Source organism: Carassius carassius, chromosome 21 (genome assembly GCF_963082965.1).
Source record: "Carassius carassius chromosome 21, fCarCar2.1, whole genome shotgun sequence".
NCBI classification, from domain to species: Eukaryota; Metazoa; Chordata; class Actinopteri; order Cypriniformes; family Cyprinidae; genus Carassius; species Carassius carassius.
Genome location: NC_081775.1, coordinates 29373450 through 29517628, shown reverse-complemented (window position 1 = coordinate 29517628; position 144179 = coordinate 29373450). Strand labels below are relative to the sequence as shown.

At 35.8% G+C, this 144179-nt stretch overlaps 5 protein-coding genes and 1 long non-coding RNA gene across 6 annotated transcripts; 2 read left to right on the top strand and 4 right to left on the bottom strand.

Moving 5' to 3' along the window:
- Positions 1-1413: 1413 nt before the first annotated feature.
- Positions 1414-5097, bottom strand: LOC132097255 (transmembrane protein 230-like). The gene is made up of 4 exons (XM_059502882.1): positions 4904-5097; positions 4589-4688; positions 3759-3884; positions 1414-2149 (listed from the first exon to the last, which is right to left on the bottom strand). The coding sequence occupies exons 2-4, from the start codon at positions 4667-4669 to the stop codon at positions 2009-2011; spliced, it is 348 nt and encodes a 115-aa protein (XP_059358865.1). The 5' UTR covers positions 4670-4688; positions 4904-5097; the 3' UTR covers positions 1414-2008.
- Positions 5098-24796: 19699 nt separating this feature from the next.
- Positions 24797-45180, top strand: LOC132098093 (alpha-1A adrenergic receptor-like). The gene is made up of 3 exons (XM_059504216.1): positions 24797-25207; positions 33141-34928; positions 43943-45180. The coding sequence occupies exons 2-3, from the start codon at positions 34025-34027 to the stop codon at positions 44476-44478; spliced, it is 1440 nt and encodes a 479-aa protein (XP_059360199.1). The 5' UTR covers positions 24797-25207; positions 33141-34024; the 3' UTR covers positions 44479-45180.
- A 17605-nt stretch (positions 45181-62785) lies between these two features.
- LOC132098092 (dihydropyrimidinase-related protein 2-like) lies at positions 62786-93316 on the bottom strand. Its single transcript, XM_059504215.1, has 14 exons — positions 92959-93316; positions 75618-75706; positions 75297-75481; positions 72839-73003; positions 71937-71998; positions 71567-71647; positions 71420-71488; positions 70937-71057; positions 67433-67589; positions 66400-66541; positions 65253-65423; positions 64140-64319; positions 63889-64054; positions 62786-63688 (listed from the first exon to the last, which is right to left on the bottom strand). The coding sequence occupies exons 1-14, from the start codon at positions 92998-93000 to the stop codon at positions 63597-63599; spliced, it is 1722 nt and encodes a 573-aa protein (XP_059360198.1). The 5' UTR covers positions 93001-93316; the 3' UTR covers positions 62786-63596.
- A 4997-nt stretch (positions 93317-98313) lies between these two features.
- LOC132098091 (BCL2/adenovirus E1B 19 kDa protein-interacting protein 3-like) lies at positions 98314-105981 on the bottom strand. Its single transcript, XM_059504214.1, has 7 exons — positions 105836-105981; positions 102773-103025; positions 101540-101621; positions 101297-101403; positions 100635-100790; positions 100466-100530; positions 98314-100428 (listed from the first exon to the last, which is right to left on the bottom strand). The coding sequence occupies exons 1-6, from the start codon at positions 105888-105890 to the stop codon at positions 100482-100484; spliced, it is 702 nt and encodes a 233-aa protein (XP_059360197.1). The 5' UTR covers positions 105891-105981; the 3' UTR covers positions 98314-100428; positions 100466-100481.
- A 1282-nt stretch (positions 105982-107263) lies between these two features.
- Positions 107264-121643, bottom strand: LOC132098089 (serine/threonine-protein phosphatase 2A 55 kDa regulatory subunit B alpha isoform-like). Its single transcript, XM_059504213.1, has 10 exons — positions 121362-121643; positions 120802-120873; positions 116967-117064; positions 113040-113205; positions 112637-112749; positions 112374-112551; positions 111354-111518; positions 111095-111264; positions 109730-109821; positions 107264-108465 (listed from the first exon to the last, which is right to left on the bottom strand). The coding sequence occupies exons 1-10, from the start codon at positions 121366-121368 to the stop codon at positions 108186-108188; spliced, it is 1341 nt and encodes a 446-aa protein (XP_059360196.1). The 5' UTR covers positions 121369-121643; the 3' UTR covers positions 107264-108185.
- Positions 121644-131530: 9887 nt separating this feature from the next.
- LOC132097254 (uncharacterized) lies at positions 131531-137428 on the top strand. The gene is made up of 3 exons (XR_009422708.1): positions 131531-131755; positions 137062-137144; positions 137253-137428. It is a non-coding gene; the product is annotated as an uncharacterized LOC132097254 (long non-coding RNA).
- Positions 137429-144179: the final 6751 nt, after the last annotated feature.

Here is a 144179-nt window from a genome sequence, read left to right as displayed (position 1 = left end):
AATGTAGTTCTTTTTAACCTTTTATTGATCAAATATATGAGACAGCAGAACTGTTTCCAACACTCATAATAAATCAGAATATTAGAATGATTTCTAGATGATCATGTGATAGACTGGATGTTACATGTGACACTGAATATATATATATACAGTGTTGGGAAGGTTACTTTGGAAATGTAATAGGTTACAGATTACAAGTTACCCTATTTAAAATGTAATAGTAGTGTTACTTTTTCAATTACTTTATTAAAGTAATGTAACTAATTACTTTTGATTACTTTTTGATTACTTTTCAAAATCTCCAATAAATGTTTATTTGCAACTGTTAATCATCTTCAAACATTTACACCATTCAGGTTTAACCTTACAGCTGTGCTCAATACTGTCAGACTTTTACAATCCTTCATCACTTGAATTAAGATGATCAAATTTGAACACATGTCTGCATGTCTGCTTCATTAATTTCCACATGGGGCGGACTGGGATAAAATTTCAGACCGGGAAATCTCAAACTCATACAAACAAATTCATGGACAACACTATTTTTTGTATGGACCTGATATAAAAAAAGATTTAAATCTTTAGTTTGGGGACATGCAAAATAATTAAAAGTTCTCTCCTGAACTTCACCTTCACTTCATTTCTTTTTTCTTTTCAGTCTCTTTATTTTGCCCCGTTATCCATCTACCTCATGACTTTAACACTCAAGATTTAACAAACTTAACAATACTTTCTAAATTGCCTACATGTCAAATTGAGTGCATCACTACAATATAAAATCCTAATACTGAACATGAGTCATGTTTTTCCCTCACAAATATTAACTGCTTTTATTACGTAAAAGTACAGTAACCATGTTTTTTTTAATTATTATTATTGCAAATGGATTACCATTTGTATTTATTTTTAAATAAATAAATATGTAAATTTGTGGCATGGTTTAACAACAGTAACCTTTGTCTCTGAATTTATAGCAAATATTAAAACTTTGCATATGCTTTGATTCAAGTGTACTTTTGATATATTTGTCCAAAATGTGGCATATTCCGTCCGTGTTAGGCAATAGCAATCCCGTTTTTATGACTGGATTCTAACCAGACTATGTTTCTGCATCGCGGAAATTATAGGGCCGTACGTCTCAGAATAGTCAGTTCAATTTGGGAAAGAAATAAATTACATCTGTATGTGGATGTGTGTAAATATTCAAATGTAATCCCCACTGTAATCTTTAAAATTTTCAGAAGTAACTGTAATTTAATTACTCATTTTTTCTTAGTAACTGTAACTGATTACAGTTACATTTATTTTGTAATTAAATTACATAATTAAGTTACATGTAACTAGTTACTCCCCAACACTGTCTATATATATATAGCCACACGGGGCTCAAGTTGACCATCAAAAACAACTATTGTAAATGTAGTTTTATTATCAGGGTTTACATTTTTTTTTTAAACTGAATAAACTGAGAGGCTTTCTTAGTGCAATCATGATAATCTTCAGTCAGTCATTTTGAAACAAGTTATTTATTCATAAAGTATCCTCTGTAATGCCAATAAAATCAAATAAATTTAAATAAGTTAAATCCAGTGACATGGCATTAGACATTAAAGATGAAAACTCTGTAATGGTGCTTTATTCACATCATACACAAATGTATTGAAAATTTAAACTTTTTTTTCAAGAATGGATTGAAACAGTAATGTTAATGTAAAAAAAATTAAATAAAAAATAAACCTATCATTAATGACAGATTTGAACGCTCGTGCAATCCATCACAAGAGCCGTCAAATATAAAACAGCATGTGGCATGTTTTGAGTAGTTTTTCTTGCCTCAGACTTTGCTTGTTGCATCAACCTGTAACTCCATACAGCATACTAATATAACCACTGAACTGAGACCTGTCTGCATTACAAATAATGGCATTACATCCATGATAAACTGATATAGCGGCGCTGCAGGAAAACCAGGTTCAAAGCTCTGTTCAGATCAGCCTGTCGCCGCTGCTCAGTCATCAAAGTCAGGGATGTCATCGTAGGAATAACCGCGGTAACCCTTGGAGGCGTAATAGGCGATGCGCAGGTGGTAAAACCCCGGAAGAAAGACCAGGATCCCAATCACCAGGACTGGGATGGTGCGATCACGGTGCTGTGAGGGACAGAGAGATGGGTCACATCTGTGCTTTCTTTTCTGAGGACCTTAAAGTCTGTCACACACTGATCAATATATAGGCAAGGCAAGTTTATTTATATAGCACATTTCGTACACAATGGTATTCAAAGTGCTTTACATAAAAGAAAGTAAAATAATCATGAAGAAAAATAATCACAAAAAGAAAACAAGCAATTTAAAAACTTTGAAAAAGATTTTTTTTATTACTTATTTAAAATGAACTTAAAACAGTTAAAAGTATAAAATAATTTTAGATAAAATACAGTGAATAAGTAAAATACAGTGCAATCAGTTCAGACATTGCACAGTGCTCATTCAATAAATGCACAGCTAAACAGATGGGTTTTGAGTCTAGATTTAAATGTGACTAGTGTTTTAGCACATCTGATCTCTTCTGGAAGCTGATTCCAACTGCGGGCGGCATAGTAACTAAAGGAGGACTCCCCTTGTTTTGTGTGAACCCTTGGTATTTCTAACTGACTCGATCCTAGTTATCTGAGTGGTCTGTTAGGTTCATATTCAGTGAAAAAATCTGCAATATATTTTGGTCCTAGGTCATTGAGTGATTTATAAGCTAGTAAAAGTACTTTAAAATCAATCCTAAACGTAACTGGAAGCCAGTGTAAGGACCTGAGGACTGGTGTGATATGCTCAGATTTTCTGGTTCTAGTCAGAATCCTGGCAGCAGCGTTCTGGATGAGCTGCAGATGTCTAATGGTCTTTTTTGGGAAGGCCGGTGAAGAGACCATTACAAGTTTCTCCAAGTCTTGACTGGAAACAAAACATCTAATTCTTGCAAAGTTTTTTTTATATGCACTGATTCTAATACACCTTTTTTTAAGGTGCCACATGCTGTGACCTTTAAATGTAGCCTATTTCAGACCATTTCTAAATGCATCAATTTATTAATTTTAATAGATTTTTTTTTATAGTGCACAATTATGACTAATGTTGAGTCAAAAATCACAGAAATTCCAATCTGACTATGCAGACTGATCAAAAACACGAGTAAATAAATGAATACAATAGTATTCAAGTGGCCCTTTAAATATAATCAATTTCAGAGTATTTTTGCATTATAATTATTAATAATATTATTATTATTATTATTATTAGTAGTAGATTCTTTATAGAGCACAAATATGACAAATATCAAGTGTGTATATATAGACACACCCACACACACACCCACACACACACACACACACACACACACTATAACAATAATATATAAATAATACTAATAATACTGAGTTGCCTGGAAAACACAATTAAGCTGTTGGAAACCTTTTTAGATTTTTTGTGCCTTTAACTTTCTATAAAGCATACAACTGCAGTTGATAGTTTGACAGAATGCAGAAAACATTGCTTTACATTCAAGAAATGCATTCATGCTGCAAATAGCCCTGCAAAATACGAGGCTGTTAGGATTATGTAAATCAGAAACATAAAACAACAGACCACTGAAATCAAACTAATGCACACTAACAAATGCACGAGTGAAAATGTCTAGAAATCTGAATGTGAAGACTGGCAGAACATGAAAGCAATGCATGGAGCTGTAATAATGTGCAATGGCACTCACATCATTAACTTCAAAGTATCCTGCTAAGAGGAGGGATCCGATGATGATCAGAATGGAGCCGATGAGGAAGAGAACGGTTGCCAGGGCGATCGCTTTATAAGGGACTTTAGGTGGACTTTTCTTAAACTGAGAAGAGAAGGAACATTGCTCAATATTACAATGCATTGAGTTTCAGGTAAGAGTAGTAAACTCAATGTTTTAACTACTGTAAAACACAGGGAAATGCAAAGAAAGATCCATTTCCACACTGAATATTTATAAATATTAAATTAGATTTTAATTCCTAACACCATTAGAATTTTAAATAGAACTTTTAGATGAATTGCATAGGTTTTTCAAGAGTTGTGCGGGTTGCATCAGTTATAATTTTATTTTTGTCATGTGGTTTTTGTATTGACAATTTTCTACCCCTTCGGGATAGACAATAAAGCTTTTTCTGAATCTGAATCTAGATCTATAATATTTATATGTCATAATATCACATTCAAAATATTACGGTTTATATTACTATATTTATAAACAAATTGTATATTAACATTAGGTATGTTACACGGGAATTGCATATGTTGTTATTGTTAACTAAAACTATCAAAAATTTCATTACTTGAAATAAAGCTGAAAATAGGCTGTTGTTGTTTTTATTAACATGTGATAAATATTTAAATTCACAAACATAATACATCATGTTTGTAATGCATACAAACATATACATACATATAACGTAGACATATAAAGAAAGAGATATGTATTAATATGAATTAATTCCAATATGAAAGTGAGCAAGAATTATTTGCATATTTAAGTGCATTAAAAGCCTTTTCTCCTCTCACCTGGAGATCAATGTATCCATCATCATCACTGGCTAGTTTGGAGTATCTGACTCCACTGTTTATAGTGTTCCGAGCTGGCATCTTCTTGAGTTTATTCACTCTAATTCAGAAGCATATGATTCATTTACTACTTCATCATTAACACAGACGAATGAAAACAATAAGGTAATGTTACATACATTGGATCATTATTACTGATCAGCTGATTCAGGTAGAACGTTCACTAATAGCAATGCATTACTGCATGCAGAATACATATTTAGATATCTAAATGTCAATATAAACATGTTTAACTAGTTTTGCTTGCTAAATTACCTTGAACGTGATATTTCAGCCTCGGGATAGTCTGATGACGATTACCTTAATTACAAGTCACAATAAAAATGATTTTTGTTTCTGTTTTTAAAGCACTTAAGTCATTTAAGATCATTACAGGCAAGATTGTGACAGTAGCGCACGAGATTATGTTTATAAACGTAAAGCTCCCGGATATGACAAGCACGCACGCGCCCTCTTCCGGGTTCACATCAAACTGCGCACGCTCTTAGAACAGTTCACAACACAACCACGCGAGGGCGCGCTATCATAGAAAAACATGCATTTCTCTATTAACTCCTGTCTTTGGTGAGTTCTGTGAAATATAAATAGTGGATTTAAACAAAGAATTGGAAAGCTTATTTGATGGAACTAAAAACAGAAATCAGAAAATTTGACTTAAAAAGAAATATAGCGTCTCTAGATGCAAGTAATAAAATGTAGCCTCCATCACCAAATAAAAAATAAGAAACCATCACGACCAAAAACACATCAAACAGTATCTATAAATACCATAAATATATATATATATATATTGTACTCTTGTTTTATAGATAAATCTTGAAACTAACATGCAAGGTCACATATTGCAAAATACAGGTGCTGGTCATATAATTAGAATATCATCAAAAATTTCACTAATTCCATTCAAAAAGTGAAACTTGTATGTTATATTCATCCATTACACACAGACTGATATATTTCAAATGTTTATTTCTTTTATCATTTTGATGATTATAACTGACAACTGAGGAAAATCCCAAATTCAGTATCTCAGAAAATTAAAAAAATTACTTAAGACCAATACAAAGAAAGGATTTTTAGAAATCTTGGCCAACTGAAAAGTATGAACATGAAAAGTATGAGCATGTACAGCACTCAATACTTAGTTGGGGCTCCTTTTGCCTGAATTACTGCAGCAATGCAGTGTGGCATGGAGTCGATCAGTCTGTGGCACTGCTCAGGTGTTATGAGAGCCCAGGTTGCTCTGAGTGGCCTTCAGCTCTTCTGCATTCTTGGGTCTGGCATATCGCATCTTCCTCTTCACAATACCTCACAGATTTTCTATGGGGTTAAGGTCAGGCGAGTTTGCTGGCCAGTTAAGAACAGGGATACCATGGTCCAGGTACTGGTAGCTTTGGCACTGTGTGCAGGTGCCAAGTCCTGTTGGAAAATGAAATCTGCATCTCTATAAAGTTGGTCAGCAGCAGGAAGCATGAAGTGCTCTAATACTTCCTGGTGTATGGCTGCGTTGACCTAGGACCTCAGAAAACACAGTGGACCAACACCAGTAGATGACACGGCACCCAAACCATCACTGACTGTGGAAACTTTACACTGGACCTCAAGCAACGTGGATTGTGTGTCTCTGCTCTCTGGGACCCTGATATCCAAAGGAAATGCAAAATTTACTTTCATCAGAGAACATAACTTTGGACCACTCAGCAGCAGTCCAGTCCTTTTTGAAGCGAGACACTTCTGATGCTGTCTGTTGTTCAAGAGTGGCTTGACACAAGGGATGCGGCAGCTGAAACCCATGTCTTGCATACGTCTGTGTGTAGTGGTTCTTGAAGCACTGACTCCAGCTGCAGTCCACTCTTTGTGAATATCCCCCACATTTTTGAATGGGTTTTGTTTCGCAATCCTCTCCAGGGTGCGGTTATCCCTATTGATTGTACACTTTTTTTCTACCACATCTTTTCCTTCCCTTCACCTCTCTATTAATGTGCTTGGACACAGAGCTCTGTGAACAGCCCGCCTCTTTTGCAATGACCTTTTGTGTCTTGCCCTCCTTGTGCAAGGTGTCAGTTGCCGTCTTTTGGACAACTGTCAAGTCAGCAGTCTTCCCCATGATTGTGTAGCCTACAGAACTAGACTGAGAGAACATTTAAAGGCTTTGCAGGTGTTTTGAGTTAATTAGCTGATTAGAGTGTGGCACCAGGTGTCTTCAATATTGAACCTTTTCACAATATTCAAATTTTCTGAGATACTGAATTTGGGATTTTCCTCAGTTATAATCATCAAAATTAAAAGAAATAAACATTTGAAATATATCAGTCTATGTGTAATGAATAAATATAATACACAAGTTTCACTTTTTGAATGGAATTAGTGAAATAACTCAACTTTTTGATGATATTCTAATTATATGACCAGCACCTGTAAATACAGTATTTCATATTTATTTTAATACTATATTTTTCATAAATATTGCAAGTAAAATCATTTACAACTAATTTGATTTTGTAGAAAATATTGATGGAAAAAACGGTTGATGTTTTTCTACAAAGAGCTACAGGATGTGGGGCTAGGTAACGTTAGGTGGGATAATTCTCTAAGAAAGAAACTTCTAAGAAAGTTAATTTAACTCTTGAAACTTCGTAGGCTGCAAGGTCACACTTTTCATAAAGACAGAGATGAATACGCCTTTGAATATCTGTCTCTGATTCTGAATGCTGTGAAATCACTATAGAAACACTCATCACTGAAGGATGATCAGGCTGGTTTGCTTGAAAGAGATTATACAACAACAGATGGGTCTATTGCTTTCCCTCTGGATGTTTCCTGGATGTTTGCTGATCTGCGTTGAAGGTTAAAAAGTGACATTGATTGGAAAGCAGAGAAATGACTCATGTTGAGGTCAGTTTGAACACCCAACATAGTCTCATGACGTACAGCCCGCAGTAAACAACTAAAAAACAGTGTCCACCCTCCATCTAACCAGCTCAGCTAATTAGCAATTTTGAAATAATTGGATCCCTTATGAACACAAAGATCCAGCGGCAATGCATGTTTATTGCTGGGAGACTATTTTGAGAAAGAAACTGTTACCGTTCCATCTGGTTTGTTTCTTTGCCTATTTATGTCCTTTTGTCTTCTAGAACAGAGGTTCTTCAAGACAGTTAAGAGACAATTAGTGTAAAAAAATGAACAAATAAATAATAAAAAATTATATTTAACTACACAAACAAAAATCGGTGATTAACATATATTTAAATAAATAAATAAGATAGTAATACACAATGCAGTACAATTGTGAGTAGAAAAAAATAATATTCAGTTAAAAAAATTATAAATGCATATAATATATGTAACAAACTCTGCAACCATGCATGCAAAAAAATTAATGTTTAGAGAAAAAATGTGTAAAAATGTAAAAGTAAATTATATTTAAATTAAGATTAAATTTATAAATAATAAAATAAAATAAAAAATATGTTTACAGAAAAATTTGTAAAAATGTAAAAGTGAATAATATTTAAAATAAGATTAAATAAATAATAAAATAAAAAAAACAGCGATACACTATTGATTTAAATTGAATCAAAAACCTCTATAATCATTACAAAGAAAGGTTTAGAGAAAAACTGCATAAAAATTTAAAAATAAATAATAATAATAATAATAATAATAGTAAATAAAAAAAAATTGATAAAAAATGTATTTAAAAAAATTAAAGGCCTATATGATTATTATAAGATGATTATTAAAGATTGATAACTCCTATTCAAGAACAGAAATTCTTAACAGGTGGGATGTAAGTCTGTTAATTATTTTATTAAAACTAATTATAAATGCACATAATAGAGTGCAACAAACTCTATAATCGTGCATAGTTCTAATGCCAAAATGCATTTAAGAGGTACAGAGAAAATGAATCTTATGTTTTGTTATTAATGTAAAAAGGTGTTCATCCAATAAAGCCTGGCAGTAATTGCTAGAATCTAGTCAAATTATGAAAAGGTCCTCGTAAACAGCACTGAATTAAATTCAGCTTCTCTTGCACCGAGCATAAACTTGGTTTGTTTCGACCGCAGTGTGTTCTGTGCTGTGAATTATTGGCTGCCAAGAGCACGAAACCAATTGAATCTTAACATTGTAGTACCCAGTTGATATACTGTATAAAAAACGGATCCTGAACCAAAACCAGTTGAGAGCCCCCAGTCTAGACAGTGAGGGATAAAGGTTGATCCGACACATTCACAGCCTCCCTTCTCTTGTTTTGCTCTCTTTTAGATGGATTAAGCAGATTGATTCCAGGACAGAGATATACAGCTGCTCTTAGACAGACCATTTCATAACACACAACATCAGCAATGAGTTTAGTAATGGCTCCACTCAGCATTAATTACGCCATCTAGCCACTGGCTTCACCCCACCATCACCCTGAAACAGCAGAAGGGTAAAAAAGGTTCACTTTCACAACAGGAGTCAATATATGGATCGTGGAGTGGACGGTGGTCTTATTTAAAGTCTGGGAGATGGGGATCGATTCAGACGCTGGACCACTGATCCATCACATTTTTCACTGTGGGCGCTGTCTGTGGTCTGGGCTTTGCTGTCAAGTCTATTGTCTTGACCACGTTTTACGGACCAGTGAGTATTTGTTTAACGCTTGGAGTTGGGGTTGTGTTGAATTAACATTGATCAGACTAAGCCTGCAAGCTAGGAATGGAATCTAAAGCACTAGAGTAATTAAACCTTATTATGAAGCAGCTATTTTTGGGCCTGGGTTCCAGTCGTGCTAAAATACACTATATAGTGAAAAGAACTACCTTCTAGCAGAAAGGTATGCTGTTTTTGTTCAAAAATTTGTGTAGAAACAATTTTCACTAGTGAAATTCATAATTAATTACAAATAAATGGCAAGTAACACATTGAATTATATGTACAATTTTGAAGTAGAAGACTGAAATAGTATTTTCTTGTGTCAAGAAAACTCTCCGAATTCTAAGAAAAAACGCTAAGAATATATACAAGTCAGAAGTGCAAGATACAAACATAAATTCTGAAAAAAAGATTTGCGAGAAATAAACTTGCAATTGCCTTAGAAAAAAGTCAGAATTGTGAGATAAAAACTTATTTTTAATTCAGTGTTGAAGCAAACAAAAAATAAAAAATATATATATATATATTCTTAATATATATACTTTATATATAATTTATATATATATATATATATTTATGATTGTTTTTCTACTACGGTGTAATAATCGCTTTTTAAAACCAATAAGCCAATCATAATTCTAATATAGTTATGCATGCCTATAAGACCATTTAGTGATGACAATATTATCAGTATAACAGCCTCTCAGGCCTTATTGCTTAAATATGCAGTTTTCATGCATGAAATCATGGCGGTTAACAGAGGTCAGAGAAAAGCCGTGGTTTAACTGCGGTCTCCTGCTTTAAGCCCTCATGATTACAGCTCCTGTGATAAGCATTGCTTAATTATCTAAGGGTTCGATTGAAAGAACAGGGCTGACAGAATGATTCCTCTCTGCTGCTCATGTCAGCTATGATGGGCATCACTGCTGCCACATTCACATGGTCCAAAACATGAGTCTTGTGTGCGTTTGTGTAAATGTTTGTGAATTCTCGTATTTGCTGTCAAAGTTGAAGTGATATGTCACTAGTTTTCGCCTCTTAGCGGTGTTATTTCAGTAGTTTTTTATTAGTATTAGTTTTTATAATATTTTTTATAATTTTTATACTGTTTAAAATTTTTAATCACATTTGAGTCATTTAGTTGTGTGCTTTTGTCATTTGTATTATTATTATGATTATTTGAAGGTTAGGTTTAGGCATTATTATTATTTTTATGGCAGTTAAACACATTCACCAACCAATTTTTCATTACTCTAATATGACATTTTTCTAATTTTCTAATTCTAATTAGTTTCATTAAATTTTTAATTTAAATCAGTATGAATTAAAGGCAGTATAACAAATATGACAATGGCATAAATACCATTTACGTAATATCTAATTAATTTTCTTTTTATTAACATAATGCGTTTTTGTGTGTGTGCAATAAAAATAATTAAAAGATCAGAAAATGTTTTTTTATTTTATATCTAATTTATTATATTTTTATTTTATTTCTATTTTATATTGTTATTAAAACAAGATCTCAGTGCATTGTCTTGCATTGTAGAATGAGTAGGAAATATATCAAATTTTGTGACATTTATGTTGCGTGTGTTTCATGCAGCCAAAATAATGGTATTCATTATTGTTTTTTATTGCTTATATATATATATATATTCAGATTATATTATCTTACTCCACACAGTCTGATCCATTCAATTTGCATACTGAAGGGGAATGAGAATATAATTCAGAGTAAGTAATGAGTATTTGGCTGCATTCTGTAATGTGTAGATCATATTTTCCCAGGTTCAGTTGAGGGCATGACTTAATATATGAAAAGGTGATTTCATTTTATAGATGTTGTGTCATAATTCAGAAAATATCTGTATAGATACGTGCTTAGAAAGATGGTTAGTGCTCTGTAAATATTGGTTAAAAAAAACAAAGCATTATACAGGGTCCCCAAAAGTATGTGTACCTCACAGAAATGTCAGAATGTCATTGCATTAGGTCACAAAATATTAAACCAAGTGTCATTTATTGTAAAGAAAGATAGTAAAGACAAGTGTTTTGTGACTTTATGCTTGTTTTGGGTAATGTAACTTGAGAAAAACTGACTACATCCACTAAAATGAGTTGAGAAGATATTTCTGTGGTGTATTGCTTTCATAGTTTATTATCAATGCAATGGCATTCAAACATGAAGTGTGACTAAAGTGTCCAAATACATTTTTGGCACACTGTATATTTCCAGTGAGTGTTAAAAATATGAATACACTTAGCATTCATTCATACAACATACTTTATTGCTTCAGAAAGGTTAACATCATTCCAATCTCATAAGTCTGTCTCTGCATGTCCAGCCGGGTTATGGCTTGTATTTGTGTGTGTGTGTGTGTGTGTGTGTGTGTGTGTATTTGTGGGATTCAATGAATGTGTGTATATATCTGTGTGCTCTGTAATAACCTGAAATTGTCCCGAGATCTTGGTATGTGGGTAAAAAGCAATAAAAACAACAGTAAAGTTAACCTCAAGGTCCACAACTTCCTGTTGTTGAATAATTGATGCAGTCTGAGCTGATAAATGGAAACTCCCTGAGACCCTCTGCATCACTGAGATCACCTGAGAATGTGTCCTGGTCACCTGGACAGATCTAACTCCCTGAACTCACTTAGAAATCATTGACTGCAACATTATAAAAATACTTAAAGAAATATAGAAAACGTACTCTAAAAAAGTGTTAAAACAATGTTTTTGAAAGACCTCTATGCTCACCAAGGCTGCATTTATTTGATCAAAAATACAGGATTAATGTAACATATTAATACAATTTAAAATAACTGTTTTCCTTTTGAATATATTTTAAAATGTATTTTATTCCTGTGACGTAAAGCTGTATTTTCAGCATCATTCCTCCAGTCTTCAGTGTCACCTGATCTTCAGAAATCATTCTAATATGATGATTTGCTGCTTAAGAAACATTTATTATTATTATCAATGTTAAAAAAATTTGTGCCACTTTAATATTTTTGTGGAAACCATGATACATTTGTCCAGGAAGTTAAAAAAAGAAAAAAAATTCTTCCAAGTTTTTTTTTTTTTTTTTTTTGTATTATTAAGAAATTGTTTTTTCATTTTTACTGTTAGTGTGTGTATATTAAATAATTAACATACATTATATGTGTGAACACACACACACACACACACACACACACATAATTTTAATAATTCAATCTGTAAAGTCTAACCTAATCTAATTGGCTATTTAATTTCTTTTTTTTTTACAGGACTACTTTTGATAATGCTAAGCGATCAGTGACAGTATCTGCTCCACACTGAAGGAGGGACTGGAGCCACATCCACGGACCAGAAGATCACCAAGACTTGCATCTTGGACTAGTTAGCAAATAAAGTGTTCTGCAGTTACTGATGTTAAGGTTTTGAGTGGTGGTGGTATTTTTAGTCTGTAATCTGTAAATTGCATATAGGGCCCACATCAGCAGGGGTCCCACACCAATTTCATGAATTTAATTGGTTGGTAGAGCAAATGCAAATAGCTTGAATGTGATCTAGAATTTGTAAAAGATGCTGTTTAAGATGGGTTTAAAACCTGATTTGTTTCTTCAGTGGTGGGGCGGATGACAGACTCTCCTCCCATGAGCAGCCTTGTTATCATACTGTGTTCTAATGAGGCAGCGTCGTTGTTTGCTGTCTCTGTTTCCAAGATGACGTCCTTCTGACATTCAGAAACAAACACAGGTACGAGAGGGCAGATTGTTGTTTTTGTAAAGTATTTCATAATTGATGGGCTGCTTTGATTTGATTTGTAGCCTGATGGATTTATCTGAAGTAATTGTGTTCATTAGGGAGAGCGCACTTTAAAAGCAGCAGACAGTCGACTGGCGGAGTACTTTGATATTTGACTTAAGAGAAATAAATGAATATAAACACACACACACATTCCCGCAGAGGACTTAACTGTGAGTTGTGGGGCTGTAAGCGCCGTCCAGAGCTCAGTAATTAAGTTTGAGTTCATTAAAAGACAGCAAAGAGACGGCTGCAGTGAGAAATGAAAATGAAGGGGATGGACTGGAAAGGGCTTTAAGGGAGCTCCTAGATCTAAACCCTCTTCTGACACTCAATGATACGTCATTAAAGACTCATACGGGATAATGAATAAACACAAATTATTTCTCATTTGTTTCTTCTGCTAAAGTCTCCTGCTTCCAGCTAACAGGGAACGTTCTCAAAATGTTTTTTAAACGTTGTATGAATGTTAAAACATTCTAAAAGACATGTTTGTGGAATGTTGATGTATGATGTTATTTGTGCTTGAACGTTCTTAGAAATGTTTAGAAATTTTAATTACAAAAAGAAACTGGACGTATTAAAGTTTTTAGAATTTTGTATTTATTTAAAAAATACATTGTATTTTGGGTGAAAATAAATTTAGCAGAAAGCTGTAAAAGCGTTTTTGTATCTTTTAAATAAGATTATGATCTACACAAAAAAGAAAAAAATGAACAATTTAACATTTTTAGAATATTAAAAATAGTGTTCTATTTTGCATGAAAATAAAGTTAGTGAACACAGTAAGAAATGTTTTTTGTATCCTTTAAATAACGTTATAAATCACACACACACAAAAAAATGTTTTTAGAATATTAAAAGTCACATTCATGTAACGCCATATTTTGGGTTAAAAAAAGTTAGTAGAATACTGTTAAAAAAGTTTAACCTTAAACGTGTAATTAAATATTTTAGAAAGATTTCTAAGCAGTGTTTTTATAACCTTTATTTGGTAGATGTTTCTTTCAAGACAAAGGTCTGTTAATTTAACATCTTTTCTTTCAAAACTTCTCAATATCAAAAAACATTTCTTGTCAAATTCAAATATGATTTGTTCTGTTCTATCCACATTTCTTTAACTATTTGCAAATCAATTTCTTTTTAGAGGAGTTTTCAGAGAAACATATGAAAGAAAGTTGACGCTCAAATAAAACCACATTACAGCTCTGTATTCTTAACTACTGCCTCTTATGGAAACTGACTGTGATTCATTTCCGACACTTTCCTTAAAATCCATGTGGTTATTTCTAGGTGCATTAATGACATCAAACCAACTGTAAGTATGTTGCTATGGGATTTAATGTGTGCATGTGTGTGTTTGCTTAGCTATAGTTAGAGCAAGTATACTGACTTTATCTTATTTTAAATTATAATATTTAATTATTTTAAATGAATAGAATGAAATATATTTATTGTTTTTGTTTTAATTTATGGTTTAAAAAATAAAAGCCTGTTCTATGTCCTCATATTGAGAGTGTGTGTGTGTTATATAAGTTTACACAGCTGTGACTTTGAACTTCAGATCTCTTTCTCTCTCTTCAAACCGCTGCCCTGCAGGTCACATGTATTTTTTCAGAGCTCATCACACTGGCTCATGTTCCTGCTGCTCTCATTTACTGGGTTCACTGGTATCATTTTGAATTATGTTCAAATCTTCTGTGAGTATTTTTTACATTAAAATAATTCCTTTTATCCTAGTTTAATAAGTATGGAGTTACTGGTACTTTGACCTTGTGAAGAGTGACTCTTAGATGCTTTCGAAACATTGATCTGTTTGTTTGAGCGGCCCGGCATGCTGACTTCTGGCACAAATAAAGGTAACGTTTGGGGTGGGACTGTGTGTTTGCTTGTCCATTGGTGAACAGGGACAGAGTTGAAGGGGAAACATTGGAAATGTGAAATTACAGTGTGTGCAAGGCATCAGATGGTATTATGCAACATCTCATGCATTGTGCACTCATATAACTACTGTATAACTGTTACTAGACCGAAAAGAGCAGTTTGCAGTTCAAAATGTATGCAACCTTTTCAAACAACTCAAGGTTCAAAGTTTCTGTTTTCATCTGAAAGAGTGCTTTATTGAAAATTTGAGGAATACAGCTCTATTTTGAGGATGTACACAGTGACATGGGTCAAAGGTGTGTGTTGTTCTGCTGATGAGAGCTGTAATTGGCTCTCTGAGCTACAGACATCATTTCTGGACGCTGAAATTCACTCAACCAGGTCTCTCTCAGACATCGTGATGTTTAATCTGATGTGTGGTTCTCTGAGGAAGCATCATAAACTAACGACTGAGAATCACTTCATCAGTAAGGGTTAGGAAATTATTATAGCTGGGGCTAATTGTCACATGGAGAAATTGCCATAAGATAATGTTTTTGTAATACTATAAATATAGATTAGTATATATAAAAAACTATATTTTATGTGTGTGTGTAGTAAAAACCTTGACAACTAGCCCCTTCCTCCACTATTATCATTTATTCTGCAAACCAGTGCTAAATGTATGTTTATCCAGGCAATTGACTGTTGAAAAGGGTTAATTTGTGAGTGTAAGTCTGAGTCAGAATGTTTTGTCTGCATGTTAAGGGGCACTATGGGAAACGTCTCCGCGAGAGAGGAGAATTCATTAATTTGCTCAGCAGAATCTGCAGGACACCATTGACTTTGCATGCTTTTCCATTCATTAACTTTTAACAGTCAAACGACCCTGAAATTGATTTTCATTTCTCTCGGAAACCTTTTGAAGTTTCTGCCTTCGCCGGTCCTTGTGAGAAGACACCTCAACCTTGTATAATTGCTCATCTGACAAGCATCTCAGGAGTGGATATTCCTTGAGACGAGGAGAGCTTGAATTCGTGCACATGCACCCTCAACATCTCCTGCCTGTTGCTGTTCTGCCTGCATTCTCCACCAAGTAAAAGAACTCTATCTTGGAGGCACTTGCTGCTGGGGATTGTAAACTAAACAATGCCGAGCCAGAGAAGCCCCCAAAAGAACAGCCCTCAGTCTGCAGAGGTCACAGTCAGGACACCGTTTCATTACAACATTGTAGGAAAAGTAAAGGTCCCTTTACGGCTCCTCCCAGTGGTCCATGCTATTTCACCATGTTTTGGAGAAAATGCCACCAGTTTTTATAGTACAGTATATCAGCGCAGTGGAGGAATACACCCCCCCTCCTAAAAAAAAGATAATTCAGTCATGCTGTTCCAAACTAATATGACTTTCTTTCTGGCGTAAACCACAAAAGGATAAATTCTTTATCCTCATAGTGATCTTTTGACAAAAATGAACATGCATGTGTACAATAAAAGCAGCCAAAACACTGTAAAAATATTTTAAGATTACTGAAGTATGTTTTACAAAAAATACTATTTTGGTCTTTCTACTTACAGTAATTTCATGTATAATTTAATGTGTTACTGTTTATGTGGATAACAGTGAAATTTCCTGGAGTAAAAATTGTCTACACACCTTGTTTTTTATTTAGTTTTATAATTTGCAAATGTTCCTTAAATAATTCCCAAGGTGAACCAATTTACTTATTAGAGTGATGTTTTGAAATGTTTATATTACTGTTTATTTACTCTTTGATGTTTCATAAAATAAAAATGTATTTCATAATAGTTTTACATAATTTTTCAATGGCTGATAAGCCATTTTATAGCCTACAATACATTTTAAAGGAACAATTCTGCCAAAATAAAACATTATATAATCATTTATTAATGTCGTTCCAATCCTCCGTGAGTTTCTACAACATAATTTTCTATACGGTGAACCAGTCCTTAATAGAAATCTCTATATTTAAAAAACTTATATATCAAACAGCAGGTGCATATTGTGACAATGTACCCCATATGGTGTGACAGATTTCTTCACAGTAATTTATTATGAACTGCATTTTAAGTTAAGCAAGGCAAGGCAAGTTTATTTATATAGCACATTTCATACACAATGGTATTCAAAGTGCTTTACATAAAAAAAGTAAAATAATCATGAAGAACAAAAATATAACAAGCTATTTTAAAACTTTTAAAATTATAAAAAATTGACTTATTTAAAATGATTTTAAAACAGGAATTATTTTACATGAAATACAGTGAATAAGTAAAATACAGTGCAATCAGTTCAGACATTGCACAGTGCTCATTCAGTAAATGCACAGCTAAACAGATGGGTTTTGAGTCTAGATTTAAATGTGACTAGTGTTTTAGCACATCTGATCTCTTCTGGAAGCTGATTCCAACTGCGGGCGGCATAGTAACTAAAGGAGGACTCCCCTTGTTTTGTGTGAACCCTTGGTATTTCTGACTCGATCCTAGTGATCTGAGTGGTCTGTTAGGTTTATATTCAGTGAACATATCTGTGATGTATTACGGTCCTAGGTGATTGAATGACTTACAGATGAGTAAAAGTACTTTAAAATCATCAATCATAAAACCTGGAAGCCTGTAAGGACCTGAGGACTGGTGTGATATGCTCAGATTTTTCTGGCTCTATCAAATTTAAGTTACTTAAAGGTCCCGTTATTCGCGCTTTTTTGAAGCTTTGATTGTGTTTACGGTGTGCAATATAACATGTGTTCATGTTTCGCGTGTAAAAAAAACAGTATTTTTCACACAATTCACCTATCTGTATACCGCTGTTTTCACTGTCATGAAAACGGGCTGATGACTTCCTCTTGCTCCTTGAGGGGAAGTCGTGGCCTAATGGTTAGAGAGTCGGACTCCCAATCGAAAGGTTGTGAGTTTGAGTCCCGGGCCGGCAGGAATTGTGGGTGGGGGGAGTGCATGTACAGTTCTCTCTCCACCTTCAATACCACGACTTAGGTGCCCTTGAGCAAGGCATCGAACCCCCAACTGCTCCCCGGGCGCTGCAGCATAAATGGCTGCCCACTGCTCCGGGTGTGTGCTCACAGTGTGTGTGTGTGTGTGTGTTCACTGCTCTGTGTGTGTGCATTTCGGATGGGTTAAATGCAGAGCACAAATTCTGAGTATGGGTTACCATACTTGGCTGAATGTCACTTCACTTTCTATAAAGTCCCTTCATCAGAAATACGTGACGAGTTCTGATTGGGCCATTGGTTCCTGTGTTGTTGCGCTGAGCGCGCGCTGCCCTCCTGGTAACATGATTGGACTAGTTTTGAGAAGCAAGTGGGCAGGAGCATGTACTGGAGATGTACTTATAATCACAGGAGCGTTTTTACTGACGAGATGCGCATGAAAATCGCATTTGTTTTTTGCTCAGCCCTAACATCTAGTTAACAAAGCTAAACAGCGTTGCCCTTTGTGTAATAAGTTACAGAAACTGTTAAACGCACCAACTTAAATAATAAAATACACTTACCGGTTGTTGTCCATAAACAACGCCTTCTCCAGACAAAGAGGAATGCACAGCTAAACAGATGGGTTTTGAGTCTAGATTTAAATGTGACTAGTGTTTTAGCACATCTGATCTCTTCTGGAAGCTGATTCCAACTGCGGGCGGCATAGTAACTAAAGGAGGACTCCCCTTGTTTTGTGTGAACCCTTGGTATTTCTGACTCGATCCTAGTGATCTGAGTGGTCTGTTAGGTTTATATTCAGTGAACATATCTGTGATGTATTACGGTCCTAGGTGATTGAATGACTTACAGATGAGTAAAAGTACTTTAAAATCATCAATCATAAAACCTGGAAGCCTGTAAGGACCTGAGGACTGGTGTGATATGCTCAGATTTTTCTGGCTCTATCAAATTTAAGTTACTTAAAGGTCCCGTTATTCGCGCTTTTTTGAAGCTTTGATTGTGTTTACGGTGTGCAATATAACATGTGTTCATGTTTCGCGTGTAAAAAAAACAGTATTTTTCACACAATTCACCTATCTGTATACCGCTGTTTTCACTGTCATGAAAACGGGCTGATGACTTCCTCTTGCTCCTTGAGGGGAAGTCGTGGCCTAATGGTTAGAGAGTCGGACTCCCAATCGAAAGGTTGTGAGTTTGAGTCCCGGGCCGGCAGGAATTGTGGGTGGGGGGAGTGCATGTACAGTTCTCTCTCCACCTTCAATACCACGACTTAGGTGCCCTTGAGCAAGGCATCGAACCCCCAACTGCTCCCCGGGCGCTGCAGCATAAATGGCTGCCCACTGCTCCGGGTGTGTGCTCACAGTGTGTGTGTGTGTGTGTGTTCACTGCTCTGTGTGTGTGCATTTCGGATGGGTTAAATGCAGAGCACAAATTCTGAGTATGGGTTACCATACTTGGCTGAATGTCACTTCACTTTCTATAAAGTCCCTTCATCAGAAATACGTGACGAGTTCTGATTGGGCCATTGGTTCCTGTGTTGTTGCGCTGAGCGCGCGCTGCCCTCCTGGTAACATGATTGGACTAGTTTTGAGAAGCAAGTGGGCAGGAGCATGTACTGGAGATGTACTTATAATCACAGGAGCGTTTTTACTGACGAGATGCGCATGAAAATCGCATTTGTTTTTTGCTCAGCCCTAACATCTAGTTAACAAAGCTAAACAGCGTTGCCCTTTGTGTAATAAGTTACAGAAACTGTTAAACGCACCAACTTAAATAATAAAATACACTTACCGGTTGTTGTCCATAAACAACGCCTTCTCCAGACAAAGAGGGAACTGCTCCATCTTTCAGGAATAATCTTTGTGCGAATCCGGCATTAAACTGATTGAGACTGAGGCAGCTGTCCTCAGCAAAATGTGCTGCACATAGTTTTACATGTGGATTATAATTTTCGGGAACCGAGTTAAAAATAAATTGTAACCATTAAGTACAGCGTCCCTGGGAAGGCCAAACAAAGGTGATTGGACTCCGAGATGAAAAAACAGCGTTTCTACGACATGGCGACAAACACAAACGCAGCTCTTCCTCTTCTCCGTCGGAGCACAACAAGACCACGCCCCCTTTTTGTGTGTTCATGTGGGCGGAGGTTAGTCAAAAAACTGTTTTAGTGATGTCATTACTGCAGGAACTAGAGGGATGTAGTCCAATGGGTCTTTTTTTTGTAGGCGAATTCTGTTAAATAAAGTATCTCGCTTGGCATTGAACTTTGAGCTTTAGAAATTTTACAGATATTATTTATACTCTAACAACAACATTACACACTAACTAAAGTTTAAAACATGGGATCACAAAGAATGGGACTTTTAAATTTGATCTGTAGTAATTTACAGATGTGACCTTTTTCAGTAGTTTTTGGGAACAATCTGGTTTGTGTCTTTTTTGGAATATTAAAAACTTTTTTTTTCTTATTAAGCAGAATAAATAAGGCTTTATTAATTAAAAACAACCAACCAAACAAACAAATGAATATATTTGCACACAAAGCAGTCATGGAATATAATGTTACATAAGCTGATTTTTATTTGTTTGGATAACCTGAGGGTGAGCAAATTATAAAACTATTATTTTTTTGTCTAAAATATTCCTATAATATTCTCTCTAAACCCCATTTGAAAGCTTATTCCCATGCCTGCTGATGATACCTGTCTGCATGTTTCAAAATCCAGACCCATGACATTTGTTTATTCAAATCACTCCCCACCGAAGCTATACATTTGGTTTCTTGCTATCTTTTGCCCGACTGCGGAATGAATCAAGCACCATCTTGATGGATATCCACGCGGATTGGGATGTGTGGGTGGGGGCATCGATTGTACGGCCCCAGACTGCAATCATTTTCTTAAGATGCATGCCACCCTCCCTCTGCTCTCATATCTAAAGCTATTCCTGAACAGTGATTTAGGAGATAAATACAACCCAAGAGTTGTCATGGGGATTTAGACTCAGGAGGAGGGGATAAGACATGCTTTCCTGAGGCAGAGGAGGGTGAGACAAAGACAAAGAGGAGAGATGAGAGATGCTGAGCGCGAGAAAGAGAGAAAGAGAACACAGAATACCTCTACCGGAGGGCATGATAATGTGTAGAAACCCACTTGATTAGTTTGTGCTTCCCTCTAAAATGAAACTGCAAGACAAACAGTGATAGCACATTAGGGCTGTGGACCATGGAGTGAAAATGGTTTTGTGTGTGCGACTTGATAGGTAGTGAAAAGGACGGCAGGAACGACTTGACAGGAAGACAAGAGAGAGCCTTTGGCTTGGATAAATAGATGCCATCTAATAAAGTGCTTTTGAATAAGTCCTGTCACGTTTGTTTGAAAGACGCTTCAAGTGGCTTGATCTGAATGCGTATGGAGTGTGCCGTTCAACTATAACAAATACATACAGTGTGTGAGTCTCTGATAATGGGACAATCTGACCCCGGCAAACATCAAACTGGCACCTGAGATCCAGAGAGTCTGGGCTTGTGACCTCTTCTGCTCTTTTGATTTATACGTCAACAAACATCTTCAAAGATTCACTATCATCTAATGTAAATCATCTCAAGGGCAGTCGATAGATAACAAGGAGAAAGATGGATAATATAGTCCTGATCCAAACCCTGCAAAAGACAAACCCAATAGAGCCTGTCAATCCAATCTTAGCCTGACCTGAGCTTTAGGAAGACAGACTCGGCTCTTCTGGGATTGACTGTGATAAAGGAGAAAGGTGAAATGATATGAAGGAAAAGAAAACACATTGAAGGTCTGTTCCAAAACCTACCGAGCTGCCCTGAAGTCAAAGGGAATGTTACTTATTGCTTTATATTACAATAAAAAAAATTTTTATTATGCAGATTTTATGGAGCTTTTGCATTATTTAAAAAAATTTTTTTTTACATGTTCTCTCTCTCTCTCTTCATTATGCATGCATTTTCCCCAATTATATGTCATCATTTTGCATACAAAAAAAAAATCTATAAAAGTGTTCTTAAAATAACACTGATGCAAACAAAGCTACACTGCATACATTGACTCGGCATGCTGCTGCTATTTTTTTTTTTTTTACAAAAATTGCCTTAATATTTTTTGGAATAATATGGAACTCATAGAGCCAGTAAAAAAAAAAACGATGCACCATTTGTTATGGCAATCTAATCACAAATGACTGTGATTAAACTGTGATTAAACTAAAACAGTTTCCAAGGACTTTATGCAGCAGAAATCTATTTACACAAGATTCACAACTGTGGGAAATATTGTATCATGTATTCAAACATTCCTTTTTTTCCGAAAGTGACAATATTTCCTTGGAACTCTCATATAGCCAATAGAAAACAAGATGAAGCGTTTGTCACGGGAATGGCAACACCTGTGGTAACACAAGTTTCATCATTTTGTAAAAATATGTAATACATATATATCAGTCATTTTCACATGGATTTAATGCATTGTAATGCATTGGGATCCCTTTTCTGTGAGCAATATATGCATTGTTATCTTAGAGTATGTCCAAAATGAGACAGTACGAACCGTCTTCGTGTCAAGAGCGCACCTGTGATGTCTAGATAGACAGCTCACTTGTTTTTGGAACAGAGCTTTAGTGACTGATGGAGTGGGTGGACAGCTAATCACTGACGCTATCAGCATCTGTGTGGCTCAGGTACACAACCGCGATGAGACATTTCAGAATGACTGCCTGGTCACGCATAGAGTGATTCTTACACCTGTACACGATTTGGTCTGGTGAAATCCGCTATTATTAGGGGTGTTTACTAAGGAAAGCATCACTGACATTAAATAGGGAAAAAAATCACATACACCAGGGTTGAATAAACTAAAAACCACAAATAATAAATAAGTATGTATATATTACATATATATTATATATTTAAGTATATATATATTACATTTTAATTGTTGCATTTTGCCTGTTTATCCACTTATATCATTGCATTCAAACTAAATCAGTTTGTATGCAATGGCTTACTAGCTCCTGGACTTTTGGCAGAAGAAATGTATTTACACAAGGGTCACAACTGTGGGGAAACTTAGTATCATCATGCATTCATAGATTCCATTTTTTCAACATTTCTCAATTTCATAAGGTTTATGTTTTAAAGTAAATAAAAGTAAATAAACTAAAACTAATACATAAACAATTAGTATTATATAGACCTATTTTAAACATCTAATATGAAAAAAAACACCAAACCTACTAAAACTGTAACTAAAATTAAAGTAAAAACTAAATATCCCACCATAACTGCAAGCTTTGTTCCAGGAGTTAAAAGTTTACTTAGATGACATGTAAAATATTTAACAGACATAAATTTGTAGACATCAATTATTTATGACTTTAGAATGCCTTCCTTGAAATATTGATCTGAAAAGTGACGTTCAATACAATAAAACTTTGTAAGAAGATTCAGGAATGCTACGTTAAATACAATGTGACACCTCACAGCTGCTAGTGAACAGTACACATACATTGATATTTAAATGTTAAATGTTTGTCTCTGTCTTTGTAAGAATTCATTTAACTATGCCAGTCACGCAGACACTTTGTGCTGGTTTCTAAACATCTACACACAAAAGCCCTTAGTTTCCTCACTGGGCTTGTGTAGGACTTTGCCAAGCTGATGTGGAGCGATTTGTGTTAGGAAAAGCTCAACAGAACTGAGAATTGAAAACTCACAGGTGAGTTTTGTTGGATGTTTGTAGGTTTCTTGCACCCTAGTTAGCCATTTAACTGCATTTCATGATTGCATCACCTACAATACAGATACATAATTCTTATAGCAAGCATCAGACTGAACTAAATGTTAATTGTATGTTTTTTCCTGGTTTTATTATCTGTTTTTATGTTTTCTTGATAGAGGTAGAATCAGTTAATGTATAACCTGATGTTATGGTGTAATAACAGCCATGTAGGTATGTTTTCACCTCACATTCTCATACTGTATATATATATATATATGCTGATGTACACGATGTCAAAAATGTCTCAAATGATCATCATGATGTCCAACCCATTTGAATGTTTTGAACAGGTGCCAATCAGATTTGAGTTTGAGTTACTGGAAAGGGAAATCCATTTTTCAGTCATGGACCAGTTTTGAAATTTGTTTGGCATTTTGTGAGTTTGGCAGCATGACTCAGCATTTGTTTTATGGACAGGAGCAGGGCAGTCTACAAAATGTGTCCTTTTATGCTCCCAGAAGAAACAAAGTGATTCGGTTTGGAATGACACAGTGGTGAATAAATGAAGCGTTTTCATTTTTGCTTGAGCATATGGGTCAATCTTACAAAATGTGTCTGGGTTATAATTCACTCTATTCTGCGCAGAGAAAAGTCTATTTTAATGACCATTTAAAGAAATAGTTCACCCCAGAATGAAAATCCTTAATCCATAATATTGCTTTCTCCAATGAAAATGTCGTCTGGTCAGAATCCGGAGAGAAATAATTATGCACAGATCAAGCACCATTTACAAACCAAAACAGTCCAAAATGTGGATAATTGTGATGTTTTTATCAGCTGTTTGGACACTCATTCTGACGGCACCCATTCACTGCAGAGGATCCATTGATGAGCAAGTGATGCAATGTTAATTTCTTTAAATCTGTTCTGATAAAGAAACAAACTCATCTACATCTCGCATGTTCTGAGGATGATTATGTTTTCATTTTTGTGTGAACTAAGCACATTTCCAAATCTTCATTAACTGTAATGAAATATAATTTATTTTTGATTTTGGGGTTAAATATGACTCGAGCATTAGCAAGTTTCTCGTTTAGGATCACAGTTCAGTTCACATCGCGGAGTTTGGGTAACCACCCATCTCATGTCTATTTTCACCAGACGTTAGAGGCTATTTTAACCAGAAAACGCGTCAGCAGCTGATTCACTCTTCTTTGAGGTGATGTACCATCGCTGGCCAATGGCCACGTCCACATCTGTGAGCCCAGAGCGCAGCGGCACCAAAGTTAGTGCGTAAATAAGGCGGCGCAGCGCGGGGCGCCATGACTCACTCACTGTCACCTCCTCTGAGAAATACTGATTTCCCGAGGACCCTTCCGCTCAAAAGTGCGTGTGGAAACACAGAACTGCATTTGACTCGCTGAACTTGAGTTCTGTCGCTTCCACAGCGATGACAGGAGAAACTGAAGCGATGAACCGGAGACGCGCTGCGCGTCCATCTACCCAAACTCCCCCGGATCGCGTTCTCGCGTTCACTGACACGCTGCTGAGGTGAGTGTGCAGTCAGTCGCACAACTGCTAGACTACGTTGAGCATGCAATCATTATGCATAATATGCTACATTAGAAATAGCCTATTTTTTTCCGTTTGCAAACTTCGTGTGATGCGCGCTGGAGTCTACAGGTCGCTTCTGATAACTTCACATACGTGCTGCTGCGTTCAGTCCACGGTCTTTAAAATGTGTTCGTGTGTTTAGTGGTTGTGTTGGTGCATACTGATGTAATGCATAGATCAGTTGTGTGTTCCAGAGATTTCTGCATCCTCTCCCAGTTGTCACAATGATTTATGCATGATGGGCAACATGAAAAGGTTACCCTTGTCGTCTTGTATTGACTGGAGCAAAAATAGTTTGATTATAATGGTGATTTTTTTCTTTCGATTGCCTCTGCTCAAAAACAAACTGTTGAATCAGAAAATTGGAACTATGGTGGTGTGCATATTTTGAAAAGGAGGACACACATACTCATATAATAAGATATAATATATATGTAATATAATATATGACATACTTATATGCATAAGAATAATGCTGTGACTTTTCATTTATGATAGTAAGCTGTTCAGAATAATGGGGAAATGGTTAGGCAAATTATAATTACATTTTTACATTACATTAAAGTGTCATATTTTAGTATAGCAAATCTTGTTTTACTATAGTATATAATGTTTTTTTTGTAGCAGAATGAAGATTTTAGATTAAGATTCACATGAATATTTAAGGTGCTGCATATTGCTGTTTATCTATAAACACACACACACGCACACGCGCACGCACACACACACACACACACACACACACACACACACACGTGTATATATATATATTTGACATTAAGACGCATGAAATAACTGAACTTAAAAAAAATATTGTGTAATATTTTATATAAACTGCCCATATTCTTTCTTTCTATCTATCTATCTATCTATCTATCTATCTATCTATCTATCTATCTATCTATCTATCTATCTATCTATCCATCCATCCATCCATCCATCCATCCATCCACCCACCCACCCACCCACCCACCCATCTATCTATCTATCTATCTATCTATCTATCTATCTATCTATCTATCTATCTATCTATCTATCTATCTATCTATCTATCTATCTATCTATCTATCTATCCATCCATCCATCCATCCATCCATCCATCCATCCATCCATCCATCCATCCATCCATCCATCTATCTATCGATAATTCTATAACTTATATGTTGTAATTAAATTTCTTACATGCACATTTTTTAATGATTTCAGATATAGTAGCCAAATTTCCATAGACTACGACCACATTCAAATTCCATTACTCCACTTTCTTTCGCTCATGACAGAGAGGATATAATATATGAGTCTCTCAGCATGTCTCATCTGTTTCTCCTGAAGAGCTGTGGACCTGAGCTTTCAGTCAGGGGAGACAGAGCACTGTCTGCGTGCCCCTTCACCCTCTGCAGAGGTCTCACGCTTTGATGCTACATAAACACTGAGTCACAACGAGCAGTCAGTGACGGAACTCATTTCTGTCTTTGTGAAGCCTGTACATTAGGAAGCTTCAACCTGAATTACCTTTCAGCGGTGAAGCCTAAATATTTACCTCTCTTTATGTAAAAGCATGCAACCGTATCCATTAATTTCAGCAGAGGCTCTGGCGATTACAGGGAGAACGCTGTGGCTCCGGTTATTGTGTGGCCCTGCAGGGCTGTGATAAGTACTAGGCAAAGAAGACCAATAATTGTGATTTAATCTCAGTCAGAGAGAGTGTGGCCTACAGGTTGTGGAGAGACCACCGAGCTGAAACCCAGCGGATCAACTGTTTCTGTGATGAGCGAGACTGTCGGACCGCCCGCAGGCCGCCCCGATTTCTCCACAATCTCTAAATGAATAATAGAGACTCCTCTGAAGTCCTTAAGGAATTGATCAGTCTAAAAGAAATACTGACTAATCCTCAAAAAATTCCTTTAAAAATTATAATAAAAGTAACCAAACGATAGCAAAAGAACTCTGCTATAATTCATATCTTTTTAATAAGTCATATGACTGCTTTGTGTGAGGAATAGCCTAAAATATCTTTTTGTCTTGTGTCTGAACAAGAACCAATGAGGTTTGAGGTTTGCAATGTGATATTTGATGCACCTTGAAAAAACTGGTGTAAGATTTACTTTGAAACATCCGTCACACATTGTTAGTAAGTTTCACAAATAATACAATGTATTAAACATTATATTTCGAAGTAGAAAGACTGAAATATTTACTTGTAATACTACGTACTACATGGTTCCATAAACTGCTAAAACTTTCAAAATAAAATACAAACATTTAAATAAAACAAAATAAGAATGATACAATGATACATAAAATATTTCAAAAATTAATAAAAATGTTTTGTAGAAAAAATATTCATACACTTGTTGTTTTAAAAAAAAATAAAATTAAAAATGATTTAGCATCAATGAATCAAAATTAAATTCATCAATTTATACCAAACAATTATGGACTGAAGCTGGTAAAAATAGTTGCAGGTTACCACTTTTTACAGTATAATTTTAAATGATAATATAGTAGTAAATTACAGAGTTTTTGTGTGCACTTTTGCTATGAGAGTATTATATAGGCCTATGATTAATAATAATACAGTATTTTATTTGTAATGCATTTTTTTATAACCCAAAGCGCTACAGTAAAACAGAAACAAAAAAATACATTTAAAACAACCTTAAATAAATGCGTCATAATCAGCTTTATAAAGTGATCCAGGATTGGTGCATTTCTGATGTTAAAAGGAAGTGCATTCCATAAGTTGGGGACTTTGAATGAAAAAGCTCTTTCTCCCATGATTAAATATAAATATCTAATATTAAGTAGAAGATATATCTCTCACAAGACTGCTTGCTTCTGTTCGCTGAGTTGATGAGCTGTTTTGGTGAATCGTTTCATGTGCACGACCATACGGGTGCCAGTCTGGCAAAGCTCAAGGTCTCTTAATGATGTTAGTGAAAATCATCTGGCTGTCAGTTTAATTTACTGTGTGCGCAAGGACTAAAACAACAAATGCTTCAGTTGTGTCCCTCACCACGGGCGAGTGTTGTCAATCTGATTGAGCACCGCTCCTTAAAGGAATAGTTCACACCAAAATAAAAATTTCCTGAAATTTTACACTCACCCTCATGTCATCTGAGATGTATATGTGTTTGTTTCTTCATCAGAACAGATTTGGAGAAATGTAGCATTGGATCATGCTTCAGCAATGGATCCTCTGCAGTGAATGGGTGCCGTCAGAATGAGAGTCAAAACAGCTGATAAAAACATTGCAATAATCCACAAGTAATCCACACCACTCCAGTCAAGCAGCTAACATCTTGTGAAACAAAACACTGCATGTTTGTAAGAAACAAATACGTCATTAGGGTGTTTTAATTTTAAACTATAGCTTTTGGCAAAAATCCATAATCCATAATAACGTTTCCTCTAGTAAAAAAAAAAGTCCATCTCCTGTTGTTTGTCACATCAAAACCCACCTACATATTTCTTTAGAGCTGTTTTGGATTCTCTTCACTTGTTTGATCTGTGTAGATTTCTCTCCTGATTCAGACAGGATTACATTTTTCAATGGGGAAAACACAATATTATGGATTTTGGATCTATATTTTAGCCAGAAGCAGCGGATTGACGTTAAAAACATGGCTTTGATTATTACAGACACACATATTTTCACTTCACCAGACGTTAAGTGATGGACTGGAGTGATGTGTATTACTTTTGATGTTTTTATCAGCTGTTTGGACGCTCATTCTGACGGCACCCATTCACTGCAGAGCATCCATTGGTGAGCAAGTGACGGAATTCTACATTTCTCCAAATCTGATGAAGAAACAAACTCATCTACATCTTGAAACGCCTGAGGGTGAGATAAAAAAAAAAAACAGTTATATTTTTGGGTGAACTAATTCTATGATGTTTATAACTCAACTAAACTGAAGATGATGAGCGTTGATAGCAGCTCAGGAGAGAGCAGCAACTCTTACTGTTGATCTTACTGTCATCAACAGTGGGCAGACGGTGTAGCGCAGACAGGAGGGCTGGTGTGCAATGCATCATAGCAGCTCAAAGCGAGCCAGCTGAGGCTCTGAACAGCTGGCGTATCAGCATGGAGTTCCGCTCGATGCGCCGGTGAGGCCCAAAGGTCAGACGCTGGTTGATGTCAGGATGGGGAGAGCAGAGAAAGAGAGAGCGCTGAATGCACACTGAACTGTCTGTCTCCGTCCTAGCACTAGTATTATCATGCTGAGCCTCGCAAACCTTGGACAGGATTCAGTTTCTTTGGCCTGTGTGTAGAAATACAATAGCAGTTGCGTTCAGACAGGAGACCGAAGGAAATGAATGATGACGCTCACAAAACATCAGAAGGGAGATAATGCGACAGGGGATTTGTGATAAAAAAAAACTAGTTGTAAGGGAATGTGAAATCAAAATTGACCAACATTTAACATCCTTGGCCATATTATGCATGGTTCATCAGTGCATGTTTGTTTATATATATCTATATATATATCTATATATATATATATAGTCTTTCATCAAAAAGCAATAACTTTCTCTGACTGTCATAAGACTTTAGTTTCTCCAGGTGTGTTGGGAAAATAATATTAATCATCCATTTTTGAGAATAACATCCACAGACAAGTGAAATCCAGATCTTAATGCATAGCATATGACTTTCTGAATATATAGATGTGCCAAAATGTGCAGCATGACAAATAGACCAGAAGTAATATTAACCATGAATTTCTAATATTGCTCTCTTCACTGATAAGATCCAATACATTTTATACACTACCATTCAAAAGTATCTGATGTTCACCAAGCCTGCATTTATTTGATGAAGAATATTGTGAAATATTATAACAGTTTCAAACAACTGTTTTCTTTTTGAGTATATTGTAAAATGTAACATATTTCTGTGATCAAAACTGTATTTTCAGCATCATTACTCCAATCTTCAGTGTCACATGATCTTTAGAAATCGTTCTTATATGCTGATTTGCTGGCCAAGGAACATTTCTGATTATTATCAGTGTTAAAAACAGTTGAGCTGCTTCATATTTTTTTGTGGAAATGGCGATACTTTTTTCTCAGAATTCTCTGATGAATATAAGGTTTAAAAGAACAGCATTTATTTAAAACATGAATCTCTTCTAACATTATTAATTGTCTCTTTTGATCAAGGTATTGCATCCTTACTAAATACAAGTATTGATTGATTTAAAAAATGCATAAAAAAAGCTAGCACTGACCCCAAACTTTCCAAACACTTGAGTAAATGTAAATGTAAATGCAGTTTTTTTGTTGACTTTAATGCTGGTTATTTTTTAATTGATAAATTCAAGGGAATAAACTAGTTCCCCAAACATTGCCTTTGTTGTGGGTAATAAATGTAAAATTGCTAATCATGTTTTAAACAAGAAAGAGAATGTTTAAAAGGTTTGTTTTGAAGTGCAATAGTTTGATAATTGCTAGAATATAAATACTTTGTGTTGCACAAGCCAAACCCTGACCCCATGTGCACATGCATCTTTCTTAATACAAAAATAACAGTTTTTGGTATTAATGAAGAACATTGCATTGCACAAAAGGTTTTTCAGATAAAAAAAAGGTTCATTTTAGAACTAGTCACTAAAAGATTCTTTAAGAAACCCAAAATGGTTATTCTAAATGGTTGGGAACATTTATTTTTGAGAGTGTGTGTCAGCACCAGGCTAAAAGCTTGTGTTTTCTAAAGCACAGTTGCTGGTTGAGTGAAGCAGGAGTAATTTTGTTTCCTAACACCTCCGTAGTGTCCAGCCAGCAGCAAGAGTCACCTCTGTGCCTCATTAAGCCGGAAATCAGATCAATATTTCTACTAATGTCAGAAACGTGAGAGCGTCTGAGTAGGAGTGTTAAGCTTGCATGCATTTCTCATCTCAATGTTAATTGATAGAGTCACAAACGGATTGTAGGCGATCTCATTAGAAATAATTAGTGTCAATCTAGAAAAATAATAGAGTAATGAAAAAAAAAATCATCGTTTTTTTTTCAGGTGAAAATGAATCATGTGTATGGTTTATGATCAAGTGGTTTCCTGTATGTGGGCAGACTCACTGTCACAGCCTAGCACAGTTGAATTTATTCTGACATCATTATAAACAGAGAAGCAACAGACGGCAAAAAAGATTAATTATCCTGTCCGTCTGATTCTGCTCATGTCTTTTGGCAGAACATTGGTTAAGGTAGAAAAATGACTGAACAGAACAGAAGATTTTAATTTCTAAAGGTCAGGAAGCCAGAAATCTCACAAAAGAAACAAACCAATACATCACTGTCAGTAGGCACAGAAAAAAGGGGGATTTTGTTGTGCACCTGAGGGATTTGCCTTAAATCATGCAATATTTGAATGTTATTAAATATGATTTCTTAACTTACTAAGCTTTTTTCTGTGTCTTATGGCAAGCAGCAAGGATTGGCTTGATTAAAGTGGAAATTAGAGAGCATGAAAATGCCAAAAATGTAAAACATTCTCAGATTTCTTTTTTTTTGGAGGAAGCCTTGTGTTTTTGCCCATTGGGTGCATTTTTCATGACTGTGAGTTACCAAAAAAAAGAAATCTTGCTGTTTGGCTTCATTCAGAACCGACCAGAGTCTCACAGGACACAATCTCGTTAAAACCCCTGTGAAAGGTTGTTTTCTGCATCTGTGGTTTCCTTCGCTCAGAAACAATCTGGAACTCGGGTTTTACATGTTCTGAAGAAAATAAGAGTGCTTGACAGAGCGTAACTATGCTGGATGCTGCTTTGCAGTTGCTAAGGTGCTTCTGTCTGGTAACTAGGGTATTTCAAATAACTGCTATAGACTATTTTGGGTTGTTTTACTCTCTTTTTACTCTCTCTGCTTTTTTTAAACCAGCAAATGAAAATAAATAATGTGCACAAATGTATGTGCAATCATTTTATTTTCTATTTATGCATCAGTTTGTCACATTTTCAGAATAATCTGTGATATGGCACGTCATCTATCAAGTTCTCGAGGTGCTGTTAATGTTTGGCTTTCAATGAAGTCAGCGTGTTTTTTTATTAAATGCCCGAAGTAAGATTTGTGGTGAACACAAGCTCAGATACTTTCAAAGTTTCTACAAAACAAAATACATCAGTAATACCCCATTCATAGTTTGCTCATTAGTCTCAAAAAGTGAAGATCATCTTGATAACCAAAATGTGTAAAAATCATAAACTTGTCGCATAATTGATATTCTGCTTTAATTAAAACAATTTGAATTTTTGTAACCTTTTTTTTTACCCTTTTTTTTGAGGGAACAAACTGGGTTGGCCTACAAAAATACGTGTCTTTAATATGTGAATTTTCATGACCATTTTCCAGTCTCTCCCAGATTTAGGTTACTGTACCTTTAAGACTATGTGAAAACTACCTCTGAACAAGCTGTCTTTGCAGCTTTAATAAAGTTGTGCATGTTAGAGTATGGCTAAACAATCAATAATTAACCTTTATAATTTTGACAACTTTTTCAATATAATTTGTCTTGGAATGTAGAATTTTAATATCTATTTATTGGAAAAATGTGAACATTTTAGTTGTGTGCATTAGACAGCAACTTTTCATTTTTGTTGTCCCATTTTTTTTAATGTTTGACATGTCGAATGAATCACTTCGGGAGAAATATATATAAATAAAAGCATTTGTTTTGTTGAGGATCCCTCATGGAGAGAAATATTGAATTAATGAATCTATATATCATTATCCACTGGAACTGGCTCATAATTTTATGCCAAACGATTGCACACTTCATTATAATGCATGAGCGTTGGTTTAAAAGTTGCCTGTCTGATAAATAAATCCACTTCACTGATAAAGCTTCATTTTCTCTTTCTGTTTTCAGGGTTCATCAGTCTTCAAACCAAACCAGTATGGCTGCTTTACGACCAGATCTCTCCTGATTGAAGCCGTTTGCCTAAAAATTTTGTGACGCACTGAGAACTGCTCTTCAGCCAAAAATATCTCCTCAGCATATGCCAAAGTTCTTTTAGCTTTGTCCTTGTTATCCGCTTTACAACCTCAGTGACATCAGCCAACGCCATGCAGACTTTCAATGCGAATCCGATTCTGGAGTGACCGTCAGCACCATGTGGACTGTTTACAACCACTGCAGATGCACACAAAAAAGACGGGAAGCTCTTGTTTTAAAAAGTGTATGAACACATTAACAGTGCTTTATAAATGTGAAAAGAGAGATGGAGAACACTTTGACACCTTCGCATGTCAATGCATTGACGCATATCTAAGACAGATTGCGCATGCATCAAACCTAATACCTGGAAACCTCTTTAGTACCTTAATAGATCACACAGATTGCAACAAGGCCTTTGTGTCATTCTCATTGTTCTGTATGATGTTGCAGCTGCACATGGTTATGAACATGTCAAAACAACTCTTGAATTTATGACTTTATGACAAAATAATCTGACATTCTCCGCAGCATAATATGTTTAGTTCCTCTTGTTTATTCCTTCACCCACAGCTATTTTCCAAAAACATACATCACTAAAAGCTCATCTAGGAGAAGTGAGACACAACAGGTTAAATTTCATCACGTTCCCTCACGTTCCTTCCAGCAATGCTGGAAATTCCCCAATGTTCTTGTACCACTGCCAATGCAGTAGTGCCGTTTTCATTGTTTTCTTGGAGAGAGTCCAATATTAAGGTGCAAATCGAACTGACTCCCCATTATCATACCTTTATTAAATGCCTGGACATCTTTAACAGATGATTCCCCTCAAAGTCAACATGACCCCGGAGTCGTTCCTCGGAAACTGTACCAACTGCAGCCAGGTTCTCATCCCGGAGCTGAATGTCATGAAGGCTGTTGTTCTGGGAATGGTGTTGGCGATCTTCATCATTTTTGGCGTTCTGGGCAACATCCTGGTCATCCTCTCGGTGGCTTGCCATCGTAATCTACGCACAGTTACCCATTACTTTATTGTGAACTTGGCGGTTGCGGACCTTTTGCTGAGTTCTACGGTTCTTCCATTTTCTACAGTCTTTGAAATGTTGGGTCGTTGGATTTTCGGACGCCCGTTTTGTGACGTTTGGGCGGCAATGGACGTCTTGTGCTGTACTGCGTCAATCATGAGCTTATGTGTGATTTCAGTGGACCGATATATCGGCGTTAGTTATCCTCTGCAATATCCGTCCATCGTAACGGAACGACGGGCATTGCTTGCACTCGTTGTTTTGTGGGCTCTGTCCATTACCATCTCAATTGGACCTCTTTTTGGATGGAAGGAACCGGCACCGGAGGACGAGTCCATATGCAAGATAACCGAAGAACCCGGCTATGCCATTTTCTCTGCGTTAGGGTCCTTCTATCTCCCTCTAGTGGTGATTCTGTCAATGTATTGCCGCGTGTACGTGGTTGCAAGGAGGGAGACCCGAGGTCTGATTAGCGGACAGATAACTGAAAAGTCAGATCATACCACCGAGGCTGTAACTTTGCGGATACACCGTGGGAACACGACGGTGTCCGAAGATGAGGCCTTGCGCAACCGGACACACTTCGCGTTGCGTCTGCTCAAGTTCTCCCGAGAGAAGAAGGCCGCTAAGACCCTGGGCATTGTGGTTGGATGCTTCGTCCTTTGTTGGCTTCCGTTTTTCCTGGTTCTTCCGATCGGCAAGTGACTCACTTTTTACATTTGATTATAAGCAAATACCAGATTGTGAAATTGAAGATACCTTTGTCTGCCAAATCTACGCCAAAAAATGCATTAGTAATATATTTGACACAACAGGCACACAAGTAGAAAAAATATATTAAGAGAAAACTGGTGGCTGTAAGAAAAGAGTTGCACCTTTCAGTTTTGGTTCTTTCTCAGATTTATTTGTTTGAGAAAGACTTTTATTCTTATCTTTTTTTTGTCATGAAAATTCAGTGTCACACCAAAGACATATTTAAATAAATAAACACATTTCCTTTGTCTTTGGAGTGTTACAAATGTTTTGTGCATATACAGTATAAGATCCATAAAGTCACAAAGATTGAAGTTTGAAACCCAAAGAGATATTCTTTCTAAAAGTTAAGACTCATGCACGCCTTCATAAAATGCCACATTTAAATACCCCCCAACATGTCTATGTCACTGTGTTGGAAGCTTTGCATAACACCGCCTAACACCGAAAGAATGCATAACTTTTATTCTCATTGTAGTATTGTTGCCGCCGCCATGGAAGCTGATATTCCAAATATGGTCACACGCTTGAGGTATTCGACCAATCACAGCGCACTGGTTAGCTGGCCAATCAGAGCACACCTCACTTTTCAGAACGATGAGCTTTGTAAGAAAAGTGTTTCAGAAAGGTGGGGCAGAGAGGAGCAACAATAATGTACAGAGTGTGGAAAATAATGTATTTTTTAACCTTAAACCATGTAAACACATAGCATTACACCAAATGCATAAAATAATGTACTCTTTAGCAAAGTCATGTGACCCATTTAAACATGTTTTTAACATTGGTAACACCAATGGAAAAAGCTTAATTATTTATTTTTTAAGATATTTAAATATTTTAATGTGTGTTTCTAAATTATTTTTGTTTAGATATTTGGTGTATAACGATGAAGAGTAAAAACATTTGACATATTATTTAATAGACACTTATGACCCCTAGATGAGCCATTCACCTGTTTGTCAAAAGCATTGATTGTTTTTTTTCTTTCTATAACGTGTTTGAATTATCTTGGATTGACAGGAAAAAAAGTGATTTAGTGTGATTTACTGCAAGCTACAAAACAAAAATGATGCCATATCTGACTGTTTTCATGATTTTGCAAGTGTAAACTTGGCAAAGTTAAGGAGATGTCGACCTTTCCCCATTCAGATCAATAGGAATTGTACGGAGTAATACATTTCCACCAAGTGAACCTGCTTACCTCAAAAAGGACAGTGTCAGTGGTCAATCTGGTTTAAATGATTAGAAGACTGAAAATCATTTAAAGAGTTCTAGTTGACTTTGAGATGAGATGCTCTTTGCATTGTATGAAATATCTGGTCTGACAGAAATAGGTTAACAGACATGCACATTTTTCCAAATGATAGTAGATGGGAAAATAATAACCTCAAGTGGGTAAAAAGCTACCATGTGGAGAATCGAGAAGATTGGTCAAATATTTGAGTCCACGCAGGCCTCGGCTGTTAGTGTTTTAGTGAGTTTAGCATGTAAACAGGTCGAAAGAATCAACTCTCTTGTGGTTAGGCAAATCTTGTAGTGCAGCAGAAGTGTTTGTTGTGCCAATGGTTTAAAGGATGTTTGTTTAATCCTTCGTTTAGAGTGTTCTCTCAGAAAACAGGGTCACGGGTGTTTACGCAATATGTTTGGCTTCAGAAATGAATTTCACAGAGAGTCAGAACAATCTGTAATTCCCTTAATGCACAGCAGAGCTTCTCGGGTTCCCCAGATATGAATTTAGCTGTTATTATATTTCCCACCCCTGCAGTAGGGCTCTAAGGAGACCTTTCGGTTCAAGGTCAGTCAGAGTTAAACCACATAATAGAGTCTATTCGGTTTCAAAAAGAGAAAGAATCCAGTAAACTGTATTTTTGGAAACCCAGTGCAAACAAATAGCACAGTCTTATGAATCTGCGGTAAACCTGGGGAGCCTGTTTACTCAAAATGACATGAAAATGACTCACGATTTGCACGATATTGAATCGCTTGCTAATTAACTGGCATTAAATTGCATATAATAGAGTGTTTAATAAAGCTCAGGGGATTCAGTGACCTTATCAGTATGACTCAGTTTGAGACACAGCACACAGTGAAATCTAAAACACTGCTTTCAATAGGAAAGTTGTTCGTTTAATGTTACGCCGGTCGATGCAAATCTATTTTTGCATGTATGACATCTCGCTGTAAAGCTGAGAGACCCTTTCGCTCATTATGAAGTCTCCATTTAGTTTTCTGATAATTAAAAGCAACAAGTTAATAGTTTTCCCAGAAAAGTAATGCTATTATCATCACTATATGGATGACTGGAGCTGGATGACTGTATGGATTTTTATGTCATAAAAATGCTGTGTGTTATAATATCGAGGGGAACGAATAATCTTTTATTATGTTCTTCACAATACATATGCGCCATATTGTTTAATTATTTAAAAATAATTGTAAATGATTCATTTATTATTATTATTTCTCTATATTTTTATCGCTTCCTCTATTTTGTAATCTTTTTAATCGTAATCTTTTAAAACAGTAGTTTAATAATGAGTTTTGAAAAGATTTAAATGCAATCTTTATCAAAATAAAATCAATTTAAATTAAAACAAATCAAAATAAGTACTATTTTTGTATACTTCACAACATTATGTTAAGATGCCTAAATTCACTTATAGCATTTAAAGCATTATTTAAATGAATTAAATTAGGTTTAATTTTAAATGATTGTGACAAAATAGTGTATTTTTTTATGCATCACTGAAACAAATTTGGTGTTGAAACTATTTACAGAAAATGCTAGTTTTCCAATAAATGAAAAGAAATCGCAAGGAACACGTAGAATTAAACATGACATTTTAAAATAAAATTAGTGTTTTCTAGTACACTGTCTTAAAAAAATGTTTAACAGTGTAAAAACTTCAGTTTAATTTAAGTAAATAAATAAATAAATAAATAAAAAATAGATGTAGAAACTATTTTCACACAGAAATGTCAAACTTTTACAATAAATTACAAAGAAATGGCAAGGAATTAAACATGACATTTTGTAGTAGAAATAGTATTTTCTTGTCAAATTTCTTGTTAAATAGTAACATCAGTTTTTACAATGTCAATACATTTAAATAAATAAATAAATATTCTGAAGCCCTGAAAAAAAATCAATAAGTTCTACAATGAATTACAAAGAAAGCATAGCACATGCATATTATGCCTATTGCTCTTTTGTTGGTTTTGATTGCTTCTATTGTCCTCAATTGTAAGTCACTTCTGATAAAAGCGCCTGCTAAATGACTAAATATACATTTTATTTTTTACATTAACTGCTGCTATGGTAGTCTGGCAGAAATTGTTCTTACTATGAATTAGTGAAGTTTATGTCTCAATGTGTTTGTTTGGTGGGCCAGTAGCTGTTTAGGACATTTTTTTTGTCACCTGAATCCGATTCTCTTATATTTCATGAGATGTGAGCTTTGTGTGTCATAAGTTTCCAGGCAAACCTGCGTCAAGCAGGCATGAATTGCATGTATTTGAAGATGAACACAGTCATACTTGAACGTATACACGAGCCCTTTTAGCATTGAATTCATGTCTGAAATTCTCACGTGGCATAAACTCTCTCTTTTCTCTGATCATTTACTCAGACAAGGAACCATGGGAAATGAGGCAGGAGGTACCAAACAGCTCAGGCTGAAAGAAATGAAATTGAAAACGAGCTCAGTCATTCTGTATTTCTGGAAGCGTTTGCAGACTGGATGAGTAAATAGAGTAAAATGCAGTAGGGATCCATAAGGCTTTAATAAACAATGGGCATCAGTATCTTCTGTGGTTAATATTACATTAGAGCTAATATTAAAGACCAGCAGGCTTGGCATTAAGAAAAGCTCAGACAAATGATTTTAGTTTTAGAGAGCTTCTCAAACATTTAACTTTGACTTACACTGATAAAATGAACAGGCTGCTAAAGTAAGTCACATTATTTGATGGATTTAACTTCAGTAATACCAAAGTTGTGCAGTTTTAAAATACCACAATTATTTTTAAGTACGCGTTATAGGAATATTGGCCCTTTTTTATTTGATCAAATTGCTTATTTTATTTTCAACTTTATTTTATGCTTATTAACTAATTTCCTGAGTTTTAATAAAATTAACATTAACTCAAAATATAAAAAAAATGTCACATTTTTGCAAAGTCTAAGTACTAAAATAAAGTAAATAATTTAAATAAACAAACTTAAACTTAAATGTACAGACGTAAAAACAAAAGCGAATAAAAATGACAAAAACACTCGTCAAAATGACTAAAACGTTAAAAATTATAATGAAAATAAAATTTTTATCAAAATACTAACAAGATGTTAGTATATGATAACATGATAGAAAATTACATTTTTAAAGATCTTTTTTTACTATATATTTCACATTTAGCATACTTGAGGGTGTAAGATCATAAACTCAGATGCTTTTATATTTACTTTTATTTAGCATTTATTTGATTTCAAGAAACAAAAATAGCTTTTTTATGGTTTTAGTTTTAGTGAACTTTAATAAGCCTTTTCTAGACTTACAGGAGTGATAATCATAGTTTAAAGCGATCTAATAATAATTATAAAAACAGTGAGTAATAATAGCTATTAATATGAAATCACATATTTAGGATTGGAGGTAATAGTTTAAAAATTGGCCATTGAAAACACAGTTGAAAGCCACTGAATAATCTGAATATTAGGTCCTTCTTTTGTGGTTCCAAATGTATATGGTGGTCCTTTGGGGCTGACATCAGTTTCCTGAGAACATCCTGGTCACTTTTTGTACTACGCTTAACATAGGACTGTGTCAGAGGTCTTTGTGTGTTAGCAGTAATTTATGACGACATCAGATATGCTCAGCGGCCCTCATTCATGATGACTAAGAGAAGATCCGGTAGTCAAAGACACTGTTATACATATGCACAGTCATTATCATTATAGGCTTGGATGAAATTGCTTTTGTTTTCTCATTTTGACTTCTTTCAATTTAATGCATTATTGCATTGGATCCGCTATTTATATTTCTGCACACATCACTCGAGATACAGTGGAACATGAGTCATTTAATGTTTCCATTTTATATTGTTCTCTCTCTTTATACATTAGAACATTAACATCAGAAGCTGGATGAATGAAGACTAGTCAAGAAGATGTCCAGATTAGAAATCATTCCAGAATATTGTGATTTTCTATTAATATAAACTTTATTTAGGACCATTATTATTATTATTTTTAAAGCTGGTGTTTAATTGTCATGAAAATAATGTCAAAATAAAGCATTTCCAAGGATGCAACTAAAGAAATTGATACAAACAAATATGTAAATTAATAAATTTTACATTCAGATCAGTACTAAAAATTAAATGTAATTATTGTTATTATTATTTTGGCATTAGTCATGATTGATTGAAAATTTTTTGGCTAAAAATGTGTTTAATCATTGTAATTTAAATAATGTCAAAATAAATTGTTTCCAGGATATATTTAACTAAAAAATCAAAAGAAATAGATTTTAAACAAATATTTTCTTTATATTTGTTTTAAAAATAAATGACAAATAAATTTGACAGACAAATACATTTTTAAATAATTTTATTTGTGTTATAGTTAATTACTATGTCTAATTAATATGAAAACAATTTCTGGTAAAAATCTGTTTAATTGTCATAAAAAATATTGTCTAAAACAAAAGGCATTTCTAGGTTATATTTCACACCAAAATAAAAATGAAGAAAGTGATTAATATACATTATATTTACATGGTGAGAAACTGTATAGTTAAAATGTGTTTAACTGGGATTTTTTTGAATGAATAAATGAATGAATTAATGAATGAAATTAAACGAACAGATACATGTAAAATATTTCTGTTTTGTATTACAGTCATGATGACAATTTGTGGCACAAAAATGTTAATGGTCCTCATGGTCCCATTTTTGAACGTAAAATAAAAAAAGTGTGGCGTTTAGAGACTGTCAGCCTGTTCATCGTTGAGTGTAAAAGCCCCTAGCTCTAGACTCACTCTTAAAGTGTGTTACGCAGCGAACCCAGCTTTCTGTTCTGAGGACAGGTGCTGCGTCTCAAGGCCAGGTGGTTTTGCTGGACACTTGAATGCTTTTAATGGTACTACCAGCGTAAAAAGAAAATCCAGTGGGTGTGTGAACTGTTAAATATATCGATGTGGCTTTCTGTGCCTGTGTCCTTTATAACACTGAACAATTCCCTTCCACTGAAAGGTCCTTCTCTGATCATATTGAGCCGGATTTATTATGGCAATTTGAATAAAACAATTAAACATGGTTAACGGAGGAGCGTGCCAGCGTGAGATCAGATCAGATGCTATAAAAAGACTTGGTCGGCATTGTGATGCATGACGTAGTTATCCGTCCTGTCACACCGAGGCAGCGGCGAGAACAATGCTTTCAGAAGCATTCACACGTTTTTCTCTTTTCCAGACATAACCTTTCTCATTTTCTGCTCCTTATCTATTAATTTCAGGTCCCATTAATTATCCCCAGTGCATGACAGAGATGAGTCTTCAATCGTTTCACAGAGAGAATGAAATCTTTAAATCCCAAAAGCCTGGACTTGACTTGTTGATTTTTATATGTATCTTAATAAAAACACCTGAAACTTTTCTTTTCATGTTGCATGAAACTCATCTGCTTTTATGAGGTTATTTTTTGCGTGCATGTCATTTTACAACTGATGTCAGAACTTCAGGATAAAATATTCCAATAATCTCATGTAAACAGATTTTTTGCTATAATCGGTTTATTGATTTGATATTGATACCGGTCCTATTTGTTTTAAAATGAAACATTTTGATTTTATTGTGAATGATTCTTCAGTGGACATTATTCACACTCTGACATGAATATTTATTAATATTTAGTTTCATTACTAACTGATTATAGAAGAAAAATAGGTTGCAAATGTGATCTCACTAACTTTAAAATGAATTGTTTATAATAAAAAAAAATTGTATGTGTGTGTCCAGTATGAGAGGAAATTACGGAGACCATAAAGGCACATGGTGGTGGAAAAACAATTTTTACTTTTTTTTTTTTGCAACCACTTCCTGGTTACATTACAGCTTGCAGTGGTTCATAAAACTCTTAAAGAAGATGATGAAAACATCAAATATGCTATAGAACGTATTAAAAATAGGCTACAGTGTACATGCAAACAGATGAGACCAAAATATGAGTCGAATTGCACAATAAGCATTTCTTTTCCATAGAAAAGTGCACTTAACTTGGCTTAATATAACAGTGATAAAAAGCCAAATTGTATATTTTACTACAAATATACACTATGCACAGGAAAGGAAAGCAAAGTGTCAATCCATTAAGCAATGTTTTGTTTACGGTGAGAAACTGCACGTATTCTGGGCTCGCAGGTATTTTTTGCTAAACAGATCTGGTCTTTTTAAATCACCATCTTCATCCATTAGCCTACCTTAAGCATTTCTGTGGGGGAGAAGCTTAATGTTTAGCACTTTGCGTTCATTCTGCTTTAGTAGCATTATTAATAAGGTTATTAATATTAATAATGCTTTTAGTATAAACAGAAATTATAATCAAATTTGGTCCTCCAATGTCACTGTTTTAAAACATTGACCCAAAACCGTGCCTTTAAACAAGCACTGACTGTATTTCTTAATAGGCCTACTTGAGTCCAAGTTCAAAATAAAACTTTATGAACCGCTCCATTGTGAATGTATGGAGCTGCATGAGCCACTGCTGTACACTGCAAGCTGTAAAGTAAACAGGAAGTGATTGTCTGAACTCAATTGTTTTTGCCAGAAAATGCAAAAATGTTGTGAGAGAACGCAAAAGTTTTTTGAAAGAATGAAAAATATTTTGTCCCACCTCAGTTTTTTTCACTACCATGTCCCTTTAGGGGCTCCGTAGAAAATACTTGGTGAAGTGGTCAACCAATATATATAGAAAAATAAATACATTTTATGTATTGTTTTATACTGTATTTTTTATAAATTTTTTCACAATTTAACAAAATAAGTTTTCTATTTTTTATATGTTTTTTTAAAATAATTTTATTAAAAAATGTTTTCTAATCTAAATCACTTTATATATAAATATTTAAATATAAAGTTAATTTAAATTAGTGCTGTCAAACATAAATCGCATCCAAATTTTTCAAAGTTTTTGTTTACATAATATTTGTGTGTACTGTGTATTTATTATGTATAAAGACACACACATACAACATATATTTTTATTGCTGTATTTACTGTACATGTGTTTATATTCATATATATTATATCATATATAAATATATTTAATATATAAACGTAACATATTTTTATGAAATAAATGCATGTATGTATTTGCATTATTTATACACAGTACACACACATATAAACAAAGATTTATTTTGGATGTGATTAATCCTGATAAATCGTTTGACAGCACTAATTGAAATATTAATTTTAAAAAAATGTGAAAAATATTTTTAAATATAGTATATATATATATATATATATATATGGTATAGAATTTGAAAAATATAGAAAAGATTAGAGCACATTAAGTTAAATTGTGTATATAAAACACACAATTTAACTTAAAATATGCTGTAATTATTATATTTTAAATGTGCCCAATTATATGTGTATATCTATATATATATATATATATATATAACTATATCTATATATCTATATCTATCTATATTTATCTATATCTCTATATATCTCTCTATATATATCTCTCTCTCTCTCTCTCTCTCTCTATATATATATATACCGTAATGATTAATATTTGAATAATCATTACTTTTTTTTATGTTTGATCCATAAAAATATGTTAAAAATATGTTAAAATGTTACGATGCTGGTCTATTAAAGTTCCTTACACTGATTCCCCTGACGAATTTTTAAATCCTCAAATAATCTGTCTGTGTTTTTCTACATCTAGGTTCCATCTTCCCGACATACAGACCCTCGGACACCGTCTTCAAGATCACGTTTTGGCTGGGCTACTTCAACAGCTGCATCAACCCCATCATCTACCCCTGCTCCAGTCAGGAGTTTAAGAAAGCCTTCCTGAGCGTGTTGGGCGCCCGCTGCCTCCGCAAGAGATCTACGCCGTCCCACGCGCTCTACCAGAGCCACAGTCCCCGGCACGGCCAGTCCCAGATCCTCGGCCTGACGAGCCGCGACAACCCGTCCCACCTGAGCCCATCCTCCTCCATCGTTCTGTCCCGCAGCCCGTCCTCCCGGGACGGCCGGGAATGGCAGGCCCCTTCCAGGACGTCCTCAGCGGGGACGACCGGGGTCAGTGCTGGGGTGAGCGTGGGAGCCAAAGTGGCGGGAATGTGTGGTAAGAACCTGCTGAGGACATGCTGCTGCGTGAGATTGGATTCTCCACAGCCCGAGCCGCCCACGCACAACTCGCTTCCCGTCATCAAAATCCATCAGCTCTCGCTGTGTGAGGACGGGGACGCCGTGTGAATGAGCATGCTGGGGAAATCACTCCACTCATGCGGGCTGTGATGCCACTTGACAGAGCCTCAGACTGGAGAACACAAACTGATGAAGAAAAGAGAGCTTTTGATTGAAACGATCAGCGATGGGAACATGGAAAGCTGCTGCGACACTGTCGATGCTTAATAAAGGCAGCATGGCTCAGCTTTGCATGACAACTCTGTCTTTATTTACTCACTCTCATGTCTTTCCAAACCTGTGGAATGACAGTCGGTGAACTGAAATGCAAATAAGATTTTGCAGCTTCGACAGATGGAAGGGCATTAACTTTAACCCTGTAAAGAATGAGATAGGAAATAAGAGTAAAAGAAATCTTTTTTTTTTTTCAAATATATAGATATATAAGGTAGGTTTGAATTTGTGTGTTTTGATACACCAGGCATTTATGGCTGATAATGTAAAGTATGATATAGGAGAATATGCATCTTATACTTGAGGAGGAAAAACAAACTCAGTTGCAATGACCTTTTGTTGTTTTATGTTTTTAGGTTTGGAATGACATGAGTGTGAACAAATAATGACGGAAATATGATTTTTGAGTGAACTATTCCTTTAAAAGGAGGATGTCCAGGACGTTTGCTTGGAAAGTATGGTGGTCATTATCATTCTGCATGGGTCTGTGATAATATACCAGCATTTTTTTTTTTAATCAATAGCAGTTTTAACATGTCTAATATGTAAAGAAATTAATATTATATTTTTAACTGTTGTTCTCCAGTTCATATCTTGTTTGATTAATGCTCAGAAATTGCACTGTAGTTGATGTTTGAGTATGATTCAGAAGTCCATTTCACCTGAAGACTGATTGTGACGACGCACAGAAACTGTATTGAACTGGGAAACAATCGTAATTGTATCTTTCTGATATTCCTGCATGGTCTTCTTATTTGCTGTTTAAAAAAAGATTCCACATGAATGTCAGAGAGAGTTTTCCATGTGTTTCAGCGTGGGACCAACCATCACCCTTCCCATAATTTGTATTCTTTGGGAACTGCACAAATTTCCATGTGGTGCTGATACTTGACCATAACAATGAATATGTGATGATGGCCTAAAAATTAACAACTTATGTTGCTTAAATGCCTTATAACAAGTGGCACTTCTGTTATTGTGTTTCTTTCTCAGATGAAAAAAAACAACAAAAAAAAACCATGTGATTCCAATATGGAAATATCCAATAAAACATACTGCATTATAAGTGTTTTGGGAATCGTTCTGATTGAGCTTCTGAAACAACCCACCATGAGAATGTGAGAATGTTATGATGGTTGCTATGACATTCCAGCACTGGACACATTCCCCTAGTGACTGATGGGCTATTCACAGTTTAATGGAAATGTGTCATGTTGTATCGATCAAGTATGAGAAACGTGATGAGAACAGAAATAAGAACTGTGTTTAATTTAAAGTTTTGGCTTCTGCATGTGTGCCAGTTAAAGTAGACAAGGAATGAGATGATGGGGATGTTCCGGAAACATTCATCCTGCGAGATCACAGTTACAGTTATGACTATACTTTTCTTTTTTTTCTTTGCAAAGTTGACTTTTTTTTCCTTCTCTTTAGTCTAATTACAATTTTAATGAGAGTTTTCCAAGTTTATATGGATTTTTTTTGAGACACCACAAACACTAACCTTCTTCCTAAATATGTAACGAGAATAATTCATAAATTAGTTTTTAGCAAAAGTCTCGGTTTTCTGCCAAAGTAAAAGCTCTATGGTTCAATGTTTAAAAGTAAAGAAATTAAAATGTCCATAAATATGAATATTGTAATTTTACTATTATTTTGTAAAATATTATTGTTAATAATAATAATAAAAATAATAATAATAAATAATAATTACATTTTATTTATTTATTTATTTGTTTTATTCATTTACTATTACTTTTATAATCTAAATAACAAAAATTGTATTTTGAATAAAAATAATAATTATATTATAATTAAAAACTTTTTTTATTTTACAGTACAACTGTAAATAGTATTATTATTGTTAGCCTACTTTATTGTCTGAAAATCACAACTAAGTCTGGAAATGTAACATACTTCTCAGTAGTCCACACAATTTGAGGAGTCATTTATGTGTGCTGCACAAGAGATGCTGGGCGAATTACTCCCTGAAGTTATTACTCAAGGGATTGTTCAAACCCACAGCCCTCATTTTGGGCAAAAGTAATCATGATGCTTGTCTTAGCAAACAGCACTCATATTCTACACTCTTAAAAATAAATGTGCTTCACGATGCCATAGAAGAACCTTTTTGTCTAAATGGTTCCATAAAGAACCTTTAACAAATTTTCTGTTTCACAAAAGTTTCTATGTGGTGAAAGAAGGTTCTTCAGATTATACAAAGGTAAGAAAGAGATGGTTCTTTAAAGAAAATGGTTCTTCTATGGCATCGCCGTGAAGAACCTTATAAGCACCTTTATTTTTAAGAGTATGAACACATTGTGGCATCTCAGAATGGCTGTTTTTGATTTATGGCAATGCTCAGAAAAAGCAGAAGCATAAACCAAATCATCTGGGGAGGGTTATTTTTATAGAAGTACTCCAAAACCCTTTCCCTATATCTTCAACATCTTATCAGCTCCGTTCACAGTGTTTCACTAATCACTTCACATAATGAGCCAAAAGTCTTTAACTGGAATGTGTGAAATTTGACTGTGTCCACACACACTGTTTGTTTAAGGCCAATAGAATTACTGTATTTGAGACGAATACTGTATGGTATGTTGGTATATAAGTATACAAGCATCACAAATCATGTTTAATTATGAATGATGTCAGAAAAATAGTACAGTGGTTTTCACATATGTCAAAAGTCAGTTTTGTTAAAGAGGGATAATGCATCAGTACATTATGTATATTTTACAGTCCTTTTAAGTTGTTTAGTTCAATTTTCTTTCTCAGGTTGAAAAGTCTTAATTTACATCATAAAATAATTCATTTACTCTAGCACAGTAGATATCAGTAAAACAAGGCCATAATTAAATACAGAAAGGATTAATATATGGGTAAATCTAGAGCTAAATTTGTATTACACGTTTGAACACGGTCAGAATGTGCACATGTTGACACGCTCAAATTTGTTGTCTTAATTAGATAAAACTGTGCGTCTTTACACGTATATGAAACATGCTGAAAACTGACATCTAAACATGGCCAGAAAGTGCATGTCTACACATACAAAAGAAATACATTAAAAAATGTTAACACAGTCAAATTTCACGTATTCTGTTTCTGGCATCATCCACCTTCCATATCGAGTGGCATTTCATACCATTGACGGCGCATCAGTGTCACTTATTCTCAAGTAGACGTTTATTGTACAAGTCTCATATTCACTGTCTCCATCTTTATCCCTGTGTTGTTATATGGCACCAGGCCAACATTTTACTTCGAAATGTAAATTTGGTTTAGTGCAGTCTAATATATTACAAAAGCACAGAAGGTCAAATGCAGCGGGACGCTACTAATAACACAATCACAATAAATCACTGTGGAACTTTATCACACTAAATGTTCAGCTAATGTTGACGTAATACCTCTTAACGTCTTAAAGGAATAGTGTGGACAAAAATGAATCATTGAAGACTTCATGGTATTCAAGGTCAAATTACTTTCTTGTCTTTGTGAAGATGTTTTGTAAAATTTCCAATCATTTCTTTGCAACTGATGAAAGTCGACAGTGACCGAAGGCTGTCAAAGTCAACAATAAATACCATTTGAGACTTTAATTCTATAACAACGTATTTCTGACATTTAGCATTAAGAAAAAGCACTTTTTTCTATGGGAAATAATGGATAAACTACGCACAATAAGATCAGGAACGAGTTATGTAATGTTGAACAAAATTGACTAAATACAAAATATGAGCAAGCACTGTATTTCAAGTCTTCTGAAGGCTTTCTGTGAGAAAAAGTTAAACATTCCAAGACACCAGACACTTTTTTGTTTTACAGTAAAATAATTGGTTTAATTGTAGAATTGAAATAAAATTGAAATAATATTTTGAATATAATAATAATTAATATTATTGATCATATTAATATTATTACTGTTATTATTACAGTGTGGTCATACTAAATGAGGGAAAAAAACCCGTTTCAAGACATTTGCAATAATTTCTCTGCAACAGTGACTGTTAAGGCTGTTAATGTCAGCAATATATGACATTCAAGGCCCATTTTAATTTAATTATTACAACATATTGCATAGTTTAACAGGACAATTTTTTGTATTTAATATAATTTGCATGGATGAATCATGCACAATAATATCAGAAATGTTTACTGAAGCTTGTTTGCTCAGTTGACTTCATATGTGATTTCAAGAAAAAAAAAAAAAACATGATAAAAGTAGTCTATACAACCCACACATTATAAATTTAAATCTTCTAAATTCTGTGTAAGAAAAAAATTCCAAGACACCTCATGCATTACTTCATGAAACAGCAACTTTGTATACTGTGTGTTGTGCAAATGAACTTTAATTATAATCTTTATGTTCTGCATTGAATAAATAAAAGATTAGGGGTTTCTTTTTGTCTGAACTATTCCTCAAGATTTTAGCCCAAGGGGGGACCCAAGAAAACATAGTCCAATTTAAACCCATCTGCATATCTGAAGGCAGAACACATTGTTTTTTCATACAAGTCCGTCTTGAATTTGTCATTGGCCTGCCACACCAAGGTTGCACATTTCCTGGGTCTGAATAACACAGTGTTCTCACGGGACTGAGATACGCTTCATTCAGGCCTGTGTGAGAGCCGCTCCAAACATAGTGCACATGAGAAAGCCATCGCCCACAGAAACATGGCAATATAACAATGTCTGCTAAAAATTCCAGCCCTGGCTGGAGGGATCATGTGTTTAGACTCCAGAACAACATTCACATCTATGCTGGTGATCATGGGCTCAGAAAATGGGGTTTTATTTATACAAAATGTGAGTTTCTCAACACATCTAGTACACTCCATACCTCCATGCACATTAACAGGGCAATATTTCCTGAAATCAATAACTGATTCTTGAAAATTATACTGTTTGGCCACACATGAGGTGGTTACAGTACAGCAGGGTCAGAGATTGTAATATTGAATATTGAATATTGTAATATAAAAAAATGTAATATGATATATTATTACAATTTAAAATAATTGTTTTTAAATTTATCATACTTTAAATTATCATTTATTTCTGTGATGCAAAGCTGAATCTTTAGGATCATTATCACATGATCCTTTAGAAATCATTCTAATATTCTCATTCTAACTGGATGTCACATGTGACACTGAAGCTGGAGGAATGATGCTGAAAATTCAGCTTTGCATCACAGGAATAAATTATTTTTTTAAGTATATTCAAATAGAAAACTATTATTTTAAGTTGTAATAATATTTCACAATATTACATTTTTTTCTGTATTTTTGATCAAATAAATGCAGGCTTGATGAGCAGAAGAAACTTCTTTCAAAAACATTAAAAATAGTAATGTTTCCAAACTTTTGGTCTGTACTGTATATATATATATACACATATACATATATATATATATATATATATATCCCGCCCAGTTAAAGTCCAGCCCTCCTCCATACACCCTACCCCCCCAAAGAAAATAGTATTTTTATTTTTGAGGTATAAAATTGTTTTTTTTTAATGTAAAATAAAATACTAGTAAAATACTACTAAAATACAGCTAGTTCCAAGGCAACATTTCTCATTTCTATTTTTTTAACATTATAGCTAAAACTTTTTACTTTTAACATTAAATCTCTGTCAAGCAACACTTTGTTAGTCTTTATTAATGTTTTATGTCTTCATTTGATATTTTGGAAAAATGCTTACAAATGTAAATTTCATCATACCATTAAAATGGAATCCAGAAATAATAAAACCATAATAATAAAAAAAAAAGAATAAAAAAGAAAGAGAGAGAGAGAGAATTTAAGAAAAAAATAAAACATTTCATAGTGCCCTAAAAATTTTTTATTTTCTTAAACTTTAATAAGATGCTAAGTTCCATGATTTCAATTGATTAGACATGTTTTTGATTAATACATTTGATTTAACCATTGCAATGGAGTCCAGAAATCCAAAGCCCTATATACCTATAGACAATAAGTCAATCAATCTAACAATCAATCAATCAATTTATCAACAACAACAAAAAAATCTAAATTCAAAATAATAATTAGTATCTTAAAAACATGAAAACAACACTGTCCCACACTGAATGATATTAATTATTTAGAGATACTTTTTGTATTTGATTTGTATTCATGTTGATTTGATTTCATAATTAACAGCCAATCTGGTTCAGATTCAGAACTGACTTCAATTAACTGTAATTCAATGTATAATAGACAACATGCTGTGCTTTTTGAATGGTTTAGGAGCAAACGGTGCTCATTAAAGGTAAAAAAGGCTATATAAAATCAGTTCTGGGGGCAAATACGGACCCTGTGTTTGAAGTTCATTTCTAACTCCGGCATACACCCACCTCCACTGCTAAAAATGAATTATGTATGCAGAAGATCAGACAATAGCCAGTCATGTAATGATCTATAACGGACTCTTGCCGCAAGACAGCGGAGGAGAATTTAAAAAGCTGTCAGGGTCATTAGTGTTGTAGTCCTGGTGCTGCGGGGAAAGACAGCATCCGACAGGAACTTTAAATAGGAGCTCATGTACATTTGCATCACTTTTCATATGCCCTCTCATGTGGGAGGCAGAAATCACCCCGTGCCCTCTGTGCATTTTTTTGGGACATATACAACCCGAATTCCGGAAAAGTTGGGACGTTTTTTAAATTTGAATAAAATGAAAACTAAAAGACTTTCAAATCACATGAGCCAATATTTTATTCACAATAGAACATAGATAACATAGCAAATGTTTAAACTGAGAAAGTTTACAATTTTATGCACAAAATGAGCTCATTTCAATTTTGATTTCTGCTACAGGTCTCAAAATAGTTGGGACGGGGCATGTTTACCATGGTGTAGCATCTCCTTTTCTTTTCAAAACAGTTTGAAGACGTCTGGGCATTGAGGCTATGAGTTGCTGGAGTTTTGCTGTTGGAATTTGGTCCCATTCTTGCCTTATATAGATTTCCAGCTGCTGAAGAGTTCGTGGTCGTCTTTGACGTATATTTAGTTTAATGATGCGCCAAATGTTCTCTATAGGTGAAAGATCTGGACTGCAGGCAGGCCAGGTTAGCAGCCGGACTCTTCTACGACGAAGCCATGCTGTTGTTATAGCTGCAGTATTGGGTTTTGCATTGTCCTGCTGAAATAAACAAGGCCTTCCCTGAAATAGACGTTGTTTGGAGGGAAGCATATGTTGCTCTAAAACCTTTATATAGCTTTTAGCATTCACAGAGCCTTCCAAAACATGCAAGCTGCCCATACCGTATGCACTTATGCACCCCCATACCATCAGAGATGCTGGCTTTTGAACTGAACGCTGATAACATGCTGGAAGGTCTCCTTCCTCTTTAGCCCGGAGGACACGGCGTCCGTGATTTCCAACAAGAATGTCAAATTTGGACTCGTCTGACCATAAAACACTATTTCACTTTGAAATAGTCCATTTTAAATGAGCCTTGGCCCACAGGACTCGACGGCGCTTCTGGACCATGTTCACATATGGCTTCCTTTTTGCATGATAGAGCTTTAGTTGGCATCTGCTGATGGCACGGCGGATTGTGTTTACCGACAGTGGTTTCTGAAAGTATTCCTGGGCCCATTTAGTAATGTCATTGACACAATCATGCCGATGAGTGATGCAGTGTCGTCTGAGAGCCCGAAGACCACGGGCATCCAATAAAGGTCTCCGGCCTTGTCCCTTACGCACAGAGATTTCTCCAGTTTCTCTGAATCTTTTGATGATGTTATGCACTGTAGATGATGAGATTTGCAAAGCTTTGCAATTTGACGTTGAGGAACATTGCTTTTAAAGTTTTCCAAAAAATTTTTACGCAGTCTTTCACAGATTGGAGAGCCTCTGCCCATCTTTACTTCTGAGAGACTCTGCTTCTCTAAGACAAAGCTTTTATAGCTAATCATGTTACAGACCTGATATCAATTAACTTAATTAATCACTAGATGTTCTCCCAGCTGAATCTTTTCAAAACTGCTTGCTTTTTTAGCCATTTGTTGCCCCCGTGCCAACTTTTTTGAGACCTGTAGCAGGCATTAAATTTTAAATGAGCTAATTAAGTGGATAAAAGTGTAAAATTTCTCAGTTTAAACATTTGCTATGTTATCTATGTTCTATTGTGAATAAAATATTGGCTCATGTGATTTGAAATTCCTTTAGTTTTCATTTTATTAAAATTTAAAAAACGTCCCAACTTTTCCGGAATTCGGGTTGTACTATGTTTCTGCCATGGTTTTTGAATATGTCAATCTTTTAGTACTATGATACTGCACATGCAAAAGACTGACTCCATAAATGGATGTTTATGGTGTATGTTTTTGTATTTCTTTAAATGCATTGTAATGATCCACAGGTCCAGATATGAAGGTCTTTTTCTTTGACCAACAACTCCTCCTACTGTTCTAACGTGAGTATAACACACAGTTTGAACACTTACATACTACTCCATTTCTGTAGTATATACACACTGCATATGAATTTTTTGTATAAACAGAATATCCAAAACTCTTATTTCAAAACTCTTAATTCAAAGAATTTTGAATAATATGTATGTATGTATATATACAGTATATGTATGTATATATACAGTATATATATATATATATATATATATATATATATATATATTATATATATATATATATATATATATATATATATATATATATGATTTATATATATATATATATATATATATATATATATGATATAATATAAAAGTCAGTATACATACCCTTACGAAAAAGTAGTATACTTCAAGTTTATTTTACTAAGTATAAGACTCAAATGATTCGACCCGCTCTAAAGTTCCGATCTGACTCATCTGACTCAAATGATTCGACCCGCTCTGATATCCCGATCTGACTCAAATGATTCGTGGACCCGCTCTAAAGTCCCGATCTGACTCATCTGAATCAAATGATTCGCGGACCCGCTCTGACGTCCCGATCTGACTCAAATGATTCGTGGACCCGCTCTGAAGTCGCAAACAGACTCATCTGACTCAAATGATTCACGAACCCGCTCTGAATTCCCGATCTGACTCAAATGATTCGCGAACCCGCTCTGACGTCCTGATCTGACTCATATGACTCAACTGATTCGCGAACCCGCTCTGAAGTCCCGATCTGACTCAAATGATTCGCGAAACCGCCATGAAGTCCCGATCTGACTCAAATGATTCGAGAGCCCGCTCTGAAGTCCCGATCTGATTCAAATGATTCGCGAACCCGCTTTGACGTCCCGATCTGACTCATCTGACTCAAATGATTCGCGAGCCCTCTCTGACATCCCGATCTGACTCATATGACTCAAATGATTCGCGAACCCGCTCTGACGTCCCGATCTGACTCAAATGATTCGCGAGCCCACTCTGAAGTCGCGATCTGACTCATATGACTCAAATGATTCGCGGACCCGCTCTGAAGTCGCGATCTGACTCAAATGATTCGCGAACCCGCTCTGAAGTCCCGATCTGACTCAAATGATTCGCGAACCCGCTTTGACGTCCCGATCTGACTCATCTGACTCAAATGATTCGCGAGCCCACTCTGAAGTCGCGATCTGACTCATATGACTCAAATGATTCGCGGACCCGCTCTGAAGTCGCGATCTGACTCAAATGATTCGCGAACCCGCTTTGACGTCCCGATCTGACTCAAATGACTCAAATGATTCGCGGACCCGCTCTGAAGTCGCGATCTGACTCAAATGATTCGCGAACCCGCTCTGAAGTCCCGATCTGACTCAAATGATTCGCGAACCCGCTCTGAAGTCACGATATGAAGTCCCGATCTGACTCAAATGACTCAAATGATTCGCGATACCGCTCTGAAGTCCCGATCTGACTCAAATGACTCAAATGATTCGCGAACCCGCTTTGAAGTCCCGATCTGACTCAAATGATTTGCGAACCCGCTCTGAAGTCCGGATCTAACTCAAATGACTCAAATGATTCGCGAACCCGCTCTGAAGTCCCGATCTGACTCAAATGACTCAAATGATTCGCGAACCCGCTCTGAAGTCCCGATCTGACTCAAATGATTCGCGAACCCGCTCTGAAGTCCCGATCTGACTCAAATGATTCGCGAACCCGCTCTGAAGTCCCGATCTGACTCATATGACTCAAATGATTCACGAACCCGCTCTGAAGTCATATATATATATATATATATATATATATATATATATATATATATATATATATATATATATATATATATATATATATATATATATATATATATATATATATATATATATATATGACTAATAACATACAGTTATGAGTATTTCTTATGCTATATGTTTTTAGGCGTGAAAAATAATTAAGATCATAAAGACATCGGAGCTATTACATTTAACATTTATATAAAAAAAAAGAAAAGAAAAAAAAGCTTTATATCAGTTTTAAAGACATACGAATTTTGAATAATAAAAAATTGTTTGATTATATATGATATGTAAAAATTGATATAGCCTGAATGCACTGTAAGGCGCTTTGGATAAAAGCGACTGCTAAATGCATAAATTGAATTTAATTTTAATTTAAAGAAGAAACCGCATTTTCCGTATTTCATATCTGGGTTAAAAAATGAAATAAAAAAATAATGGACGCAAAAGTACACGGAACCAAAAGAATATTTATACACACACACATATAGAATATAACTTATGTACTGAGTTTAAACCAAAAATAAATTTCTTAAATAAATCTTAAATATCTCTATAATAATTAAAAATGTTTAATTATAATAAATAAATATAATAAATGGTTATATATAAATATATATATTGACGGTTTCAACGGCAACAACATAAAACGTTACCGCGTATGCCGCTTTGGTACCCATAGTTCAGTGGTGCCTGGGGCAGAAGAGGGGAGGGGGGGCAAGTTCGGGAGGGAGTTCAGCTTCCTGACAGCCTGATGGATGATGCTGTCCTTCACTCTGCTGGTCCTGGCCTGGAGACTCCGCAGTCTACTCCCTGATGGCAGCAGACTGAAGAAGCTGTGTGATGGGTGAGTGGGATCACCTGTAATGCAGAGGGCTTTGCGGGTGAGACGTGTTCCATAAATGTCCTGGAGGGGAGAGAGACACCAATGATCTTCTCAGCTGCTCTCACTATGTGATTGTGTTGAATGCTGAACTGAAGTCTATGAACAGCATTCTGACATATGAGTCCTTTTTGTCCAGATGTGTGAGTGCTGAGTGGAGGGTAGTGGCGATGGCATCATCGGTCGACCGGTTGGACCGATATGCAAACTGGAAGGGGTCCAGGGAGGGGGGGAGGGCAGACTTGATGTGGTGCATGACTAGCCGTTCAAAGCACTTCATGAGGATGGGGGTAAGTGCAACAGGACGGTAGTCATTGAAGCAGGATGGAGATGGCTTCTTCGGAACTGGAAGGATGGTTGTAGTTTTGAAGCATGTGGGAACAACAGCCTGACTCAGTGAGAGCTGACTCTTTGCGTGCATTGATCCTGCTGAAGGATCTCCTCACGCTGTCTGAGGTCAGCGTCATCACCTGGTCGCCGGGAGGAGGTGGAGTCTTCTGTGCAGTGGTGCTGTTTTGTTGCTCAAAGCGAGCGAAGAAGGTGTTCAGCTCGTTCAGTAGAGAGATCTTGCTGTCACAGGTCCGTGGTGGGGGCTTGTAGTCCGTAATGGTCTGTATCCCCTGCCACAGGTTCCTAGTGTCTCTGCTGTCGCTGAATTGATGAGCTATCCTTCCCCAGTAACAGCTATAAACAAAGCAGAGCTACGCTCGCAAACGCTGCGTTATCAGGCATATAACATGCAAGTCTTCCTTCAGAAATAGTGATATAAAAACACCCGTGCCTCGTTTTGATATTTAAACATATAAATATAAGGAATTATTAATATTAAACGTGCAGTACGTACCGTTACTCATGTTTATTAAACGAAGCCTTTTTGAAAATCGATCAGTTTTAAAATTGTGGCGAGTCTCCAAAAATAAATAAATGTATGGGAAACACATCCCACAGCACAACCACCTGAGCCCAACTTCAGTCTACTCATCACCTTGACTTTAACTGCGTTTGTAGAAGGCACCACAGCCAGACCGATATACACAACACAGACCGGAAGTTAACTTAGGGCCAGGCACGTGCGCCCGATGAAACCGTCTATACTTAAGTAAAGTTCAAGTATATTTTTAAGTATATTTTATGTAGCAAGTTTACAAATATCAGTGTTCTAGTAGTATACGTGTTTCAATAATCCTTGGGACTAAATTGGCCCAATTTCTAGTATATAAAAGTATACTTTTAAGCAAACTTTGAGTACACTACTAGTTTACCTCTGTGTCTGTAGTTTGTACTGCAATTATACTAAAAGTGAACTTATAGGTATACTGATAGTTTACTAATTAAATACTTTGTACACTTTGAAGTATAGTCTCAGTAAACTAGTAGTTTTATACTGCAAGTATAGGCATACTCAGAAGTTTTCTTTAAGTGAACTTTACATCATACTTTAAGTATACTACTATGTCTCTATTTAGGTTTTAATGTGTATATATTTTGTTATATGAATATCTGCACATACAAACATTTCAAAGAAAGAACAGAGTATCTGCTTGTAAACAAAATCTTTTATTCTAACTTCAGGCATTATTTTTTTAAAACACTTTTTTTAAACAAAACAAAAATAAAAATAAAGAAATAACAGTTTGAACAAAAAGCTGAAAAAAAAGAAGACTATGAATTGAATTCAGAATGATAATCAAAACTTAGATGGAGTCGATCAACACCCCAAAGCTTGACTGTAATTATTAACTCTTCATCGGTTGACATTTTATTCTATAATGTTACAGTTTTGATGTTGTTTTATGTCAGATGATCGTGTATCGTGTTACATGTGTTAGTATGTGGTGTTTCTTTTTTCTTCTTCACTTATGTTATTTTTTTTGGGAGGGGGGGGGGATTCTGTGCAGAAGATGTATACTAGCGCCCTCTTCCGTGTAATGATGAAAACACAGATTCTAGGAGTATAGCTCGAATATTTAGACTTTTTGTAAGTATAAGTCAAGTACTGTATACTTAAATGTAATTTTAAGTATATTTCTGAGGAGTACATAAAAAGTAAACTAAAGCATACTTTCCTATTTTTTTAGTTTAAAAGAAGTTTACTAATAGCACACTTGAATAAACTTTTTTTTTTCTCGTTAGGGTATAAAAGAAGTCTCATCTCAAAACAACAATTTAGACAAATATACTGGATGCTTTTGTATGGGGGAATATAGCCTTTTACATTTACAAGCCCTTTTCAAGTTATAGTTCACCCCAAAAATTTTAATTCTCTGTTTATTTACTCACCCTCTGGCCAACCAACATGTAGGTGACTGTTTTTGTACAGTAGCTGATAACAAACCATGGTCTCTCTGGTGATTCATAAAATGCAAGTCAATGGGTATCCTTAGAGATAAAAAAAAAACAAGAAAACAAAAAGATGATACAAAGACACCAAAATGAATCCTCCACAGCATATTAAAGACTTATGAAGTGAAACAATCGGTCTCTGTAAGAAATGTAACATTATTTACAACATTTTTAACTTACCTGTAATTCATAGCCAAGTCAAAGGAAAAGTACGAGCGTACCCGTGTGTAACCGGAATGAGTACGTTGTGCTGTTAGGTAGGTAGATGACGTAATGGGAAGGCGGTGTTTAAAGTCTCGCGGGCGTCATGGAAACAGCGTTTGCTCTCGTTCTACGCTTGGTGAGCAGGTGTTTGTGTTTCTTCCTCTGCTGTCGCGTTGAAAGAACAGCTTGACCCATTGTGCCCGACAATTCAAAGATTGTTCCTGTTTCAATAATTGATGTGAGAACATAGTGCGCATGGCATTTTGCGCGTTGTTACGGCCACTGGACGACGTCAAAACCTTCCTTGGCAAGTGGCCATCGGTTTTTCCCCACCGAACTTGGGATTTGGTTGCTTTATATTTTTTTGTTTATTTGTTATGTTTTGATTTGTGGCATTCATTTTTGCGGGGTCTTATTTAAATGGTATATCGCTGTATTGGGAGGTCTTGTTTGATTGTGTGTTTTACGTATAATGGTTTGATTTTTCTTTGGGTTTGATTTTTTTTTCTTCCTCCCATGTGGTGTGTTTCCCATTTTATGATTCTAGGTTGATTTGGTGTTATTTTGAGTGTCATTCTTATCATGTTTTCTTTTGATTTAAAGTATGATTTTCCTGTTTAATTAATATGAATTTTAGATTAATGATTTGTTTCTCTTATTGTATTATGTCAGTTAGATTTTGATTTATTTGGAGCATTGTTACTAATTCTTTTGAAAATTAATTTGTTTTAGTTTACTTTAAATCCAATTAGAGTGGTGTTTAATTGCTGTAATTAGTTTATTTCCTTTTTGTTTTATTTTGTGTTATGAATGGTGTTACCAAGTCATTGTAGTCATAAGAGAAGAACGATATTGCGCATTCTAGAAAATAAATCAACCCTTTTTGTACTCTGGCTTCTAGTTCATTTATTTGAAGCACCTGGGTGAATGGAAAAAAAAGAGATCAGATGATTGTTAGGGTCCCACGTCCCAGAATTTGTGGGTGGCATAGTCAATTTTAGTCGACAATTTAATAACAACTACCAAGTCTAGGTCACACATGTATGACTCGGACATAAATCAATGCCGTTGTTCTTTACAACAGAGACGGATGAGTTTGTGAAAGGTGGTTTGGGTTTATTATTTAATTGTATTGTTGATCTAAATGGTGATTCTTCTTTTGCTTATCCTGGATGACTGGTGAGGATGTTGTTGTAAACGTGTAAACGTGGATGGCGCTAGGCTGATTGTTTGGTGAACTTTAACAAATATAACTTAGTTATAATTTTAGATAAGGTTGCTCCTTTATGCTTAAGGAAGATTAAGGAAAACAGTCTGACACGTGGTATAATTAGCACACTCGCACCCTAAAGAGAGCAGCCTGGAAAATGGAGTGCAACTGTTACTGGAGGAAAACAAAACTAGAGGTATTTCATATTGCTTGGCGGGAAAGTACCCTATCCTACAGAAAAGAATTAAAAACTGCTAGATCGGATTACTTCTCTTCTCTTTTAGAAGAAAACAAACATAACCCCAGGAATTTATTTAATATAGTGGCTAAATTAACATTAACATGTGTTGACATTTCCCAACAGCACAGCAGTAATGACTTTATGAACTACTTCTAATATCGATACTATTAGAGATAAAATTGTAACCATTCAGCCGTCAGCTACAGTATCACATCAGACAGTGCACTATAGACCCCCTGAGGAACAGTTCCACTCATTCTCTACTATAGGAGAGGAAGAATTGTATAAACTTGTTAAATCATCTAAACCAACAACATGTATATTAGACCCAATTCCATCTAAGCTCCTAAAAGAGGTGCTTCCAGAAGTCACAGATCCTCTTCTGACTGATATTAATTCTTCATTGTCATTAGGATATGTCCCCTTAGCCTTCAAACTGGCTGTTATTAAGCCTCTCATCAAAAAAAAAAAAATCCTCACCTATATATTTAGTCTTAGAGAAAAATTGTATCTGTGAGGATTTCCAGTCAGGATTTAGACCGTATCATAGTACTGAGACTGCTCTCCTTAGAGTTACAAATGACCCGCTCTTATCATCTGATCATGGTTGTATCTCTCTATTAGTGCGATCTTAGTTCTACATTCAACACTATTGAACACAAATTTAGATGTAGATGTATCCCCAGATACAGATCCCCTGTAAAGACCTTGTCTCCTAGATGGCCACCTGGGCAAGACCACAGGAAACAGATGAGTCCTCTGCACAATCTGACTTTGTTGCAGCCTGGAATTGAACTGCTGGTTTTGTCTGGTCAGAGGAGAACTAACCCCCCCCCCCCCCCACCCCGAAAGAGCCTGGTTTATCCCAAGGTTTTTTTCTCTATTCCGTCACCGATGGAGTTTAGGTTCCTTGCCGCTGTCGCCTCTGGTTTGCTTAGTTGGGGACACTTAATTTCCAGTGATATCATTGACTTGATTGCACAAATACTATTTAAACTGAACTGAGCGGAATGATGACATCACTTAATTCAATGATGAACTGCCTTTTGCATTATTGACACACTATTTTCCTATTTAATGCTGTTCAGTTGCTTTGTCACAATCTGTATTGTTAAAAGCGCTATACTGTATATAAAGGTGTCTTGACTTGACAAAACAAAAATGTCTTATATGAGATATATATGTACAGAATATGTAGCCTATAAAGGTTATATGTATAATATATAATTATATTATATATTTTTTTTATTTATTCATGTTGTAACGTGTGTTTCTTTCTTCTGTTAAACACACAAACAAGAAAGATATTTTTGGCAGAATGTGGGCAACCAATCAGTTGCTAGTCCCCATTGACTTACACAGTATTTTTTTCCATTAACCTAATGGAAATAAGTGGACCTTAAATGACAGTAAAATTCTGGGGAAACTATCCCTTAAAGTGTCTAAATACAAATGGGATCACTATACATTACAATATCATCAAATTTCCACCTCATATCTTCAATGAAAAAAATTAAGGGGCAAAATAATAAGGATGGAAATAATGTGTTTATGATTAATGTGTTTTGACACTGGACAAGCTCTTCAGGCTTTTGTTCACAACTGCATTTTATTGTAACAATCAAAGACATGAAGAATGATGAATTGTGTACATATCTTCCATGAGAAATGTTCAGCTTGTCATAACAACACTCACAGACATTAATCAAGAACTGTATCACTTGGTGAATAGGCAGGCAAGTCAATTTATAAAAACAAAGCAGAACTGCAATGCAAGAAAATCATTGTGACCCAACGTTAAATTCAGAATAATACTGATCAACCTTACACATGCCGGACAATCCGCTTGACAGACAGCCACTGCAACCTTCAAAATGTCCTCACGGTAAAGGTCGGTTCTGTTATGGGACGGGACGGAATGGGAGGAGGTGAGTAGCTGCCCCGTGGAGCGACTGTGACGTCACAGGGAACGGTCGAACCCGTGCAGAGATCCACCTCACAAATAAAACCCCTGGTGTGAGGAGGTTACTGGGGTGGCCTCCAGCATGGCACGGTTGTCGTAACTCATCAGCATCCACACCGAGTGATCGGGACCATTGCTATAGTAACAGCGTTCCTCCTAAAACCGAAATGAAAGGGTGAAAAGAGCACCTGCATCTCGATCTGCTGCTCGCCCAGAGAGTTTTTCTTTATTTTCTAAACAGTACTGTATTGTTTCTGGTGAGACCCCCTTCATGCAACCGTGGGACAAAGTAGGAATGGACAGTTTGACACTTACAGCAAAACATTTGTGATTCAAATAACACTAAAACCCCACAGGACTGCGCACCACGGCCAAAAACACCACTGTTAGTCTTTTTTTTATTTTTTTTGCTCTAAACATCTCCAAAACTGCAGTTAAATAATACTGAGAGAAAATAACGAAGTGCAAAAAACGTGAGGAAGACAAACGTGAGGGATTTCAGGGAGCGTTGAAACACCAACCTGAAACCGAAACAATGACATACATAGGAAAATAAAACATAAAAAGAAAAAAAACTATATTTTCATTATAAAACAACATTCTAAAAACGTGTAATACATCAGGCGTTTGTGGAAGAGTTGACACTTTTGCAAAATGTAAAATACAAATGTGGTTTGAATCCTATACAATAAATATCTCATCGACTCTTCCTACAAGGAAAAACCACAAATCAAAATAGTGACAGCACGTTTAAATCATAACCATACAGGCGGGAGTTTTGTGCTGTTCATTTCCAGAATGCAAACAAATAAAAACATTAAAGTGTGGAGGCAAATGATGGACAGTAGCCTACTACCTAGCTAACAAAACGTTATTAGATCGTTCTGCCAAGGTTTTCTCAAAGTTACGAACAAATATTCTTCCAGTTACATTAATTAGAACGTTCAGAGGTAACTGGTCTCAACGTTCTTAATCGTTAACTCAATTTTTTTAATTTATACATCCTTCATCATGGAACGTTTTTCTGAAACATTTTAGTTCCACCTTTGTCTAACATTTTTAACCATCAGTTTAAGAATGTTTAGAGAACATTTAAAAGTAGAACATTTCCATAATGTTCGCAAAATGATGAAACGGAACATTCCTTGTTTTCTCTTACGTTCACATAAACAAAACAATTCCCTTTTTCTTTTTAACTGGATATTTTGAATGTTCAGAGAAAAATAACTTTAGCAAAACGGTCTAAGAATATATTTTTGTTAGCTGGGTAGTTCCTGTTCTTTGAAAGTGGATTACTTGGTTAGCTGGATAAGATTCAGGAACACTTGGCCAAAAACAAGCATGCGTTGCATGTTTCAACACATTTATCAAGGCAGAAATAAATAGTTATTTTGCATTTTAATCTAACTGCATATAAAAAAATCTATTTTAGACAGTCTGACCAAAGAAAAAGTTATTATTTCCAGTTAATTCGTTGCACGAGAAATGGAAAGTTGCAGTGCATTATGGGATACAGTACACAGTGCAATATGCTCTGTTTCATACTGCACAGTACAGTAGGTCATTGCATTGAGAAAACTCACACTATGCACATTATTCATACTGAAGAATTAGTAGAATGCTAGTATGCTGTTTAGTCATACTTTCCAGTAAGTACTGTATCCCAGTTCTATGCCAAGTAATCCTGAAACTTATTCATCTAAGAAAAACACTCAAAAGTCAGGACACTAGAGTTAAAAGGATGGGTGTTAGGGGCTGATGGATGGACAGAAGTGTAGAAGGAAGTAGAGGTGTGCTTGATGGGACGCAGTCCAGACGGCTGGACCGTTCCCGGGTGAAAAGCCCAAGTTTCTTTAACCCCCATCCCACCCCATCCTTTTCTCTCTGTAATGAGTGATTGATTTTATCCCAGGCTGGTAATGTTGGCCCTTCCACCTGGAGGCGCCACAATGCGCTGAGTTGTACGACGAGGGATGTTATCGTCAATTTGAGCCCCTATGAAATGGTGAAAGAAAAAAATGACTTATAAATGTTCCCTCCTGGTGGAGGACTCAATCGAAGCAGCTGCGTCCTTAGCCATCTTCAAGAATCGTCTAAAAACACTTCTCTTAAATATATATATATATATATATATATATATTAAACAACTATGTTTGTTTCAAGAGTAAGTATAGGACATTTATTTGTATACTCACCAGACAGGCTGAATCCAGACTGATGCAGGTTGCGAACCGGTTGAGGAGTGTGTTTGACCGGAGAGGTCTTACCGGAGGTGACAGGGGTCATGACCTTAGGTGTCACAGTGACCTCACATACTGGGCCGTCATATAGACCTCGTGGGACTCCACGCAGATCAGCAAGCTGTGATGAGAGATACCTCAATTAGATTATTTTTTTATCATTTATGATTGAAAATAAGTTGTCTATATGCATAACGCATATATACCCTGCTGCGGGCCTTTATCCTCTTGTAGACGTAGTCTGGGAAGGGTTTACGGCTGATGTAGCGTCCAGAGCCCTCAGTGGTGTGGAGGTTTGCATCCTCCAGGACGATCTTGCCCTGGCTGATCACCACCAGAGGAGCTCCACGCACCTCGATCCCCTCGAAGATGTTGTACTCCACCGCCTGAGAAGGACAGAATGAGGAGAGATCTCATCTTTAACCACTACACTGCATGAAAGTCTGTCTAGCCAAGCTTTTGAAGCTCTAAAACAATCTGTAGCACACCCTAAAATAGTAAATAAACCTAAAATATTATGGAAAATTCATTAATGATCAAAATTTTATCTTGTAATGTTGTAAGTCTCTCATGCACACCAGGGCTGCATTTATTTGATTAAAAATAAACAGTAATATTGGGAAATATTATTATAATTAAAAAAAGAAATTGATATATTTTAAAATGTAATTTATTGCTGTGATAAACGCTGATTTTTCAGCATCATTACTCCAGTCTTCAGTGTCACATGATCTTCAGAAATCATTCTAATATACTGATTTGCTGCTCAAGAAACATTTCAGATTATTATCAATGTTGAAAACAGTCGTGCTTCTTCATAATTTTGTGAAAACGGATACTTTTTATTTTATGAGATCTTCTGTAAGATTGTCTTTTTATGTTTATGCATCCTTGCTGAATTAAAGTATTAATGTCTTTCAAAATAACTAAATGAATAAATCTCGAACCTTTGAATGATAATGTACATTAACATATACCAGAGTTCACCAGCGCTCGGATAATTGACTCTTTCTATATTCGACGGCATCAGCGTCTCATTCCGGTCGAATTAAATCAACACAGATCGCAGCATCAGCCTCACTGACAAACAGGAGCAGACAGAGCGAGTGAGTCAGCAGAATACCAAAACAGCTCAGAGCAGAGGATCATGGGTCAGTGTCAGAGCTGGTCCAGACCTAATGGTGTCACCCACATTATGGTTCATTTAAAGTGCATTCAGATTCACAAACAGCCCTTGATGCACTAATCTAGCAATCAGGCCCCAGAGCTTCCTTCTCAGCTGACAAAAATTACTTGAAAAGTGAACAAACTCTTCTCACCAGGTGGTGGCTCTTAGCAGAGATGATTTTAGTGGCATCGGGGTCCCAGAGCACCAGGTCGGCATCAGAGCCCACAGCGATGCGGCCCTTCCGGGGGTACAGGTTAAAGATCTTGGCTGCGTTGGTGCTCGTCACGGCCACAAACTGATTTTCATCCATCTTACCCGTCACCTGTGAAGCAGAACATTCATCTTAAAGACGGGGTCAGAAACTTTTGTGGACATGATACAGTAATGAGAGTTACATTGATTTTTACCACAGTATAGTTACAGTGTGTTGTGCACATCATGAAACAGATCTGTATTACTGACAGGTGCCTTGTAATACTTGCCACTTTATGTTTTCATGTTTGTTTGTTTGTTTAGAATTTTTATTTTATTTTGAATAAATGCAGTTCTTTTTAACCTTTTATTGATCAAATATATTAGACAGCAGAACTGTTTCCAACACTCATAATAAATCAGAATATTAGAATGATTTCTAAATGACCATGTGATAGACTGGATGTCACATGTGACACTGAAGGCTGGAGGAATGATGCTGAAAATTCAGCTTTGCATCACAGGAATAAATTATTTTTTTTAAAGTATATTCAAATAGAAAACTATTATTTTAAGTTGTAATAATATTTCACAATATTACTGTTTTTTCTGTATTTTTTATCAAATAAATGCAGGCTTGATGAGCAGAAGAAACTTCTTAAAAACATTAAAAATAGTAATGTTTCCAAACTTTTGGTCTGTATTGTGTATATATATATATATATATATATATAAATCAAAAAAATGTGACATGGAGCATATAATCAGACAGTACTGATGCAACTATTCATTATTATATACTCATTTTAACTACAATACTCTAATGAAGACAAACCCTTTAAAAGTAAAAAATTAAATTAAAATAATTTAAATGTTAAATATAAAAGTTTTTAACAATAATAATCAAAACAATGCATTGTGGCTCATCTAGTCAGATTATAAATATGAAACTATTTAATAATAAATCATTTTTGGGTACAATAAAATAATAACAAAGATAAAGATAACAAAGAAACAAATGCATTGAGCTAATGCTTACAAAGTAACAGATGCATATACTCCACATGTGTGTAATAATATTAATGAACAGATGAATCAGCTCTCACCACACACTTGTCCCAGATGATGGACATTCTCTCCTCAGTACCGTTAGTTCCCTCCGGGATGAGGGTGAAATTATCCTTGCCCACGGCCCTCTGGGAAGTGCTGAAAGTGCAGTGAGCACTGCCAGTCACCTGCAGATCACCACTGCACACAAAATACACACAAACAGTAATGCTTTTACACATGGCAATATGTTGTTGTTATTCTTTTTGAAAATATAATACCATGGTATACTTAAAAAAAAAAAAAACATTTCAATAGCATGTAAATGAATAGCATGTGTACCATCAAGCAACCATGAGGTATCACAGTATATTGCTAGCTGACATTAAATGCTTTTGGAAGTTCTAATTTGTTCTAAATTAATCAATTTATTTGTAACACTACATAAACACTTAAAATTAATTAAAAAAAGGCAAAAGGTTGATTAAAAATGCATTTAAAGACATTTAGCTAATTATTCTATCATTATTATACATGCAATTTTAGCACTGCATATTAACTACGAAACTACATTAAATATTCCTTCTTCTAAAAATTAATTTGTAGCTCCACATAAATATTTTACATTAATTAGTAACTTCAAAAAGTTGATAAAGTATGATGAAAAAAAAAGTGATCAGTTACTACATAAGATTCTTCCCCTTATTTTTTTTTCTTTTTTACATCGGTTAGCATTTACATATTTTAATTAAAAAAATTTTTTTTTAATGATTTTAGTTTTAACTATAATAAGCATATAATTTCTTCCACGGTATGTATTATTTGTACTATTTTAACCTAGTAAAGCGTTCTTTCATCCTCATTTATATCGTCTCTTAGTTTGTCATAAGAATAAGTAGAGAGACGCTCTTCTTTGTGTAATGGCGCCCTCTAGTGATCACCCATAAATGTTCTTCCCTTTAAAGTCAGCATAACATGACATACAGTAGGGTGGCTAATGGCTAAACCCTGCTCTGCACACACTCACTGTGGTCTAAATACCCCCCTGCAGTCTATGTCCCATAATGCACTAGAGCAGCTGCGAACACACACCAGGCCAGCAGGGAGTTGAGATAGTCCGGGGTGGTGGGGTCGGGGCTGAGGGGTGGAGATGTGATGTAGGCTGCAGCTTTGGCCCAGTTCTTGCTCCAGTAGTGAGTGCCGTCGGTCCCCAGGCTGGCTGAGATGGGCTCCCCGTACACCACGGTACCTGCGGAGGGAAAGCACTGGGTCAGCTCCACGAGACCGCCTCCAGGACAGCTACTTCATTCTTCATACTTAAATGAGTCATATGATGCGATTTCAAGTTTTCCTTACCCTTTGGTCAAGGACTGTTTCCTGAACCTGGGAGAGTAGTCTAAAATGCCTGTGTTCTGACAAATAATGCTGACTCACAGTCTTTAATGTTTTCATATTTACAGGAGTTGCCACTGATGATTCAAACGCAAGTTTTGAGCAGTGTAGAGTAGAGCTTGTTGTTTGTCATTTCTCCGATCACAAATGCAGACATGGTTTTATGCTTACGCGCCGTGATGCAATGCAACAAGTTAAAAGACAGTATAAGTCATTATAATCAGTAAATATGTTTTCACTGGATGTAACAAATGTCTTGTTTATAATGGGTTTTATTGGTTCTGTCTCATCGAGCCGGGACACACGGCATAATAGTATGTTAAGGGGCATAACTTTTCCATCTCATGCTTGAGGAATTCGGCCAATCACAACACACTGGATAGCTGGCCAATCAGAGCATACCTCGCTTTTCAGAACAATGAGCTTTGTAAAAATCGACATGTTTCAGAAGGTGGGGCATAGAGGAGCAACAATAATGTACATGGAATGTGGAAATGTGGAAAATAATGTGTTTTTTAAACCTTAGACCGCATAAACACATTGCATTACACCGAATACACAAAATGATGTTCCTTTTAGCAATGTCATGTGACCTCTTTAAATGTGACGTGTGGATGTATTTTCTTGAATTGAAATATAAAATATTTATTTTAAAATGCTTGTAAAAAAAAAAAAAAGAATATTTTAAAAACGTATTTTCAACATACAAATCGCCTAAAAAAAATATTTGGTAGAAATATACATTTACAGAAGAAACATATTTTAGCGAATTGATTGTTGGTCAGTTTTTGTATATTTTGAATATATTATATAAGCTACAACTGTATTAGCACAGTACGATGGTACTTCACTAGTCACTAGTTATGTTACATAAACTGCAAAGAATTTTCTTGGTAGTACTTTATTTTACAGTCCTGTACCTCATGTACAGTCATGGCCAAAAGTTTTGAGAATTACATAAATATTAGTTTTCAAAAAGTTTGCTGCTAAACTACTTTTAGATCTTTGTTTCAGTTGTTTCTGTGATGTACTGAAATATAATTACAAGCACTTCATACGTTTCAAAGGCTTTTTTCGACAATTACATGACATTTATACAAAGAGTCAGTAATTGCAGTGTTGGCCCTTCTTTTTCAGGACCTCTGCAATTCGACTGTGCATGCTCTCAATCAACTTCTGGGCCAAATCCTGACTGATAGCAACCCATTCTTTCATAATCACTTCTTGGAGTTTGTCAGAATTAGTGGGTTTTTGTTTGTCCAGCCGCCTCTTGAGGATTGACCACAAGTTCTCAATGGGATTAAGATCTGGGGAGTTTCCAGGCCATGGACCCAAAATTTCAACATTCTGGTCCCCGAGCCACTTAGTTATCACTTTTGCCTTATGGCACGGTGCTCCATCGTGCTGGAAAATGCATTGTTCTTCACCAAACTGTTGTTGGATTGTTGGAAGAAGTTGCTGTTGGAGGGTGTTTTGGTACCATTCTTTATTCATGGCTGTGCTTTTGGGCAGAATTGTGAGTGAGCCCACTCCCTTGGATGAGAAGCAACCCCACACATGAATGGTGTCAGGATGCTTTACTGTTGGCATGACACAGGACTGATGGTAGCGCTCACCTTTTCTTCTCCGGACAAGCCTTTTTCCAGATGCCCCAAACAATCGGAAAGGGGCTTCATCGGAGAATATGACTTTGCCCCAGTCCTCAGCAGTCCATTCACTATACTTTCTGCAGAAGATCAATCTGTCCCTGATGTTTTTTTGAGAGAAGTGGCTTCTTTGCTGCCCTTCTTGACACCAGGCCATCTTCCAGAAGTCTTGGCCTCACTGTGCGTGCAGATGTGCTCACACCTAACTGCTGCCATTCCTGAGCAAGCTCTGCACTGGTGGCACTCCGATCCCGCAGCTGAATCCTCTTTAGGAGACCATCCTGGCGCTTGCTGGACTTTCTTGGACGCCCTGAAGCCTTCTTTACAAGAATTGAACCTTTCCTTGAAGTTCTTGATGATCCTATAAATTGTTGATTTAGGTGCAATCTTAGTAGCCACAATATCCTTGCCTGTGAAGCCATTTTTATGCAACGCAATGATGGCTGCACGCGTTTCTTTGCAGGTCACCATGGTTAACAATGGAAGAACAATGATTTCAAGCATCACCCTCCTTTTAACATGTCAAGTCTGCCATTCTAACCCAATCAGCCTGACATAATGATCTCCAGCCTTGTGCTCGTCAACATTCTCACCTGAGTTAACAAGACGATTACTGAAATGATCTCAGCAGGTCCTTTAATGACAGCAATGACATGCAGTGGAAAGGTTTTTTTGGGATTAAGTTAATTTTCATGGCAAAGAAGCACTATGCAATTCATCTGATCACTCTTCATAACATTCTGGAGTATATGCAAATTGCTATTATAAAAACTTAAGCAGCAACTTTTCCAATTTCCAATATTTATGTAATTCTCAAAACTTTTGGCCACGACTGTACATACTATGTATTTATTATAATAATTACAATAACTATGTAATAACTAGATAACTAACCCTGAACCTACCCCTAAACCTAACCCTACCCTATGTAGTTACCTTGTATTACAGAACTTTCTAAGATAAATACACTGTAAGTACACGTACTGTAAAATAAAGTGCAACCATAATTATTCATAATTTGCATTTTAATATATTATATCTTGTCACAAATAATTATAACTGAATATAAAATGCATAGTGTAACAATGAATTGATAAGTGTTTTAAGTGTATTAACTGTGATTACATCAAGACAGTACGATGCATTATAAGGTGCATTACAAGGCATAATTAATGCATTAAAACTACTTTTATAATGCATTATACATAAACACTTTAAGTAAAGTGTTTAATGAATTTTCTTTTCTTTTTTTATTTTAACCCACTGACAGATATTTTTCATTTTAAACATAAACTCACTAAATTATTATTATTTTTCTTCAGTAAACAAGACTTAAAATCTCAGGCCATTTTGTTTCTCAAGTAAATATATTTTGATTTAATAATGTTTATTTGGTACTGGAAATCAAGACAAAAATACTGTGTAAGAAAATCAGTCTAGTCAGGATTCTTTTGATCATTTGCGAATGAAACCCATGTGCCATTTTCTGGGCTCTTTTGGGGGATTTATTGGGAAGTTGATCAACACTTTGGACTTTTATATCAAACATCTGTTGTACCTTTTTTCCTGGCCTGTGCGATGACATCAGCAGCGCTCTTGCTCATCACTTTGGTGATGTAAAGTGGGCAGTTGGTTTGATTGGCGACGGTCACAGCCCGGTTGACGGCCTCGGCCTCCACCTATAAAACAACGGCCGACACTCACTGACCTTCAGCTGAAATTACAGACACAGCAGCTATAAAGTGCTGCTCGGCACTTCCTGCACATTATGTGCAGCTAAAGGTTTCTGGAAGGCTGATGTGTCTGCGATACCAATGATCAATGAGTCTGGCTGTAAAAACAGTGGGAAAGTGGAAGTCTGAAATCCCCTGATCGCTAAAGGGAAATAAACCATAAATGTGTTTTAGTGCAGCATGTCTGAAGGGTATTTTGGAAGGGTCTGGATGTAGGATGACGTGCTAAAAAGCCCTTCCATGTGGTACACAGCTGTGATTTTGCAGTGTGAATTGGTGTAGTTTGATGTGCATGTGAAGTGTTTTACCTCCTCTGGGCGGCTCAGAACATGTCCTTCTGGACCAGTGATACCCAATCCCAGAATCCTCTTCTGCTCCTGTATGTGAGTGTATATATATTTATTTATATTAATGAATGAATGAATTTTTTTTTAAGGTAGAAAAGGTGAGCTCACCTCAGCAATGACGTCTCCGTTCTCTGCGTGCACCTGGGCGATGGCTCCCAAGTCCCTGATCACACTGAACACCTCATACATCTACAACAGAAAGGAGAAACACAGCACTGGGTGTAGTTTCTGTGTTTATTCAGTGCGGTGCAGTTTGTTTTATCATCTGCTCTGGATCTACAGCTACAGGAAATGTGCTGAACATCAGAGCAAACATGTCTGTTCCCCTGTGACCATCAGCCCTGCACGCTCAAATCATGGAGAACTCATCAGCACTGCACTCTCAACGCACCAAAAACACTAGTACTGCTCATTTAGTGTCTAATAATCCATCTTTATCAGGATAATTAAACAAATATGCATGAGAAACCATGCATACCTGGGAGTCGTTTAGCTGGAAAATGTCCTTGTAGGCCAAGTAGACCAGGAAAGAGTTGACACCTGGGAGAAAAAAAAATCAGGATGTAAGACATCAGACATGGACGTGCATACAGAGATCTGGAGCTGCTGAAACAGGGAAGGTTAAAGTAATGAGTTCATGGACTTAAAAGCAGAAATGTGCTGGTTATATTCTTGTTTAATCACCTGCAATGATTCTTCCCTCGAAAATGTGTGTAATTTTTGCAATAAAGTGCCTAAATCATCACTTTCATGTGGGAATACTGTTCTTGGTGTATGAACTCCATTGATAAAACTGCTGCACTGTGACATTATTTTTGTGACTATTAAGCATTTTTTGCCCCCGACTCTTATCATTGAACTGCATTTGACTCGTTTTACTTTTTGCTAATACTGAATTATTCATTCACTCTGTATTTTTAAATCCTTAGATTTATTGGATATACTTTTTTGTTCTAAATTCTATAACATTCATTATATTGGTGTGTTTTATTTATTCTCAAAGCTGAAGTGCCTAAAGCGAGACTTTCCACTTGAGAACACTGTTATAGGTTAATAATCACTGATGTAACTGCAGTATTTCGATTTCTCTCTATATAAATAATCACTTGCACATAGTATGTGAAAGTCACCATATTTACCCACTTGAGATGAGCATTTATTATCACTCTAATCTCATGTTAAAACATAATGTTTAAATCCTGCAGCAGTACTTTTTGATACATGTGAATTTTTTAAATAGGGAAAAAAGTAAAGTAAAAAAAAAGGATCTTCTCTGTTAAGCAACATTGCCACGAATGCTGTCAGCTGATCTAACCTACTTGTAAGCTGTGCATTGTTGTTGCACACATGCAAAAGTGTGTAAAGTGCAGAGGAGCATACCGTGATCTTTGACCAGCGCCTCCAGCTCCTCCTGCATGCCCTTGTGCCACTCTGTGATGTCCACATGCAGAGAGTAATCGCAGCAGGACTTGTGATCGGCCCACTCCCTCCACTGGTTAAAAGCAGCGATCAGACTCACTCCTGGCTCTGGGACCACATGATCGACTGAAAACACACAAACACATCAAAATATAGTAATACTGTATGCTTATGTTGACGGAAATGTAAATGTATAGCAGGAAATGGAAAGATATTAAACATGCCATTTGCCCCAGTTTTTAAGCTAAATGATCATAGAGAATGACATTATGATAGTTGTGATAGTACGAACGCCATATTTTAGTATCATTCATATACTGGTACAGCATTTATTCATATTTAGAATTTGTATTTTTACATTTTTTAGTTTTCATTTTCATTTTAGTTTAAGTTTTAGTAATTTAGTTATCTTTTAATTTGTCATTGAAAGCATATAAACACAAACATTTTATTATTGTGTGTGTATTATTTCGTTTTCTTCTTTCCTTACGGAAAGGAACTGGACACATGAAATGTCATGTACAACATTTTTAAATTTGTATTATTATTATTATTATTCTTTTTTTTTTTTTTTTTTTTTACACTTTTTAAATAAATTTAATTGAATTAAAATGTAGTTATTACCGCCAAACACACACACATATACATATAATAAATATACATATATACAGTCGTGGCCAAAAATATCAGCCCCCTTGGTAAATATATCAAAGAAGGCTGTGAAAATTCATCTGCAGTGTTAATCCTTTTGATCTTTTTTTTTTTTATTCACAAAAATGTATCCTTTCATTGGATAATAATTATTTAAAATTGGGGGAAATATCATTATGAAATAAATGTTTTTCTCTAATTGGCCACAATTAAGGACACCCTTTTATTGAATTCTTTTTTTAAACCTCCATTTGCCAGTTTAACAGCTCTAAATGTTCTCCTATAATGCCTGATGAGGCTAGAGAACACCTGACAAGAGATCAGAGACCATTCCTTCATCCAGAATCACTCCAGACCCTTTAGATTCCCAGCTTCTCCTCTTCAGTTCACCACACTCATTTTCCACAGGGTTCAGGTCAGAGGACTGGAATGGCCATAGCAGCAGCTTGGTTTTGAGCTCAGTGACCCATTTCTGTGTTGTTTTTCAGGTTTGTGTTTGGGTTATTATACAGTTGGAAGATCCAAACATGGCCCATTATAAGATTTCCAACAGAGTCAGTCACTTTTTTATTTTTTTTTATCTGTTGGTATTTGATAGAATCCATGATGCCATGTATCTAAACAAGATGTCCATGACCTCCAGCAGAAATATAGGCCAACGACATCAAAAATACAGCAGTATATTTCATTGTACACATGGGGTACTTTTTATCTCTGTGTTCACCAAACCCATCTTGAGTGTTTGCTGCTAAAAAGCTCATTTTTAGTTTCATCTGACCATAGAAGCCAGTCCCATTTGAAGTTCCAGTCGTGTCTGATAACTGAATATGCTTTAGTTTGCTTTTGAATGAGCTGGGAGAATTTTTCTTGAAACCCTCCCAAACAACATGTGGTGATGTAGGTGCTGTTTGACACTTTTTTAAAGGTTTTCTGACCCAGAGACTCAACTTTTTTCTGCAATTCTCCAGCTGTGGTCCTTGGAGAGTCTTTAGCCACTCAAACTGACCTCCTCACCGTGCATTAGGATGATATAGACACACGTCCTCTTCCAGGCAGATTAATTATTGCCCTGATGGTGGAAATGGGAATTTTCACTGCTCTAGCTCTTTTCTTAAAGCCACTTCACCAATTTGTGAAGCTCAATTATCTTTTGCAGCCCATCAGAAATATATTCTTTGGTTTTTCTCATTGTGATGGATGATTAAGGGAATTTGGGCTTTGTTTTCCCTCCTCTTTATATTTCTGTGAAACGGGAAGCCAGAGCTGGACGATTTCATGTTTATAATCACGCTGGAGTGCTCAAAATTGTGAATATTAATCGGAATATACTTCAGAGTTATTTTACTCATAAGAATTTCTAGGGGGCCAATAATTGTGCCCAACAAGTATTTGAGAAAAACATTATTTTCATAATGATATTTCCCACCCCTTGTAAATTTTGTAAATAAAAGATCAAAAGGATTAAAAATGCAGATGAATTTTCAGGCTTCTTTGGTCATAACAAAGCGGGCTGATATTTTTGGCCACGACTGCATATATATGCATATGAATGTATTTATGTGTGTGTGTGTGTGTGTGTGTGTGCATGTGTATCCGCAATTTAAGGTTTTCAGTATATTAAAATAATTAATCAAAATCTCATGAATTTTTAAAATCTCAGTTTAACTGAGGTTTAATCTGCCTCGTAAATATATACAGTATATATATATATATATATATATATATATATATATATTTTTTTTTTTTATGTTTTATGTTTTAGACGTACTGATCATAGTGGTGCCACCAGCAAGAGCAGCTCGTGTGCCCTGGTAGAAATCATCAGCAGCTGTCATGCCCCGGTCGGGCATCTGGAAGCGGGTGTGAACATCGATGCCACCGGGTATCAGCATCCTGCCATGGGCATCGATGGTCTTCACACCACCAGGAACTATGAGGTTTTCACCGATTTGCCTGGAGACAGAAAAAGAGACAGTCACAAAGGACAACAGGGGTCATCTCTACTATCAGTCATTATTCATGAATATAAGCTATAATGACAAGAAAAATAATGATGTCAAATAAAAAGAACAACAACAAAAACACTTGCTTGATGACTCCATCCTCCATATAGATGTCGGCATGGAAAGACTGATCATCATTCACTATCTTCGCTCCTTTGATTAGAAGTCGGTCACTCTGGGAGACAAAGACAATACAATCATACAAAAATGCATTAATTCCCAGCATTTATATATACAGTAATCTGACTGTAACTCAATAGATATCACATGCTATCAGTTTAAGTACAGATACACTTCGTCTTGCACAGTATGAACAATTAAACAAAAATGTATGTGCATATTTCACAGTAATATTTCTTTCACTGGCAGTTTTTAAAGGCCACAAACCCACTGCCACTAAATACAGCTTTCACACATTTTCTCATCTAAATTTGCTATGCTTTTCAAATTGAAATTACATATATATATATATATATATATATATAATAAATTGTTATTATTTGAATATTTTGAATTGAATTGAATTTAAAGTCATATATTATTACATGACCGACAAGCACTGGACATCAAGTTCAATCAGAGGTGAAGCATAAAGATCACTGAGGCACATCAGAGAAACACAGTGATTCTTATCATGCTAAATTGATTCTGACATGCCATCATGAGCCCAAATGTCATTTCAGGACACTGCCATCGACTGCGGCCTGCATGCTTCTCTCCTGTTCAGACACGCAAGCACAGAAACATGGTGCATATTTATTTTCACATCACTGCAATAAAAAATAATCTGGTTTAATGCCATAGCATTGACACTTTAACCCTGTCGTGAAGGTGTGAAGGACATAAACCCTTATCCAAGTGCATGAAGGGAATGGTGGGTGGGTTTAATAAGATCTCAGTTGCCTTGTGCTCTGTAATTAAGAACCTGATGGGATAATTGTCATGGAAGTCCTATTTGGTAGCTGTTTGTCTGCTAATGAGTAGCTATGAAGGGTGGAGAACAAGATTTTGTTGGATTGACTGTTGCAAACTCAAACAACTACAGACAAAATCCCATGAATTAGGACTTAAGATCACAATTAAGTTCAAGATGCTTTACGATCATATCTAAATTATTGCATTTTAAGAAACAAGCACACATGAGCGGAACCCCAATGCTGTATTTAACTCCTTATTATGACCACAAACTTATATCACAAAATATTTTATTTCATGATAATGATGCATGAAAATATTATATATATATATATATATATATATATATTTTTTTTTAGAAAATAAGGGTTTTACAATCTAGTTCTAAAATACATTTAAAACCATTAAAAAACGAATAAACATTTTTGTTACTATTAATTTTATTAATTTTGTTAGTCGGCAAGCCACAGGAAAATATTGAAAACAGCTGGTCCTTGAGGTAATTGTAGTACATTGGGCGAGAAATTCCAAATATATGCCTCTCATTCATTGTCCTCAAATGAAAAAAAAATAAGAAGTAGCATCTATAATGGATAACAATGAAAACAAAAATAGCCATAATTTTTGCTCATGCAGATAAGATTATTACATTATTCTAAACTGTCAAGGGTCTACTTTTATTTGAATACATTCATAACATCAACAAGACGTTGCGCTTATGTAAAATAAAGAACACAATCAGGATGTGCTTTCTGCTGTCTCTGTGTAATAAAGCCAGGTAAAAACTCAGGAGCGGCAAAAAACATATACTTGCCTCACAGACATGAGACATAATTTATAGAAAGCTAGAAACGTCTACTCTAAAATAAACCAATTCAAACACAGAACAAATACTCTGTGTTCATCTAAAGGCATTTCCACTGTACTGCTGAGATGACAAGTCAGCATCCACTTTTTCTTTGCAGCTGACACTGACTCAGAAAGCAATAGTTTATTAATACAAACCCTGAATACACATTAGAAATATCCCCCAGACAACTAAATTGGCTAGCAATCATTTTTTACATAGATATTAACCTTTAAAGTAGTAAATATGGCTTGGGAAAGAATGATCATGAAATGGCTTAAACATCTGAATGGAAATCAGGCCTAATTCATCTCTGAGACAAAGCCTTTCTGTTCATTCTGTTACTATGAAACACACAGTAACTCCAGACTGCATTTATCATCACAGCTGGCGATCACTCATGCTGTTAGCTGAAAAACATCTTGCAAACATCCAAACCATCTTAACTGTGTTAGTCACAGTGGAAGAACTGCGGCTCTCGAGCTTATCTGTGATGTTTAGAGCGAGCTCGAGATCAATGTCAGAGATCAAGATGAACTCTTTTTATTCAGCCGTGACGGACATGTGCTCTGTAGTCTGTACTGTTGTTGGTTGTTCGCTCCTCTACACAAATCCATTACTAATGCTGAGTCCAGACAAATGCTGGCAGCATTACAGCCCAAAGGCTCATTAAAACAGACCTTTACATCTGCTTTACTGCTGAGCTTTTGGCTTATTCAGCAGTTCTTTAACGTCTTAAGCCATATTCAGGAATACCGACCAACTAGAGGATTGAAGAAGGTAGACAACATCTCAAATCTTACAAAATGGAAAGTTAAGGTCCTGGATGCTAATCGGCCTTCATTATGCTTCCCAAATTTGATCTGGATAAGCCTGATAAGTACAAAATATATCACCACGATTGGCTGACAGTGAACTCTGACTTTCCTAGAAAGAATCAAAGCTTTGGCTATAGGTGAAATATAAAGTTATTTGTTTTTAGTTAATAAAGTAGATCACTTAAGCACAAACAGACATTTAGTTTAGTATATAAATGGGTTGATCTTTGGTAAGATTTGACCACACAAATGGCAGCTATTTAAGCTCTCCTGACTGTATTTGTGGCACAATTTGAAAAGTAAATGAATGAATTAATGAATAAATTAAGATTAAAGACCACAAATTAAGCTTAAGATGCTTTAAAAATCATATCAGAATTAAAGTATTTTATTTTAAGAGACAAGCACTGATAGTAAAATAATAGTGGCAAAAACTAGTTTTTATTCAAGTTTTAATTTCACATGTCAACTTTATGATTATCTAGTATGCACATATTTTGAGTTCTATTGGTGACTAGCAATGGAGTTTGATAGAAAATACTATCCATTGTTTGTTAGAACAGAGATAACAAAAAATGTTTTAAGACTAACATTTCCTGAGAACAGTGAAAATACCCCAAAAACTTTTTCCTCCACAAATATCAGCTAGCTAATGTAAACTGTATAGATGTTAACCCCAATGCGGCTTGGAAAAGAATCAGGAAAGAATCAGATCATGCAATTATCCTGACATGAGGACATACATGTCAACTATGACACAACATATTACTACTCATCTCTAATTAAAAAAGTAAATCACAGTTACAATAATGCACATGCAATATAATGAAAAATATGGGTCCAAAAAACGGCCACTAGTTAGCATGAGACTAGTGTGATAGAATCGTTTGCTTACCTTTGCCTGTCCAATATTACAACTTCAAGATGACATAAAACCCAATCCTGCTAAATTTGGCATGATACCAGAAATGGAAACTGACGTAAGTTTGGGCTGGAAGTTTTAAATCGACAAAGGAACACAATCTTCCTGATTTCTGCATGTTCATGGTGTTTGATGACCAAAAAATAACCGGATAATAAAAGCTACACACTCTGACACCCATCTGAAAGAGCAGCACCTAGATAAATAGTGACTTTACAACTCAAATTACACGTATTTTACATAGAAGAATAACAAAAAATATGAGCAGCATGAAGTATTGACTATGACCACATAAATCCTCAGGATGCTGGCACTGTATGCTCTCATTGTATTTCTCAACCTGCAAAAAAGTTTCAATATTTTTCTATGGTAATCAACATTATACAACAAATGCTGTTGTTAGAGCTGAACTCGTATTGAACCCAGAATATTCCTTTAATCCATTGTAAAGCCTGTGAATGGGCTTAATGGGTCATTACGTAACAGCAAATGTCCCTCCTCTAGATCATGCATTACAGTGTTTGTACATGAAATGTTAAACTAAACGTCTGTTATGGTTAAATGTATTTCCGACAGCTAATAGCGCCTTCTGCGGCTCTGTTTAGATTAAAGAGACAAATGCAGCACTTAATAATTGACTTTTTCCTCAGATGCACATGTAGTGTGTACGTGAGGGGCTGCTAATGATGGCCTCCAGAGAGTCCATCCATACCAGAACAAATCCCTGTGACCCACTTACAGTGAATCTGGTGCATACTTTTATCCTAAAGACACACACACACTAACTCAAGCTACTCCAATTGACAGTCATAATGGCCCTTGGACAGAGTGCACTCCCATCCTGCGTGCACTTTCCGAAAGTAAGTGTGCTCCAGTAAGTGGGTCAAACGCTCAGATTCTTCACGTTTTGGTGTTTCAAGGCTTCATGTGAATAACATAAATGCATGTAAACGTGTGTAAGAATGCAATCCAAACACAAAAACCCTATAAATACATGTGCATTTACATGCCTGGACTGAGTATTTTAAGGGTTGTAGTCTGCTATGTTTACTTTGATGTGGCTTTCAAAAAAAATAAAAAATAGACTAGACATTTTACAGATCTCTTAGTCATGCTACATAAATGCCCACAGACAAATGATTTAATCAGGTCAAAGCTGGTTCACCAGTCTCAATTTCTCTTCCCACATTTGTGTTTATTTTGGTTTTGAACTGCAAATATTGTACAGTATTTTATTGAATTAATTTCATACTTCTGTGGCCAAAGTGATATTTAGAGTATTTTTACTTTGTGCAGTTACATGCATGGAGATACTTCTAGCTACCAAGTCATTGCTTTAGAAATATGCAAGTTTGCAATTCATAACAGTGCAGCTGCCACATTAGACACTACATCAAGCATTAGCGTTGCTTTCTTCTACATATTTACAGCTAACAATTCTGGTTTAAAGGAATAGTTCAACCAAAACTGAAAATTATTTACCCCCAAACCATCCAAAATTGAGATGAGTTTGTATGGTCATCAAATCAGATTTGAAAAAATGTAGCATTGCATCACTGTCTCAGCAATTGGTCCTCTGCAGTGAATGGGTGCCATCAGAATGAGAGTCCAAACAGCTGATCAAAGCATCACAATAATCCACACCACTCCAGTCCAGTCCATCAGTTAATGTCTTGTGAAGTGAAAAGCTGTGTGCTTGAAATAAAGAAATCCACCATTAAGACATTTTTTTTTTTACTTTAAACCGTTGATTGCAACTAAAATACAAGACCATAATGCATAATATTCAGAATGTCCTGTAAATCAGGAGAGAAATCTGCACAAATCAAGCAATGTTTACAAGTTAATACAGTTAAAAACAGCTCTAAACAAATGTGCGAGTGGATTTTGAAGTGAGAAACTTTCTCACTGAAGGAAGCGTTATTGTGGATTATGGCCAGAATCGAAAGAAAAAGTTAAAAACATCTTAATTATGTATTTGTTTCTTATAAAAATGCTGCTTTTCACTTCTCAAGACATTAACTATTAGACTGGAGTGAGCTTTTAGAGTGGTGTGGATTACTTGTGGATTATTGTGATGTTTTTATCACCTGTTTGGACTCTCATTCTGACGGCACCCATTCACTGCAAAGGATCCAAATAAATTTTATTTTATTATTAGAGTTTGTTTTACAAGCAAATACTTTTAAGTTTTTATACATCAAAATTTCACCCGCACTTGTTACTTCCTGTTTTATTTGTAATTATTTGAGAAATTTACTAGCAATGTCTGAGTGAAAATAGTTTCTATATCAATTGTTTTTCAGTGTAACAGTAGGACTATCATGATAGACTCTCAGAGGTCTTTTTTAAACATGAGCTCAACTGCTTGCACTAGCTGGAAATGTTCAGTCTTTCTGCGCCAGAGGGTTAATAATGAGTTCAGCTTCAAATCAGAATGAGGTTTTCGGGTTCTGAACTAGCAATCAGTGTAATCCATAGGGTCAGTGTGCTGTCAAAGATGAAAAATTATCTTTATTGCGACAACTGAGGTCGTATAAATGTCATAGTTTTAACAAAATGAATGTCAAATTACAGCGAGCAGTTTGTCTGCCAACAATCAAAAGCACATTAGGTGTAGAAACCAAGTTTATTGGCACTGACATTGAAGACATATTACATGCTATAACTCTGCAATTTCCTTCAGTGATTTTTCTAACCACTCTTTTGAAGCACATGCCAGTGACACTGCTACACTTACATGTGATAAAAGCCACATTATTTTAGCCATTTAAACTCAGAAATCAAAAAATTAAAATCATAAAGAAGATTTCCATTTCTCATGCTTTTATAGAAGGTTATGAGATCAAATGGAGAGCAAACTGTTTAAGGATCCTGTTTCCAAAAAAAAAAAAAAAAAAAATCACAATTTCGTTTTAGGGTTTTCAGAAGATATTAACGTCTCAGACTTTGCTCATATTCAACAAGATGTCTGCAATCAAAACCTAAAGATCTCAATATAAACTCAAACATGACGGAAAGTCCAAATGAAACTTTTCTTATTTTATATCTATAAAATCTTATCTTATATCTATATTTTTGTAAGGAATTATACACTGTAAACTGTGTTGTTTTCCAGTTTTGATTGCATGGCAGGAACACTTCCTCTTCTCTAAAGCAGCACAACATGGCCTTCAACTTGGTCTCCTCTGTTGCATGTTCCCGGGGGCGGGGCTTATGTACATTTCAGGGTTTGTGACGTCACAAACCTGGGAGGTAACTCGTTGTAGTCCCTATACGAGCCATTTTGTAAGCATTAAACTGACATAATTTTAGAAAATGATATCTCCGTTTGCAGCTTCATAACTTTGCAGATACTGTTTATGCTCAAACAACAACAGTACACACTAAATAACGTAAAAAAAATGGAAATCACAACCAACCACCCCTTTAAGTAAATTTTCTGCTTTTTAAAATAAATGTACTTTGATCCAAGAATGTTTACACTGAAAAAAAATTTCTTTCTTAATATTTTTGTGTTTTGATTTCCAATACAAATATCTAAACATTCTTGAATCGAGATACATAACAAAATGGCTTAAGATATGAAGACTTGTCTTCTAAAAATTTAAATTTTCAAAATTCAACATTTTGTTAGTTTTTGCTTAAATCAATTAAAAATATTTGCCAATGGGGTAAGAAAGATAATCATAATTCAAAGAGAAAGTAAGATTTTTTTTGTCTTACCCCATTGGCAGAACCCCTCCATTTTAAGAAAAAAAAACTCAAATAATTTTTTCTTTCTCTTTTTTAGATGTTAAGCTAATTTTCAACTTCTCAAGTAAATGTATGTTGATTTAAGAATGTTTAAATAATTTTTGTGGAAGACAAAAAATACATACAACTTCTGAGCCATTGTTACGGTTTCTGTCTTGTTTCCTCTCTAGTGATGACATCATGACTCTTGTGTTTTTCTGTCTGAGTTTGTCATTAGGTGGATGACACCTGTGGATCATTGTACACCTGCGTCTCGTTGGAGTCGTTTGATTACTCACTATAATAATGACGTTGAAGCGGAGCATGGCAGGAGAGGGGAGAACCAGCAAATAAGCTTTTGTCTTTTCTTTAGTTTTTCTTTTCTTTCTTTTGTTTTATTTTAGTTAAATTACTTTGTTGTTCGTCTTGTTAATATTGGTTACCTTCATATTATTTGAAGGTTATGTTTCTTTGTCAGTGATGCGTGTTGCGTGAGTTTTCTATATGTTTGTGAGTAATAAATGTCAACGTAGCGTACTCGTGTTTCACGTGTCCTTCTTTATGTTGTGCAACCCTTACGTAGCCACTTTTAACAAAAGGGTTCGTAACATAAATTGGGGGCTCGTCGAGATATTTGATTACTTTAATTTTGTTTAATGAGCAGATAAAGGTTGGTGGTGCTGGGCGATCTCCGGGTAGGTAGAGTAAACCAGGGGGGCCGTGCTTAGCGCCGGTTCTCACTACGGTTTACTATTTATTGTTTTCTTTATTATTTTAGTTTGTTATTTTTGGAGGTACTCCGGGGGAGAGGCTTGCCTCTTAACTGGTACCCTCTGAAGACTAGAGAGGTCTTAGTTAGGTCTCGGTTAGGTAGGTTTAGGTCCGGAGTCGTTCATAGCCTACTAATTTATTATGTTTGTTTTTGCTCATTAAGTTATTATGGCGAAGTTTGATTTTAAATGCGTTTGTAAGTCAACCTAGCATTGCAGTGTTGGAAACATGTAGAAAGGACGATTTGTTCCTTATTGCTCAACATTTTGAAATACCTGTTTCTAAAACATTGCTTAAGAAAGACTTGAAAGCTTGTTTGTTAATTGGTTTAATTAAGGATGGGGTCATTGGGGTGTTGTCTTTATTGGAGGATTTTCCTGAATCAGCAGAATCAGGTGCAGCTGTGATGGATGAGGAACAACCCCCATTGCATTCTTCTACCTCATTGCGTTCTCTCGCTGGCAATCCAGTTACGCCGGGTGCCGATGGTGGGGCCAAGGTAGGCCCACCCCCTCTTTCTTTGCCTAAGTTTGAACCTTTATCCCTCTCTACCGAAGAATCACCTGTACATCAGGGAGGTTTGCGTTTAAAAGTAAGTTTAGCTCGTTTACAGCTTGAGACGCAAGACAGAGCTCAAGCACGGAAGGATGAGTTGCAGCATCAGCTTGAATTGCACCGTATTGATACGGAGATGAAAATTAAAATGCGTCAGCTAGAGTTAGAGTCTGGTCGAGATGATCCAAAACGATCTAAAAAATTTGCTTTTAAAGATCGACCTAGTTCTTCTGAGATTGAAGCTGCTGCATTAGTGCCAGATATTCCTGCGATACCTATAGTTAATTCTTTGCCTGTGTTAACGGATTCTCTTGATCATTCGACTTCGTTTAATGTAGCGAAAAATATTGTAATTGTTCCACCTTTTCGGGAGAAAGAGGTTGAAGCTTATTTTCAGGCATTTGAAAGGATAGCATCTGCTTTAAAGTGGCCAACAGAGGTTTGGTCATTAATGTTACAATGTAAATTAACAGGGAAAGCGCAAGAAGTTTGTGCATCTCTTCCGTTAGAGGAAAGTGTTCAATATGAGACAGTAAAAAATGCGATTCTCCGTGCCTATGAGTTAGTACCTGAACATTACCGACAACGTTTTCGCTCAACGAAAAAATCTGCTTCTCAGACATATGTCGAATTTGCCCGTGAGAAGGGTATTCTTTTTGATCGATGGATAAAGGCGTGTAAAGTCGCGGATTATCAGTCTTTGTGTGAACTGTTGCTCATTGAAGAGTTTAAGAATTGTGTTCCTGAGCGTACTGCTTTATATTTAAACGAACAAAAGGTTACTACTTTTGCAGCAAGCAGCTGTTTTAGCAGACGAGTATGCACTCATTCATAAACCTGTGTTTGTAAAGCGTGCGAGTGATTTAGGATACGCTTCACAAAGAGAGAATGAAGTTAATTCTTCTGACTTTAAAGTCAGGCCTAGTCCATCTAGCCCGAAAATGTGTAAAGAGTGTGGCTATTATCACAAGGTTGGACATATTATTGCTGAGTGTCGAATTTTAAAACGAAAGCATGAACGTCAGGATTTTTCAGCTCAACCTCGCGGTTCAGTTTTAGTAAAAAATGTGTCTCCACAGACCATGATGTCAGTAGCTCCTGAGGAGTGTTTTCAGCCTTTCGTGTTTGACGGTTATGTTTCGTTAACTGGGTGTGTTGAGGATCAGAAAGCTGTGAAGATCTTACGTGATACGGGAGGATCTCAATCTTTTATACTGTCTGACATTTTGCCTTTTTGTGCAAGCTCTGAATGTGATACTAGCACCATCCTGCAGGGTATAGAAATGGGTTTTATCACGGTCCCTCTTCATCGCGTCTGGGTGACGTCTGAATTAGTTTCTGGATGTTTTAATGTAGCGGCTCGTTCTTCCCTTCCTGTGAAAGGTATTGATTTTATCATGGGAAATGATCTGGCTGGAGGAAAGGTGATGCCAGTTGTGCATGTTACTAAAATCCCAGTTACTGATCAGCAACCAGATGCGCTCCCACAACATTTCGCGAATGTTTTTGCTTTCAGTGCAGTTACGACACGCGCTCAGGGGAAAAGTTTCGGTAAGAATGAAGTGAATTTAGGTGAGTCTATTTTTGCAGAGATTTTTGAGAAGAATGCGGTGACAGAGCATGTGAATGTTAATTCGATCCAAAAATCTGTTTGTCCCGATCCTGACGTATTTTTGCCTATTTCGTGCGATGTTCTTACTGCAGCACAGAAAAGTGATCATACCTTAGAGAAATGTCGTTTAAGTGCTGACACTCAAAAGTCACCTTCGTATAACCATAAGTTCTATTGGAACAACACTGTGTTAATGCGTAGCTGGAATGCTCGATTATCGAATGATGAAAATTCGGATGACTGGAACGTGGTCCATCAGATTGTGGTACCCTCGAAATTTCGACAGCATATTCTGAGCTTGGCACATGATCATCCTTGGTCTGGGCACCTTGGAATAAATAAAACTTACCATCGGGTGCTCCAGCATTTCTTTTGGCCTGGGTTGAAGGCTGATGTGTCTCGATATTGTAAGTCCTGTCATGTATGTCAAGTAGTCGGAAAGCCCAATCAGATTGTGCCACCTGCTCCACTTCGACCTATTCCGGCTGTAGGTGAACCGTTTGAACGCGTCTTGGTAGATTGCGTCGGGCCGCTGCCGCGAACTAAATCCGGTTCTCAGTATATTTTAACAATTATGTGCGCTGTCACACGGTTTCCAGAAGCAATTCCGTTACGGAATATAACTGCCAAAAGCGTCACTAAAGCTCTAATAAAATTTTTCACAACATTCGGGTTGCCGAGAACTGTTCAAACCGACCAAGGAACTAATTTCTTGTCAAAAATATTCCGAAATGTGTTGAAAGGTTTGAGCGTGTCACGTGTCACATCCAGTGCCTATCATCCTGAATCGCAGGGGGCACTGGAGAGGTGGCACCAGACGCTGAAGTCCAGTTTGCGAAAATATTGCCTGGAGGCAGGGAATGAGTGGGATGAGGGAGTCCCTTTGGTTTTATTTGCACTGCGTGAAGCGCGACAAGAGTCACTTGGTTTTAGTCCGTCGGAATTGGTCTTTGGAGATAATGTACGGGGTCCTTTAAAAGTACTGAAAGATGAATTTTTCTCTACTGGGGTGACTGAGAAACCTAATGTGCTTGATTTTGTTTCTCGTACCCGTGAACGATTGCGAAATGCGTGTGCTGTCGCGAAAGAAGCTCTTTCTCGTTCACAGAAGAAAATGAAGTGTCATTTTGACAAGATCGCGGTTGTGCGTAATTTTACGCCTGGAGAAAAAGTACTAGTGTTGCTCCCTTTACCTGGTTCTGCTTTAGCTGCGCGATTTGCAGGTCCTTATGTAATTAAGAGCAAGCTGAGTGACACTGATTATATAGTCCATACCCCAGAACGACGACGGAAGACACGTTTGTGTCATGTAAATATGCTGAAACAATATGTAGCACGAACTGAGAAGACTGATGAGGGGACTGACGTGTCCCAGAGTGAAGTACAACCGGTGTCAAATGTGGAACGAGTATCTTTGCTTTCCAGTACCATGGGTGCTGAAGATGTTGATGATGGGTTGAAAATGTCAACGGAGATGTTCAGTGGTTGTCCTCTAAAGAATTCAGAGATTTAAAGAGTTTTAACATCTCATTTGTCTTATTTATCTAGCGACCAGCGTCAGGATGTGATTGACTTGATCGAAGAGTATCCTAACTTGTTTAGTGATGTTCCGTCGGGTACCTCTGTCATCCAACATGATATTGAGGTGGGTAACGCACTTCCCATTAAACAGCAGGTGTATCGTTCTCCAGTAGGTAAACGGGAGATCATGAAATGTGAGGTGAACTATCTGGTTACAAATGGTTTCGCCAAAAAGAGTAATAGCCCGTGGAGTTCACCATGCATTTTAGTACCTAAAGCGGACGGTTCATTCCGTTTCTGTACCGATTTTCGCAAGGTGAATTCTGTTACTGTGCCGGATGCATTTCCGTTGCCTCGAATAGAGGATTGTATTGACAACCTTGGTACTGCTCGGTACATTACGAAATTAGACCTTTTAAAAGGCTATTGGCAGGTGCCATTGACTGACCGTGCTTCTGATATCTCCGCATTTGTGACTCCCGATTCTTTCTTTCAATATACGCGTATGGTGTTCGGTCTTCGGAACGCACCTGCTACCTTTCAAAGGTTAATGTCTACAGTGTTGAGTGACTTTCCAAACTGTAATATTTATCTTGACGATGTTGTTGTTTATTCTTCTACGTGGACTGAGCACATCTCTACTTTGCACAATGTTTTTAGCCGATTAGCAGCCGCTTCTTTAACTTTAAATCTGACTAAATGCGATTTTGCAAAAGCCACCGTTACCTATTTGGGGAAACAGGTGGGAAACGGTCAAGTACGTCCGGTCGACGCAAAAGTGACCGCTATTCTTGCATACCCTGTGCCCACTACGAGGAGAGAGTTGCGACGATTTTTAGGCATGGCTGGCTATTACAGGTGTTTTTGTAAAAATTTCTCGACTGTGGTCACTCCCTTGACGAAGATGTGCAGCTCTAAAGTTGTTTTTAATTGGACTGATGAATGTCAAAGTGCCTTTCTGTGTGCAAAGTCTCTCCTTTGCAGTGTCCCGGTGTTGTCCGCGCCTGCCCTGGCTCGTCCTTTCAAGCTTGAGGTAGACGCCAGCGCGACCGGAGTTGGAGCTGTCCTCCTTCAGAGTGGTGCTGATGGAATTTCCCATCCAGTATCTTATTTCTCAGCTAAATTCAACCGTCACCAGTTGAATTATTCTACTATCGAAAAAGAGACTCTAGCTATGTTGCTTGCTTTGCAGCACTTCAATGTGTACGTTGGCTACAGCTCTACTCCCGTCATCGTCTACACGGACCATAATCCGTTGTTTTTTTTTAAATAAAATGTACAATCATAACCAACGGTTGATGCGCTGGGCGTTAATGGCTCAATGTTACAATCTCGAAATACATCACAAGAAAGGAACTGACAACATCGTGGCAGATGCCCTTTCTCGGGGCTAGGTAAATGTATATTTTAATCTATATGTAGGTGTGTAAGTTTGTATTATTGTAATTATGTTCTTGGTTGCTCTTACTGTTCGCTTCATCCAGAACCTGTCTAAAAAGAAGACTGGTTCTTTCTTTAAGTGGGGGAGTGTTACGGTTTCTGTCTTGTTTCCTCTCTAGTGATGACATCATGACTCTTGTGTTTTTCTGTCTGAGTTTGTCATTAGGTGGATGACACCTGTGGATCATTGTACATCTGCGTCTCGTTGGAGTCGTTTGATTACTCACTATAATAATGACGTTGAAGCGGAGCATGGCAGGAGAGGGGAGAACCAGCAAATAAGCTTTTGTCTTTTCTTTAGTTTTTCTTTTCTTTCTTTTGTTTTATTTTAGTTAAATTACTTTGTTGTTCGTCTTGTTAATATTGGTTACCTTCATATTATTTGAAGGTTATGTTTCTTTGTCAGTGATGCGTGTTGCGTGAGTTTTCTATATGTTTGTGAGTAATAAATGTCAACACAGCCTACTCGTGTTTCACGTGTCCTTCTTTATGTTGTGCAACCCTTACGTAGCCACTTTTAACAAAAGGGTTCGTAACCGCCATGAATGAGCAATAAAAGTTTCACAGCATAGGTTACTGACACACACCTCAGTAATTTAAGATCAGTTTCATTACTGTAGCTAATTCACACAGGGGTCAAAGGGAACGAAAGGCTGCACTTTTATCAAATCAATGAGAGCCAGAGCGAACGACATAAAACCGGCAGACCTCTCAGCCATTCGATACGCTGCGGACGATGACTGCGGGAATGTGATTGCTGCAGAAAACAAGGCTAGAAAGTGGGCTATGGGGGTGTAGGTGTGTGTTTCAGACAGAAAGGATGGAGTGCCCAGGCCGTGTTTGTCACGACATTGTCAAACCATCCTAAAAAAATTAAAAAAAAACAAGCCAGACGTACAGATATAAAAACCAAAGTCACATTTCTAGTTAAAACCAACATTGCATCAAACTGTATCTTAAGTACTTCCTTAACCCTGTAAAGACTACATATCATATTTTATACATGAATTTCTAAGGCCATGAAATGATCAACATGATAAACTTTGCTGAAAAACCTGTTTTATACAATCTACTTAATGCCTGCTGTTGACTGATTGATAGTTTTTAGGATAATTGTACAAACATCCACCTCATGGTTCTTTTCACTGTGAAATCTTTTTATAAAGTGAACATAGAAATACATTTCATGTTGTTTGTAATATTTGAAGATGAACATTTACTGGACTAAAGTAACTTAGGTTTACTTGATTATCCATAAGGGTCACGTTAAATGTGTCAAATACATTCCTATAAGCTTTTGAGGAAGATTTTTTCATTAATCTTCATTATATTGCTTTTCATTATAGGTTTCGAAACTACAGAGCCTTGGCCATAAAATTAAGCATTTAAATATAATCTTATTAATATCTGTTATTGGTAGGTATAGAGTGAAAACTGATATTTATATGTTTTTTTTTTTATAACATAATATCTAAATGATTTACAGAATTACCCACATTTTATTTTACTTTTTTGTCCATTTAAATATCAGCATCTGCACCAAATTGCATATTTTTGCTCAGTATGGGCATCTGAATCAAATTCAGGTGTTATTTTCTCCATATTCTCACTATGTCATACAGTATGAGCCATAAAAGCCTGATTTATCAACAAAACAAATATGCAAACTTATATTTTTTTTAAATATTTAGTTTAAAGTTTCAATAAGATGTTCCGTTTGAAATGAGATTTTTCAGCTAATATTTCATATATCAAGCTATACATCTACACATTATCCTAAAGAAGAAAAAAGATGACATCTTTCCACTGTCGGAAATCTGTCATCAACATGTAACAACTTGCTCCAGCCTCTGAAATGACATCATCTACAGATTGCAACTACCACTGAAATAGGAATGCAGAAAAAAATCAGTGCACATCACAAGACCTTTGATTTTTCATATTTTTCCAACATGGTTGTCTTATTGAATGTCTGGCTTCACTCATAATATACCACACGCAATAAGTTTAACTTTACACATCTGTAAAGTTAACTCTTCTCTAATATAGCATGCATTTTCCCATAGGCATTTCCTTATAAAGATCCAAAGACAATTGTAAGAATCTTCATGCAGCTCTTTTCCATACAATTTCATTCGCATTTCTGCCTTTGATGCACAGCTGCTAATGACAACTTCCAAACATGGATGCAAATGATTTTAAAGATTTGCTAAAATTACATTTGGGTCTGTTCCTCACAAAAGCTGTCATGTGTTCAGAAGAACTGTAATATATAATACATAAGTCTTATGGACTAGTTACATAATATTTAATGATGCTTTTGTGTTAATTTCGGAGCTTGAAAGACCATGTCCTTGTATAAAAGACAGCTGCATGAATATTCAAATGCTCTCCTGTTTTTCACTGCATGCAGGTTTAAAACAATGACATACTGTAACATGAACTATTCCTTTAACATCTTTGAGTGTGCAGTACAGTATCTGTGTTTGCCACCCACTGCCAGTCTTATCACCATCCCTTAAGATGGCTGAAGCTTAGCTGACATCCAAGAGCTAAAGGCAAGATCTAACGGCAAAGGGAGAGTTTTCATCTTTCTCCCTCCTGTCCCAGATCTGCCCGTTCCTACAGGGCTCCGTTAACTGATTAGTGCTGCCTCTAAAACAATCCCAGTGAATATCAATGCAGTGCACGTTGCCTTTGGTCTATAAAGTTCACTGGTGGACTGAAGACATTTTACAGGCATGTTTCACCACATACCTTTACATTCACTGACCTACTTTCAAAAGAGGATTTTCATTCATTTCTCTGCATTTAGCATGGCTATCAAACCAGCTTCGGCTCACAGCAGGGGTGGGTGCGTAGGCCATTGTACTGGCAGCTAAACTGAAGCTGCTTTTTACATTAATGAAATGCACTTTTGAAGGTGAATGTTGTTGATGCATGCAGGGCTGGTGATATATCTTGTAAGACACATTCATGCTACTAAATCTGAAACAGGTTCTGCTGGAATAGTTTATAATGATTGGTTTGATTTAATTTAAGGTTATGATACATCCAAAAGGATGCATGCATGCTTTCCGTGAGCTAGTTTTTCAATAAAATGACATTTTGAAGGTGAATGTTTTCAGTTCATGCAAAAGCGATAATTCACAAAGGTTTCCAAAGAACTGCAATAATGCATTGCTTCAAATTCATTTGAAATAAGATACATATCTTGTAAGGATAGATAAAAAAAATTTGTTTACTTTATTTGAGGCTATGCATTACGGTATATCCCTAGGATCTTAAAATAATGCATGCCTGCTTAACAGATTGTTTGTAAATCAAATGAAGCATAGGCCTACTTATGATGGTGAATGTTTCAATGCATGCAAAACCACATTCACAAAGATTTCCAAAGAACTGCAGTGATTCATTGCTTCATTTTCACGAAGGCAAGATATTGTGCAAAAATGAATAGGAATTTTTTTAAGGCTATGCTTTAGGGTATTCCTAGGATCTTAAAATAACATGCTTGTTTAACAGCTGTCTGTGAAGTTGTTTTAATATAAACTGAAACAGTGGATGTTTCCAGTGCACGCAAAACCACAGTTCACAAAGATTTCCAAGGAACTGCAAAGATGCATTGCTTCAAATTCACTGGAGATAATGTAATACCTAAGAATTATGTTTATTCTATCTAAGGCTATGCATTACATTATAACACTAGGATTTAAAATAATGCATGCATGTTTATCAGCTTCCCATACAATCGTGAAATGAAAAATAAAAAATGCACTGAAATCATTCACCATCCTAACTACATACAAATCACCAGTCACAAAGATGCTCCGTTCATTTAGTACATAACATTGTAGCAGTATAAGACTAAACTGAATTTAATAAATTCTAATATGCAATTACAATAGGCAGGTTATGGTTATGCCAGGAATAATGCATAATTTTCTGTTTAAATGAGGCATGTTTTATAATGCATGCATTCTTGATAGCTTTTCACAAGATAACAAACGAATCCCGTGTGACCTATAGAGCTCCAAAGGGTGACCCACAAAGAAACACATTAAAGTGAGCCTGAGCACATCATACACAGAAACCAGAGGTGACAGTATTCCGACATCTGATGGAATGGTATTGACATAACTGGACCACTATAAAAGCACAAACCCGAACTGCATATAACTCGATTCTCGTTCTCTGAATCTGTGGAGTCGCTGTCATTTCATGCCCTCTTATTCTTTGTCGCTTTAATCGCGCGGGTTTTAAGTCCATCTTTTTGTTGATTTGTACTCACAGTGATGCGAGGGATGTTCTTCTTGCCCTGGTATCCGGACATCTCTGCGCTGATGGCTGGAGATACGCACGCGTAATAATGATTCCCGATGCGCGTTTGGAGAAGCGACGCCCCGCAGCTCAATGTCACCCGCCGCCGTCGGCACAAAACAAACCGGGCGCGAGGGACGAAGGTTTCCAGACAATCCTGCAGAGATTCTGAAGGTGGACGACGAATTGTTCAGGTGACGGACTCTTCTCTCTTGTTCCGGCGAAGCGGCAGGACGCTCCAGACAGACACCGACGGAGATTTACACGGCCAAAGCCACCGTGCATGCGCAACACCCCACCCTGATCCACACACACACACGCGCGCGCGCACACACACACACACACGCACACACACACTTCATACATGCAGGAAAAGATTCATTAGATAAAATGTTAGGGAAACAATTACATTTCTGTTGATTTCTATTTTACATCTGTTTTTATTGTATTACTAAATTATTTTGATTACTATTTTGGCGAAGCACAAAAGCAATAACAAGAGTTACATTTTCTGTATGATATGACAATGAGAAAAGGTATTTATATGAAAGTTGACAGTATTCTGAGGTCTCTCTTTTGAATAATACACATTTTTGTATATTAATATACAAATAATTTTGCTGTTCAAATAAACAATTCATATGAATTCAATCAGAAATAAAATGAAATAAAATTGGACAAGTTTTAATATAGCTGCCCCCCCCCTTTATTCAATATGGTTAGACCAGCAGATATATTTATTTATTAATTCATTTCAATTAAAATTCATATCAAATCAAATTTCAACATTTCCACTTCCTTAGAAATGACTCATGACCTGGTTTATCCTTAATAATAAAAAAATTAAGTATATTAAATGATTTATTTATTTATTAATATATCCTTTTTGATTTTATTTGCTTAAATAAAATCACAGGTTTTACGAAATATGTTGTGTTGATTTATTGTTTTACTTTATTCATTATGGTTAGACCAACAGCTTTCTTTCTTTCTTTCTTTCTTTAAGAGGCTGATATTTCCAGATAATGGAATATGAAACAACACAACAATATAATATATTAATTCAGAACCAATAATAACATTTAATTATATTACTGATGAAGATTATATAATTGACTGTGCCTTTATTAAATGTTATGTGTGACTTAAGCATCAGTGTGAATAAATTCTGGAATTTCAACTCCCTAAAATGTCCCTAAAATGCGTCAGGCCTTATCAATGAAGATGCACTTTTAAAAATGCAAAAGGATTCATCTTGCATTTTCATACTTAAATATTATGGGAAGAATTACAATATAATGGTATTTTGCTTACAAATAATTAATTACGCTTTAGATTTCTCCTATAGCCTTGTGCACACACATGTAAATTACACAAAACCCCTCCACTTCAGCATATGCAACCTCAGAACACCTGCCAGCAGCCAATCACATGAATGGTAGCCAACAGGCTCCTCCCACTGAGTGTCTATAGTTGCCGTGGCTTACTGGGTAGGCTGCTGCTCTAAGCCTGTCTCCCATAAATGAGGACCACCACCAACACAATGGATCCCCGCTCTTGTGTGAGATAATTTGGTATTTTATGGTCCAGTTCTCAGTGCATGGCTAATCGTTCTTTATTAATGTGACCAGTTTGCTGCACAAAGGAAAAATGAGTGTACAAACTATCTGGAAGCATCTCACATTGTTGAATAGTATAACAGAGACAATGTGATTGTGAAAAGGAGCAAACAATGAGCTGCTTTAGAAGATGAAACCAACTCCAGAATGCAGCTACACAAACTACAGCATGCTTTCCACTGCGAGAATAAAATCTCCATTTGCTCTTCCTAGTAGATCTATAATCACAATGTTCATCCGTGGCTCTGGATGGATGGATGTTTGCTTTACTGTCACTTCAGTCACTGAAGTTTACCATGAGTTTGGCTTTTTAGCCATCAGGAGGCAGTAATGTGCTAACTATCATTGACTATTTTTTAGACTAGCACACTAGCCCTGCTTATGCCATGTACATTTTTTGCATGGTTTAAGTATGCAACTCTAGTTTACATTTCAGTTTATCCAGTAGAATTTATTATACAATAAAAAATATTTTTTATACACTATGTACTTATGCACTATGTAGGCTACTCAATCATGTAGTGTATGAATTTTGAATCTTGAGTATTAATAAAGTGAACTTTTTCATTTTCATAGTTGTGGAGCCCAAAGGGCTCAGAGCATTCTCCAATTATTGCAAAATGTACTATCAAATTTTTCTGATCCGAAATATAAAATGAAGAATAAAACAATATCTTCTTTTCTCCAATTCAGGTGCTTCCTGTCACATTTTGACATTTCCTCTCATACACAGAAAGGTCAATTTTCATACACAGTTTTGCATAATGTTTCCAAGCTAAAGCATGTGAATATCAGCTAAATTGGCTGTCGGTTGCTAGCACCTAGCCTTGACATTCATGCACCGCATCCATTGACACCACAAAAGTGCTGCTAATCCTGTTCCAGAGCAATGTTTTATGACCTGGGATAAAAGCAGCCCTAACCCACTTCTAAACTACAAGTGTGAAACAGGATTAAATATGGGGAACGATGATAACATGGGGATAAGTGCAGTGTGAAAAGTCCCTAACTTCATTGTTAATGCATTACTTTTTTTTAAAAACAGTTGGCAGTAATAGTCTATAATATGCATTGTTTAGAATGACCAATCAGATGACAAAGGAGTGTCCTGTTAAAGAACATTCATATTAAACAGTGTGAGTAAATAAACTCAAAACGCTCTCGTAGCGGATGCAATTTTTATGGCAATATAAACACATTCAGAAACACATAAAAATCTGTTTATCATTTATCTACTTTAAATACAAACAAAACACCAGACATGATTTACACAAGTGTGGTGAATCAGTCAGTTCAAATTCTACAATGGTTGGCTAAAAATGCTTTGGCAAAAGAAAGCTAACAGCTCAATGTCCACCTATGAACAAGATTTAAACAATTTCAGACCACATGAAGAAGAGATCACTGTAATTACTTACTAAATCAACATATACAGGTTTACGCTGTGATCTAAATGTTACTAAATCTCTTTTGTGAAAACAATTATTCACAGTGGATGACTTATGAGAACCAAAGCTGGCTGTTTCAACCAACCATCCAAACAAACCAAATAAAGTTCAGCATGCAGTAATTAAGGCAAGTGAAGGAAACATGGGGGAAGAGGTTTTTCTTCTGGCAGTGGCATAAAAGAATCATAAAAATAATGCAATAATGGATCATGAATATAATATCTAAATAAGACTGAAACCAAACTACTTCACATTCTTTGAACAGACAGAAATATGCTTGAAGTACATATTGATTCCATCATGAAATGAAATATGAACATCACAAATCATCTTCAAACACTCAATTCAGTTTGAGTTCTTAAAGGGACAGTGCATCCAAAAATTCAGAAAAAAAGTCATAATTTCATCCTGAACCAACTGATTTTTATTTTATTTTTTCTCTGGAATACAAAAGATGTTCATACTTTTTATCCATTGCATTTAAGGTGTAATGGAAAGTTCAAAAGTAGTGCATACTTATTTCATTATATTTCAAGTTTTTGAAGTTATACATGTGAGGAGGAACAGACTCAAATTTAAGCCATAATCCAATTTTATGGTTGTTTTATATATATATATATATATATATATATATATATATATATATATATATATATATATTATAATATTATTATTATACATCTTTGAGATAGTATACCTGTGTGTGTGTGTGTGCTGGAGAGAGAGGAGACAGAGAGTAAATGGGTTGATGGCCTCCCTGGTTCTGTTTTTGCAAACTTGTTTGTCTGTAATCTCAATGGACATCATTTTATCCATAATTCTGTGAAATTTCTATTTTAAAATTGTTCTTTTTTTTAATTTGTCATACCTGCCCAGGGACTACAGGTGGAAATTTGCAATTGTTGCTATAACCTTGCCCAAGAAATATTCTCTTGTTTAACAAGTTTAATGTTTATTTGTGCATTGTCCCTGTTTCAAATAAAATAATTTCCATTCCATTCCATACCATAATATAACCAGCTTCTTGAAGAGTTTAGTGTTTCACAGAAGAAAGAAAGTCAAACAGTTCTGAACATCACAAGGGTGAGCGTCTGAGGTCTCATTTTTGGGTGCACTTTCCCTTTAAACAAAACAACATTTTGCTTTTATCTGATACTGAAGCATTTGTTAGCTTTCCATATTTGAGGTTTGCACATAACAGAATAAAAGTGTATCCTGTACCATGCGGTTTTCTGTACCTGTAGCATGCATCAGGACAGGAGAGACCACCATCAGAGCGCAGGTCGCATGCTTGCCTGTCTGGAGACTTTTTACCAAAAGAAAAAGCAAAAAAAACCCCACATTCACAGCGCTCAACAATCACATGCATTCATAGTTCACACACCCACTGCCTGTACGCGAGTTATTCCATCAAACACATACTTGTGCACCTTTACATCGAGAACTTGCATGATGGTGGCACTATCTTATCTTCACATATGGATTAACATAACCGTAATAATAATGGAAATGCTATAGTGGTTTGTGCCAAGTACAGTAAACATTAAAACTATTTATGCTGAAAAACTGTTTATAATTATGATATATTGAAATATCATGATAACTGTCAATATAACTAAGCAACATCCTCTCCAAAACAAAGCTGCTGAGACATGCAAATAATCATGCAAAATATGACAATCACAATTTCCCTATAATTTGGTTACGATTTGGACTTGAAACTTGTATAATTTTGATAATGTTGTTGTTGGTTAACTAAAGCACTCTATATTTCATGCCATAAAGCAGGGTTTTCCAAACTGGGGTTTGTGCTATACCTGCAGGGGCTTTGTGATTTGATGAAATACAAATAATTATTAAATCATAAAAATGTAAAATGAATGTTAAAATAAAATACTTAAAAAAAAAATATATATATATATTTTGTTAACCTGCATTTCATGTGAACATTTACCAACATAAAGAATAGTAAACACGCAAATGTGTTGAAATGATTGAAATATTAAAATTAAAAATGAAATATGTCCAAAAAAAAAAAAAAGTTAATCCTTGCCATAAAGGACAAAACTAACTGTACTGTAGTTTTAATCTGCATTTGTTCGGTTCTACATGCACATTAATGCAAGAATATTTATGTGATGAATATAACAAGGAAGCAAAACAAAAAGGACGGGTTTCATATAACTTCCTAAGTTGTCACATGGCAAAACCAAAGCACATGAGGAACATTCAACAATGGAATGAGAACAAAAGAAAAGATGAATGTCAGGTTATATTTTAATATCAGTTCACTTTTTCTCCAATACCAGCGAAATGCAAGAAACTACATGTTCATTGCTTCATCACTCCAGTTGCTATGGGAATGCAAACGAAACACATGGTGGAGCTGTCAATCACAAGGGCCCCGCCCTCCAGTATCTACACTCATGATTAAAGCAAAAACTAAAAAACAAAACAAAAAACAAAAGAGAGATATAACAGAGAAATAATGTGCGTAAAACAAGACATTATATGGTCATCCTACCCGAAATAGACCGGACAGGGCTAGTTTATCATATCTGACATGAGCTATAGCTATTCCATTCACAGTTCTCATTTCACCCCACGCAGAAGAAAACTTCACTTCTGTCATGTCCTGATGTGAAATCTCTGAACACACGCATGCAATGGGGCTAAGAAAAGGTGCAAACAAAAGTCGAGGCACGGTTGAAGTGACACTAAATTGGCCTCTTGTATTTCCACTCCCCTCTGAGAAAGAAAGAAAGCATGAAAACAGAGTCAAGTAAAGTGTGGCACAATGACACAGAAGGCCTTAATGCAAAGGGTGACCTGTTAACTGATTTGGGTTACAAAACTCTTGCTGTACTATTTAACTGTACTGTTTTTTTGTACGAAACACTTTGCTATGTAAAAGTGTTACTAGATACTGTGAGGGTGAATGATAAAACTTGACAAGAAAATGACCTGGTTATCTTTTACCCATAAATCAAATGTAAAAAAAAATGCTTTTAATGCTTTTAAAACCTGGCTTAATTCTTTGTAAATGAAAATGAAATCAATCAAATGGAATGAAATATGACCTGGGCATGTTCGTAACAAATAAAGTCTTCTAAATGTTTTTTTTTTAATCTTTAAAACTACACCATATTGCATATAAATATGTACACTGAGTGTGGATCTGTTGCTTTGACAAAAGTACATACAACAGTGTATAATACACTACTATAGCAACACTTTGCCTAATATCCACAGAGTGTTCACAGTAAAACCGAAGGCTTTGTAAGGTGTTGTCAAAACGGAGTGAATGACAGGATCAATAACCCACTCCAACCAGACTGAGTCTATGATAGGTGCAGACAAATCATGTTGGGATGGTGGTGGAAACACTTTGGCACGAAGATACACAGTCAGAAAATACTGCGAGCAGAATATGCAGCAAGGCAAACCAGAGTGTGTGTGTGTGTGTATGTGTGTGTAGCTTCCTTAATAACTCAAAAAATAACTAACTTGACCAGTTTGGCTCTTAAACAGATGTACGTCCATCCTGATCTCTTTAGCTTAAGGTCTTTCGATTAGAAAAACATGTATTGTTCATGTAAATTTGTGATTTACTTGTATATTTTTATACTATAAAGCTGCTATAAAGCGATGCTTCGGTTCTAGCCTGTCATATTAGATCTTTACAGAAGTGAAGAGCAAACAGAAAAGGGCCTATAACAGAACCGAGTGGGACCTCTAAGATTTACATTCTATGCAAAATAAGTCTTTAAATAATTGTAGTAACAGTCTAAAGCAATGCAGCGACATATGTAAAGAATGACTTGGTCTGTCATTAAACGGTAATCGTTCTCCTATAAAAGTAAATGACTAACATGCATTTTTGATGCTGTGACACAAAAAGGGAACAGAATAAATTAAATTGCGCAACATAATGAGCAAAATCATCTCTCTAGAATAAAATATTGCAACCCTCCTAAATTTCCTATTAAGAGTCAATATACTCCCAAGATATCTCTGGCCACATCCAGACTCTATATTAGTTTCATATCAAGTGCATCATGCAGAAATAAAAGCGCATTATGGTCATGGTTGTAGTGGGGCTCTAACTTGTATAGTAGCGTGTCATGAAAAATAAATGTCAGTGAATAATTCACTACATTTCCAAATAAAAACATCTAAAACATGTCAGTAAGCCACAGCGTTAGAGGGCAAGAAAATGTGACACAGCCAAAGGTCAACAAGCAGAATGTCTCCCAGCAGAGGGTGTGATGGGAAACCAGGGCAGTGAGTTAAAGAAATGATAAAGAGAAAGTCAGAGAGGGGGAGAGAATGAGAGAAAGAGAGAGAGAGGAATAATCACACGATTGGCCACTGCTGTGCCACCGCTGCTCACAATGGAGCGTCCAGGCACTGGGGTCTGTTCAGGTTTAAAATGAGCTGGTGGAGGGTGTAGTCAACCTCTTCCCAATGTAGACCCTAAAAAAGGACATAACAAAAGGATAACAAAAAATGTACTGCCTCTTGATTAGATCACGATAGGTAGCGCTGGTATAGGTGTGTGTGTGTGTGTTGACACTCACCCCAGTCCCAGAGCCAGGATGTGGGTGAGCAGCAGCGAGGGCATAAACACTTTGAGGAACTCGGCGGAGAACACGCCACCTTTCTTCATAGCACCTGTCTTTCTCATGCTCAAAGACACAGATCCAGAACGCTTTGGGTGGCGGAAGTGGAATTCCCTGCGAACGGTCAAAGAAGATCATACTTATATCACATTGAACTTTGTGTCAAAAACTGTTTAAATGGCAGAATAGTTCTGTTGAGAGTTTGGAGCTTCACTGAAGGATTAAAATAAAATAAATACATATATTTTTAAATAAATAAAATAGACTTTTTGAAATTAAATTAATAAAAAAAAAATATTTTAAAACATTAACAAAATAAAAAAAATGTACAAATTAAATAAATAAAAAACTATGATAAACAAATATTTTAAAGCAAAGTAAAATATTTGAATATAAATTAAAAAATGAATAAAATACAATACATTTTTAATAAAATACATATTTTTTAAATAAATAAAATGTTTATATATACTATATATATATTTTTTTACATTATATTTCAGTTTCACAGAGAACAGAATATTTTATTCTTTTTTTTGTTTAGGAGTTAATACAGTACTTTTCATGTGGAAATTATGAACATGCACCTTAACTGGTTTTATTTGAATGCAGGTTCTTACTTCGGGGGAATGTTCTCCGGTCGACTGGACCAGTCTGCCACCCAACTGTCCCCTTTATCCATGAGGATATCATCTTCTTTGTCCTTCTCCAAACTATCATCTTCTGACTAAAAAATATGACAAAAGACCAGCATGTTTGATAAATGCCACTCATTACAGTGTGCTTATTAAATAACAGGACTATAACAGACAGACAGTAGCTCAACGATGATTGTAGATTCGTATACTGTGCGCTGCTCTAACCTGACAGTCTCTCTCGCTGGGCATCTCCACATCAAACGTGATCTGTCCCTCATCCTGGTCAGGACTATGTGGTCGTGGTGGGCTGTAAACACATCAGAGAAATGTAAAATACTGATTATATTAAACAGGAGAACAAAAGATGCCCGAATCATGTAAGGAGTGGATCGAACTTTACTGAGAGCTGCAGACGTAAGAATAGAAACGCTATATCAAAGCCGTGCCACCCACAGATGCCTCTAAGATGAGCCTCTGTGGATGAATTGAATTTGAATCTATGAATATACTATCATTTTCAGTCTTCTTAGTATTAGTTTTTGGAAACTAGTGCTGTATTTGTCTTGAAAACGAGAGAAATATATATGAAACTTTTGGTGCATGACACATTGGTTAAAGTTATACAAGTAAGTGGAACTTAGTAACAAAAAAAGTAAATATGGTCACTAATCCTCCACAAAATGCCACTAATGTCACTAAAATATCTTGAGGTGTTCTTATAGTTAATTAAAAATAAAACCATTGCAAACTGTTTTTGGTCATTTGAAATAAAGCTAAAATAACGGAATATAAACTTTATGACAATCACAAAATTTGCAGCTAACTGAAATAAATACGTTTCTGCTGAAGTACTGAAATTACTACAACTAAACAGAAGTAAAAATAAAGCTAAATAGAAAAAAGAAACAAAATATAATTATTAAGAATACTTTATAACTAGGAAAAAATGAAAATTTAATTAAAAGAGCAAAGGAAACATAATACAATGACAAAAAAAGAACTGAAAACTCAAAATATAAAAGTAAAAGCAAATTCAAAATATGAATAAATATTTTAATAGTATATACATAATACTAAATACAGTTTTAATAACAGATCAAATTAATTTTTATTTTAATATTTTCTATTTTCTTTTTTGTTTATATAGCTAACTTATTTTAAGTTTTAGTTATTTTAGAACATAAAGTTAAACTAAAGAAAAATGTTGAAAAAAAGTTGCTTTAGAAACTAGCTTAAATATATATATATATATATATATATTTTTTTTTTATTATTATTTATTTATTTATTTTTTCAAGTTACAAAAATGATTTTAGTTATCTATAATAACCCTGGTCTGGGAGTAGTCCATTCGTTTTTAGCCAATCAGAAACACTTTCTTCCTGTCAATCATTCTGGTTTGGAGGGCGGAGTTTCTGAGGATAAAGGTTTGTGAGCGGCCTGTTTCAAGGCTCGTACCTGTTGCAGGACGAGCTGCTGGGGCTGGACTCGTGCTGGGCGTCCAGTAGGATTTTCTCCATGTCTCCGTTATGGATAGAGGAGGAGGAAGGCACATGCTCCAGTCCTCCTGTCAGGACCTCCTCTTCCTCCTGCACGGCCTCCAGGGCCTGTGAAGCCTGGGACTCGCCTTGGTTCCTGTTCCCCAGCAGCAAGGGCAAGCTGGGGTTCTGCTGCTGAGTGTTTCCGTTCATCTCCAGCTCCACCCAGGACCCTGAAAAACCCCAAACAGTCATTAGCATTAACATGCATCAAACGTTTTAAGAGGCAGACACTGTACATGAGTTTTCATTACTAGCATACGTGTCCACCGGTGTGGAGCTGAGCAAACGTTTTCAGTTCTTTCTTTCTTTAGGCAGACTCATTCAGGGGATTGTGGGACTGACATCAGCAAAAGATAAACAATAAGAGAGACAAAAATGCACATTTTCCTCTAAAGGGAACATGACACTGACTTGTGAGAACAAACATCCACTGTTGCAAACATGAGACACACGTGTCCCATCTTCCCCGCACTGTTGCTGGGCAAAACAGGAAGTTCCACAGACAGGTCCCATGATGCTTCAATAACACAATGGAGTGACAGGATGTTGCTAGGGCATTGCTATGTGGTTGCTAGGGTGTTCTGGTTGGTTGAATCCACCCTGAAGTCACTCCAAACAAAATAAGTCATTCAAAATGTGCACTCATCATTGCAAGATTCACATTTGTCATAATTAATCATGCAGCCCTAATAAGCCAGCATCCTATATAAATCAGCACATCTAATTAAAGAAAGAATCCTTCACCAGCCCTCAACACTGAACGCTTGTATTTGCCCACAGTTACTGGCATGTTGCCATGGCAGAATGCATTCCAGCAGCTCTTCATCTGTGAGCATTCGTCGTCTCGCTGCATCACAACAACAAAAATGAAGAAGACTTATATTGATGGAAGGAACCCAAGGAACATCCCAGTTGCATTGCTGTCTATGGGAGGCTCAGAGAGCTCTCGGATTTCATCAGAAATATCTTAACTTGTGCTCCAGAGATGAACAAAGGTCATGAGGGTGAGTAAATAATGACAGAATTTGTATTTTTTTTTTATCCCATGGTGGAAACAGGCGGCCAAAAAAGTGGTGTACAACTACATCGATGTGGTAAAATATTCAAATGAATGCAGAAATAACACACCAGCTCTAGTTACACAACTAAACACACTGATCCTGGAGCAGCTCTGATGGAGTTCACTGCAGGACCGGAGCGGGACGGAGGGAGGGATTATGTAATCTCTGGCACATCAAACCCTCTCCCATCTCCCTGCTGTGTCTGTAACCCAGATCTGTCTGTGTGCCATAAACCTACTAAACACTAACCAGTAAACAGGATGACTCATGACCCCTTGAAAGACAGACTGTATCCTAAAACCTACTGAGTTGCTCATCTAGACAGCATTTTTGGGTATCATTGCATATTTAAATGCTGTCTAGGTAGACAACACAGTAGGATTTTAAGAAACAGACATTGTTTATTAAACAGATGAGTGTGAATATGTTGTGTAAACATCTCTAGTCAACTCTAAAAACATTTGCAACTTACTTTACTTCTGTAACGTGACGAATTTTCAAGCGCAACTGGATATTCAAGAAGAATGGTTATTGGGTGAGACTTGCTTTTACCCAGGAACAGATTCAAAGGTGAAAAAAGTCTCTCTATATGATTATAAGATGTTATAAATAAGGTCATACAAACCATGGCCATTTTTGCACAACAAGATCATGAACGCACTGTTTTAAGAAAGTATAAAACACTGATTATCTATATATCTCTGATGTAGATAAGTGTATCATGCTGACTTGTTTGGACATGTTTCTTGGGGCTTCTTGAAAGATTTGAGACGGCTTTAGAGATACTGTTAACTACCTGTTATAAATCGCATGATAATAGACCTTAAATTACATCACTTTACAACTAGTGCAACCAGATCCGCAGGGAAATGTTGTTAAGTGCTACACACCCCATTACATATCAAATATTTTTAGATATTTGTATGCTTTCATCTAACCAAGAACATCCTACTCTCAGCTTTTACCATGTTTAAACTCACTGCACAGAATGCAGCTAAAAAAAACAGCACATATATTCTGTCTGAGCAAGCTTATACATTTGCAAGATATTTGCAGAAATATGCATATGAAGATCCAACTACATTATATTAAAATATACAATGCATATACAAGAATTAAAAATAATATTACAGTTGTTTTTTGGTTCTAGATGATGCAATGGCATGCATTACAAACCTTATAGTGTTATTCTAAAAAAAGAAAAAGAAGGACAAAATTAAAATTTATTAATGAAAAAAAAATAATTCCTAATAAATTGCTGCTTTCAGGACAGGGCATTGACAAAATGTATTTAAGCAGTGACATTACTTCAAATAAACCTCTGTGTCCACTAATTTGTGATATTATTGTGGCAAACTAATTAGTAAGATTTAATCATATTTTTATAGATGATTTAATCAATATATTAACACATACGAAGGGGGGCAGGAAAAAGTGCTTAACAGGAATGACCCTGCTACTTAACAAAATTGGGGCACACAATAAACAGTGAAGTTTTATGGCAATACGCAGCTAAATTAAATCGGAATGCATTCAGCTTCTGTATTTATTTACACGCCCCCCGCTTCCATTTTCTCAGATCCCCTCTTCGCCTTGTTTTGATATCCGCATAGCCCCGCCTCCACTGCGCTCTAAATTAATCTAGAACTGACGATTGGTTTACGTTCCATCAATCATTCTGCTCCCATTCAATCTCATTCGCTCTCGCGTAATGACGCCATCCTACGCTACGCCCATTTACCCCTCCCCAACGACCGAGGAGGAAATTCCAGCCATTAAGCGAAGTGAGACAATAGATGTTGCATAACAGCGTTTTACAGCTCCAGAGAAAAATGCAACCGACACAAACAACAAATTCTTTAAAGCGACATTAGGGTCCCTCCCGAGTTCTCCCTGCAGTAACACGGACGGAGGTTTACCGTTGAGTCCCGGTTCTTCATTGTTGTTCAGCTGCGCGGCGGCTGCGGTGGACATGTTGCCTCTCCAGTCCGTCAACACGGCGCGCTCCCGCCCCCTCCGCGTGCACGCTCACATGCATCTGGGGCGACGTCATCACATTCACAACCTTAATTTAAACTTGAATTAACTACTGAATAAAGGAAAGTTGCAGTAGCCTACAGACGTGCGCAAAAATAATTTTAAGTGTAAACCTGATAGAGGCAGATGAGTAAACTCTAAAATAATCTTTCTCTACACAATATACATACAGACAAACATAGAGAGAGAGATAGACAGATATATTTTATCTGAACAAGCTTATACGTTTTCCAGATATTTGCAAAATACGCATGAATGCATATGAAGATCCAACTACATTATATTCAAATCTACAATGCTTGTGCATGAATAATAATTAAAAAAAATAGTACACTTAAATTTTAGTTCTTGATGATGCAGCGACATGGACTAGCCTTATAGTGTTATTCTAAAAAAAAAGAAAAAGGAGCAAAAAATGAAGGAAACATGGTAAGCACTTAATTTTTGTTTTATTTAGTTTTTGGACTTTAGGTACATAAGGAATGTGCAAAATGAAGAAATTGTGAAGTTTGCGGTCATCTGACAGGTTAAAGTTTTTTTTTAAATGTCCTAATATTAAATCATCCATCTATCCATCCATCTAGTAGACAGAACAGAAAAAGAACAGAATGCTAGTGTTAGAAGATACATTTTTAATAAATAAAAAGAAAACAAGTAAATAAAATATAAATAGAATAGCGAATGCTATTGTTCGAGGGTCCATTTTTTGAATTGATAAATAAAAAACAAGTAGATGAATAGAAAAAGAACAGAGAACGCCAGTGTTAGTGTCTAAAATGTTTATTAAATAAAAATAAAAATTAGAATAGAAACAGAATGGGGAATGTTCATGTTAGAGGGTTTTAAATAAAAATTAGATATAATAGAAAAACAAATTGTGTAAGTAGGTCGCTTTTTTTAATAAACAAAAATAAAAACAAGTAGATAGAATAGAAATAGAATAGAGTGTGCTGGTGCTAGAGGGTAAAGTGTAGATGGAAGAGATGTCATAAATATCTATCTACAAACATTATAGAAGCATTAGGGATTATATGAAGGAATGGATGTTGCTCCTAAATGTATTGATAGACAGTGTCTGGTGTTTACATGCACTGCTATCTTGACCTAAAAACCTGTTACTTCGGTTCACAGATCACCAACTCCTAAAATAGCGGAGGCACAGATTCATTTCTGGGTGTCCCATTTGTTCCTGCTGAGCTACATGTGGAGCAGATGTTTAAAGATGAGCAATTCTGCTGCTCTGTATCATGTTATCTTACATGCCACAATCATATTTACTGACCTCCAAATAGAAAAATGACCGCAAGAGGTTTAATTTTCAGTCTTAAAATTTTTATTTTTATTTTACATTTTGGGTTGTACAACTATTAAGATAAAGGGAACATACTCCAGGGTTTGTTCATGTACAGCAGGCCTGATTTCCATGTAAACACTATTATACAGAATCATTCTGCACCAATCAACAGCATTAATACACTGAATACTGTCAAGGACATAATTTAGATTTTCGAAAATTCATATAAAAATATCTAGAGCATTCTTTACCCCATAGGAACCATTCTGTATTTAAAAAGCTGCAAATCAAATGACACACATCAAAAGATGCTGAAAATCATAGAACATGCACATCTGCACAAACATTTACTTGGGACGCAAAACATTTGTGTGTCTATCTATAAAACAATTAAGAGTCTCCCTTTCCACTAAGACGAAGATATTGCATAAAATTAATGCCACGATTAGGGACTTAATGGAGGGAATAATGGAGCTATTTGGGAACCCTGCTTAAGTCAATTGCACTTGTGGACTAATGTCAGGCGTTCGACGAGTGTTTGGTGAAGGAAACGTCCCGTTGCACCAGGTCTGAGTTGGGAAGGGAGCAATCAGTGCACGTGGAGTCCAATTTATCTATTATGATTCTGCAAACTTATTAAACAGGATTCCGCGGGGGTTGCTTTGTCAGTTTGGTTGTGTGTTTATAACCCAGCAATGAGTGATGCTTCCGATTAAAGCTAAAACAGATGATGTGCAAAATAAAAATAAAAATACAGTAATAACTAAAAATCCCTTCCTCCGGCCAACAGTGTATCAATTAACATAATAGAATAACCCAAAGGTTTTTGTGTACTACAGTGGTTAATATTAAGACTATGAGTTTCAGGAAAGACGTTGTGCTTGGCGTGTATCCCGTCTGACTCTCAGAGCTAGGAATAGGGATGAAGTTCCAAATCCCTAATTCGGTTTCTCCTGGAATATGTAAAGGTTATTGACTGTCGCCAGTGCGACGATGCTATCCTGAGGATGCCAGGAGGTGTAGAGGATCTTTCTGCTGAAGTCCAGGCAGTCGACGCCGATCTCGCTCCTCTTGCGCCGGCTCCCTGCGGACACACGCCAGGACTTGAGCGGGCAGCCGGGGGAGCCGTTCTCCCACGAGGCCTCCAGGGTCACGTCCCGCTGGGCGTCGCGATTGAACATCCGGAAGAAGTTGTTATAGGAGCCCGTCATGACCTCGCTGAGACCAGAGAGATGAAAGATTATGAAATGAATAATTTCTTCCTTTATAAGGCAAAAAACAACATCTTTATGGTAATGACTGTTACTACCAAAATGCTTAAATTTAGCGCTGATATATATACAAAAAAAAAAAAAAAAAAACAACAATGCAATAAAGTAGAAGCATTAAAAACAAAACAAAAAAAAACTATTTCAGCTAATTGCCAAGGCAACATTCCCCTTTTTCATTTAGTTAAACTTGATTTTAACTGAAATTTTTTTTGCTTTGACCTACACATAAAAAATTTATATATATATATATTTGCCCCTGTATGTGCCCTAGCTTCCACCCTAGTCTGTTGCTGTCCTACAAACCCACTTCTTAATCCCAAAGCCAGTTATATATATATATATATATATATATATATATATATATATATATATATATATATATATATATATAATTCAGTCGAAAAGCCATTACTGCACTGTTGTGAAACTACATTTAAAAATTTTAAAGTATTTTCTACAATGTTTCCACTAAATAAAATTGATTATATTTAACACTTTTTTTTATGAATTCTGAATAGATGTTGTGCTTAATAAAACGTTTATTTGTATTCATTTCATTTTATTAGACCACCATTCAAATGTTGGTGATCTGTAAGATTGTGTTTTTGATGTTTTTTAAAGAAGCCTCTTATGCTCATCAAAGCTGTTTATTTGATAATTTTTTTTTGTAAATACAGTAATATTGTGAAAAATTACTACAATTTTGTATATAACTTTTGGATGCATTTCAGAATTTAAATAATTTCTGTGATGTTTTTGATAAATTTTCAGCATCATTACTCCAGTCAAAATCATTCTAAGCTTCTAAAAAAAAAACCCATTTCTTATTATCATCATCATCAATGAAAGAAGTTGTGCCGCTTCATATTATTATTATTAATTTTTACAGTTTCCAGGATTCTTTGTTGAATAGAAACATCAAAAGAACAGCTTTTATTTTAAATAGAAATATTGACATAAATATCATGACTGTCACTTTTGATTAATTAAATGCTTTGCAGAAGTATTAATTTCTCTCAAAAAACAACAAAATAACACTGAATGCATAGCTTCAACTTTCTCTGGATGAGTGATACGTCTGTGAGCACACAGCTCATGTCTGTTTGAGGTTTGCCGTGTATTTGCTTTTATCATGAACTAATGCACCAAAGTATGCCTTTGTCTTTATCAGGATGTGTGGAAGCCTGAACAGAAACGTCATGTCTCCTCACCTGTCATCGCCCCCCCAGCAGCACTCAAACTTATCAAAGATGCAGTCGTTCTCGTACAGAGAGCACAGCTTACTCCTGAGATAACCATGAACCTGATGAGAGAGATCAAAGTCACAAAACACACTAATGTCATGCATACAGACAGCAGGGAAAGCCAGTTTATGAATATGTCAGTTACAGCTTCACAGTCTTTAATCGGTGCATTCTGGGTTATCAGAGCCATACGACTAAATGTCATGTAAGTACAACTATAAGCTTGAAATTGTATTACTCATAAAAAATAGCTTATAGCTCCTGTGAAAGAAACCCTCTTTGACATTTTCATATATATATATATATATATATATATATAATTATTATTATATATAAATTTATATTTAGACAATTTTAATTTTTAAATTAATTTAGAGAATTGAGTCAATTTTGTGTTTCATTTTATTCATTCCATTTCAGAAATTATTACTGCCACTGAATTCTATTACACTACCATTCAAACATTTGTAGATAACGTAAGCTGTACATATTTGTGTTTGATATCGCTCATAATTATGGCTAATCATAATTTCTTACTAATACGGGATCATTTCAATTTCAATAGAAAATAAGCCAAAGACATAAAAAATACATCACGACTGCAAATATATCTCATGCATCAATTTTGGCATTCTGACTATTAATAAAAAGTTTATAATTAGGGTAATTGCAATACATGTCATTAATGCAGTGCATCATATCCAGCTTTTCATAATCAAATCCTGATGTTTTTTTTCTAAAGAAATTAGAAAAATTCTCATGCAATGAAAAAATACCTATATAAAGGAAGTTTTTATAAATTATTATTTGGTTTATAGGATTAGTCCTTCCAAACCACTTTGACTTTCTTTCTTCTAATGGAAAAGGAGAAACTTTAAATCTTCTGGTTGTTTCTTCTATGTACACAAGTAATGGAGACTAGAGCGTTCATGGTTATTAAAACAGGATATTGTCTGAATTCATAAAATAGCATTGATTTAAGTTGTTACTCATCGATTCTATTTCTTTCAAGAAAGCTGATCAGCCTGATTCATGAATGACTGGATCAACCCATTTAATTACGAAACATCATGCTACTTCCAAAGCACTTTTTATAAGCGTAAAGCCTCAGCTCAGTCCAGATTAACTCTAATTGCATGTATAAAACAACCAGAATATTCAGCATTTCTCCTTTTGTGTCCCAGAAGTCAGTCATGCAAATTAGAACAACAGTGAGACCTAGTAAATAATGACAACTTTAATTTTTAGGTGAACTAATCCTTTGAAATTATTCGCTTTTGGAATATGGATAACTATTTTCATAAGAGTAAATCTCCCAGACAGAAACAGCACCTGGTAGGTTTCCACCGGTCGACTCTCCATGTGCAGGTCCCAGATCTTCAGGGTCAGATAATCTCTGGTCATCATGTATCGGCCGCTGTGACTGAACTTGACGTCTGAGATGGATGAGATGATTTCCGAGAAGAAGGAGCGTGTGCTGGGGTCCTCGGGTTCCTCAAACACTGCACAGAAACACATGACAACAAAGGTTTTCATCTAGATCAGCTAAAACCTGCATGATAATCTCACTCTAAAGAGCAGTGAAACATACATTTGGAGTGCTGGTCACACAGCGCAGACGCCCTCATGTCACACAGACGCACGGAGCCCTTGCTGCTGCCGTACACAAACGTGTTGCACTGGAGCGGGTGAAACTCTGAAGCCGTGATCACCTCCGTCAGCTCCTCCATGTTGGCCGGCTTGATATCAACAATGTCTGAGTCAGCGATTAAGGGCAATTTAAGGGAACGTGAAACAGTGTACATTATGAGAAAAAAAAAACATGAAAAGCAATTAAAAGGAAGTGGAAATCACCTTTTTTTGGTTCAAAAACTGCCTTATTAACAACTATGAAACATGCATAAGTGTTATAATACAATTACAAAAGCTTGGGGTGGGTAAGATTTTTGAACAGAAAGTGATAGTTGCATGCATTAAATGGATCAAAAGTGGCAGCAAAAGCATTTATAATTTTACAAAACATGTATATTTCAAATAAAACTCTGTTCTTTTGAACATTCTATTCATCAAAGAATCCTGAAAAATGCAGTTCCCACAAATATATGGAACAGCACAACTCTTTAATGCTATATATTTCCATAAGCATCATTTAAGCTCACCGTTTATAATAAATGTTGCTAGAATTTTAGTTTGTACATCTATTTTCCATGCATGATCTGAATACAGTTCAATTTAAATATCGGTTAAATATGAATAGTGTTACGACTAAAACGTACATTTTTGTTGAGTAAAGGGAACTAAAATACATGTATTTAGTATTTATAACATGTTAATTACTGGCATTTTACATACTTTCTGAAAGTAATAATAAATATAAATATACACTGATGCGACTTCTCTCAATGATGCAATTTTTAAGCAAGTGTGACTTCACTGTAAAATAAGTTTTGCATCACAGGAATAAATTACATTTCAGAATATATTCAAATAGAAAACAATCATTTTCAATGGTAATATTATTTTGCATTACAGAATTTTCAGCCTCGGTGAGAACAATCTTTCTAAACAGTAGTGTTTGATGAATAAGAAAATAAATGGATAAACAGGATACTGAAGCTTCGGTCGGTGAAGTCCAGGTGCCACAGATTGATCCGGAGGTCATCGGCGGACAGATACGTCTCGTTGTCGCTGTTGACGGAGATGGAGTTGATGTGGTAGGTGTGAGCGTTGGCGTAAACCCGCCGTGGACTCGCCTCCACCATCAGATCCATCGGCTGAAACACTGGAACCTGTGCCGAGCAAAGCCTGTTACTCCTACAGACTTATTAATGCATTCACAGAATCCCTAATGTGTGTGTGTGAGTGTGTTCACACCCGTAGTGTTGTGAGGGATGACGGATGCCTGTAGCGGCCATCCTCTTCTTTGAGGTTATAGCCCTCCGGTCTCTTGTCTCGTTCACTGATTTTCCAGAGCTTGACGGTTTTATCTGCATACAAGAAAACAACGGAACATTGAACAATCTACATATTTGATAACAGAGCAACCCACACATAGAAATGTGTGAATGTGTGTGTATCTGCACTGGAGCGGTTATTAACTGAACTACTGAAAATCAATTGGAAAATGTAAAATGTTGCCTTGGGAATGAAACTTAAATTGCTCAAATAAAAAATAAAATTATTAAAATATGAAAATTCAAATGAAAGCCAATTCAAAGAATTAATAATACAAGTAATATTAAAATAGCAGATCTGCACATTTTATCTGTTAGCTCACCGTTTGTGGACAAGAGGAAGTGTGCAGCATTTTTCTGAGGAAGCCAGCGGATCTTGTTGATCTTTTCCTCGATTTCCAGACTCTTCAGATAGTCGAACTCTGGCTCGTGACTCTGGAACGTGCTGTAGACGTTATACTCAGCACGGCCCTGCGGCAAGTTCTTATTCTGATAGGACAGAGAGTTGTCATATGACCTTTTAAACATCTTGTATTGTATATTTGCGGTATAAGTACCAAAAACCATCTCAATATATTTTTACAGCTCCTTTCTCAGCAGGTCTGCTGAGAACAGGTCGATTTTGGCCTGTCTAATTAATATTCATGAGCCTCTCTTCTGATTGGCCTGTTGTTTTCTGAGTGATACAAGGCCAGGCCAATCACAGGTAACTAGGGTCAGCCAATGTCACAGCAATAGCTGGAGGGAGTAAAACAAAGGGGAAACTGGAGGTGGCCCACTTAAACCAGTGCAGATTCAGCTACATATGTAAGGAGCTTCAAATATCATCTTATGTCTTGCGGGAAGTCGTGGCCTAATGGTTAGAGAGTCGGACTCCCAATCGAAAGGTTGTGAGTTCGAGTCCCGGGCCGGCAGGAATTGTGGGTGGGGGGAGTGCATGTACAGTTCTCTCTCTCCACCTTCAATACCACGACTTAGGTGCCCTTGAGCAAGGCATCGAACCCCCAACTGCTCCCCGGGCGCCGCAGCATAAATGGCTGCCCACTGCTCCGGGTGTGTGCTCACAGTGTGTGTGTGAGCATTTCGGATGGGTTAAATGCAGAGCACAAATTCTGAGTATGGGTCACCATACTTGGCTGAATGTCACGTCACTTTCACGTGAAGAATGTCACGTCACGTTATGTTCAGTGCCAGAATCGACATAATACAGCCTCATATTAGAAACTGATCGCATATCTGCTGCCACTGCCAGACAGAAAACCGATGACAGCTGTGGTTAAACGAGATGAAACGGGAACACTGGACTGGACAGAAACGATCGTCAAAAATGATCATGTTTGCAGCGCACACTTCTTATTAGAAAAGGTTTAATAAAGTATTAAACCTATTATATAACCTACCTAACATTGTTCGGGAGGCAGACACACTCTTGCAGTTTAAATCTAGATTAAAGACCCATCTCTTTAACCTGGCATACACATAACATACTAATATGCTTTTATTATCCAAATCCGTTAAAGGATTTTTAGGCTGCATTAATTAGGTAAACCGGAACCGGAAACACTTCCCATAACACCCTATGTACTTGCTACATCATTAGAAGAATGGCATCTACGCTAATATTTGTCTGTTTCTCTTTTGTTCCGAGGTCACCGTGGCCACCAGATACAGTCTATGTCCAGATCAGAGGGTCACTGCAGTCACCCGGATCCAGTACGTATCCAGACCAGATGCTGGATCAGCACCTAGAAAGGACCTCTACATCCCTGAAAGACAGTGGAGACCAGGACAACTAGAGCCCCAGATACAGATCCCCTGTAAAGACCTTGTCTCAGAGGAGCACCAGGACAAGACCACAGGAAACAGATGATTCTTCTGCACAATCTGACTTTGCTGCAGCCTGGAATTGAACTACTGGTTTCGTCTGGTCAGAGGAGAACTGGCCCCCCAACTGAGCCTGGTTTTTCCCAAGGTTTTTTTCTCCATTCTGTCACCGATGGAGTTTCGGTTCCTTGCCGCTGTCGCCTCTGGCTTGCTTAGTTGGGGTCACTTCATCTACAGCGATATCGTTGACTTGATTGCAAATAAATGCACAGACACTATTTAATTGAACAGAGATGACATAACTGAATCCAATGATGAACTGCCTTTAACTATCATTTTTTCATTATTGACACTGTTTTCCTAATGAATGTTGTTCAGTTGCTTTGACGCAATGTATTTTGTTTAAAGCGCTATATAAATAAAGGTGACTTTATTGTCTTTTGTTGTTATGGACGTGTCTACAGATTTACTGCCATATTTTTCTTGCATCTCACGACTATGTCGTGTATGAAAAAATGTGTGCATGTGTGTAAAACAACAAGCTGATGACTTGTATATAATCATTTGTAATTGTAAATACATTGTTGTGATTAATTGTGGCTGGAACAATAATGTAGCTGTAAAAATAGTTCCCTGCGGAAATTTAAATGTATATAGATCTTCATGACTAGATAGATACAGTGAGTTTGTCTTTACTATACACGTTAGATGTGAGCCACCTCATCTCATAGTAACATAGTAATCCTGTCAGATCGTCCATCCTTTGAGTGAGTGTGTAGTGTTACAAGTCAGCCGATCTGGTTTCGTGGTTAAAGTTAACCTTTTTGACATGTTTCAATGTTGTTGTTGCTCAGCAATGGCACGGACGCGATGGTGTCTGGGAGGTTGGCAAAAGTAGAGTGGGACGGTGGGTGGTGCTCAGGGTGGTGTCTGAAGGAGGTGACTGTGCAGTTCTGATGTCAACTTTTTATGGAAGTCACAACGGTTCGTGAAAAATCAAAGCTACTTTATGCAGGCTGTGTGCATTAAACTGTGGACTGACTGTTTTGAAACTTATAGCCCCTATACCTCAGTTATCATGAAAAAAGCCAGGAAATTTCAGTTTTGACAATATAGGACCTTTAAAATAAACATGAACATAAAATATATATATATATTTTTTTAATATCTTAAATAAGCTTCTATTATATGACAGTATTTAAATAATTATAAAACCGCAATACCACGACTGAGGTGAGACCCTTGAGCAAGACACTGAACACCCATCTGCTCTCCGGGCGCGTGCTCCTGGTGTGTGTTCACTGCTGTGTGTGTGTGTGTGTGTGTGTGCACTTTGAATGGGATAAATGCAGAGCACTAATTCTGAGTATAGGTCACCATAATTGGCCACATGTCACGTCACTTTAACTTTAAGTAAATAGTCTACTTAAATGCTCTTAAATTTGCATATTTAAATCCAATGTGTCGTAATCAACCACAAGACTCATGAGAACTATAATGTGTCTTGAGGTGCCATTAATAATAATAATCTTTTTTTTTTTTTTTAATAAACTACTATATATATTTTTTTATTGATTTCCACAAGAATCACAAATATTCCAATATTAAATTTTTTTTGAATGTGAAGAAAACAAAAATAATGAATGACTTGAAACGATTCCTCGAGTAACTCGATTACAAAAAATTATCGAGGCAAATTCCTCTGCCTCGAAGCCTCTTTTAATTTATTTTAAATCTCTCGTAAGGTTCTTTTGCAATGATTTTTTATGCGACAACACGTTTGATCTTTGAATGTTGAAAAACGTTGAATGCTTTGATTTGAATAAAAACAGCACATCCGTGCAGTGCGGCTGACACATAGGAGCATAAGCATCCTGTGTACAGCTCAGATTTGATGCAGTGGGACACAGAGGAGACAAATCGTTGAATAAAGTCGTTATTTTTGTTTTATTCGCGTACAAAAAGTATTCTTATCACTTCATAGCGTTACGGTTGAACTACTAATGGCAGATGGACTGCCTTTCATACTTTTCTGGACCTTGACAGTGTATTTTACTTGGCAGTCTATGAGATGGTCACAAGCCTCCCTGTTTTCATCCAAAATATCTTCAATTGTGTTCCCAAGACGAACAAAGCTTTTACAGGTTTGGAACGACACGGGGAAAGTGATTTATGATTTTGTAACCCTTCAAGGAACAGCCAACTTAAAAATGCTCTCCAATTTGTATGTTCAAACCTGGCATGTTGTAAATGATCACACGACACGTGAGAACCAATAACATTTTGCATAGCATGTTTTGAATAAGTGGACTATGCATTTACAGTCCCCTTCTGCATTTCGAATAAAGCCTGTTTTAAGCCTGAAAAGCTCATTGACACTCCTTCCTTTAATTGTTGTGTGTGTAATGGACTGTAATCCATCTCACCTCTTGTTCTTGCTGGAAGATCACTATTCTTCCACCTCGATCTCCTGTGGCCAAAAGCTCCCCAGAGTGACTGAACTCCACCGCAGAGATGATGTCAGCTGCAACACACACAACAATGAGTTATTGAAAAGAGCAACTATGAGAGCATATCGTTTCTCTGAATGTTTCTGAGAAGATAAGTGACTGCTTGTGTTTGAGGGCGTGTGGGCGGGAACATGTGGAGCCTGGCATTAAAAGCATCTTGGGCATCTGCACACACAGTATCGTCCAACAACCCCCATCCCTAACAATAACAAGCTCTCTCTCTCTCTCTCTCTTTCTGTCTGTCTGTCGTATTATTGTGATGGGTGGCAGTGTGGTGATGGGCTGTGCCATGTTCTGACTCAAGCCAGAGAACAAATCCTTTAAGCTAAAAACACATGCACAATCTAACATAATATAAATATAAAGAAATATAGTTTGACAAGTGAGAGCCAAAGTACAAAAGAAACATCACTTATTTCATAGTATTATACATGTCATTCTCAGACCTTTTGAACTTTTACATGACCTTTAAATAAACCATCAGAATTACGTTCTAAATTATTTTATGAACAGACCTCTGAGATGGGCACTTTTCTTATAGATTTGATAGAAAATTCAAAATTAACTTCGCTGATGTGTTTCCATGATAATAATATCCCTGATGAAAGCATCTTTTTTGCACACTCAGAAATTCATAAACTATCAATGCACATATTCATTAAAACAAAAAAGTAAAACATGGCACCCATTCAATAAATCAATAAACAATTTAGTAACTTGAATAATATCCAGCAGTTTTCAAAAATCGTGCTAAAATGAAGAAAAGAAAGATTGTGCAAGCTTTGAAGATCTCATATTAGTTCATCACGGGTTTAAAACTTTACAGTGGCAACTAGGCCTAAAAAAAAAAAAAGTTTGGTTCCGGTTGGTTGTCAGTTGAGGTCATTGGTCGGTAGGGATTTATTATTTTTTTTTTCTCCAGTGGCAGTTTTACACACACACGCGCTGATTTTAAATGTGTGTACCGGTACTTTTACGACAGTGATTCTGTATTCCCATTTAAAGTCTGTTGTTGCCATAGACACGCAAAACGCACACACACACACAAAAAGCCTTCGCGGGAGTTTGACAGGCGATCTCATAGTAGATTAACATGGAGGATTTGAACTTGAAAAACGGAGTGTACAGACATCTTTTTGTAGTCAAACAACATTCTTTATGATGTTCATTTATGTGGTTTATTTGATTTTGATGCTATAAATTAACTAGAAGCAAGAGACGATCAGTTAGTTTTAACTGATGATCTAACTTACAGCGATCTGTTCGACACATTCAAGAGCCACAAAACGGTATTTATTGTTTACATTTCTTTAAAAAATGTTACGATTTCCAAACCTTAAGTTATAGCTCACTTTAGGAATTGACAGTTAAAGGGTTTTGATGCAATACTAAGGGTTTTGATACAATACACCACTCACAACTCCTGCAACCCACCCTGAACACATCTCCAATCAAGCGCTCTCACCATTCACACCTCCTGCATCCCCCCTCTCCCCCACACCTGCAATACAGATCAGCGAAGATGCGGTGCGCCAGGTCTTCAGGAAGCAGAAAAGGAAAAAAGCACCAGGCCCAGATTGTGTTACACCAGCCTTTCTGAAATCCTGTGCTGACCAGCTGGCCCCCATCTTCACAAAGATCTTCAACAGATCGCTGGAGCTGTGCGAAGTCCCTTCATGCTTCAAACGCTCCACCATCATCCCCATCCCAAAGAAATCCAAAATTACAGGACTAAATGACTACAGGCCTGTGGCTCTAACGTCTGTAGTCATGAAGTCATTTGAAAAACTGGTGCTGGCCCACCTGAAGGACATCACTGGACCCATGCTAGATCCTCTTCAGTTTGCCTACAGAGCAAACAGGTCTGTGGACGATGCAGTAAACATCGGACTGCATTATGTTCTGCAACACCTAGACAGACCGGGAACCTATGTGAGGATCCTGTTTGTGGACTTCAGCTCTGCCTTCAACACGATCATGCCAAACCTCCTCCTGCCCAAACTAACTCAGCTCTCCGTGCCCACCTCCATCTGTCAGTGGATCAACAGCTTCCTGACAGACAGGCAGCAGCTAGTGAGGCTGGGAAAATACACATCCAGCACCCGTACAATCAGCACCGGAGCTCCCCAGGGCTGTGTTCTCTCCCCACTGCTCTTCTCCCTGTACACTAATGACTGCACATCTAAGGACCCCTCTGTCAAGCTCCTGAAGTTTGCAGATGACACCACACTCATCGGCCTCATTCAGGACGGTGACGAGTCTGCTTACAGGCAGGAGGTTAAAGAGCTGGCTGTCTGGTGCACTCTCAACAACCTGGAGCTTAACACGCTCAAAACAGTGGAGATGATCGTGGACTTCAGGAGAAACCCCCCTGCACTCCCCCCACTCACCATCATGAACAGCACTGTGACTGCAGTGGAGTCATTCAGGTTCCTGGGCACCACTATCTCTCAGGACCTGAAGTGGGACATTCACATTGACTCCATTGTGAAAAAGGCCCAGCAGAGGTTGTACTTCCTTCGCCAGCTGAGGAAGTTTAACCTGCCACAGGATCTGCTGAAACAGTTCTACTCCACCATCATCGAATCCATCCTCTGCACTTCAGTAACTGTCTGGTTCAGCTCAGCTTCTAAATCGGACCTCAGAAGACTACAGAGGATAGTCCGGACTGCTGAGCGAATTATCGGTACAACCCTCCCATCTATTCAAGAACTGTACTTATCCAGAGTGAGCAAAAGGGCTGTTAAAATCACTCTGGACCCCTCACATCCAGCACACTCCCTCTTTGAACTGTTGCCATCTGGTCGACGCTACAGAGCACTGAGCACCAGAACGACCAGACACAGGAACAGTTTCTTCCCTCAGGCAATCCATCTTATGAACAGCTGATAATAACTGTGGGACACACTACACTATTTATATTTATATACACTACACTTTTTATCCAACACACATACTTAGCGTACACGTAAATCTTTTGCACATAATATACATGTACATACATGGAACACACTATACTACTTATATTTATATACACATACACTTATTTATCCAACACACATACTTAGCGTACAGTTAAAATTTTTCCACATAATATACATGTACATACATAAATGCTCATTTTAATATACCTGCCATACATTGTCAATTTGTATATTGTCAATCCTTACCCACCTATTTGTATTTTTTTGTATTTTTTATTCCTTATTGTGTTTTTTGTTCTGTCGCTGTTATGTTGCACTGCGGAGCTCTGTCACGAAAACAAATTCCTCGTATGTGTGAACATACCTGGCAATAAAGCTCAATCTGATTCTGATTCTTAATGGTTTTTAACGGATTACTTAAGTGTAAAACAGCATTTAAAGGAAACTGTAATTTAATTAACGATGTGTGAAAGACCGTTCTTCCCCAGTCTCATAAAATAAATTTGGGTCGCACATAAATTGACAGGGTCGGTCGGAAACCGGAACCAAACAAATTTTTTTTTTAGGCCCTACTGCCTTTGGTAAATAAATGATTATTAATATATCAAAAACTTTGCAAACTTGGATAATATCCAGCATGGTTATTAAAAAAAGAAGAAGATACTAAAATGGCAAAAAGACACTTTGAAGATCCTCCTATAGCAATTTATAATGGTTACAGTAGTCTTTTTTTTAAAATTAGATAACTTAATTACTACATGTATAAATACAGTAGTTACTCTTTTGTTTGTATTTACTGTGGTAAAACAGGGATTTGTGTGTCTTACCTTCAGCTACATCATCATCTATGGCTCCTTTGACTTGGGACAGACACCAGCGGCTCTGGCCCTCTCCATCTCCTGGAACCGAAGACAAATTCAGACTGTATGTCCAACATGAAGACCACATTAAAAACCCCTATCTGTGTCCACCACCACAAATGTGCCTTAAACTATCACACTTGTGAAGGACTGGAGGCGTATACAGTTCAGATCTATAGAAAAGTAAACAAAATCTTCATAAAAAACTACAAATTCCAATAAGTTTGCATGTATTCGAGGGAGAGCTGTTAAGCAGGACTGTGTCCAGCAGTCTGTGCCACACATCTGACCACAGCAGCAGCAGCACACATCTGAGGATCTTCACATGCATCGTAACACACACCGTCGTGTTTCTGATTCAACATTACGTGCAATTCCGGGTAAACTCAACACACACTAATGAAATGAAATGCAAACGATTCTGTTCAAATACAGCTCTACTTTAAAGCAACGCAATGCACATCAAAACATTACATGACTGCATGAATTATATTAAACGATATTAACGAAATTCAAGTTGCATATACCGTCCATGCTGGGCTGGATCCGATTCAGTCCTGGGCCTTATTTTTCGATGTTGATTTCAAGCGTCTTTTCCTGTGACTCTGTTATTTCAAAAAAGATATTTTAATAAGAGAAGGTTGGTTTTCTTAACAAAATGCTAGAATACGGTTGTTTTTCATAATTCCTTCCGTACAGAAGCGTGTTTAGCTTTTCTATCATTCTATGATCACACGCGCTGAACGTGCGTTGCCCGCTGACGTCACGACTCACGCACGACGCCCGACAGCGACCACACGCGGTCACGTCCAAAATCACGACTACTTTTTAATAAAATCGTGACGACATTTTGTAGTACAAAACGGATATTGCTTGGGATTTTTTTGTGCCCTCCCGGTTCTTTTACTTTTTTTCTTTTCTTTTTTCTTTTTAAACCTTTCAACTAACAAAAGCCAATTACTTATTGACATCATTTTCTAGAAAGTGACAATTCTGTTGTAGCATTTAATTTATACAGTGAAGACTTATTTTTGTTTATTCAATTTCTGTACCTGAGAACTTACAAACCTGAAAAATTAAAGCAATGTAGTCAATAATTTGGGTCCGTGTATATTTTGGTCATTTGATTTTCTATTTAAAAATAAATAAAGATAAATGAGAAACGGTTTGATTTTCGTTTTTTCGTTTTGTTTAAGAAACGGAAAACCAAAATTTGGCTGCATTTTTCGTATCTTTGTTTGTGGGTAAAAAATGAGATTATGCTTTAATATTTGTTTGAATGTGTGGGCGGCGCTGAAACGCCCCTTTTCATCCCTTCTGTACTGCACCGACAAGCGGCAACCGCAAGCTCAGTTCATTTTCACCAGGAGAGAAGCGGCAGACAGCAGAGCATATTAATCCCGGCGGATCTCATTCTCATTTATCTTTATTTATTTTTAAATAGAAAATCAAATGACCAAAATATACACGGACCAATTTGTATCTTTATTCTATTTATTTATTTGTGCTAAATAAAACAAATAAAAAAATACATTCTCTTGATCGTTTTTTTCTTTTCTTTTTAAAGCTGATCTAGAGTATTTGGAAACTATCTAATGTTCTTTCAATCCTAAAGCAGTCTAAATTGTATCTCTATTCATCCTATGTGTTCTCTTCAAGGTCTATCTCTAAACTGTGTCTAATATATTACTTTTTTGTTAACCTGGCAACACATTTGTGTCTGTGTATACTTTGTTACTTTTTATGCTTTGCCTTGATGATTTTATGCTTAGCCTACTGTAAAAATAAATAAATAAATAAATAAAATCAGAAAAAAAGATTTGAGATCTGAATCAAATGATTCATGAACCCGCTTATCCGATCTGAATCAAATGATTCATGAACCTGTTTTGAATTCCCGAGCTGAATCAAATGATTCAGATCTGAGAAGTCCAGGTCTGAAAAATAGACCTAATTCGCGCACCGCTATTTGACTTTGAAGCGTCTCCGATCGAACCCGTTTCGCAAAGTCCAGATTTGAATGAAAAGATTCACGAACCCGTTTAGTTCAGATCTGAATCAAGTGATTCATGATTCGCGATCCGACTGATGCGCTTCGAAACAGTAAATCGTTTTGCGACGCATTAGTTTAACTGACTCGGATTTTCGAAAAGCTCGATCCGCTTCACCCATTACTGCTGCTTTTCAAAATCATTACAAGTTATGTCGAAATTAAAAAATGAATGGCTCTTTTGAATTGTTTTTTATTAGTGAATACCTCGAACTGAATGATCGAAGTCACGAGTCTGAATCAACTGAAGCGGTTCCAGCGTAAATTACTCAATTTAATCGATTTGTTTGTCCATCCACTTTTCGGTTTAGACGCCAGTGTCAGTTCTGCCACTTGCTTAGCTTGCTAGTTTTATGAGATTAACGTAACTGAAATAAATAAAGTCTATGGAGTCAATATAACGCCTTATATAGGCTATCCGCAAAAAATAAAGGTTTGCAAAAGAAAATAAAGTTTTGCAAACGAAAATTAAAGTATTGAGGAAAATAAATTTGCTTCTTGCTAATTTTTGGTTACCATGGATTAACTATAGCATTAACATTATTAACTATAGGTTTTTTGGTTTTATTTGTAGTAAAACCATGGTTAATTTTTGTAAGGGATATCTATTCATTTATTTGCAATGCTGCTTTTATTTTGCGTCTCAGTCTAGTTTGAGCTTGCGATACCATTTTCCCTTTGCGCTTCACTTTTCTGCGCATCTTGCTTTGTGGCCACAGATCTATATATGACTGGACCGCTCATAGTGTTCTAAACCAGGGGGCAGGGTTTCAATGGGAGTCAATGGAATGCTAACAGCAGCTGGGGGTCCGCTAGCCAATGGCGGCGCCCATGGATGGTTCAATAAAATATGAAACCCTGACCCCCTGATCATGACAGGACCTGGATCAGTGAACTGCGACTCGGACCAATGATGTCACTTCCAGGGAGGCATGTTGTACACACCCCCGTCCCTTGATTCCACCCCCACGTAAAAACAGTGCCACAAAACAAAGATGCGTAGAAAAGTGAAGCGCAAAGGGACAATGGTATCGCAAGCTCAAACTAGACTGACACGCAAAATAAAAGCAGCGTTGCAAATAAATTAATAGATGTGATCATGGAAAATTATGTCTTCATTTTTGTTTGCAAGAAGCAAATTTATTTTCCTCAATACTTTAATTTTCTGTTTGCAAAACTTTATTTTCTTTTGCAAAACTTTTTTTTGTTATTGACTCCATAAAAATCTAATTACTATGTTGTTGGAGATCTCGGTAGGTTTGGTGATCATATCCTGGAGGACATGGCTCAGTTCTGTCTGGCTGAGATGATGATGGCCATCGATTCAGTCCACAGACTCGGTTATGAGCACAAGTATCTGAAATAACACCGATCAGTTCACCTAAACATGGAAATCATGTCAGAATGTTCATCTTTGGGTGAATGATTCCTTCAATGTCATCAGACAATATTCAAAAAGTTCTCTAAGGAAAACGTTTAGTAAAGAGTCAACGGGGAATTTTTTCCCAAGTCCAACTTAAAAAAAAAGTCCAACTTAAAAAAAAAATAGTTTGGTATGTAAATGATTTAATTTCATTTACATGTCATGTGTGTTTCTCTCTCTACCCCACTTTAAACGAGTGTTAATTTGAATCATTTGAGTGTATAGGATGATATATAGGATGATCAAGTGTTTATAATCAGTTTGAGTTATCTGCTTTCTTGCTGTAGAGACATTATGATGTCCAGTTGAGGCGAGAATTCATGTAAACACTGTCGGTTATATCTAAATTCAAATGTAAACAACTGAGAAAGAAAACGCACCTGTAACAGTGTATTAGATCCATGCATTTGGTCTTAAAGAGACAGCAGTCTAATAAACCTGCTGTTGTTTTACATTAATGTTAACCAAACAACTAAACACACAGTACCTGATTAAAGCCCTAAACACAGTGCTCAAATTTCAGCTGTCCCAGACAAAGATTGGCATCGTGAAACTATCGTGACGATTTCTGTGATCGTTGTCACGCCTTGTGATCAAAGAAAAAAAAAGCGCTGATTTTGTTGTCATCAGATGTAGCTTTGTACATCGCTACCATCTAGAAAGATTTTGATAAGCATTTTAGTGTTCTTGGCAGCATGGCTGGACTGGCCATTGGGCATACCGGGCATTTGCCCGGTGGGCCGACGTGCTTTTTGGGCCGATATCTCATACTCATACTTATTTTTATTTTTATTTTTTTAAACGGCCCATAAAATTTGTACATCGGCGGCCCATTCGTTTTGTTTTGTTTTGCTTAATTGGCGGCGCTGGGTTTGTGCCGGTGTAATGCATTGGTCAAAGTCAGTGTTCGTTTTTTTTTCTGACAGACCAGCCCATGAAACACGTAGATCAGCGGCCCATTGGCTCTTTTCTTGATTGACACTGGGCTGGCCCAATCACAACTTTAAATGAGTGAGCGAGCAGCAGCAGTGTCAGTGTGTATTTGTAAAAAAAGATGGAGAAGAAACGCAAGGAATGTGCAGATAAATAGCGTGAAAAAATAGAACCAGGCCCTTAAAGCAGACACTGTAAACTGTGTCAAAATATATGTTTTCTGACCTTCATCAGCTCCTGTGGCAGATGATGATAGTGAGGACGGAGGATCAGGAGAGAGATGAGAAAGTGTAGAGCCTACGGTAAGCATAACTACTTTCAAAACACTTAGGCCATGTCATGAGTGTAGATTATTTCCACATCTGCATAGTTGACGATTACCGCAATTCACTAGAAATTTAATAAGAGGCGTTTGTAAACCGTTTTCCGCCAAAATAAAAGCTTGATGCAGTTTGCGTCAAAATAAAAGATCATGTGCTTATCTCTTTCAAGTTATCTTATCTTATCTCTTATCTCTTTCAACTAATTAAGAAAGTTTCCTTTATTTTTTTGTGCATTTGTTTTACAAAATATGGCTATTACTGTCATTGGATTAATATTATAACTATTATTATGTATAGGTGTAATGTAAATAGACACTGTAACTAAAAGAGGTTTGAATTTTTCTTTGTTTAATTTGCACACTGAATATGGGTTGGAGCTTTTAATTTTGAACTCTCAAAGTGCAACAGATTAATGAATTTAACATTAAAATGCACAAAATTTTCTCACGGGGGGCATGCCCCCGAACCCCCCTAGATGGACCGAGGACACACCTAGTTTTACCAAAAATCCTGTAAGAAACACTGGTATTGCTATGCCAGAGCCGCTTATAGCTTGTTTTAGGATTCACCGCTGTGGAGTATAGTTCAACTGTATTAATAAATATAACATTTTGACTTATTTCATCTGATAACTCTCACTCGTTCCTATACTCACTCATTACATGGCATTAGTGGTTTTAATGAATAGGAGATGGTATGCATATAATTAAGGGCGTGCAAAGATGGGTGGTGTTTATGATCATATAGTGGGCCGGTCTGGGCAAAAATGCCCGGCCCGATTTTTTGTCCCAGTCCAGCCCTGCTTGGCAGAGGGCTCTTTCAACATGTCATGTTTTACATTTTTATCAACTGACATAAGATTTTGTAGGCGTTGCATATACATGTGCACCCCTCAAAAAAGCCTGCGACCACAAAAAAAAAAAAAAAGAAAAAGATGATACAGATGACACAGATGATATAGTTTCAAGAAAAAGAAGAAGTGATGAGAAATCACTGTGTGGTTATTGATTTACCAATAATGCATTATTTTTGAAGCGCTAAAAAGTGCCCATTTAAACTGTGGCTCTAAAACCAAATTAGTATTAATCCAGCAGAATAAACTGAATTTAATGTGTGTTAGATAGTGCAGCCTGGAGGCTTTATTTGTATGACATGGCCCATAAACATTAATTTCTCCTATTAAACAGAACACACAGTGTCTAGTCTTGAATGTGGATCCTCGAGTCTTTTTAGCAAGTGCATTGATTTCAACCAAAACAGAAGCTTTATGAGACTTTGATTTTCATTGCAATTCCCTTGATCCGAATTAGCACAGCTCTGCAAGTTAAATAATTTCAAACAAAGGCCACTTTCAGTGTTCAGTTGTACTGCATGCTGGACAATACTGCATATTTGCAACTATATAATACATAACTAAATATGCAGACACTTCATATAATACGAGGTTGCATTGTTGTCACATGACCTCAATATATTAAATCAGTAAATAGCGTCCAGGACTCTTCCCAGCAATACAGTATTTTGCATTTCTAATTAAATTTGTGTAATAATATTTTTACATTTAGCTCTCCAATGAAAAGTCAAGTCACAGTTTTATGTGATTTTGTCATTTTATATTTTGATTTTATTTATTTTAAATTATTGGTTGTCAACTTATATTTTAAAATATTCCTATTTAGTGATTATTACAAGTATTATGCCTTTTATATGTATTTACTTTCGGCAAAACAGCACTGAACTTTACATTATATATTGTCTGCGAAGGGAGTGTTTCTCAGGTTATAAATGCAGTAAATATTGTGCTTCAGCTGTATAGTGTGCTGTGCTTTTTGGCAAGTGTAGTGGGTTATATTTTTATTTCATGCAGAAAGTGAAAACCCTCAATCTCCCCTGCCCCAAATAGTAATTTTAAACATTCATAATTCGACATTAGATTTATTGCATTGTCCAGATATCTCCATAATAATCATAGTACTATTTTAAATGCATCTGTTAGTAGAGACACAGCAGCCTCATCAAAGATGTCATCTAATATCTGGCCTTCAGGTGGCAGTGTGTTCCTACTGATTGAACCAGATCAGACTGAATCTTTCTGCCAGCTGAACCCTTTGCCTCATCAATAATTGAATAGTTAATTGAGACACATTTAACCAAAATGTAAGACCTAACACCCTGAGAGGATTTTGTTAATGATTACTGTAGATTGCTAAATTAATGTCCAAGAAATATTGCCATTTCTAACGCCAAGCCCTGAAATCAAGGCTGTTGAAATATTAATGCAATAACTAGCATGAATACATAAACATGTTTGATAGGAGAAAGCGTAACTGTTTTTCAGTAAGTAATTAGAGGATTTCTTAAGGGGTTTAAACTAAAGGCAACATAAAATCTGTTTTATTTATTTATTTTTTAAATACCTATCTCTGGTATTATTATACATGAATAATCTGTGCACAAAACGTTTACCTTCATAATCAGAAATAAATAATTATGTTTTTTTTAATAATCCAAAATTAATCCAAAATAATAAACTATCAAAAAGAATTCTCATAAATATACAGTTAACATTTTGTATAGTTTATCTACATTACAGCTATAATACATGTTTTCATATTGAATGTCATGTTTCAGTTGTACTGTATATGCATCGAAACTTTCACTTTCATTGAAAGTTTTTTCATTGCAAGTTTAAATCTATGCCTCGGAAATTGATGTTCAGTAGAGTATCTCGCTGTGTTCTGTTCAAGGTGTCTAGAACACAAGTAGATGACATCATGCAACATCTGTTCTACATTCAGACTAAACTTATTTATGCTACCATGATAGTCATTAGTATCTTCAGTATTTACAGATAACCTAAAATGAGACCCTGTTGATTGGAAAAAAGGCTCTTTATAAAATCTTCTTCTACTCATTTAAAAGTACTGATGTATTATATACAGGTTATGCAAAATAATGTTATTTGCTGCCATCGAACTCCAATGACGTTCATTATATACCAAGCCATATCTAAAGACAATAATTATATTATTGAAAGATATAAGCAGAGTAGATAACATAACAATGTGGTATATATTTTTTTAATTAATGAAAACTAAAATACTGGAGAAAACTTTTGAATTTGCTTTTGAACTTTTTTTATTTTAATAACTGATGAGTTTTCAGGAAATCCTTAATTTGGACAAAAGCATCCAGCTATCGCCGTTACTTAAAAATGCTTTAACTGATAAAACAATGTATGGTTTATCTGTGTTTTTCAAGCCATCTTGGGTTTTAGGTAAGAATAAAGTTGACTAATATTACTGTATTACATCAGAATAGTATAATATATTTTTGGCCTCATTCGCAAAAGGAAGTTCTTTCAAACACTCGACTGACATTATAAAGTGAGTTTGGAGTACAAATATGTTGTAATATGTGTGTTTGTTGGATAACAGGTTTATAAATGCTTCTCATTATTACTAGGGCTGGGTTTTGACACAATATCACAATTCGATTCAATTCTGATTCAGAGGCTTTTGAGTCGATATTTATCATTTTTTGATATATATGGGGAAAAAATATCTCTCAACAAATGTTGTAAACTCAGTTGACTATACTGATATTAAAGATTAAAATGAACGGATTTTTAAAGTTTTTTAATAATAATAAACGTACAAGTACATAATTATATTTATACACCAAGTTTTTTTTAATGAAATATAAAAATTTTAATGGTGGCTGTAATAAAAACTTGATGGATTTATTCAAACATGAATTAAACATTGAAGAACAGTAAAAATGATAATGAATATGTTCCTATTTAGAGTTCATTTTTCTAGCAGACTAACAAGTTTATGGTCACCGAATATGTTTTTTTAACATTTTTTTTTTACCCAGCTCTACTCATTACTGAAAAAAAAAATATTGAAACCATTTGAGATATTACAGTATCAAAACGGCATAGAATCTTGCAGCAATCACACAGATCATTCTAGCATCACTGCAAAGGTAATGTGATATTTTGTATAAATAAACTTATTCAGCATCTGTACTCTCTGGCCCAGTTGTCCTTGCAGAAGTGCTGGTTTAGGCCCTGAATCACACAGTCACACGGGATCAGCAGATGGTGAAAGAGAAAGCTCACACGTCCATGACCTGCTGCACTGACTCACCACAAAAAAGATCCTATTTCTGGTCTAATACATAAGATCACAAACATGGTCTCCTGCCAGTGGCTGCTCATATGTCACTCTCTCCCTCCATCATTTCAGCAGGATTTAATTTGATTCAAATATAAATCATAATTTATGTACTTCCTTAGGCCATATCTACAAAGAGTAAAGGCTAAAAACATGGAATGACGAGTAAAGAATACCCAAGAAAGTCTTCAGGCCTTTTGGGTTCAGTGTGCCTCTTATGCACCGCTTTGACCTCTGCATGAAACGCTTTTCCGACAGCATCACAAACAGAAGTTTAACAAGGTTGCTAGGTAGCAAGGTGTACACAGGGAAAGCATTAAGGCAAATGGAGCATGCATTTAAACTTAGAATATAAAAAAGTCCTGCTTTTTTCTTTAATGCATCTGTTTTTCATCAGAATTTTGCACTAGCGCTTGCCCACTTAATCATATGTCATGTTCAATGTCATGTAGTCGTCACATAGGTCAGTGGTAATGGTCTCAAAGTTGAAACTGTACAACACCTGACCTGGATGCAACATATATGTATATATATGTATGTGATCCAAGGGCATGGGAGGTCAAGGCCACGTCCTAGTAGGAAGCGTTTGTTCTGCCAAAATGAATAGCAAATGGAGAAATACGCTTTACTCAGCAAAGCAGTTTCATCATTGGTGTAATCCAAAGCCTGACACAGCTAAAGAGTTTCAGTGCGCTCGAATGTGTTTGCTTGTGTACCACATATATAGGAATGCACTGAAGCTTTAGACAGGATGCTGTCCTCTTATTGTAAGACTTTATATGCAGAATCAGAACCCAGCTGGAAAAACCAGATCAACATGAACTCATTTTTACTTCTTTAATGCGTTTCTATGTGTAGCATATTATTATTATAGCAAAAATAGGAATGAGCTTTATGTTAAGGAATGGATTTTATATAAACATAAGTATTTATAATGAATATATAATATATATATATATGTAAGTATTATAAAAGCATATTTATATAATAACAATATTAATTATTATTCATATAATATAATTATTCAGTAATTTGTAATATCCAAGTGAAACAGTATTATCAGTTATACAAAAACTAAATATATGCTTTTGTTTATTTTTATATATTATAAATCAAAGTGATTATATTTAAATGAAATATTTATAAATATTTATATTTACACACACACACACACACACACACACACACACAAGAATGCACAATATTTTTTCTAATAATATCTGAATTATAATATATTATTATAATTATTATAGCATTTTTATATAATAACAATGTAAATTATTCTAATATAATTGTTCTATAATTATTAAATTATTTATAATATCTATGTGAAGAATTAATCATATTTGCATAAAATACAAACAGATTAAATCAAAGTGACTGTATTTAAATAACATATATTGAAAGCATTATTATACAACCATTATTAGAAATATATTGAAGATATTGAAATGCATTATAAATATAATTATAAATACATTGTAACACATCATGTTTATTACTAATATATTCATATATATATGTGTGTGTGTATATATATATATATATATATATATATATATATATATATATATATATATATATATACATATATGTTGTTATTCATCATTTATTGTTGTGCATATTTAAGAATATATATGTAAGTAAAAAGTGAAAAAGTGAGTGTGTAAATCACCTTGCTCCAGCTGTAGACCATGTACAGCTAGCTGTATTTTACAAGAGGGAACTTGAGATAAAGGTTACAGATATCTGTCATTTCTGTTTATCCAGGTTGCCTCTGCTGAATTTGACAAGCAGTCTGTTGAACTTGTCTCACCAAGTGCTCATGAGGGATCAGCCTGTTGGCTGAGACAAATCTAATAGTGGTGACAACAACCTGCATCATACAAGTCAGATATTGTATCTGCACAAACACGGCAGTCACTTAAGCCAAGCGGAGACGCCTCTGGATAAAGAGGAATCCACGTAGGCCTGCCGAGACTCGACACAAGCCTCATAAGTAGCTGCTGAGGTGAGTCAAAGGGCTCGGGGGCAGGTGTTAGTAATTACCCACCAACAAACTGATTATGGTGTGAGTTCCAGGTTAGAGGACTCTCTAGACAGTCAATTACTGAAACAAATCAATGGAAAGCCAGCATATATAACAGACCTGCGGCTGTTGGTCTGAAAGGATGCATTTGCATTTCTCAATGTCACTGGTTTGTTTGTATAATCATCTCAGACTAGTACATCATTAAGGGTTAACCTACGTGTTTACAGTTTGTCATGTGTAAATACAAGAATATTGGACGCCTCATTATTTGAAGTCAATGCAAAATTACAATCTTCCTGTTCATTTTCTTAATAGTTCACATAAAATGAAAACTCACTCGTCCTGAGGCCATTCAAGATTTGGATGAGTTTGTTTCTTGATCAGAAAAGATTTGGAGAAATGTAGCATTGCATCACTTGCTCAGCAATGGATCCTCTGCAGTGAATGGGTGCCGTCAGAATGACAGTCCAAACAGCTGATAAAACCATCACAATAATCCACACCCCTTCAGTCCATCAGTTAACATCTTGTGAAGTGAAAAGCTGTAAATTCATCATTAAAGCATTTTTAACTTAAAGCTGTTGCTTCCAGCAAAGATACGAGTCCTCTATTCATACTTTTATTATACAATTTTTTTTTTTTTTTTTTTTTTTTTTTTTACTGTTATGGATTATAGACTGGTATTTTGGCCAGAAGCAACTGTTTTTAAGTTAGATGTTTGCTTCTTAGTTTGATTATAAACTTTTAGATTTTTGATAGTTATCAGCATATTTTCCTTGTTTCTTGTTTCTCTATTTTTAAGCTTAGCATGCATTTTGTATGTTGAACTACATGTTGTATAGTAACTTTAGTGCAAATTGCATTGGTAAGATATAAAGATTAATTGTAATGCACTAATTAGTGGTGTTTACCAAGCAAAGGTTGTTCATTCTTAGGATTAATGATCTGAACAATTTTCTACTGAAAGTGTTCAAATTTAGTTGATCTGTTGATCTGATATTATATTGATATGCTCCATGAAATGTTTCTTGGTAGTTTTAGTTCATTAATATTTTGGATGTGTACATTTGCTAGATCAGACACCCTTAACGTAACGTTAACTGAACCCATAAAAATGAGTTTTGTTGGTCAGTGTTGTTATAGTAAACTAAAACTGAAACCATAAAAAACTACAAATTGTTACATGAAGTTAAATAAATTTGAACCGAAATAATATCAAGTATAAAAATTATATTCAGCTTGCTCTGAAGGAAACATTTCTAATTATAACTGAATAAAACTGTAAAAAAAATTAATTAAAAACTAATAAAAATTTACTAAATCATGCTATTAATAAAAACGAAATACTAAAACAATGCTGTTGTTGGAATAAACTAATGTATTTTATCCGATTCAGTGACATTAAATAATGTTATTGACTTCAATGAAACCAGTTAATGTAGATATCATCTATTTTCAGTGTACTATCACAATGATCGTTTAATAGTATTTAGTATTTAATAACACTCAGCAGATAGAGTCGTTCTCAAGCGCTTACATAATATCATCCAGCATCTCATGTTTCAAATGTCAACCTGTTTTTCTCTTTCAGTTCTGTGATTGTGTCATGCTTTCCGTGGCTGAAAGCTTTTAATGTTTTACTCGTGTAGGATGAATTGACCTGAGCGGCTGCTGGTCTGTGATTCAAAACAAGCCAGGTTTGAGAGAAAGACGAGTTTCATCTGAATCCATCATCTGATTGCCATACGAGTGTCTGATTTGACCTGATGACATCATAATGGACAACACTTTACCCAGTCTTGATTGGTGGAAGAGGGTAACAAAGCGTCCGATTGGCCCTTTTCCATCGCCACTCCTCATTAAACAAGCAGAATTCATGACTGATACCAGCCATTAACTGCCCCGAACAGCAGCGGGGGAGATGGCAGATTACCACATTATGCAATATCATTGTCCCATTTGATTAGTCGACACCGCTGTTCCCCTCGGTAAAGTGAATTAGTTCATTCGAGAGATATGTCAGTGGGTAATATAAAGCGGAAATTAAAAATGGCTGAGCTGTAGCTCAGGTTTGATCTTTCCTGTTCCACCGAATGGCTGGCGGTGAGGCCGTGTGATGGTGTTGGAGAATGCGATGGGTGGTTTGCATTGCCACAGACAACTGCTGTTCTCTCTATTGAGTTACAGGACAGACTGCCAGGCGCTGCGGTTTCAGGCCCATGAATACGGTAAAAGCCTGTGAAATGATGTCTGCGTCAAAGTTTTGGCTGTTATACAGCTCCACACTTCAATCTGGAACCTTTATAGGACATCATATTTAATTAAAGCTAATAGGCCCCGGATGTAAAAAGTAAATAAATGTTTCATTCAGAAATCAAATGTAAAAACCTGTGGCCCAAACCAGCCGTTTAGAGCGCTTTAAACATGGTAAATGTTTCATTTCTTTATTAAAGTCTTATGAGTCAAGATGGGCTGAATAACGAGGCTTGAATTTGATTTCAGATAAAATCATCCCTTTTGTGAGATTTCAGTCATTTATTGTGAATTATTTTTTGTAAAGTAAACGTATTCTTGTTATTCTGCATAATTAACTGGCAAACAAGATGTCAAAGGCAGAAATTCATATATTATTTCAGTTTATTCACACAATTTGTTTGTTTTTAAATGAGGGACACACACACACATACATATAAAAATACACTTAAATCAAATATTTTATATATATATATATATATAAAATACTGTATGTCATACCATATTTGGATTTCTATCATTAAACAGAAATTAGGGTTAGTTTAGTTATTTTTCAGATAATAAAATTACACAGATACATATGGTAAAACAGGTAAATAATAGAGATTCAGAAATCACTTTATATATATATATATATATATATATATATATATATATATATATATATATATATATATATAAATGACATTTAAAACATGTAGAAGTTTCACTGTCTGTCAATATTATATATATTATATATTTACTATATAAATGTACCATATATCTACTATATAATACTATATATTTATTTCTTCTTTAAACAAATTTATTAAAAGAAGATTATTTATTGTTCACATAATTTATAATTATATTTGCAACGGTAACAGTAAAACAGTAATAGTAAATAAAATGGTAAAAAGTAAATAAATGGGGATTCAAAAACAGCTATAGTTTTGTAAAATATATATTAAATATAAATTACATTTGAAAAATATTTTCTCTTAACATATTCGACTTTCTGACAAATTCATTATGTACATCATATATTTAGATTTATAAATGTAAACATAAATTACATACATATTTAAGCAATTATATTAAAGTTTAAACAAACACAAATAAATACATACATACAGGCATACATAAATATACAGTAAAACAGAGCAGAATATATAGAACAGAATATATTACATTAATTGGATAAATTAAATATAAATTTCATATGTAAAATATTCCATGTATTGTAGGTCATTTGTTAAGTGAATTGAAACGTTATCTATTCAAGCTGGTTCATGTTGAACTTTTTAGTGACATTTCTTGGTTTTGTAAGCTGTGTGTTTTAAATCAGAGCCGTTTGGTTGTGTTAACTAATTAATTGGCTTTTCCTAAAGTGTGAAAGCTAATTTCAATTACACTTCTGAGAAAAACGAGCATCCAGAGACAATGTTTTGGGCTGCATTTGCCAATCTCACGTCTGTTTAAGTTCTGACAGAAGCTGGAGGCCTTCCATCTCTTCTCAAACATCATCTCGTGTGTTCATCAATGTGATTCTTGTAGTCCGTCTTTAAACGAGCACAATTAAGTCCTCTCACTTCTTTAATTGAAATGAATGAAATGAAAAAGCGAGCTAGATTGCAAAATGAAAGTCGAAGCAAACAATCTCTGACATCAGACAAGGTTGTTATACTCTTAATGACATTACTGACATGACGAGCACAATAACAACAACAGTCGGGCGGAATAAAACTCAATAACACGCCTGACGGATATCAGCCTCCTATATGAAAAGCAGCTGAAATAATTGTTTTTCCACCTCATTATAATGGCACTAATCTCTCAGGGGATGCCCGCGTTACAGCCAGAGGCTTCTTGTGGACTCTGGTTTTAATTTGTGCTAGATTCAATATTAACTGTTTAATTAACACAGCTGAAGAGCATTATTGAATTGGAAATGAAGATCTACGCAAGGTAACCTCGTTGGTCCGTCGCAGATGAATGCAGGCTGGGCATAAATGAACTAAATTAAGAATCTGGAAGACACAGCTGTTGTCTTGGAAGACGTTCTCTCAGGAGACCCGAGGCACCTTTGAGGAGCAAAGGAGCAGAAAGGAGAGGTTTTCTTGTCCGGAAAGATGAGTCTGCCATGTGTTCATAAAACTGCCCTATTTTTAGAGGAGAAAAAGCTGAGATTGTACCTTTTTTTCTCCTCACACACATACACATGAACACACACACTCCTGCCAAACTCAAAATGTGGTCTTCAGCAGTGTTGTGGTTTATTCAGAGATGTAGGATGATGAAATCCTTGTGTCACACCGCTGTATTATGGGCCATTGCTATCTAAATCCTCTAAATGCTACTCATTTAATTAATCAAATGAATATGTCTAATGAAACAACTATTGATAATCACATAACATAATTTGTGTGTGCATATATATCAAAAAAGATGTTCAGTTTTATTAAGAAAAAACAAAATTATTATTTATTTTATTTATTTATTTATTAACACACTTTTGCCATTCTTTGGAAAGTTCCATTGGGCGTTGTTGCCGAAGTTCTTACATATGTGACCCTCGACCACGAAACCAGTCTTAAGTGTACATTTTTTCAAAATTGAGATTTATGCATCATCTGAAAGCTGAATAAATAAGATTTCCATTGATGTATGGCTTATTAGGATCTGACAAAATTTGACAGAGATACAAATATTTGACAAGGAATCTGAGGGTGTAAAAAAACCGAAATATTGAGAAAATCGCCTTTAAAGTTGTCCAAATGAAGTTCTTAGCAATGCATATTACTAATCAAAAATTTAATTTTGGTATATTAACAGTAGGAAATTTACAAAATATCTTCATGGAACATGATCTTTACTTAATATCCTAATGATACTTAATATCCTAATGATTTTTGGCATAAAAGAAAAATCAATAAGTGTTTTTTTTGGCTATTGCTACAAATATACCCCAGAGACTTAAGACTGCTTTTGTGGTCCAGGGTCTCATATGTATTTGTACTTGTATGTTTCTTTGCTTTCACTCTTCTGTCCAGTTGATCTTAGAGCAGCTCATTGGAGTCTAAATCCAGAGACTGCGATGGCCATTCCAGCATGGTTGTTTCTTCACAGCCTGAAGGTATGATTTGGCTCATTATCTCGCTGTAGGATGAATCACTGACTGTGAGGTGTATAGCAGAGGGTATTGCATGTTGCTGTAAAATGTTTTGGTCGTGTTTTTGTTCAGGGTGTCACTCACTCATTCACTGACTCTGTAAACAGCAAAAAAGCCCCTGACCATCACGCTTCCACTTCCATGTTTGACTCGTTCCTCCTCCATCCTTTCACCTACTCAATACCCTACAAAAAATTTCACATTTTGCCTCATCTGTCAAGATCTTCCACCTGCAGCAGTCCACTGACATTGCCCGGGTAAGCCTCTTTTTCTCATTAATTTCTCTTTCCTTTGCAAAGTACATAAACTCTCAGGAAAAAAGGTACAAAAGCTTTCACTGGAGCGGCACCTTTGTACCTAATTTTATAAAAAAATTGTCAAGAAACACAATGTATAATACATTTTAAATAAATGTAAAATATATTGAAATATTACATAAATATTAAATACATTTTAAAATCGATAAATTTAATGTATAGTATTGTATTATTATAAATATATTATTATATATATTTCTTTTTACTAAAGTTTACATGTTCAAGAAACAATATCTTATATATATATATATATATATATATATATATATATATATATATATATATATAATTTCTAAAAGAAAATGGAATAATAGTAAAATATTCAAGAAACAATATATATTTTTATATTAAATACATTAAAATATGAAATATATTTAAATAGATATTTTCTTTAAATCATATTTCACAATACTATAATAATACACACACACACACACACACACACACACACACACACACACACACACACACACTTAAAACATAAATAAAACAGTATTTTACAGATATTTTGATTATTTGTTTTTTTTCTTTATAGTTTAGGAAGGAGGTTATCATAATTGTAGGTCCTTTGCACCACAAAGTTTGAAGCAAGTATTTACTTGACTAAAGCAAAACTGCATGTAAGGTACCTTCACGTCATAACACGAGGGAATTCGAGCAGAAGGCCACCTAATTGTGCTTGATTGTGCATGATCTGTCTGAACGAAGACAGCATAATTACATCTTCAGGTCTCTCAAACAGATGGCCTTGTGAAAATGAAGCCGCGCTTCCACAAAAGAAACTTCACACTGACTAACCTCATTCGGCAGCCGCTCGGAAAAGGTAGACTGTGATCTCAGCTTCTTTCATTCATTTAGAAAACGGCACCTTTTTATCCTCTCCCGCTCTCACAGTGAGGCTAAGTGTGAGAACAATGTCACCTTTCTTGTCTTCGAAGATTTGCGTCATTGTAACCTCTGCGGCCCCAACCAATCATGCATGTCTGATATTAGAATGCTTCCGCTTTAATTATCTCGTCTAGATTCTCCATCCTTCATTATATTAGGAGGGCATTATTCTGTGCCCTTGACCCATGGAAGGCACATTTCTAGGTTGAGAAGACCGACATTAAGGAGTAACTAACTAAAGTAGCAATACTGCTAACTAAATTTGTCAGTAGCATGGCACTTACCTTTAGTCATTTCGCATTTAGTCATCATAGTTTAGCTTTGTCAGTAATGAGCTATTTTTTTTCTAAAAAGTAGTGTTGTAGCTTGACGATACGCTGCACTGCTGGTTTTTATGTCATATTGTTTGTGCACACTGTTTTTGTGAGCTGTATAATAAAATGCGCTGCTTAAATTTCCAATTACTCTCATGGTGTGCAGGGAATTCAGGGGAAAAAAATGCATGAGCACTACCGGCCCAAAGTTTAAAATAATTAAGGTTTTATATCATTATTATTATGACACAATATATCTTCTTTAATATATTGCAGAATGTAATTTATTCCTGTGATGCAAAGCTGTATTTTCAGCATAATTACTCCAGTCTTCAGTGTCAGACTGTCCTGCAGAAATCATTCTAATATACTGATTTGCTGCTCAAGAAACATTTATGATTATTATCCATGCTGAAAACAATCATGCTGCTTAATATTTTGTGTAAACTATTATATATATATATATACAGGGCCGTAGCTGGGGTAAGCGGGGCCCCGGTGCAGGCTGTACCAGTGGGCCCTGTTTGAAATTGTTTAATTTATATGTTCATTCTATTTATTTATTTATGCTAATTGCACAATGTTTAAGTTGTTTCATGTTTGTAGGTGTCCAGGTACAGAAAACAAATAATTAAATATAAAATAGCACTGCATAGTCTTCACTGTAAAAATTAAATTAACAGTCAAACCAAAATGTATTCAGACACCTTCAACATTTCTTACATTATCACAGTTTATTTGCTCTAGTTTATAAAATGGTAATAAAATATGACAAGAACTCAGAGTTGAACTGTCAGAACAAATTCATCTTGATAATGTCAGATAACTTTGATAGAAAGGTGTGTAATGGGTTACAATCAACCAAACATTCAGACAACTGTTAGTATGACAATATTTGCACAACTATCAATACTTTGTTGAACAATTACCAAGCAATGCTTAATTTTGTTCAGTCTGTGGTGTGAAAAGGTTGCATTAGCAATTCAGGAAAAAAAAAAAAACACGTAAGCAAAACATGGTGTGGTCAAAGTGTCTGAATAATTTTTGGTCCCATTTTTTTCTATCAATTTCACTAGTAGTCCAATGTATGAAGATTTTTTGGGTATAATATGTCACAGCTTGCTTTATTTTGCGATACTCTCTTACCTAAATTAATTTAATGTTTTAAATTAAATGTGTCCCACACCTACTATTAAAACTTAAAAAAAAAAATTATTTCTTTAATTTTCTTGGATTAACATTACAGCAGCTAGTAGCTAAATAAGGCGCGGTCACTTTAAGAGACGATGAACGCATCCAATATAATACACATCTGATATTTTTTTTAACTGTTAACTTTCACTTAAGACATAACTGACAGTTTTTTCGAACATACTTTCCAAGATGGATATTTTGACATATTTTGTTTGTTTTTGTCGGTACAAGAGCAAAAAGAGGCAAATTCTGTGTTAAAAAAGTGTTTTGAGACGCCTCTCTCTGCGTGAGCCCTGAACACCAGAACACCGTGGTGCTTTTTCTGTTTGTTTAAACTGCGATTTGTATTTGTTCGTTCAGGTGCAGGAGGAAGTTCGAGGAGAACTTCACAAAGGAGAGCTCGGTCTGTGAGACGCGGCTCTGAGACTGTGAGATGCGTGCACACTGAACACAGCGCGCGAGTTGACATTTTCCTCGTCTTGTGTTTGAATGGTTTAAACTCTTTTGAATGTTTAAATTGGAAAGTGGTCAGGCTTAAAAACACATGAAAATTATAAGCTTTCGTGACGACACGCAGCAGTGGCCTGTCAACTGTCCTGATTGTCTTTTTAGGCTGGCCTCAGCCAGACGGTTGAGATCGCCAGGGCCCCCCCTCGGCCGTGGGCCCCTATAATCGTCACCACCTTTCACCCCACTTGCGACGGCCCTATATATATATATATATATATATATATATATATATATATATGTAAAATAATAATATTTAATATAGTGAATAAATACATAATAATATGTATATAGAAAATTCTGCATTCTCATGGCATCCATAGATTACATTTTAAAATATATTCATACATCACATTTTAGATTTTATAAAAATAAATTCTATAAAAAATTTACTTTGGATGAACAGTTTAAAGTTTTGGCTACTTTTATTAGTTGTATTTAGTGTATATTTTTCTAATCTAAATCCTCATTGCTTTTGTGCAAAAAAACAACAACAACCCATCTATAATTCTAATTAATTATATAATAATTGATTAACTAATTAAATTACATAATTAGGCCTGTTTATTTCTGTATATGGATAACTGCTTATTTATAACACTTTGTAGTGTAGATAACTACTTTTTCTTGACTATCTGAATTATAAGCAGCTTGGCAGGCTGCACAAGATGTAGAATGTCACAAGTACACAAGTAAAGTTGTGTTTCAAATGCAAGCCAGTGTTTTTACCAGCCACATTCTTGTATTTTGTGGATCTTCTAGACGTGCACGAGTCCTGAAATTAGATTTCATATTGCTTGGAGAGGTCCAACTTGGTGCGACAAACAATATCAACATGCTACAACTTTATTGCAGCTTTATTGCGTCTGGGAAACGTGGCCCCTCGTGTATAAACGCCTGCCAGAGTTAGAGCTGTTTACAACTTTTGTATTGGGGACGGAAGAAAGCACGACTAAATAAATAAATAAATCCATAATGCATCAAAATTTTGTCACCCGTAGCCCCGGGACAAAAGTGGGAGGATTTTGATGGAATTGGAGTGTCAGGCGAATCCACTCTACTGGAATGACACGCCCCGCAGCTACTGTCCCACAATGCAACCTGTTTGCCTCATAGGGGTGGTATTACCTATTCATCAGAGCAGCCAGGCTACTCACTATGCAAATCGAATGCTAAAACATCCAGCCAGTCTCTCAACTTTTCATTCACACCGACTCGACCTCCGAGGCTCTCTTTGAATTCCGGATCGTCGCGGTGAATTCCCCTCTGTTTAATGGCGCGTGCGTTTCGCCGGATGCTTTGTTTAAGTTCGCATCTGAGCGTCGACATTAATAATAACAAGATTGTGTTAAACTTCTCATTTCGAAACGCCTCTGCCCTACTTTGCCCTTGATCTCGTCCTCTGGAATAGCGATCCCAGGGCTCCTGCCAGTGTTTACTTTGGTGAATCTGGGTTTGAAAAGAGCGAGACTCAAGTATGCATTAATGTGAAGGCTTCAAACACTTGGCAGAAATCTGAATCATTATGATATCGCCCTGGGAGGAAATTTGATGCTGTCACACCAGTCCAATTTAAGCGGGGGATTTGCAGCATGAAATGCCTTCCATTGCCGAGATTGCTCTTTGACGGAGAGAGCCGTTCGGGCTGCCGTTTACCCAGGCAGTCTTTTTAAGAATGACTTGATTTTTCCCACAGAGATCAATGCTGACGCAGAGAGAGAGAGAGCTGAACGTTTGCTAATGTTTGCCAGGCTGTGCTAATATTATGATTTTTACATTGCACCTTGTGTGGGAAACAAGCTATGAGAGGTCATTCGACAGGAAGATGCTTTATTTATGCTGTAGGTTAAACCGATGACAGATATTCAGTTCATATGGTTCACAGAGCTGGAACAACCCAAAGCACTTCTCTCAAGAGTTTTCTGTCTTGCCGGTCTGTAAAACTTTTACTTTGAGGGATACTTCACACACATCTATTATTAAGAGCCGCTCCGAGCTGTGAGAGGTGATGTATAGATATTCAATAGAGATGTGTAATCAATGGTTCTAGATTGGGTTGAGTACACTGACCTGAGTTCCTCCGTGAGTGTTATAGAGAAATAAAACAGTCGTGAGTCATCGATGTGAGACAGACACAGTCCACACATATGAACTTTTTGATGCTTATAACACAGTCCAGAAAATCTTCAATCTGTTGCGTCGAAGGACAGATTTTAAACCTGAGGCTGCTTGCATTAAAACAGTCATATTTGCATTTTATTATTTCACTCATTATGTAATACATATGTGTGCATGTGTTCACTAGGGATGAATGATGTATAAGTACCATGTTAGTGCTGTCAAGAGATTAATTGCATCCAAAATGAAAGTTTTATGTATACATAGTATTATGTATATATAGATACACATACATACAGTGTGTATTTTGAAGATATTTACATGTCTATATTTATATTCATATAATCTATATATAAATATATTTAAAATATAAATGTAACAGATTTTTCTTAAATATATAAATGCATGTATGTTATTTTTATATACGTAATAAATATAGACAGTACACACACATATATTATGTAAACAAAAACTTTCATTTTGGAAGCGATTAATCTATTGACAGCACTAATATTATTTAATTTTTTTATTTATTTATAATTTTTTGTATATATTGGACATTCATTATCACAATTTTTTCAGAAATTATTACTTTTATTTAGCAAGGATGCATTTAATAAATCAAAAGTGACAGTAAAAAAAAATATTTTATGGAATACTTCTGTTTCAAATAAATGCTGTTCTTTTCTGTTTGTCAAAGAATTCTGACAAAAATGATTTTGACAAAAAATGATGATATTAAGAAATGTTTCTTGAGCAACAAATCAGCATATCAGAATGATTTCTAAATGATCATGTGACACTGAAGACTGGAGTAATGATGTTGAAAATTCAGCTTTGATCTCATAAATTACATTTTAAAATATATTACAACAGAAAACATTTATTTAAAATTCTCATAATATTTAACAATATAACTGCTTTTACTTTATTTTTCAGTTATTTAACTGTGCACATTTTCATCTGTTTTTATGTTTAGATGACATTTACCATTTCCTGTAGCTCTCAATTAAAATGTCATTAATAACATTAATAATTTATTTAAATTTGCACGTCATATCTCATTTTCAGATTTTTTCTTCTTCTCAGAATTGTGTGGGAAAGTCTAAATTGTGAGATGAAAAGGTACAATTCTGTCTTTATTTTTTTATCCTGTGAGGAAACAACTTCCTTAATTACAATTGTACAGTTTTAAAGTTGGCCATTTAACAGTAATCAGACGATGAGTAGAATTATTGAATAATTGCATCCCACTCACTAACTTTGCTGTAGTTGTTTGATTCAGTTCAACCCTTGATTAGTGGTATTGATATTGTTTATGACATCTAAGACCCTTTAAACTGATTTCTGCATAACTTGTTTAGTGCTCATGAGTAAGCGTAAGAACTCCAGTAAACTTTGTCCCCCGTCTCGTCTCCTGTGGTGTTATGAAAATGATTCAGCCAGGTGGAGATAATAGGATGGGATTTAGTGAATAATAAAGTTCAGTGTCTGATTGCGTTTTGTGTTGTCGTCGGGACGTGAGGCGTTTCTCCGACTAGCTCCTGTCGTGGGCCGCTGTTTAAATGGATTAACATGTCAGCTGGACAGCGCAGAGTCTGTGTGCTTCAAATCCCCCGTCTGCCTCTCAGATACAAGACCAGACATAGGATTCAGTCCAA

Excerpts from the sequence above, each read along its gene's own strand:
- LOC132098092 (XM_059504215.1), bottom strand. The coding sequence starts at position 93,000 with ATGTCCGGATACCAGGGCAAGAAGAACATCCCTCGCATCACT. Across the intron at positions 71,489-71,566 it reads ACGGAGACGTCATTGCTGAG|GAGCAGAAGAGGATTCTGGG; the intron begins GTGAGCTCACCT and ends ACTCACATACAG. Across the intron at positions 66,542-67,432 it reads CTCAACTCCCTGCTGGCCTG|TGGTGATCTGCAGGTGACTG; the intron begins GTGTGTGTTCGC and ends TTTTGTGTGCAG.
- LOC132097255 (XM_059502882.1), bottom strand. The coding sequence starts at position 4,669 with ATGCCAGCTCGGAACACTATAAACAGTGGAGTCAGATACTCCAAACTA. Across the intron at positions 3,885-4,588 it reads ATGGATACATTGATCTCCAG|TTTAAGAAAAGTCCACCTAA; the intron begins GTGAGAGGAGAA and ends TTCTCTTCTCAG. Across the intron at positions 2,150-3,758 it reads GATACTTTGAAGTTAATGAT|CACCGTGATCGCACCATCCC; the intron begins GTGAGTGCCATT and ends TGTCCCTCACAG.
- LOC132098089 (XM_059504213.1), bottom strand. Across the intron at positions 117,065-120,801 it reads AGATGATGATGTAGCTGAAG|CTGACATCATCTCTGCGGTG; the intron begins GTAAGACACACA and ends TGTGTGTTGCAG. Across the intron at positions 111,265-111,353 it reads GTGTGACCAGCACTCCAAAT|TGTTTGAGGAACCCGAGGAC; the intron begins GTATGTTTCACT and ends GTTTCTGTGCAG.
- LOC132098091 (XM_059504214.1), bottom strand. The coding sequence starts at position 105,890 with ATGTCCACCGCAGCCGCCGCGCAGCTGAACAACAATGAAGAACCGGGA. Across the intron at positions 103,026-105,835 it reads TGAAGAACCGGGACTCAACG|GGTCCTGGGTGGAGCTGGAG; the intron begins GTAAACCTCCGT and ends GGGGTTTTTCAG. Across the intron at positions 101,622-102,772 it reads AGCAGCTCGTCCTGCAACAG|CCCACCACGACCACATAGTC; the intron begins GTACGAGCCTTG and ends ATGTGTTTACAG.
- LOC132098093 (XM_059504216.1), top strand. The coding sequence starts at position 34,025 with ATGATTCCCCTCAAAGTCAACATGACCCCGGAGTCGTTCCTCGGAAAC. Across the intron at positions 34,929-43,942 it reads TTTCCTGGTTCTTCCGATCG|GTTCCATCTTCCCGACATAC; the intron begins GCAAGTGACTCA and ends TTCTACATCTAG.